The following is a 117453-nucleotide window of genomic DNA, read 5'->3' on the forward strand; positions in this document are numbered from 1 at the left end:
GCAGATTCTGAAATATCAACCTAAGATTTCACATGGATTTATGTAAAGGAAACAATATAGGATTTCATATGGGAATTTTCAGTTGGTTGCTTTATGCAGATGGAATTTTTCAAAAAATTAAAAACTATTTAATTAAAAATCAAATAATATTACTGCAATTCATCTGAAAATAAAAAAATTTGTGCTTTGCAATACACCTTCTGAGTTAATGTCTCAGCTTTTATAGTATTCAAGATTGATGTCAACTTTGAGAGATAAAATTATCACTATCTGGCGGCGTAAGTATGGAACTATGATGATCTACATTTATATTGAAATTTCCTATATAACGCTTGAATCACATAAAAAATGCGATTATTGAACTTAAAACTACAATAATAATAATAATCATTTTTTTGTTGCGTATTTTTATTGCCTCTGTAAACTCCGTCTCCATTTAAAATGATGGATTTTCAAAACTTAGGATAAAATCGACCTACTAGCTGGTTAGAGGCAGCAAACCTGTATGTACACGGAAAAAAATTTTCTGGTAATTCTTTAACATCGATTTAGAGATTTTACATGTTCCTAAATCTGTTAATTCTACAGATATTTTCTGTAAGGATTTAACGCATGCGCAAAAACAATGCAGTGATTCGACTAAGGCTGAGTACGATTGAGTGCGAGAGGTTAAGGCGAATTTAGTGTTTTTATTATTATCATAGTGTCGGCAAGAAAGTGTATTTATATATTTTTTGTTTAAATTATAATACATATTATATTGATTAATAGTTTTTCAATTTGGACATATTTGTTCAAAGTCATTTAAAAGAATGGAATTGTCTGATTTAATTGAGACATTTAAACGTAAGTATATTTTCTGTCATTTCTTAACATAACCTCAAATACGATTTATTTGCAGATTTTTTTTTATTTTATGTATTTGTCTAATTTAATTTATTAATTATACTTCAATTTATTATTTGTAGAACATAAAATTGATTCAGTAAATTTATTTTATTTAACTTCGGAAAATATAAATACATTAATACCAGAAATTGGCGACCAATGCACTTTCATAAGGCATCGGGAAATTTTAGAAAAAAGAAATAAAGAAAAATCAAATTCGCACAATGTTTCTGATGAGAAAAGTTTTGAGGACAGAAACCAGAATTATTATTCTTCGTTGGCTGATATTAATTTAGAAATTTCAACAAGACAAAATATTTTATTAGATGATATCCCAATTAACATTTCGGGAGCTGATATTTTAGATTTGACGTCAAGTAAACATTTGTTCAGCGTTTTGACATTTCAATTGATTTAATTTAATTCTTTTCATATGTGTTATTTTTAGATTCAGTGTTCACATTACTTAATTCAAATTTTCGAGGAAGAATAATTTTAGCTTATTATAAAAGCAAGAAACAAGTTTTGGATGTAGAACTCAGTTCAATTATAATAGAAAATGAATTCGAAATGTGCGAAAATTGTTTAGATTTAACTTTCAGGATAAAACGAGAGAAATTTCTTAAATTAAGAAGTGAAATTAAAGAAATTTTTCCTACTGAATTGCCCGAAGCCTGGTACATGCCATTAACACAAGGTTCTAATGGAGAGAGCATTAATCCTCGAGGTAAATTATATAATAAATATAACGAAAAGAGAAGACTTTTAAACGAAATAAATTATATAAAAAAAAATCAAAAGGGAAACAAAATTTGGAAAGTGAGATCTCTATAGAAGGTACGTACTTTTTATATAAATTCTTATTTTTCTTTAAGCAGAGTCTACAATGAGAGAGGGTGCGCACCGATATTCATAGCTATAGGTATACTGAAGTATGCTTTAGAATATTTATAACTAGGGACATCGGTGCGCACTCACTCTCATTGTAGACTCTGCTTTAAAGAAAGACATAAGAAAATTTGAACAAAATTTGTAATTTATTAATTATTCAATTTAGTATTATCCAACGATGACATATCAGTTGCTTTACACTTTCTAAAAAACAATTTAGAGCCGGAAAATATTTTACTAAGTGCATGGAATGCAACTAGAGAAGTCCGTTTAAATTTAAAAAAATTAAGCATTAAAGAGTATTATGATACGTTTAAATGCTTACAAGGAATTTTGGCATTCAACTGGTAAGTAAAATTAATTTTTAAAAAACACAATAAAAATATCTATTGCAGTAAAATTGATTTATTTTTCAGCTTCTGCATGATTTTGATTCCATTTATGGAATAAATAGTGGAAAATTCCTACTAAACTGGTCCACAGTCGCAAAAAAAATTATTGATCTATCAAAAAAGAAAGGAAATACCAAACAGCATGCTGAAATTGCTGAAATATTAGAAAAAAACAAAAATTTAATCGGCCAAGGTAAAATGAAAGGAATTTTCATCTTTCAATCATAAATAAAATTCTTTTTTGTCTTTATTTGAAAATGTTACTTAAAAAATAATTATAATTTGTTGAAAAATAGTCATTTAAATTTTATTGCGGTATAAATTATTTACTTAAATTAATTAATTTTTGTTTAACTTAAAAATTCTTTTGTTTATGTAGGTAAAATAGAGTTAGTTGCACTTATTGTTCTACCATACTTAATAGGATCGTCTTATCGCAAAATGAAGAAGAATGCCAATTGGACTCCTACTAAGCATGATGTTCTTGATTCCTTCTTGCTTCACATTGAGGTAGTAAATTATAAAATTTATTCTATTCAACTCCCACTTTTCTAAATTATTTTTTCTAAAAAATTTTTTTTAGACGTACGAGGATTTGACACCATATCAAGAAAAAAAGAGAGAAATTTACGCAAGCGAAAATTTAACTTTTCAACCGTATCCAGTCTTATGTGGTCCTTTTGAAGAAATTAATTGCTCATTTATTGTCATTATAAATGAAACGTCATATTTGGTTGACTCGCCCTTAAAAGCAATCGATACTTGTTTAAAAGTTTTTTTCGCTCTTAATGCCAGCTATCCTATTGAAAGCGCTGGATGCTGGATTTTTCTACAAAAATTCGTTTATAATATTTCAGTAGAGAAAGAGGACTCAGCTGTAAATAAATTAATTACTCAGCTGCAGTAAAATTTCAACATTCAGTTTTGATTTTAAAGTTCAGTTAGTAGAAAATAAGAATTTTTTGTGATACTACTGATAACTATGGAGAAAAATATTATATTATATGAAAACATTAGTAAGTTAGTACGTTTTTGAGACTGTCTATATTTATTATATTCGTTTTATTTTATCTTTATTTGTTTTAAAGAAAATACATAATCTAAAAAATGGCGAGTCAAAAGAAAATGATTGACATAAAACAAGAAATTTTAAAACTGACATTAGAACTTTACAATTCATCCATTCCCAGAAATGTTGTTCAAACTTTTGTTGAAAAAATGTCTGAAACATTAGAACAATCTTATATACCATACTTGAAGCAAGAGGTGGAAAAAAATCTCCAACATTGTCCTAAGTCAATCGTAAACTCAATTACGGAAGTTTTTGATAAAAATAAAAATCCATTCAAAGATGTATCGACAGAGTATTTACGTTTCGAATTACTCTCTAAATTTGAATCAGCGGAATCTCGCTGATTCTCAGCTATAAGTATACCACTGATTCTAATCAGCTTATATGCACTGATGAATTAGTGGAATTTCACTGATTTTTCAGTGTATATCCGCTGATTCGTACCAGTGGTATACTTATCGCTGATTCAAATTTAGAGAGTATACAAAAAAGAGGCTTTGTATGTATCTCCAAAAGAATATGTTATTGGACAAACTAAAATGCGAAAACGTGTTAAGAGAATAATTATTCAACAAACCGTTTTTGTGAAGGGAATTCATATTCCATTAGTTGATAGTTTAACAAGATTTTTTAATTTACCTGGTGTTTTAAATGAAACATTATCTTACGTAAAAATTTTACAAAATGAAGATAAAATTTTCTCGAATTTTATACAGTGCGGTCTCGTAACTGCAACATTCTCTGAAATTTCCCACTCTTTCGGACTTGATACTGCAACATATCCCACTACCTACCATTTCAGGGACGTACATACCTACTATACGCGAGAAAATTTAAGACCCCTGAAAAACGGACTACTTTCATACTTTCACTTTGAAACTATATATTATTATATATTATTTATATTTTCATTACTAATATGTTTTTTTATATAGTGAATTAAGTAAAGTTTTACATTGAATTAATATTTAATTATTTATTAATACTTACTATTGATGGCAATTATACTTTTTATCCAAAATTTGAGTCACTTTTTGCGCACAAGTTATATTTCATAAAATTTTTTCAATAATTCCTAAAATTTACCGGACATCCAAACTATTCCGATTTGAAACAGTCACTGAAACTGCTTCATCATTCAATGAAAACACTTTTCATTTGTGTGTATTGAAATCTATTAAGAGGTGTTTATATTTTCAAATATATGTATTATTATTATTTATTAATTACTACGCAGAAGATGAATATCAAATCCAATTTGCATATTATATATCACTAATATTTTAAAAATGACACCAAACTTTTATATTTATATGAAACATTTAATAATTACATAATTAAATTTTAATTATATTTTTATAATTATTTATATATTTATTTACTTTATATATTTTATAATTTATTTTATTTATCAATTTTATTTTAAATTTTAATTATAAAACAATTTTAGAGTTTTTTTTCATTTTTATTTATGAATACTTGATATTCATTTTCCGCTGTAGATACGGCACTGAAAGCTGCCGACGTCACGTTTCAGTTTCAAGTCCGGTGGTCGAGGTGGGGTGTTGCAGTAACGAAACTGTTGCAGTTTCAAATGTTGCAGTTACGAGACCGCACTGTACAAGGCTCACTGTGGAAAAACAGATGTACAATAGACAATCGTTTGGAGTTACCGATTTTTCTTTTCTTCGATGATTTTGAGACTGGCAACGCTTTAGGGTCACACGCAGGGAAAAATAAACTTGGTGCAATTTATGCATCAATACCCTGTCTACCACCACGTCTTGTGTCTAAACTTAAATGTATTTTCGCAACATTACTTTTTCGATCAAAACACAGAAGTCAGTTTCAAAATTATTGTATATTAAAACCACTTTTATTCGAATTGGATTATCTTTACAAAGAAGGGATCGTTTTTAAAATTGATGGAATCGAACGACGTATCTATTTTCGTTTAGCTTTAGTTCTTGGCGATAACTTAGGGCTTAATAGCATTTTTGGATTCGTGGAATCATTCTCAGCAAAATATTCATGTCGAATATGTCACGTAGAATCATCTGTTTCAAAACATCTTACAAAAGAAAATTCAAATCTTTTGAGAACAAAAGAGTCATACGAGAATGATTTAAAGATAGGTAACTATATTCATTAACTGGTATAAAATATTTATGTTGTTTTCCCGGTGTAGCTAATTTTCACCTAACAATTAACAAATCTGTTGACATCATGCATGATATTTTCGAGGGTGTAGCATATTACGTGATTGTTCGAATTTTACATAAATTTATATATGTCGATGAATTTTTTAAGTTGTCGCTTTTAAATGAAAGGATTGAATGTTTTAACTATGGGGATGTAGAAAGTGCAAACAAACCAATGCCTATTGCGGAAGATCGTCTTAAATCAAAATCGAAATTAAAAATGTCAGCCTCTGAAATGGCATGTTTTATTCGTTACTTAGGAGTAATGATTGGAGATTTAGTTCCACGCGGAAATGAATGTTGGGAATTATATTTAAAACTGAGACAAATAGTAGATATTGTTACTGCTCCTAGACTCCTTCGAAGTGATGTTCATGTACTGAGAGAATTAATAAGTGAACATCATTCCCTATATATCAAGCTTTTCGAACATTTAACACCTAAATTCCACAACATGACTCATTTTCCAGAAATTTTTCTACAGGATGGTCCATTGGTTCATTTATGGTCAATACGGTTTGAATCGAAAAACAAAGAATTAAAACAAACTGCTACATCAACCCATTGCAAGAAAAATATTTTAAAAACCATTGCCATGAAGCACCAGTTGCTAATAGCACAGCTTAATTATACTTCGATTATTGACGACGACATAAAAGTAGGCCCTCGTGAAATGTCTTGTGGCTCTCATCGTTTATCAAATGAAATAAGTGTTAATTATGTTAAAATAGAAGGAATTAAATATAAAAGCGGAATGGTTATTTTAATTGAAATAACCGAAGATTTACCTCAGTTTGGACAAATTGAGAAAATTCTTGTTTCCGCCAAAGAAATTAAATTTTTAATGTATTCTTTAAATACAATAGCTTTTGATTCGCATTATCATGCTTACCAAGTCTCAGAAAGTTTAAGTCCGGTTTTGTCAAAAGATATAAAATGTATGGGTAGAATGTGTTTTAACCAAAAAAAAGACGGGTTTGTACATTTCAACACGATATGCTCTTTAACTGAAAGCTCAGTTTAATAGAAATTCTATAATTGTTTCAGAAAATGTTTATAAATTTGAAAAATAAAACACTTCTAAATTCTTATTTCTAATCATTATTAATTAAAACCTATAAATATAAATTATGAATTTTCTATATCAGTTTCTATAACTAAAATAAAATTGAAAATGTTCTACAAATTCTAAATGTTTTTATGAATTTCAGTAGTAATTTTAAGGAATTTAAAGATCACTAAAATGATTTCCTTTCTTTGAACTTTCTGAACTTCTGACATATAATTAAAACAAAAAAGTAATTTCAGAAATTCAATTAAAAATAAATTGCTTTTTTTGAATAATAAAAATTGTTTTCCACTGAAAAAAAATTTATTTGATTCAAATAATATTCGATTACTTGACTATTATTAAATACATATTCACTTGAACCAAATAACTTTCATTTAAATTACATAATCTGTATTTAAAACAAATACCATATAATTGAAAATAGTTAAGTATATTTGAATGAAATATATTTTTTTCAGTATCGGACACAAAATTGTATGAAAGTAGAATATAGATTGAAAAAATTAAAACAATTGTGTCGTTATAATCAAACAAAAAATGTATTTGTATGTATGTTTTCAAAAGCTGATAATTCCATTTTTCAAATAAATTGAGATAAATATAAATTAAATATATTATTGACCTCACAAAACGACCTATCATAGTTAAATGTAACAGCAACATTTTTTTAATAACGAATTTTCAATTTAAAAATTTTTGACATAACCCAGATGACTTAAAATTTTTAAGTTTGTTATTATAAAAAATTACCATAACTTTTCAATCATTTAATTGTTATAAAGTTTAATTTAAAAGGAAACGTCTTAAGTATATAAACATTATTATAGAAATAAATTATTACAAATTTTTTATTTTGAAATTTACTGTAGTGATTAAGTGAGAAAAGTCGTTTGTTTCAATTTCTCGACATAAGAAAAAGTGGATTTATCATAAGTTTTGAAAACTTGCTCCTCATTTTTTTTGTTAGAAAATTATTGAAGGATGAATTTATTTACATAGAAGTTATACTAATTTATACAATAATGTTCCGCGAATTTAATGTAGTCGGAGGAGAATATAACCTATAAGAAATACCGTAAAATGGGGTAAAGTCGGCGTTTGAGGGTAAAGTCGGCCGGCGCTTTAAATCATTTTAAAGTTTAACTATTACTTTTTTCCAGAAGAAATCCGAGTTTTATTAAAAATGTAGTTAGAATTAATGTAAATTAATAAATGAAATACAATATTCAAGTGTTTAAAGCGCCGGCCGACTTTACCCGCAAACGCCGACTTTACCTCATTTTACGGTACTCTACCAAATATATATTATCCCCATATAGTATACATAATTTGGTCACTCAACAGTTTTTAAGAACTGTAGCTCAAACTTGTAGAATTAACAGATTTTAATGCCAATGATTCTACATATTTCTCTATTTGGAGAAACATCAGTAGATGGCGCAGGAGTTTCTGTAAATTCTACAGAAAATTTTTTTCCGTGTAAATATGTACCAAAACAATTTTCTTCGGCTTGTAAACTCCGGCTCCTGTTTCTATATTTTATGCTCAGGTATGTATAACGCGCAAAGGCTATGCCCTTTGGTTTTATCTTTGTCAAAATACTTTATTTACAATTAAATATGAATATAAAAACTAATAACTACATTTTAATAAAACAATTTTCTGTATATAAGTTAGATAAATGATTAAAATATTTTCAATTTATAAGAATTCAATTTCGAAAGAGCAATGCATAATAGTGGAATTCGTCCACTACTGATTGTCCACTGAACTGTCAGCAGTTCACAAACGAAGTCATGTAGACGTTCGTTTTCAATATTTAATCTAATTGTAGTTTATTTTAAGTTATGTAATTAATTATTTTATTATAATAATAATATTAACATTAATTGCAGCTTCAAATTGATAAATTGGCTAAAGTTTTATTTAAAGCAAAGGTATGTACTTAAATGGGTAAATTTAGAGGTTATGTTTTTATTATAGTTTTGTCAATTTATGTATGTAATGAATTTTTTAAATAATGTTTTATGTTTATCAGATATGGTGAAAGAAAAATACTACTGTTGCTATAAGTTTACAATATTTATTAATTATTTAAAAATAAATATTTGATTTGAAACTACATATCCCAACATTTGTATTCAAAATTGAGTAGCTCAGTTCTAGTATAGGAAAGCTAAATTCCATAATTCCTCACACAGGACGTAAAATATAAATTTAAGCTCAAATACTTGTTGATTAAGTTTTTTTTAATGCTAAGTAATGAAATTAGTACGAAAAAAATTAATTTAAGGTAGTATTACACTTTACACCGTCAAAAAAATCGATTTTTTTGCATTTTCTTGTTCCAAATCATCTTGGAAATATAATCCCAAAATATTAAATCAAAATTCGACGAAATAAAAAAGTTACAGAATAAAATGCAGCTCAGTGTATTCACGCATACAGCGCCAGTTTTGCGTTTTTTATTTAAAGAAACAAGTATAATTTGTTTACTTAAAAATTTACAAAATTTTCTTATTTACCATTCGAAAGAGCGGTTCTTGGCACATAAGAAAGGGCTATTGAAAACTTTTTTTATAGAGTTTAATTGCGAAAATACAGCGTCAAAGTTTGATAACAATTTGTACATTTGGGAGTTAAAACTCTATATGCGTTTTTCTCGTAACGATGTTTTTTAAACTGGCGGACAACATAACTCGGGTTCTATTTATCAAAAAAAAAAAGAAAAAAATATCTTTTTCTTCGTAATTTAAGCCTGCAGGCATTATGCCTAAAACCGATTATCTATTCCTTTTTGGTTTTTAGCTACGACCCAAAAACTGCCAAAAAAAACCCCTTTTTTTGCAAAATTTTTTGAATTCGTCATTTTTAAATATTTTTTATCGGTCAATGCACAATGCTTAACCACGTGTCTCAGCTTTAAAACGCTTTTTTTGTTTTTAAATCCGATGCCCCTGAGAGGCTGCAGCTTGTCCGACGATTGACCAAATTTTTTTTACCTTGACTTCAGTGCCCTCTGATGACCAGAAAGATCCAATAAAAAAATTTTCTTTATTTTTTCTTGAAGAACTATTTGTCCTTAATATTGTACAGAAGGTTTCTTTTCTTTAAATAAAGTAATTAACGAGAAAAAAATTTTTGTTTGAACCCTTTTTTTACTGCTTCTAAAGTGTAATACTACCTTAAAAAAAGTACCATTGTCAAAAGTGAGCGATTTCTGGAGAATCACCCATATAAAAATTGTGTAACGTCAGACCTCGGATCAACTTTAAGACGCAAAAAAGTCGATTTAGTTTTAGTTGATTTACATTCCCAAAAAAGTCGATTATTTTATTTTAATTAAATTTAATTAGTTAATAAATATTTTGCTTTAAATAACTAATGTTACTAGATATTAAATTCATTAAATTAATTTCTTAATAAGAATATTACCAAGAAAAATTAATTTCGAATATAACAGAATCGAAATAAGACATATTTTCAAAATTTTAATTATGTAGAATAAATTTCTAAAAAATATTATTAAAGTTCTCTCTAAATCTGAATAAGTGAAATTTCACTTAAAATGTGTCAAAAGTCTTCCACGTAGAAAAATAAGTGTATATGCACTTAAAAATAAGTGAAACTTCACTTATTTTTGAGTGAAAACCACTTATTTAAAAGTGCATATACACTTATTTTTCTACGTGGAAGACTTTTGACACATTTTAAGTGAAATTTCACTTATTCAGATTTAGAGAGTTCAATTTTTAAAATTTTTCAAAGTCGTATTTAAGCAATTTATTCAAATTAAAAGTTTTGTCACAGTTTATAGTTTTAATGATCAAACAAATTGCGGACAATAATATTAAGTTTTACAGATTTTTAAATTCTTTTTTTTAAATAATTAAATTGCAAAATATTTTAAATTTGAAATAATATGATAATAATATTGATGAAGTTTTTTTCTAATTTCTGACAACAATTTAATTTTAGAGTTTTTAATTGAAACTTTTTAAAATCATTAAATTTCGATTTTGTTAAATTTTAGGCAATAATAAATTAAACTTAACTGAATTGAATTTAGATGAAATTAGATGGAAATTTTTTTTAGAAATAATTAAATTTAAAAAGGTTTTAATTTGAAATTTTTGAAAATAATTGAATTTCAAGTGATTTTGAATTTAAATTTTTGGTAATGATTTTTTTAAAATTTTAAACAATTATTGAATTGGTATTTTTATTGAATCAATTTCTATTGAGATCTTTTAAAAAAATAAGTTTTCGACAAATTACAATTTAAATTTTGCAAATAATTGATATTTTGAAGATTTACAATATTCAAATTTTTGAATGTAATTGAACTTTAAGAGATTTGTGTTCCAAATTTTCGGTTATTTCTGTTACTAAAAAATTTATTAGAAATTATAGGCAAAAATTGAATTTCAAACGTTTTTTTAAATTGTAAAAAATGCTTTTTGATAATTGAAGTTTTTGAACAATATTATAAAAATCATTAAAAAATAATTGAAATTATTAAATTTCAAACAGTTTTAGATGATTTGATTTTTTTTTAAATTGTAAACAATTGTTGAATATCATAAAATTTTTAATTGAAAAATAGTTTAAGATAATTGAATTTGTGAGGAATTTCAATAAAACTATTGAAAATAATTAATTTAGAGAAGAATTTTAGTTAAAAATTTGTTAAATAATTGAAATAAAAAATATCTGAAGAAGATCTGAATAATGTATACAAAAAAAAGTATTTTGTTTAAAAATGTTGTAAAAACTGTTTAAAAAAAAAAGTCGAAAAAGTCGCATATTATCAAAATAAGTCGATAAAAGTAGTATTTTAGAAAAGAAAGTCATATAATCCGAGGCTTGCATATAGGTAATATAGAAAATCGGTTTAATGGAATGAAATTCTATATGAAATAAAAATTGTGACAAATTAATTTGAGACATTAAATGTGTCTCGATATTTAGTCACCGCAATGTTGGCAATGTTTGGCAAGAGTGACCTACAACCCCTGCCGAATTTGGCAGAGGCCCTTGGGACCGATTTCGTCGCCTCGTGCCGAATTCACCCTCTTGCGCCCATATAACATAGAAATAAGGGTGGAAAAGCCAGATAGCGGGGTGATAGACGAGCGCCGAGTGAGTGCGGCATGGATACAATAAATGGCGTCAAGATCCGCGTCGCCACGATCTGGCGCGCCGCATGTCGCGATTTGCGCCGTCGTACGCCAGTTGTCCTTACAAATAATATAGGGGATGCAAGTCACCACGCGGCCAGTGTTTCAGCGGTTACTCTCCGCGATCCTTCGTATTATTCATTTCTAGAGCGAGAGGACAAACATTTCAAAACTATTTTCTTTCTTTTTTTCTTTCATTTATTTGTCTAAATAAAATGTATATCTAATCTTCTAACTAGAGTCTCTTCAAAAATTCATATATTCAATGTGAGTTTACTTAAATTTTCACGATAAGCTCCATATCTATTTACAATTGTGTGATAAGCATAATATAATTTATTATATCTATTTTTGGTCATCTAGACAGAAAACTAGAAAGTTATTAGCTGTAAAGCAAAATTAACACAATTTACAGTTTATTTAAAACTTATTATATAACTAATTAAGACTTTTAGGCTTTGTCTAGACTAGACATTATATAAGATCTTCTTATTGATTTATAATTACATTTTACTTCGAATTTTACTAATTTATTAACTTCAACTCTTTTGTGTTATTATTTTAATTTGATACTTATTACCGCATATTTGCAATGGGTAATTATCTTTTAATTTCAACAAAATTTTCCATGAAAGATGAAATTTAAGAAAACTTTTTTCAAACATTTTTTTTTTATATAATAACTTATTTTTAAATGAAAATTCTCTTTTTTTTGTCTCTTAAAAAATAATCTGATCTGGTTTCTTTAAATTATTTTAATGCATTGAATTTATTACAAAAGTTTTATCAGAGAAAATTTAAAAACTTTTCACTTTTAATTTCGTTACATTTTTCTATTATTAAATCAATTTTTTATTAACTTTTAACGGTATTATTGTACAATGAAAAAATATTTGATTCAAATAATCGGTTACTTAACTATTATCATCAAATAAATATTTATTTGTATTAAATAAACTGTATTTAAACCAATAATTTTTGTTCTTGAAACAAATAAAAATTATTGGGTACAAAGAAATATTTATTTGATACACTGAAAATAAATGTATTTGATTCAAATACTCGATTACTTGACTACTATCAAATAAATATTTATTTAAACCAAATAATTTTTATTTGAATTAAATAAACTTTATTTGAACCAATAATTTCTGTATTTGAAGCAAATACCATTTAATTGACTCAAATAATAATAATTTTATACAATTAAATATTTATTTGATAATATTTAAGTAACCAATTATTTGAATCAAATAAAGTTTTTTTTAACATTATTAAATTAAATATTATAATAATAATTATTATAATTTTTAATAAAAAATTTAATATTTAATACTTTTATAAAACTAAACTTGAAACAAATACAAATTTTTGCTCTTTATGAGAAGTAAATTTATATTTCTATACTTTTAAGCAACAAGTAGTTGACTCTGCAACGCAACGTGTGGTAAATTTTTAAAATATATAAACTTTCTTCATATTTTTAAAAGTTGAGTGAATTATTTGCACTGCATTTTTATTAGAATTTTTGATTTTATTTTTATATTTCGAATGAAATGAATTATGTCGATTTCGAAAAACCGTTGCAAATAAAATTTATGTGTTTATTTGAGATGTGAGTAATGTGAGTAATATTTTGTGATCAAGCACACGTGGATATAATATACGTCGTTATATCACCTTCTGATGTGTAAGATATTTTTAATGTTTTTTTTATTTTTTAAGGGATTACATAAAAGTAAAATTAAAGTTCATTTAAATAGTTATTTTAAAAAATATCAAAATTATATTTTTGATAATTTTTTATTGTCGATATCGTTTTCTTTTTAATTGATTCTTTCATTTCATTTTATCGCCCCATCTCTTAATTATATTAATTGATTTATTATATCAATTATTATAATTTAAATAATACATGACAATAATAAAAAAATTCTATTATTGGGCATGATCCTAAAAGTAAAACGATACTTCGACTTACCTGCAGGCTTAATCTTAATCTTTCTTAAGAAGTATTGTACCCATCAGAGAAAAACAATATTTGTTTCTGAGCCAAATAAATATTTATTTATTTTAAATAAATTTTCTTTGTGCTGAATAAAATTTTTTAATTAAAACAAATATAATGTTATTATAGGCTTTCTGTCAAATATGTAATATTTATTTCAAATAAATTTTACTTGTCTCAAATAAACGACAATGAAATATTTTTTTGGGTGTATATGAATTAGAAAACAATTCTTAAATTAAATGTTATTTCAAAATTTAAAAAAAAACATCTCATTCAAACATTGTTTCCTAATTCATAAAGTATAAGCCAATAAGGCAACCGCATAATCTACTATTCGAGTTTAATGATCAGTAATAGAAATCCGTTTTGAATTACAATGCAAAATATAATGTATACACTATACCCAAAAGAAACACTTGGGTTAAAGGGATTATCAGATTATATTGTGTAAACAAAAACTGGAACTTGACACTTTTTGACAAAGAAATAATATTCATTTGTTGATTAGGTATCCACAAAACTTTGAGGAAAATTATATCAACAAAATTTTTTTGAAATATTCACACTAATATTTGAGGAACATTTTTACAAAAATTTTTGGGAAATTTCATCAAAAAATCCTGGGAAATAATCGCCAAAAGATATTTAACAATATCCATAAAATTTTAGGGAATATTCACCCAAGTGCAAAAAGCAAAACGGCCCAATACTGGCCCAGTTTTGTTAAAACAGGCAACGAGTCTTGGCAGACAATATTGAGCCGACTCTTGTGGTGTTAACTGCGGTTGGACGTCGGCAGCCAAGTATCAGACGCCATTACTGGGCCAATCTTGTCTGCCATTAGTGGCCCAGTATTGTCAAAGTTTAAAAAAGTTAAAAAAAATTTCAATTCTGATTTATGCAAAATTATTATTGACGAATTCAAAATTTTGTCAAAGTTTAAAATTGAAATGGTTAAAAAAAATTTAGTCGCACTTTTAAAAAATAAAATATACTTTATCAGAAATGGTATAGAATTTTTATCTACACGCATGTTTAAAATAATTGAATTTCCGAAAAATTTAATAATTATTTAAATATTAAATTTAATCTTTTAATTAAATAATTAAAAAATATTTCTAGTACTTGAATTTTAGAAAAAATTGCTTAAAATTATTGTGAATTATTAATTTGGCGAAGAATTTTTAATAGAAATTTAAAAAATAATTGAATTTCAGGACTACAATCCAAATTTTGAGAATAATTAATTTAATTTCAGGATATTTTTAATTGAAAATGTTTGTAAATTTGAATTGCAGAAGATTTTTTAAACAATTTTAGGCAATAATTGAATTTTATAGAGAATTTTAAATTGAAAAATGTTTTAAATAATTCAATTTAAAAATTTTTTTTTTTAAATTATTGAAAATAATTAATTTTGCACAGACTTTTAAGATTCAAATTTTCAAAATAACTGAATGTTGGAAGAGCTAAATTTTGTACTTAAAAAAAAGTCATAGGTTTTTTATTTTTAATTTAATAAATTAATTAATTTGTAATATTATTTTGTAAAATGAGTCGAAATAAGTCGTACAATCCGTAGCCTAAAATTTGGAACAATTTGATAATAATTTTAATACCAATTTGATACTTTCTAGAATTCATATTGGATGACTAATAACGGTTAATTTTGAATGGTGCATTGCTGTAATAAATCCATGTTTAAAAGTACACATGACCAAAAAAGTAGAATTGGAAAATATTTTTTGAAAAGGAAATTGCACCCAAGTAGCAGCAGCAGGCACTATATATGTATCCAGGAAGTTTATAAAGTGCACCTGTTTCCATCAAAGGTCTACCACTTTATAAAATACATAGCGAATGGTATTTAAGCAGTTTGCAACCAATCGTAACACGTAACAGATCTTAGAGACGTCCTGTTCTTCACATTATGCTGGCACGCTGGTGGCCAGGTGCCGTCTAAGAAACATTATTTCGATTTGGACTGGCGCCGTGCTCTTCGACACTTCCGGTCTCATTACTAAGCTGTCCAATCCAATGTCTAAAGAAAGAAATAAAAATTTCTTGTGAATCATTATAAATGGATCTTTATATATATTCTCTAATATATCAGGTTATAAAGGGGAAATTTAAATTAGTAACCGTTTTGACTATAATATTTAGTCGAAAATGACACAGGTTTACAGTGAAATTATCACTCGAACAAAACATTTTTTTTTCGATTAATATGTGTTTTTTGAGTAAGAAAATCATATTTAAAATTTTTTTCCCTCGTGCAATTTTTTTGGAACAGCAAATTATGCATTTTCGAGGTGTGACCTCACATAAAGTCACCGGTAGAGAAAGCAGTTAATCCAAATGTAAAAAATAAATCACCATTTGAAAGATAATTAAATTACCTCTCAAACCATTGGTCAACCAATAAAATCCATTCAAAATTGTCAGAGTTACAGTCGATCAAATTTCAATCAAACTTTAAGGATTTTTAGGCATTCGTCTAACTTTCGCTAATTTTTTCAAATTCAAACAACCAAAAAAATGCAGGTTTTAAATTTTTTATTAATAGTATATTTAATTATGAAACTTTTAAGCCTTTATAAACCTCGATCGGATAAAAAATGACAAGTCTACACTAGATTTATTGAACAAAATACTTTTTAACTTTTAGTATATTTTCAAGTGATTTCGATCTATATCAGTTTTGTATAAACCTAAGTTAAGCGAAGCTCACCAAAATGAGTACTCGGGGGTTTTCGAGGGGGAGTTTCCAATTATATAAAATATAGTACTATTGGAAATAAAATCAAACCAGACTGTAGATATTGTCACTACGCGATAACGTAAATAAAATTATAATATACGGGATCCACCATTATGAATTTTGAAAAGCTGACCTCAGATTCGTAATCAGCGACCACGAAAACCCTCGAGTACTTATTTTGGAGTACTTAGCTCTAATTACTAAAATTTTGTCCGCCATATTGGATCCGCCATTTTGAATTTTCAAAAACTGACCTCGAATTCGTAATCAGCGACCCCGAAAATCCCTGAGTACTCATTTTGGTGATCTTTGCTTAACTTAGTTTTATACGAAATCACTTGAAAATATACTAAAAGTGAAAAAGTACTTTGTTCAATAAATCTATGTGTAGAATTGTCATTTTTTATCCGATCGAGGTCTATAAAGGCTTAAAAGTTTCGTAATTAAATATACTATTAATAAAAAATTTAAAACCTGCATTTTTTTGGTTGCTTGAATTTGAAAAAATTAGCGAAAGTTAGACGAATGCCTAAAAATCCTTAAAGTTTGATTGAAATTTGAAATTTGATCGACTGTAACTCAGACAATTTTGAATGGATTTTATTGGTTGACCAATGGTTTGAGAGGTAATTTAATTATCTTTCAAATGGTGATTTATTTTTTACATTTGGATTAACTGCTTTCTCTACCGGTGACTTTATGTGAGGTCACACCTCGAAAATGCATAATTTGCTGTTCCAAAAAAATTGCACGAGGGAAAAAAATTTTAAATATGATTTTCTTACTCAAAAAACACATATTAATCGAAAAAAAATGTTTTGTTCGAGTGACAAAAAAAAAATTTGAAATTTGTAAACCTGTGTGACTATAATCATTGGTAGAAAACTACAAATTCATTTAGTAAGACTATTATTTAAATTAGTAAATTTTAATCAATGGCCTTTAATTATACAGAGGCATACAAAAAAATTAATGTTCTGAGCTTAAGGTCGAAAACCCCCTACTGAAACCCCCTACAAGATTCGTAACTCATGCATGCTGAAAACTATTGCGCAGCTGTAAAGGTTAAAGTAAACTATTGCGCAGCCTTTGAAGTTTTTAATTTTTAGTAAAGAAAAACATGAATTAACATGTGCAAGAACATGGACGTGTTCATGTACAAGTACTTATACATGACATTGTACAAGATCATGTACATTTTCTTGTACAAGTATCTTTCTTGTACAAGATCTCACACATGAACTTGTTCCAAATTCGTATGCATTTTCCTCTACAGGAACTGGTCAGAACTTGTACAAGTTCAGTTGCTGATCCTGTACAGGAAATTGTACAAGATCTTATACAGGGATTTTCAGTAGGGCCATGATTACTTCATGTTTTTGGGGTCGCTGAAACACCGAATCTAAAATCAGTTTAACCCCATCACGTCAGGTAATTGATATAACCTCAAAAAACCTCAAAATTCGTCCTTAAATTTTAAAATCAAGAAAATTCGGATCTATAAGTCTACTTTGTTTTTGGGGTCGCTGAAGCCAAACCTAAAGTCTACTTAACACCTTCACGTCACCCAAATAGAAATGTCAGTAGCTCGCCGGAATTAAACACCAGCATGGTACTGACCCAATACTGGCCGTCGGTATTGACTTTCAGTACTGGCAATTTACTGACTAATACACCGAATAAGTAGTATGTCGGAGGTAAAAAAATATTAAAACCAGTATTGGCAGAACACTGTCATTCACACCGAATCAGTACTATGTCGCTGGTAAAAAAACATTAAATAAAAAAGTCTCAAAACTGTTCTAATAGGTAGAAAACGATGATTTTTTATTAATATTGTTTATTTAATTAATAATAAACGCGACAAATAGTTAATTCTTTGTGTTTTCATTTTTGTTGTTAAAAGTAGAATATCGCAAATTTATATTATCACACTCCTTAATACTCGACAGTTCTTCATAATTCGATATATTTTTTAATTAAATTTTCAAACTTTTTTACCATTTATATTTTACAGTCGTTTTTTATTAACTTATTTTTAAATATGTAATTTATCAATCATTTTTTTTGTTTTAATATAATTATTTACGGTAAAATAATTTATTAACAATATTCAACTGAAATTGATATACATAGTTTTATTTCAAAAAATCTTTGAAATAATTATAAATTTTTGTGAGGAAAAAAAATTCTAGAATAAATTCATTTTATTTTCGTGATCAATAGATAATACGGTCTTCGAAATCAAAATATAACATTAATAACATTAACTATTAAATGTAAAAATGGGAGTAATAAGCTTACAAGGATGAAATTTGCAATGGAAAGTGTGCAATAGCATTTTGTAATATAAAGTAAGATTTTAACTCCGGATGAGTACTTTGCCAGTATTATGCCAGTATTATTCTAGTACTACGTTAGTACTGGTGAGCGGGACAAAATCAGTACTGGACAGCGTTACCAGCCAGGGTTGGCCCACTACTGGCCCAGTACGGCAGTCAGTACTATGTTATACTGACTGCTAGTGTTGGGTCAGTACTACGCCAGTGGCAGATTTCTACTTGGGCAGGCTTTTGACATAACCTTGAAAAAATTTGAATTTTTTAATGTTTTTTTATGTTATGTCAAAAACCTGACGTGGTGGGGTTATAAATAGACTTCAGAATCGGCTTCAGCAACCCCAAGAATATAAAGTACTCATATGGTAAGACATATATCCGAACTTTTCTTGGTATTAAAATTTTGAGGACGAATTTTGAGGGTTTTTGAGGTTATGTCAAATACCTGAAGTGATGGGGTTAAACTGACTTTAGATTTGGTTTCAGCGGCCCCAAAAACATAAAAGTTATGGTTTGACCTCGAGTTCAGAACATTAATTTTTTTGCCATTAATTATTATTTTAATGGGCGATGCAAACAGGTCTAAAACTTCGACTTGGTCCAAATAGCATATACATGCATATAATATATATAGTTGAGGTGCGTTGGTTGCAATAAAATTTTTGATGTCTCATTATTATTATTTGCATCTGACACCTGAATTATGAGTCACTTTGTATATGTGATCCGATGTTGAAGTTATCTATTTGCAGCGGTGTCTGCATTGTTGAGCAGAACGGCGCCGTTGTTTTAAGATAGAAATGGAATCGCGAATATTTTGCTCGTCCACACGTCCAATAGGCGCAGAGTCGTCCGTGCTCAGCATCGACGCACGATATCTTAAGAATGGCGCCACGCGCTGTCGAAAGTGCATCAGAATACATACGAACAATTTTCGTCTTTCAAAATAGAATGAAATAAAATCATCGAATGAATGAACCAAGAGTGCAGAGAATTTATTTGGTACGGGTATATAAACCTCATACATATAGCAATCGTTGGCGCCGGTAACATTTCAAATGCATACAGTGTTTCGCTTTCTGAACACGAAGAAAAAGAGGATGTTTAAATTTTGATGTAGCATTTCACGCGCACTTATATGCAAGAACGTGTGGAAAATTTAACACGCATCTTACAAAGTGCGTATAAGGGGACAAAGAACAAATTTTTACTTTTTCCAAATTAATTTTTTCGTAAAAAATTAAAAAAAAGGGGGGAGGGTGAATGATTATTTCATATAAATCATTAGTTAGAATTTTCATTTTCAACAATTTTATTTGATACTGTTAATTTTTCATCCGTCGGATTGTATACCTATACGACTTTTTCTCGACTTTTCTTGGAAATGCAACGTTTTTCGACTCATTTTAATAAAAGGCAACATTTTCGACTTATTTTAAAGAATAAAATTATAACTTAATTAATTTATTAAACCACAGTAAAAAAAACAAATATCTATGACTTTTTTTTGGTAAAAACTGTAGTACTTCCAACATTTAATTATTTTAAAAATTTTAATCTAAAAAGTCTGCAAAATTAATTATTTCCAATAATTTTAATGAAATTCTTCGAAAATTGAATTATTTATAAAACATTTTTCAATTTAAAATTCTCAAAAATTCAATTATTGCCTAAAATTTTGTTTAAAAAAGTCCTCTGTAATTCAAATTTATAAAAATTTTCAATTTAATATCTCCTGAAATTTGATTAATTCTAAAAATCTGGAATGTAGCCCTTCGACATGTTAATTATTTTCAATAATTTTAACCAAGTTCTTCTTAAATTCAATTATTTAAATTTTGTTTAATTATTTAATTACAATTTTTTAATATTTAATTATTGTCCATAATTTTTAAAAAAAAGTCTTCTGCAATTCAATTTTACAAGAAATTTTTAATTTAAAATCTTCTGACATTCAATTATTTCTAAAAATCTTAAATATGTTTTTTTATATTTTTATTAAGTTCTTCTAAAATTCAATTATTTTAAATTAGGTAAAAATTGTTCTATTTCTTGTAAAGATATCTTATTTTGAAAAATAAGTGACTGAAATTATTTTTAACTGCATTTAAACTTGAAACTTTGACAAAATTCTGAATTCATAAATAATTGGCATAAATTAAACTTCAAAATTGTTTTTTAACTTTCATATTTTTTTTATTTTAATAGAAATAAAATATTTATTGAATTATAAATTTATTAGAATTTAAAAAATCGACTTTTTTTTACTTTTCTTCTAATTTAAATCGACTAAAACAACTTTTTTGCACCTTAATGTCGATCTGAAGCTTGTTTTTTAAATGAATTTTTATTTTTTCAATTATTATTTTAAATAATTTAATTTTAAAAGAGTTTTAACTTAACAAAATTTTTAGATACCGAATTTTTATTTGACAGAATTTCTATTTCATAGAATTTCTCTTCATACACCTTTGTATTTACTAGAATTGGAATTTTTATTTTAACCTAATTTTCATTCAATTAAATTTTAAATGTCAGAATTTCAATTTTTTTGAATCTTCATTTGTCCAAATTTTTATTTGCACGAATTGTTGTTTAATATAATTTTTTAAACGCAGAATTTTCATTTTTCCGAAACTGCAAATCAGAATTTATCAAGAAGAACGTGATTGGTAAATTTTAAAAATCGCGCCGAAATTTTACTTTCGATTATTTGTTCGATCATTTCCATCTAATAACAATTCGTACAAACAAATATTTAAACAAATGAAGATTTGGTAATTTGAAAATTCTGATATTCAATAATTGGGATCACTTTAAATTCTGTTGAATAAGAATTATTCTAAATTGAAATTCAGATAAATTGAAATTTAAATAAAAAGTTGTGTTAAAGAGAAATTCTGTAAAATAAGAAGTCTGTCAAATAAAAATTTGTTTAAAAAATAATTTCTGTCAAATACGAATTCAAAAAAAGAATATTCGTCTAAAAAATAATTATAATATTTGTAAAAATGAAAATTCTAAATAATGATTTTTAATGACAGTTTTATTAAACAATATTGTTTATTTTCTCTTTAAAAAAAAAGTTTATCTTAAATAGTTTCTTTGAAAATACATAATTTAGTTCAACAAAATTATGTACGAAATTCGGGAAAAAAATTTTCCATAAACTTAAATAAATTAAAACGTACTTAAAACATCATAAGACGCATTTAATGATCTTTAGATATACGTGAAAATCAAGATATTAATTCTAATTAGTGAAAAGTGTTATAATAAACTCTTTGAGTTTAATTATAGTTCGCAGTTTAGTATAGACGATTGGAAACTTGATGTAATAATGGTCTCGAGAAAATTATATTAGAAAAATATTTACACCACATAATTATTTAATATTTAGAATATAATTATTTAGTTATTTATTTAACAGTACAGGGGATCAATTTTTTTTTTTTTAATAAAGTAATTATTAAATATTTTTCCTTGCAGCAGAATTTGAAAGAATATATAATAATCTTATACCATCGGAAAAGGATCAAAGAACAAAGTCATCGTACTTAGATGATCATCTACATCGAACATATAATCCTGGAAGTTTGCGACCCTTTTTTTAAATGATTGTATGCGGCCCATGTGCGGTTGTTGAGGAGGCTCGAATCTGAAACCAGACCCCCTTCTATGCGATGGTTATGTATACTTTGTGATTGTGTCTACCTCTCACTCTCTCTCTCTCTCTGTATAGTTTTGGTGGTGCTCAGCTTATAAGAGAGAAGGGCACTTTGATCGAAAGTTAATTGAGCTGCTGGGACACTCAAGTACCAAGGATGTGGAGGCCATGAAGGAATTATAATAATCAAACCAAAAGAGGGATGCAAGCAAAGAAAGAAAATATGCTGTTAAAATAAGGTAAGGAGAAAAAATGAAGAAAAAAAAATTGGTCATATAATGAGAGTCAGTCTAAAGTAATCATGCAAAACTTGTTTTTGCAAATTACGCTTAAATAATAATTGGTTTCATCTACATGTAACATCATCATACTGAGAATTTAAACCCTTTTGCAGTCTGCGATAAAAAAAAATTATTTTTGGGACAAAAATATATATAGGGGAAAAAAAAGTGTTGGAAAAATTTGTATGTCAGTTTTTAGAATTGATTTTTTAATCAATTTTAAAAATTGATATTCATTTTTCTTGAGTAATTTAACTACTTATAATAACAACTATAACAAAAAGCAAACTATCCTAATCAATTTAAGGACAGAGAAAAATGGAAAAATGAATAAAGTAACTTTTACTGTACTTTAAAAGTAAAACCGTAACTGTCCGAAGTTTCTGCGCATTTCTGGCAATTTTTACTCCAGAAATAGTAAAATTTAATATTTCCGAAATAATTTTTACTATTTCAGGAGTAAATTTTACTATTTCTTGAGTAAAACTTGCCAGAAATGCGCAGAAACTACGGACAATTCCCGTTTTACTTTTAAAGTATAGTAAAAGTTACACTGTAAGAAAATTAGGGAGTTAACGTTACTGGGAGTTGGGAGTTAAAATTTTCGAGTTAAAAATCAACTCAAAAAGGGAGTTAATAATTAAATTAACTCCTTAAAACTAACTCCCTAGGCATAAAATTAACTCGTAAAGGATTAACTCCCTTCGCTTCAACTCCAAAAGGGTGGGACTTTTATAGCATCCCTTAGGGAGTTGAAATTCAACTCCTTTTTTTTATAGTGAACTTTATTCGTTTTTCCATTTTTCTCCGTGAAGTTATGTGATTGTGATTTAAAATTTTTTTTTTACGCAAAATATGTATACTTAATAGATTGAGTTACAATTTTGTGAAGAACTCAAAAATAGAATAAGGATTCGTATAGTCAATCTACCAGAGTATATTTTGTATAAAAATTTATTTTCCTCAAATTGCATATTTGTCGAATTGACTAATTTTGCCGCCATATTGAATTTTCCTCAAATATGCATTTTATTAAAAATAAATTTTTTGGACAAATAATATTAACCGGTTAACTGGTACTGTATCATATATGTACAAAAAAAACATGCCAATTCTGGTACTGTATTATATGTATATATGTACATATTTGAATAACTCTTGAAAATTTCAACCGATTTGAACAAAAATTGGTATATAACCGTTTTTCGGAAATCTCTACCCGAATAAGGCGTTATTTTTGTAAAATTCTGAATCTTCACCTCAATATTACGACAACACAGCCACACAAATTTTTTTTTTATGTACCCCTTTCCCGTGTGGAAAAATTTCGGGGCGCTGGTAGGACGCTGGACAGACTGTCTAACGTCTCTATAGACCCAGGCCAGACGGTCTTGTCGAGCCCCCGATCAGAAATGGAACGAAAGTTCCATGCTACGGTCTAGAGTTAGACAAGCTGTCCAGGTCTTGATTCTCGCGTTCAATAATTCTTAATAATAATAGTAATAATAATAATAATCCTATTAATATTACGTATTATTATATTTATAGATAAAATTAAAACAACATTAGTATTCATTAATAATATGATTTTAATTTATTAATAATAAGGAGATAAGTTGTATTGGAATCTTATAAGTCAAGACAACTTATCTCCTCATTTAATTATTATTAGTAATTTCAAAAAAAATTTATTATTATTTAATTAATTTAATCCGAAGTTTTTTACTATTTTTATATTATCACTTAAGATTAATTAACAACACCTGTGGAAATAACACCTAATCTAATTTGAAAAATCTCGCTCGCACTGGGCACCGAACCCACGACCTAACACTCGCAAACCTACTACGCTAACCACGGGGCCACGCTGGCTACTTGGCGACAATCTGTTAATACCGGTGATGTTTTTGGCGCGCCTTTATGCTAAATTCAAAAAGTTTTTATCCTTAAATTACATATATATTTTTAATATAATTATAAAATTATTTCTATTTATATAAAAGCCATATCCATTGCCTTTATTGTTAATAATATTATAATATAATATATATATATTAATAATAATATTGTTTTTTACGTTATATTTATGATTTATCATCTCTATAATGTATCAAATAATAATTCTTTAATTATTACAATATTATAGGTATAATTATAATGAATAATATTGAAATAATCCATAATAAAGATGTTTCAATAGACGTAGTCGAGTTCGTCTTATCTAGACCGATTTTCAAGACTCAGGCCAGCGACTTTACAGCGCTACTTGACAAACGTATAGGTTATGGTCGTTTGCGGTTGTCAGTGTACTTTTATAGTTGTTGCACTTTTGTAAAATACTTTTATGAAATACTTTTGTGAAATACTTTTGCGAATTACTTTTGTAGTTGTGTACAAATATTTTTAAATAATATATTTTTTACAATTTTTACTAATAACAATTTAATATATTTTATAATTATATAGTAATTAATATTATTTAAATTAATATATATTGTACAATTGGATATGTCGAATTTGGGTGTAATAAATTTTAAATATATTTTTAGTTTTGTTAAAAACTACTTTTTAGTTTGAGGTTATGTTAATGGATATATAATATAAAAATAAATAAATTCGTGACAAAGTTTTTTCTTCGATTAAAAAAATAAATTTCAAAAATCTATAAAAAAACAAAGAATATTTTTATTGAAATTAACAGCAATATATAAATATAATTTAAATAATATTAATTACTAATTATAAAATATATTAAATTGTAATTAGTAAAAATTGTAAAAATATTTGTACACAATTATAAAAGTAATTCGCAAAAGTATTTCATAAAAATTTAAAAATATTTGTACACAATTACAAAAGTAATTCGCAAAAGTATTTCATAAAAGTATTTTACAAAAGTATTTTACAAAAGTATTTTACAAAAGTATTTTACAAAAGCATTTTACAAAAGTATTTTACAAAAAAAAGAATTTCACAAAAGTGCAACAACTATAAAAGTACACTGACAATCGCAAACGACCATAACCTATACGTTTGTCAATTCACTGAAAAAAAAATTCTGGTTAGGCTATATTTAACATTACTTTCTAATTATGTTAACCAGAATTCTAATTGAATTAACTAGAATTCTCGTTAAAATAACCAGAATTCTGGTTAACCTAACCAGAATCAAAATGTTAAATATACCCTAACCAGAATTCTGGTTATTCTAACTAGAATTTTTTTTCAGTGAAGTAGCGCTGTAAAGTCGCTGGCCTGAGTCTTGAAAAACGGTCTAGATAAGACGAACTCGACTACGTCCATTGAAACGCTTCTTAGCGAATAGCAAGACCGACTAGTTTAGACGGGCTTGCCTATGACTGGAAAGACTATTTCTAGACGCTAGACTTCCACAAGATTTTTCCACACGGGTTAGGATGGTGCAAAATGGAAACTGAGTTTGGGAATGGAATCAGAAGCACAAAAAACCTTCTAGAACCAGTTTTTATGAAATTTTGTTGATAATTGGCTTCTACCAGAATTGTCACGAAAACTGGAAAATGCTCCACCGGTTAACCGGTTAATATTTTGGCACATAACAATGATTCCTTATAATACTATTTTTGAGTTCACGAAATTCTATATAAAGTATTCTGCGAGGAAACATTTTTTGCTAAAAATTCTCACATTTCTCATAAAGTGTAATTTTTTTTAAACCATTTGAACTTAAGGGGACTTTCTGGTTTAGAATTTCAAAAAAATCGATTTTTTTTTTTTTGCTTAAAAATGTTCCATAGTATCATAGAATTACTGTCCCAAAACGTTTTTTAAAAAATATGTACAAAAACAAAAGTTATAACAATATTTATTACGGTATGTATTTCAACAACAATCTACAGTTATCTTATTTACATATTTGGTGTTCCTCTTTTATTGATATTAGCTTGAAACATGTTACTCGAGGGTTGTTGGGGTCGCTGATTACGAATTTGATGTCAGTTTTTGAAAATACAAAATGTCGGATCCAATATGGCGGACGAAAAAATAAAAATTCAACCGGATTTGCTTAAAACTTGTTACTCGGGGGTTTTTGGGGTCGCTGATTACGAATTTGATGTCAGTTTTTGAAAATACAAAATGGCGGATCTAATATGGCGGACAAAGATTAAGAAATTAATTAAATTTAGTTGAAAATGGTTACTTGTGGCCTTTTGAGATTGCTAGTTATGAATATAGGCACAAAACATTAACGTTCTAGGAACATCAAATTCGTAATCAGCGACCCCAAAAACCCCCGAGTAGCAAATTTTAAGCAAATCCGGTTAAATTTTTATTTTTTCGTCCGCCATATTGGATCCGCCAGTTTGAATTTTCAAAAACGGACATCAAATTCGTAATCAGCGACCCCAAAAACCCCCGAGTAACAAGTTTTAAGCAAATCCGGTTGAATTTTTTTTTTTTTGTCCGCCATTTTGGATTTTCCAAAACGGACATCAAATTCGTAATCAGCGACCCCAAAAACAGCGGGATACGAAGTTCTGTTGTAATAAAAAGTTGTTTGATATTCATGACTCAATGAATTATGTTATGAAAACTTTGAACGCGTTTTTCTCGAAAACTCATTTTTCAAACTGGTACAGAGCTTTTCTCGAAATCTACCGAACCGATTTTGAAATTCCAAAAATTTTTCGATTCTTTATTTAAAAAACTGGTGCCTAAACCTCTAAAAACTCATATTTCTACCCCCTGTGTTTTTATATGGAGGTAAATTGACCCAAAAACACGGCGTTTTTGCGAGTTTTTGAGAAAAATGTACATAAAAAATAAAAAAACCTTTAAAAAAAATCGTTTTTGAGGTTTAGGCACAAGAATAAATCCTTATGAAGAGATTCCCGTTTGGAATTTGAATTTATGTATTACAGGTTGCCCGGAATCTAACGTACCAAAAAAAAGGTATCTTTTGGAAGACGCCACCTACAGCTATGAAATTGAACTAAATACACTCAAACATATTTTTTAAATTTTCTCTACGCAATGTGCTACAATGTCCAAAAATAGTTTTTACAATTTCTTTAATACTGTTCTTACAATAAAAGTTTTAAAACCTTCCTTTTTTGTCAATTCTAAACCAGAAAGTCCCCTTAAAACTTTGACAAAATTCTGAATTCGTTAATAATTTGCAGAAATTAAACTTCAAATTTGTTTTATAAAAGTAACTTTCATATTTTTTTATTTCCAATTTCAAATTCATGAAAATTTGTCTTTTGATTTTGAAAAACTATCTAAATAAAATTTCTTGATAAATTCCTATGCAATTATTCTTATATATTAAGGAATTATTAAAATTTTAATATCTAATTGTTAATAGAAATAAAATATGTAATAAATTGTAAATTTATTAAAATGTGAAAAATTTCACAATTTCTTGATTTTATTTACAATTTACAATATACAATATTTACGATAAGAATTGTAAAATTTAGTATAATTTTAGTAATCAACTTTTGTTATTAAATAATATTGAACGCATTAGAAAAATAGTATTTGGTATAATAAAAAGATTTTTTTAAAAATAAAAGTGAATTCAATGTAAAAAGAAATAATCCGAGCCTGCGAACGAAAGAGGAGGAAAAAAGAAAGAAGCATATACTTCGTGGGGCCAGGCGCCTGATTACGGGATTTTAAGACCCAGACGCCAGACGTACTATGTAGATAGGTAAATAACTTTTAAATTCCATATCATTTTGGAGCGGTTTCTTTCTATATATGCTGGAAAATGGGTTGTCTAGACAAAACAAAACTTAATATGATCGTCAATAGAACCAGACGTCTAGCCATAAAACTTTAAAAACAATATCTTACAAAAACGTGTATATATGTATGTACACACATATATCTATAAACATATGCGTTATAAAGGTATTATTGACTTTTATACACTTTATGGTTCTAAACTTTAGATTCAGATCTACATAAAGTAAAGATAGTCTTTTTTAAATTTAATTAATTAACAAATATTTACTTTTTCTCTGTTTAAATAAGATATCAATTTTTCTCAGAAGAAATAATTAAACAAAAGTGTCTAATTATTAACTTTTTTTTCATTAAAAAAAAAGTGGACTATAAAGATAAAAAAACATTATTACATCAAAATTCATAAATCTTAAAAAAATGTTGCCAAAATTTTCAGCGTGGGAAAAAAAATAATATATCTGTATCAGAGCTAAATTAATATTTACTTGTTTTAAATAAAGTTTATTTAGATCAAGCAAAAAGTTGAAGTTTATAAAAAGTATAAGTATTTCAATTCTAAATTTAAAATAAATATGCGGATTCAATTTAGGGTTTTTAGGTGATGACGTTTGATTATACCAAAAGCATGAACGAAGTGTAAACTTATACGCAAATTAATCATTTTTGATATACGTAAACTGATATTGGAATGCAAAATTATTATTTATTATTATTTTACAATATTTTTTAAATTTTATTTGATGCAAAAAAAGTTTATTTAATTTGTTTCTTAAAATATGAATTTACCATAATTTTTATTACTTAAAATAAATTAATTACTGAAAAATATTTTCAAGAAATATTTATTTCATATCATTTTTTATTGATTATAATTTTTAATCACTCCAATTTATTTTATTCAAAACTTTAATAAATAAAATGTTTGTATAATCTAAAATTTATTTCTTAAAATTTTTATTTAACCTATAATTATTATGTGCACTAATTTTAAATAGTATAAATTGTAATTAAAACCAATTTTTTTGGAGTCTAAATTAGTATAATTTATATAAAGCGAAATACTGATTAAAAAAAAATTTTATATTGCACAACAATTGGTTCCTTTTAATAATTTGAATAAATAAAATTTTTATGAAATGATTTTTATAAATAATAAAAATTTTAGATTATACAACATTTTATTAATTAATGTTCTGAAGAAAATAAATTGAAGTGATTAAAAATTATACGATAGAAATATTTGCTGAAAATATTTTTGAGTACTAATTAATCATTTTAAGAAATAAGTGAGTAATAATAATAATAATAATAATAATAATAATTTTCATGTCTTTTGCCATTTGAAATTTGATAAAATGACTTTTAGATCCCATTTACATAAAACTAATATACTATATTCCAAGAAGTCGAGTTTTAAAAATGTTTCATTTTTAAAATGTCAATAACTTCATACGTAAGATTAGGATGTAAAAGATTCTCAAATAGAAGAATAGAAACGCATTTTTAAGGCGCCCATATAACTTTGTCGGAACTTTTTTTATAGTTGAACCGCGGGGCAATTTTGAAACAGAAGCAAGTTTTTTTTGTAAAATTTTTATGATGAACTGTGTTAGTTTATGATGTATGTTTTAAATAATAGTTTGATAATTTGCCTACAGTGAAATTAAATTGTTTTTTCTTTTATTTTTAATATTGGCATTGAGAATAAAATTTGTATGAGATTTTCATAAATGTAAAAAAGTGAATTTCGGAAAAATTCTATTAATTTTTAAAAAATGATTGGTTATTCAAATGCAGTTTATTTGATTTAAGATCATGTGAAATGTTATTATTTCACATGTAAATATTCTCCGTAGGTTTTCTCGCAAAATACTTGATAGATTTAGATAAAATTTTATGGGGACTCTTTTTAAAAACAAGAATATACTTTATGGAAAATGGGAGAGTTTTTACAAGAAAGTGTTTAAACTTTAAAATAATTGAATTTTAGAAGAACTTGATAAAAATAATTTGTATTGAAACAAATTGATTAATATGATTGAAACTTATTAATTTGGTGAAAATTTTTATATAATTTTATAAATAATTCAGATCTACAAAATAAGACTTTGTCTTATTTGCCATGATTTTGAGTAAAGTGGGGTTTTTTTTTTCTCCTTAATCTAACGTGCTAGACACTTCTATATATAGGCTTAAATTAATAAGCTTAAATCATACACTTTATAAGGCCCATATGGGTAAGATAGAAAAATTTCGAAATTTCGAAAAAATGGTGTTAAAGACACCAATAAATTTTTTGGGTGTCTTGAACCTAATTTTTTTCAAAATTTCGAAATTTTTCTATCTTACCCATATATGGGTCTTAAAGTGTATGATTTTAGCTTTAATTTAGGCCTGTATAGAAATCTCTATCACGTCAGGTTAAGGAGAAAAAATATACTGAAAACCCTCAAAAACACTACGGTTTTTGGAGACTTTACCTCCACTTTACTCAAAATCATAACGTGATACGCAATTTTAGAACTCGGGATCGTATTCTGCTCACAAAAATACATTAGAAACGCACTCTGATATTTAAAAAAAAAACCTTGTAAACCTGTGTAATTGAGTTTTAGAAGAACTTGATTAAAACTGCAAAAATGAGTATCTTAATAAAAGATGTTTTAGTAGTCATTTTTAATATGTTTTGATAATCACTTTTTAGTTATTTGAAATATCTTAGTTTAAGATGTTAATAGTTTTTTTGCCAAAGTGTTTCACAAATTGTTGATAAAAAAAATTTTGTAGTTAACTATGGGCTCTTATATTTTAATAACTTAAAACTTTGACGTATTTTACAACTCACAAGTATATCTTTTTTCTTAAACACCCACACTGAGAAAAATATGCTATTGAATCAACAGCATTTCTGCCAAAGGTATAAAAATTACTGATTCTAAAGCATATGCTATAAAATTTGTAATATATTTTATAGATTCAATAGCATATGCTTTTAAATCAATAATTGTTATACCTTTGGTAGAAATGCTATTGATTCAATAGCATATTTTTCTCAGTGCACAAATATCTAAATTTACGTAACTTAAAGAAACTTGACGAAGTAACTTATATTTCAGGATGGAAGAAATATTTTAATTTTTCTTAAAACACAAAAAGCATCTTAAGTATATTAATAAGATACTTTAAAAAATATATTTTTTTTAAGTTGCAAGATATCATTTTTCCATATTACATATATTGTAAGATACCAAGTATGTCACTTATTTTTGCAGTGTAGTTAATTTGGCGAAGAATTTTAAATAGAAATTTAAAAATAATTGATTTTCAGATGGGTTACAATCCATATTTTTAGAATTAATTAAATTTTACGAGATTTTGAATTGAAAAGTTTTATAAATTTGAATTTGTTAATATGCAAAATTGATAAATAAATAATTTTTGTAAATTTATAATTTGTTTCTTAAACTTTATTATCTGTTCTTCCGAGAGATATTATTTATATTAAAAATTTCTAAATGTCAAATAAATAATTTTTTTCTGCAGATCTGTATTACTGGGGATATAAACGTTCTTTAAAAAAATCTAGTTAATTGTAAATTGGCGTATTTTGAGTCGAGATTGAGTATTTACAGAGCGCGAGAGACTATAGGTTTTTGTGTGTAAGAGGCGGGTGTCTAAAGAAAAGTGAGGGGCAGTGGGGAGGGGGCGAGTATACAGCGCCACCAGTGGCGAGTAGATAGAGCAACAGAGTGTCGGCAGCCATATTTTAACCATTATTCTTGTGTGTATGTTTAGTATGCTGCGGTAGGTGTTGGTGTGTTGGCGCTCTGCCTCAACTCTCTCGGAGCAACAGACCAAATGAGAAGAGAGACAGACGGGTGCGGACGGATTCGACTGCATACATGAGTACAGTAGTGGTGTTGCGAGTGTTCAAAAAGTCCTCAACAGAAGTGAACATCAGTCTTGTCTAGAGAACGAGGTGAATCGAGCAAAAAGTAAACCTCGTGTTTCTACTCCAATCACCAATTGGCCTTTAAAACATATATCAAGTGTTACCAACAGTTTTTTTTACCTCTGCCTTATTGTTAACTATATTAACAATATATAAGTGATTTCTGCCATGTTGATAATGTACAACTCTCATCGACCTCTACGTTTTTGTATAAGAGAGTTCTCTTCTCCTCTAGGTGAATAGAGGAGAAGGAGGGAAAGTACATATACAGCGTGTGTTTCTGTGTGTGTGAGAGTAGTTGCCACAAAACTTGGCGACACTGCGAAACGCGAGTGCATCGTTGTCGTTTTTTCAAGAATGTGACAGTGTTTCCCCCCCTTTCCCCCTTGTGGTGTGTGAGTGCGTGTACTCTCTTCTTTATTTGACTTGAAAATTTCTCAAGAATAATGAGGAGAAAGATTGTTCGCGATGAGCTGACAGAATATGTCAGACAATGTGTGTGAGTTACAAGGTAACGTTGTCATGTAGTGCTGGAAATCGGACAATTTACTTGCGTTGTCCGAAAACGTTATCAGTTAGTGTTTTGGTGTAGGACTAAACAAAATTCAGAGAAATAGAGTCTCTCTCTCTAAGGGAGTTAAGTTTAGAGTAAACGTCGGGGGGCGAGTGTAAATCCGCTGGCTGGATAAAAAAAAAGAGGAGCAAATAATAATTTTCCTGCATTTCAGTTAAAAAGTACTGGCCCCCAAATGCGTGTACGAAAACTCCTGTTTCATGTTCATGTTCTGGAACAAACGGGCGGTGCTCACTAAACGTCTCCTAAAGGCCAAGGTCTGCGGGGAGCATGAAACCGAGTGTGAAACTCAAGAGGATTCGTCGCAAGTTTACGTTGCTGCTGAAAGGGTTTTCCCAACGGAAGACGAGGATAGACAAGATCAAGTGTTATCCAAGGATAGCAAGAGTCCGACAACGAGACAAGAGAGAAGAAGAAGAAGTCGAAGTGTCTCGAGAAGATTGCACCACGGTTGTTGTGGAGGTGGTGATAGATTACAGGATGAGGAGAAGGATATAAGTCGTTTAACATTGTGTAAAGAATTTTTGAAAACGCTCAAGGAAAATCAATTAGAAATGCTTTTGAATGCAATCGAAAGTTTTGGCGCCGATCTTGGTTCCTGTGTTTTGGTACCAAGAAGCCGACTAGACAACGAGCCTCAACAACAACAACAACAACAAGTACTTCGTCGCTCTTACCGTCATCATCATTATCCTCATAATCATCATCATCATCATTATTATTTGAGACATCTAAACCATCATTATTCGCATCATAGACAAAACAATGTCTGCGATGATAGTTCAGTAGTGACTCTTCCTCCAACTAAAATCGAGAGGGAACGATGTCGAACGCCAACAAGAGGATCCATGTGTGATCTACCATCAATTGATCCACTTTTACTGTGTTGTCAAATTTGGCGATGGCCGGATCTTACTCATTCATCGGAACTCAAGAATCTTCCGGTTTGCCATTCCTCCAAAGATCCTGTTTTCGTTTGCTGCAATCCTTATCACTGGAGTCGACTCTGCAAACCTGGTAAGTAGTCTTTATTTGCTTTCCGCTAATTGGATTTAAATTAGTCACTGAAAAAAAATTCCTAGGCGATTTAGCTTTGCTCCTAGTCACGAGAGGAATCCATTAAAAATCAGAGTTACATTAACTAGGATTTCTAGTTATCCCAACAAATTCCTTGTCATAATAACTAGGAATCAGTTAAAGTAACTCTGATTTTTAGTGGATTCCTCTCGTGATTAGGAGCATAGATAAATCGCCTAGGCATTTTTTTCAGTAGTTAAAATTAGTTTCGATCTGTATATTATAATTGCAAATAATCAAAAATTTCAATTTTACAATATTCAGACAAAAAGAGTTCAACAGTGGAATATGATTTATGAAAATCAATGTTAAATGAATTATCTTATTTCTGAGTATTTCTATTTTTGCTTCTAATGTTATATAATATGTTTGGAGAAGGAAGTATATAATTTTATTTAATAAAGTTGTATGATAGTTGCATTAATTCCATTCGTCAAAGATCATATTTCATTTGAACATATTTTTTCAAACTTTATATTATTGAAATTAAAAAAAGTCTTTTTAAATATATATTACGAGAAAATATATCTCGTATGTTCTCCCTTTAAGGAAATAGAGTTTGCAGCTTTAGGTTTTGTCGCTCTCAAAACATTGAAGATGTGACACCTGTTGCTCTCGTATCTCCTAGGCAACGGAAGCTACAAGTTTCATTCATCCAGTTTCCCCTCTATATGTATATGTATAGGAACTCAAATCCATTCAAGTTGAAAATTCTAGTTTTCAAGTTTATCCTCCTCTATTATGTAGTACATGTCAGTTTACTAGGAAAAAAAAGTTTGAAAAACTTGTGCTCTCATTCGAAAAATATGTAGATTTTTACAAGAATTAAGCACTGTAAAACGAAAGGTATTAATTTAATACCGATTTTAGGAACTAAATTGTTATATATATATCTTAAATCGGTACTAGTTTAGTACTTTCTTTTTACAGTGAGGTTATTAAATTTTACTTAACAATTACGTAATTTTTTGCAATTCAGTAAAACCCACGTATATCGAATTTGAATAGGGACCAGAAAAAATATTCGATATAGGCGGAAATTCGATATATCCGGGTTAAAAACTTATAATGATCCACGGGAAATAAAAAATATTCGATATAAGTGGAAATCCGATTCAAACGGGTTCGATATACAGGACTTTTACTGTATTTTATCAACTAAATATACATACTAAAGAATTAAACGTAAAAGAAAAGGATGACACTAAAAATGTTATTTTTGAATTTTACAGAGTATAAAAAAATTTTAAAAGTTAACAAATAAATTGATGTCAAGTAGAATGTAAAAATATTAAACGTAGTAACATTCCAATACTGTGTTTGAATAATATATATTCATAGATATATACATTCAAAGGGAATAGAAAGCCTGCTTCACACACGTGTAATTAACTGTAATAACTGATTGTGATATGACTCGAAATGTTCTAGATCATGCAACTATTAGTATATATATATATATATATTTTTTTTTTTCCTTTTTTTACCGTAATAGGTGCATAAAAATGCCATTTGAATCTTCATAATGCATTTAGATTATATAAAATAAAGAGAAAAAAGAAATCTTCTCTAAATTATTAAATTTTTTTTTAATTTGCTTACTTGTACTGAAAACCTTGATTGAAGTATAATGCGTGTACCATCGTCGTTTTGCTATTTAAGAATTAGCATAACTGGCGTAGTTTGAAAAGGCAACTTGCAAATGAATAAACTAAATATGAATATATATGTAAACATTCATTCAAAGAAATGCAGTGTGATAATTTGTCTAACTAATAATTGCAAAATCAATGTCTTTATATCAGAGAAAAGCTGCTATGCAAATAATCTTTGTTTTGAAATGTGAGACAAGTCTATAGTATAGATTCATTTAGTGATATTATATATTATAAATCATTTTCTTAACTTATATTTAAATGGTTATTCAAATTTTGAACCATTAAAAGTAGAATTAACAAAAATTACATTTCTTTGAAGGGAACAATATTGAAAGTATAATCTAAATTTGGACAATTGCTTATTGTTGGAAATTTTTTAATAATATAAATATTCAATACATTTAATGGTTCAAAATTATTATACGCAGTTTTACTGAAAAAATTTTAAATTAAAATTATTTTTTTTAGAAACATTTAGAATTTTTTTTATTTGGGTTTAGAAAATCTGTAGTTGGACTAATTTTTCTTTTGATTTAATATGAAAAAGGCGTACATCTATTGAAAGAATTAATATAGCTGTATATAAATAAAGAAAATCTATAGCTTTCGTGTTTGGATCACCTATATTAGAACGAAACAATTGAGTTATTACTTTTATTTGTATCATGGCATGTATCTTTTGCGATAACATTGTCATTGTAGTAACATTCAATTAGCTGTTATAACGCTACTATTATTACTTTGATATTTGTATTAAAATGCAATATAATTGATTTTTCTGCAATTTTTAGAGAAGAACAAAACAGTTACATTTATCATAGTACGAATTTTTAAGTACATTAATTTTCAAAGATAAATTGTAAATTTGCCATTTAAGAGATAAAACATTGAATGATTGTTTTACTATACATGTGCGGATAACAAGCAGACATAAATTTTTTACCATGAGTTTTAGTGTCTTGCACCACATAGGTCGTTAAAAATATACGAACGGCGTGTTTGACCACAAGTTGTTTATGTATATATACCCATATGAATGGCATTCTGACATTCGGAGGTAATTATTTTAGAAATGAAATAAGTGACCCGAGGATAAACAAAATCAGTAGCTAATTGCATATTTTCCAAGTATATAGAAGATTGCAAACTAAAGTATTTTGTTGCTATTTGAATAATCCAATGTTGGACAAGAATTTGATGTATATTTATATAAACCGAAGTATGTGAAGAACATATTTCAGCAGGTATTTGGAATCGATTGTTGAAGACACGCGATTTACTTAGGCTAAAATACACCTGCTAAGCTGAACCAGCTCACCTTGAGGAACCGGCCTTTAACGATCTTTCATCTCTTTTGGAACCAGTCGATTCATCTACCTTATGTACTTTACCTACTCCGTGCACGTATTATTTAGCTTGACTAAAGAAGTCGAGGTTTCAATCATATGGAGATGATATTTGCTAATAATAAACCTGCATTCTTCTTGATGGTAAAAAAAAATAAAACTTTTACGCCATCAGGTCTTTTGAGAAAGGCAATTCTTAATATATTTATAGAAATTTTTCCATAATATTAGTCCTTACTTCTGGCTTCCACATTTTATTGAACCCTATTATAAAATCTTTCTATGTTGAGAAAATAATCTCAATCACCATTTTTAAAAATTAATTAAACATAGCGAAAAATGAGAGTGAAATATTGTGTATATATATATATATATATATATATATATATATACTGGGAGATTATCAGGGACGCTGATAAAAAGCGTCTTGGCAGAAGATCGCAAAACACCAATTCTATTTTTGATTCGTCTGAGAATAGCACCGGCATTGGATATCGAGGAAAGTGTAGTGTGCACCTGTAAAATATTTCCCACGAGCCGACATTGTCGGTCATTATCGAGAAGCATGGCGCCACCAAGCCGACACATTTCTTAAAATGATTTTATCATCCTATTGACATGGCCAGCTTGCTTACTCGAATTGTCCAATTTGGTATATACACTTTCGACATAACTTGTCGCCTTTCATTTTTTTTTACTTATCGCTGCCCCACTGCGGAAATTCATTTTATTCAATGGTCATTGCATGACGAAAAAACTGTCGCCTTCTCGACGTCGTGTGTGTTTGTATGTAACGATATAGGCGCCAGTGCGCTTTTACGTAACTTGACAATCGCTTAACTTACTCGTTTTCCTGTCTGTCTCTGTCTCGCACTACAGAATCAATTTTGCCATTTAATAAAGCTGCGAAAGTTTGCATAAAAACATTTTTCTTGAAGTAGCTAAATTAACTATAGCATGAATGTATCATTTCGAAGAATAATCTGAAATCATTAATCCTTGGAGACAATTCATTATTCCCAATATACCTTAAAAGACTAGACGGACTAGACCAAAGATTGTTTTCATGTCAGAACGAATTCCCCTGAGCATTATTATATTTTGTCTCTCTTTCTCTCTCACACAGAAAATTCTTAGAAACACTTGAAAAACGGTTACAAAGTCTGTTTCGTGGAACATAAGCAGCGCCAGCATACAGTTTCAAATTCCATTTCCATTCTGACCTGAGGCTATACTCTTGCGAGAGACAAAATGGAACGTGTTCGCAGAGCCTCTCCCGACGAAAAATCGACTGCCACACGGTTAAAAAAGAAAGCCCCCCCATCGTTTGTCGGTACAATTACAAGACAGACACTACTGATTATCTGTATATGCCCTGTTCTTCCATCTCTCTTCACTCGAGAATCGAGATGTCGATAATTATTTTACTGGAAAAAAAACCTGCTACAAAGAATTTCAAAAGAAACAACAAACCTCTCTTTAGATATTCTTTTTTCATACCTCTTTTTGCAGTGACGTCAATTTATTCTTCTGTTTTGCCAAATTGAATTGTTTACTTCCTCACTTTGCCAAATTGATTCAATAAAATTACATTACGTATGATGTTGTACACTTTGGGTGTGTATTTTATCACTAAAAAGTTTTTCTATTTTTTAAAAATATTATGAAATTTAGTTTCATTTCACATGATCCAATTGAGATTACTCGTGAGATTATTAGTCCTGAATTTGTAGGGTATAAATGAATTTTAAATTAGAACCACCAGAAATTCACGAGTAATTATTAACTTTTTTTTCTGTTTTTTGAGAAAAATAAATTGTTGTATTTAAAGGTAACTTATACCAGAAAACACCAGTCAGCAGGATTGCATTTAAAGACCTGAAGTACCAGTCGCAATTTGTCCCTCCATAAATCTTGTATCTTCTACTTCCGTCTTAAGCTTTAAAGAGTCAAAAGAACCGACTTGGCGCCAGCAGCCCAACATAACAGTTTCTATATACCTAAATCATCTTTTCATCCTTCTGTCTCTGTTTCTCTCGCTCTCTCTCTCTCTAGAATTGTAAGGGTGCGGAGGCTTTTCCTAAAAGCCATTTCATGTGCATAGTAGTACCTGTAGCATTTCAAATTGTAGACAAACAAAAAGACTTTTGTACTTCTAACTCCAATTTTTCACCTGTATTTTCGAATAATTAATTTTACCTTCTTTTTTCAAATTTATAAAAAGATAAATATCAAATTTTATAAAAGTATTTTCAATGGAAAATATGTTAAAAAGCATAATTTTCATATAAGAAATTTTTAACATTAGAAAAACTTTTATAAACTTAATACAAGATTTGATAAATTTTACTGTCATTTAGTAATGAATCAAATACATTGAACCAAATTTTAATATAACTGTTGTAAATTAATAGATTATTAAAATGTATTATTTTTTACATGAAAATTTCGCTTTTTATACCATATTTTTTACGACTTGAAAATATTTTTACAAAATTTTTAAATACTTTTATAAAATTTGGTATTTATTTTTTTTCCGTGTAGAAAAAAAATTCTCGGATGTTAACAGTAAATTTTGGGGTATTATAATTTAATACCAAAATGGATTAAAATAAAATGCTTTAATTCATTGAAGATTAAAATAATCTATTCATATAGATTAAAATCGCAAGCTTTCAAAAATTTGACATAGAAACGTTAATATTTTCGAAATCCGAGAACGAATTTAATTCAAAAAATTGATTATTTTAATCTTTTATGATATAAATTTAATCTGCACGCTTTTTAATACCTCATTGTTTACTGTGGTTTTAAAACTTGTAAAATTTAAATTCTTTTTAACTTTATTACCTCATCTCGTATATTTATCTATAATTTTAAATATATGTATGAAATTTTTGAAATTGAAATTTTCAATTTAACTTTTTAAACTTCATTCTCTTTGTGCACTGTAAAAAAACAAGTTGAATTTCAACTCACTAGAGGATGCTATAAAAGCCTTTTGGAGTTGAAGCGAAGGGAGTTAATTTTAAGCCTAGGGCTCGGCCTAGGGAGTTAGTTTAAAGGAGTTAATTTAATTATTAACTCCATTTTTGGTTTGATTTTTAACTCGAAAAATTTAACTCCCAACTCCAGGTGCCGTTAACTCCCTAATTTTTTTTACAGTATGGTAGCCAAATCTGAATTTAACAGAATTTTCATTTATCCTAATTTCCATTTAACAGAATTTCATTTGCAAAAAGTTAGAATTGTGAAAAATTCAAATTTCTTAAAGTTTAAAATTGTTAAAACTTCAAATTTACAAAAGTTTATAAATTTCAAATTTTGATTTTCCAAAACTTTGATATTTCATAAGTTCTTTATTGCAAAAGTTGAAATTTCATTTTTGGGTAATTTTTCTGATTTATGATTTTAAATTTGCACCAAAATGTTTCTGCCGAATGTTTATTCGAACAAATGAAAGTTTACAGGAAATTTTGTTAAAAAATAATTCGAACAATTATAAATTAAAAAAAAATATAAATTCAGCTATAAAAGAGAATTATATCTAATGAAATTCTATCGAATGAAAATTATTCTAACTTTAAGGCATTATTCATGCGTATCGAAAACTCGTGGAATTTTAGAATAGATACAAAATTTGTAGAACTTTTAGAAAATAAAACATCGAAGAAATATATAAGTATTCAATGGTGCTAAATTTAAAATTGGTCAATCAGATTCCCCTCTTGTTGAAATTTCTACGATTTGAAGATTGGTGCAAATGAATCTTTCCTTCAAGGCCATAATTCATCCGGTCATAAAAATCAGTAAACTATATTTGTTAAAATAAAAATTTCAATCTTTTTTTTCCACAATTCAGTGAAGACAGTACTACATAGTTGAAATTGTCAGAATGTGATTAATATATATTTATGAATGTATATATATATATATATTACATTTACTGTCTAAATCAGTGCTACCATAATAGTACGACGACTTTATATTGAAAAGTACTGCTACTGCAGAGAGCTGCAATCAAGATTATGGACAGAAGAAAATTGAATCTAAAAATATAACTTATATTTGGCGAGTCGCGTCTCGCGGTTGGTAAAATGAAGCTGAGTGAGAGAGAGAGAGGACACACACAAAATACTAATAGCGAATAGAAAGTTTGAAGAGGAGGAAAAGAGAAGAGAATAAAAGAAGAGCTGCGACCGAGTCGTCGGCCGGTCTTCAACATTTGGGGTGGGGGAGGGTTGTGGTTCTGGCGCCGCCGCAACGCGGGGGTTGGGACGTAGGCCCATGACGAGAGGAAGGGGCAGTGCGGGCAGCGACTCGGCGCCGCTACGTGTCACTGCTGGCGCCAGCTAATTGTCGAGGCCAAACCGGCATTAGCCGAATGCTCACCGAATCGAGCCGAACTATTAAGTATAAAGCGTGCAGTCTCCTACACTCTCCGCAATGTCCTCAACTTTCTTGCAAGTTGCAGTCAGACGAAAGTTGCTCAGTATTTATTTATATATGTATTATTGGCCTTCAGACAATTCTTTACAGTAGCACTTGTTAATATCTCGCCTCTTATTCTTTTGTCGAAGAGAACATATATACCTATTTACGGTATATCATATATGCATTAATGACTCTCTATCTCTGTTCATTTCTATGTCAGTAGTCGATTTGACATCATTATCTGCGATATAAGTTAGGCATCTTCGATTTTTTGTCTCTCGCCATTAATGGGAAATTTATTAAATTCTTAATCAAATTTTAGGTTAGGTTTGCTCATTAATGGAAAATAGCAGTTTTGAAATTTTTAATCATATTTTAGCTTAGGTTCTTCCATTAATAGGAAATTTATTAAATCAGTCTCGGAATTCTTAATTAAATTGAAAATTTTAGGATAGGTTTTTTTTGTTAATGAAAAATGTAGTAAATCAGATTCGTAATTCCAATACAGTAAAACCCACGTATATCGAATTCGAAGGGACCTAAAAACCCTATTGAAAATCACTGTACAAGATCTTGTACAAGAAAATGTATACAGGTTCAGCAGCTGAACTTGTATCGCAGTTCTAGTGCGGAAAATGTACATTTTCCGCACCAGAACTAGAACAAATTCAGCTGCTACATTTTCTTGTTCAAGGTTTTGTACATGGATTTTCAATAGGGAAAATATCAGATATAGGCGGAAATTCGATATATCCGGGTCGAAAACTTAGTTATAATGATCCAAGGGACCAAAAAAATATTCGATATAAGCAGAAATCCGATTTATGCGGGTCCTATATACAGGGGTTTTACTGTAGTTAAATTAAAAAATTTTAAGTTAGGTTTCTCCCATTAATGGGAACTTTATTATAAAGCAGTTTTGGAAAATCGAAAATTTTAGATTAAGTTGTCATAGTTCGCAAATAAATACGAAATATCAGTGAATACTTAAATATAGTCAATTGGAAATGACGGCACAATTCAAATGAATGTTGAGAAACGTGCCTTTCCAGTTAAGATTTGGAAAACATGCTATTTCAGATTCCAATATTTTTTGCTCATTTTAGGTTGACGGAAATATAACGAAAAACAAAAACCATTATAAAACTTACATCCTATACTAATTTTAAAATTCTATTTCATTTGATTTTTATGGATATTCTTTCAAATAAGAATTATTTTTAAAATATAACAATTTTATTTCAAACTTTTAAGAGATAATTGATATATTTATTTAAAAATAATTTTGAAGGAAGAGAATTCGGAAACATTATAGCATAGTGTATATATGGGCAAATCCACGAAACTTTTAACTTTTGTGATTCTCGAATCGAACACTTAAAAATCTGAATTATTTTAAATTAAAACTTTGGGTATCATTTTTTTTTTGCTAAATTATATACAAACGAACATTTATGTACAGTATTAGAACAAAATATTTATTTGACAATTAGTTTTATAAGTTAAAAAGTGAAAAAATGCTTAAATTTCATTTGAATTTCTTGAAAAAGTTTATATTCCTAACGTTTTTATTTTTGCGGCGTGTAAAATATCACTTCAGCTACTATGGAAATATCTAACAGACATATTTTGTCAAAAAATTTTAACTAAACCATTAGTGTGCCATCACTAAAACTAAAAATACGAAGGTTTGATTAAGTGATAGCACTTCTTAAAAAAATTCAATTGAATGTCTTCTTATGAAAATATCTATTATGGCGTTGGATAAAAATAAAAATTCAATGTATTTCTTAAAAGGTGATGAAAAAACAAAAATTTTAAGACCTTCTTCAATGATGTGCCTCTAATTGTATTCCTGTGGCAACAATTTAAAGATGATAATAAAAATCGTGATTTCATTTAAATTTATACATTTTTGAAAGGCACAACTGCATTTTTGCTTTAAACAGGTCAATCTATGGTGTGATCGAAACATTTTCATACATATATTTGAACACAAAAACGCCGCTTAAGGATTTTGAGTGAAATAAATTTTATTAAGTTAAGAATATGCTGAAAACACTTTTTTGGAGTCTTTACCCCCTCTTTTCTAAAAATTCTGACGTGTGCTAAGCAAATTTAGGTGCCAGAATCGTGTTCAGAGGACGAAAATACTTTGGAAACCACTCCGATATCAAAAATAAAAAAAATTGAATTTTTCAATTTTATATGTAATTTATTAACATTAAAGAGTTTAAAGAGTTAAACATTGACGGCTTGAGCTTAAAATGAATCACGCATATGAATTTGTAGTGCTAAAATGTACTTAAACGTATGTATATACAAAGTGACATCAATGTGTCTGCAAATTAAAAAAAGAAATTTTTTTTTCTTGAAAGTTAAAAGTTTCGTGGATTTGCCCATATAATATTCGAATTTTCTATCCTTGACATTTGAAAGTGGTATTTTATATATTATATGTTATCGCGCAGTATTTAAATTCGTATATAGTATTCTCGTCAAGGATATTATATACGCATTTTTACAGAAGTTTAATGCAGGATAAACCAGAAGTTTTTGAATGTGAGTTTCTTGTCCCGTTATAACGTTACATGATCATTTATAAACGTAAACGTCTTTATTGCATACCTAAACATGAAAATATATTGCGCGTGTTAAGAATTAATTCTATATAACTGAAATGATTGTTATTATATAATTTCTAAGGATAAAAATTGTTGTATTATAATATAAAAGGGACCAGACGGTATTAAAAAAAGATAATGTAAAATAATAGAGATAAAAAGAAATTATGAAGATAAGGTTGTGTCTAGCTTTCTTATCTAATCTATTTTCATTGTCTCTCGTTAAAACATGTTACTCTTATCCTACATTATTTTCATTATATATATATATGTGTTATGATTATTACAATTCGTCAAAATGAATAATTTCGAAGAAAATTTTATTTATTAATTACGTAAAAGGAAATATTTATAATGTTAGTTTTAATCAAACGTGTATTTTGAGAATATCAACTTTTTTTATATTTATTAACGGAATAATTGTTATTGTTAACGTAATAATTTTTGGCTACTGCATTATATATATATAGATAATTATCACATTTGCTATTCAAGGTCAGTGACACGATAATATACACATAATAACGAGTCAAGTGTTTTTAACCTGTTTGATTTGTGTCGTTAACTGCTTGGTGAGGATAATTAAATTATGAAATAACGGGAAAATGATTTGCCTCTTTTGAGAATTTACATCACTACAACGTTGTTATGAATTGCTATTTTAATTGTAATAATCCTATTGCTATATGACATTAGTGATAATACTTAAAATTAAAACAGTTTAATATTGACATTCAATTTAAATAAACATTAAGATTCTAGTATTAAAGAAATGTTGCCCACCTACACAAAGTTAAATTAGAACCATACATTTTAGGAATACAATCATAACAATTCCATGTTTTCTGTTTCAGAGTCGCCACCACCTCCTTACTGCCTTATCGCTGACAGAATGAGACCTGAAGGTAAGCAATTTCGTTTTATATAACACCTTTTTAGTCATAATATATACATACGGATAGAATTTTGCTTTTGCTGTCACAGCAAAACATTTTTCGTTAATATGGGGACAGCGAATAAGTACAGCAAACTTGATACTTATCCTATAAACAAAAAGAAATTAATTCACTGGTTCAGCAAACTGATTTTTGTACTTAAAATATTACACAGGTCGACAAAATTTTGGCCTACTTCAGAACCAAGAACCATAGTCTGTTCTTTGTTTTTTCCGAAGTATTTTGATGTGCTAAATCCAAATCTGACCTCAGAATTGACCCCAGCACGTCAAATTTTCGAGATATTCTAACCTAAAAGTGAAGAAAAAACGTTTTTTGACCATATTTGAGGTCGTGTAACATTAAGATGTAATTTTTTTGCAAAAAAGTCGTTACAGCATCTGAAAGTACTGTTCCTTTCTCCTTGAAAATGCATTTTGAAACTTTAAAAAATCTTTATTTTCCTCTGAGTTATCGTCATTTGAATTTTTTGAAGCATTATCTGATACACGAATATTGAAACATTCACTAAACTCAGAAAATTTAAATAACGATAACTCAAAGTCAAAGATTTTTTAAAGTTTCAAAATGCATTTTAAACGGTAAAAAATAGTATACTTCAGATGCTGTAACGACCTTTTTGAAAAAAAATTATCTCTCATTATCTCAAATTTGATTAAAAAACGTCTTTTTTGCAGTAAAGTTAAGTTTTTGGTTCTGAAGTATATGCCAAAATTTTTTTGATCTGCACCAAATTTTAACTTCAAAAATCAGTTACCAATTGCACCTTTCTTTGTATATAGTTAAAATTATAAGACAAACCTTGCGGAAGTATATAGATTAGAAATTTCGATGTTACTTTCAAATTCTTTGATTAGCAGCATATTATAATGAATAATTTAATTCCAGGTTTCTATACGTAAACAAAAAATCATATTACATTGTTGTATTGTATTTTATATTGTTTTCCATATTCTTGTTTGTTACATATATTCAGCAAAGACGTTAACTCATTGTGTTGTTTATAATTTCGAGCATCAGATCTTTATCCTTGGCAGTTTACACAGAAATTGAGAAGTTCCACGGACATCCGGACGAATGTACAGACACAACGTGGGAAGTTAGCGCATTTTCTCGTCACTTGCGGTTGTTTTCTTTTCATCATCAAGCATGTCCCTCATTGCCTTAATTTCAAGTTACAATATCTCCACGAAAGAATCAGCTATATACTTTCGATCGTCGTGCGTTCCTCTCTCTCTCTGTCTCCAGCTCTTCCTTCCTACTCCCTTATTCCTTTCTTTTCTTTCTCTTTTGCGTTCGATCCTAAACTGGTTCTCGCGATCAATGCAAGATTGCGAGTATATATATATATAAAGAACCGATCGGGTGGCCCTCAACGATACGTTTCCATTATATACTTATGAACACGCTATGTCTGCAGATCCTGGAGGGCATCATCTTTGCCTTTTTAACAGACCATTTTTAGTCTCGGATATTCTTCCCAGAGTTATACTTTTATAATATTCTTCACTCGATCTTTATAGGATAATTAGGATATAATTTTTTAACCTTTTTTTAACCCCTTTGCTCAGTCTGTGGTGGAACTATATATCTATATTATTTTCTACTAAAAATAACCCAAACAAAAAGTGTTTACAAAAAGCGTATTAAAATATTTATATGTATTTTTTGGAATAAATTTTACAATCTTTTTTTGGGAAATATAAAGTTCACTTTATAATTAATATGGTTGATGGATAGTTTTGCAATAGTTATGTAGTTTCAGAACTGAATTATAGAAATATGGATGTGTAATTCGTTTAAATAGGCGATAGATATCTCACAGTTTTTAAGCTGTATTGGCCTGAAAATAACGATTATTGTTTTAACGAAGAATATATTTTTCCACAGATATATAATTAACGCAACTTGTATAAACTTATCAGATATCCTTCCTATTTAAACGGATGACACTTCATATTCGAAAAAGTATGTTAAAATCGGCTAAAAATTATGTTGATTACTTTAAATTTAAATAATCGGAAAGTTGCGCCGATTGGGTAGTTCTGCAAATCAACGAAATTCCGCTAATTTAAATTTAGAGAGTAAATACATATTCCCATTTATGAACCACTCTATGTAAAAATTAACAAGTTCAGAAATTCACAGCTGCGGCGCGCGACTGGGCTCAAAATTTGAAATATTAACCAGAGATGTAGATAATATATCAATGAAAGATCCATAGCTAAATTGTGCACTCAGTTGTAACACGTAAAAATATCCAGATGAACCTATAAATATATTCTATAATTCTAACGAAAATTAAGGAAACAGTTGATGAGAGCTTGAGAAAAAAAATCTTCTTCATGCATTGATTCATCAGCGGAGACACAATATTAGAATATTTTGTGGATTCTTGGAGAACATTAAATATAAAGCATTTAGCGCCACGTTTGGAGTTTGAACGAAGAACAATCTGAAGCTTGTTGGTACTGTTGAAAGTTGCGTATGTGTCCGCGCAGTAGGCGCCTGTCGCCCGTGGTCGCTTAACTCCTTTATGCTTAATTGCTTACCCGGCTTGCCGTCCTTGGTATACGACCCTCTCTCTCTTTTTCTTTTTCCATTCCCTCTTTTTCTCTCCCTGAAACTCTCTTTGGCTCTCTACCACTCCTCCCCCACCTGACCAAACCTCTTCAAGTCTTATGAGCATATATACGCATTCTTTCCTCTTTGCTCCAGCGTGAGTGAGGGAGAAGAAGCTATCTTCTTTTCTCTTCTCTCCTCTTGTCGCTGCGGCTGACACACACTCATATTCCCTTTTGCTCTCTTCGCGAGTCCACGATATTCTGCGGCGGCGGGAGTGGCTTTCGCATTCCGAACCTCCTTCATCTATATACTATATATAATCGAGCTCCTGTCCAAACGAAAAATCCTACGAGTTCCAAATTAGGAAAATCCTCGATAGTTACTGACGCAATCTTCAACTATTAAAGATATACATATGACGATGATTAAAAAAAAGTAGATCAGAAGAAAATAAAATTCAATGTTCCTCAGATTGTCAGAAAATCCACTTGATTGAAATTGAATCGTGTTTTTTTGTTTTTTTTTAAATCACTTTTTTTATTAAAATTTTTTCTTTCAATGAAGAGTGACAATCTGGTAAAATATTATAGAACTTACAAGCTTTATAATATGTTTAAGTTTTCATTAGATCCAAAATATTCAATAAAAATTAACATACCTAAATATTTGTTTGTAAGGTTCCATTCACCGAGGAGCGTCACATTTATTTTTGCACAGAATCAAAAATTTATAACTCTATAAATAGCATCATCAAATTTTTGATTTTGTGCAAATGTAACGCTTCTCGGTGAAAAAAACCTTGCAAAAAAATAATAGGTTATGATAATTTTTATTGAATATTTTTGAATCTAATGAAAACCCGAGGCAAAATTTGAATCCTCTTTAGCTACCCTTAGAACCTAAATAGACTCTCTTTTTGATCTTGTAGACTCCCGTAGACTCTTCTTTGGATCCGAACGTGGAAGAAAGAAAAATTTGTGACTGGTTGAGGAAGCTAAAGAGGGTCGCTGTTTATGAATTTGGCATCAAATTTCAGAAATTCAAAATGGCGGATACAATGTGGTTGAAGAATTTTGCATAATTGATAGAATTCGCTTAAAATTTATTGTTTGGGGTTTTTGGAGTTCTAATTACTAATCTGGTTTTAAATATTTTGTGATCAGTAGCGCCGAAAAATACCAAGTAATAAATCAGGGTGTCTAATGGTCAGGGAATTTTGTTGGTCAGGGAAAAGTCAGGGAATTTCAGAAAATTTCATTCAGTCAGGTTTTTGAGATATTCTAACCTAAATGTGCAGAAAAGACGTTTTTTGACCTAATTTGAGGTATAACATTAAGATATAATTTTTTTTCAAAAGGTCGTTACAGCATCAGAAAGTACTATTTTTACCGTTAAAAATGCATTTTGAAACTTTAAAAAATCTTTGGCTCTGAGTTATCGTTATTTAAATTTTTTGAGTTTGGTGAATGTTTCAATATTCGTGTATCAGATAATGCTTCAAAAAATTCAAATGACGATAACTCAGAGGCAAATAAAGATTTTTTAAAGTTTCAAAATGCATTTTAAAGTAAGAACAATACTTTCAGCTGCTGTAACGACCTTTTTGAAAGATCTTAATTACACGTCATATTCACAATTAGCGATGATAGATTCGCAATTAGCGATCATGAAAACATTCGAATAATAAGTTTCAAACGAATCCGATCAATTTTTTGGGTTTGTATGCAAAAACAACAAGTATAAATCTTGTTTTATCCAAATTCCATTAATCATCAAAGTTTTTATAAATTTAACTAAATTTTCATTCAAGATTTCAATTTTTTTCTGCAAACAACACTTGTAAATTGCAATTTTTCTTTTGTACTATTTAATTACAAAAGTATAAATACTTTGTTTCATGGGAATAATACATATAAAAATATAGGGTTTTTCTTTAGTCTTCTTCATATATGACACTACTGGTTTTCTGTAAAAGGAAATACTTTTATTGTATATATAGCTAATAAATATTTAAGGCAGGATTTCCTAGTAACATACTTGGAGTCTCGTTTTTCTGCTATCAGCGAAAGATTTTTAATAAACATTTATGTCGAGTTCTTGTGATGAAACTTCTTCAACTCCATCTCTCCTTGTCACTCGATATGCGATAGAACGAAAGCAAAATATATGTATATATATAAAATAAGAAGACCGACACAGAGGCATTAATTCCTTCTCTTCCGCTTACTTTTTTTTAATGCCCATTAAAAAATAGTAAAAGTCTATATATTTGATTAACTATTCCAAAAATTGTTAATTGTCAATTCAAATATAAAGTATTCAGACAAAATTTAAAATAAAATAAGAACCCCCTGAAGAGTCAAAAATATCCTTCAAAAAAAGGTTTTTCTTTAGTAAACAATACTTTTGTATTTTCATTCTCATTAAATAGTTGCTGTAGATTAGATTATAAGATCTAAAAAGAAGAAAGAAAAAAATTTATTTATTTTAGAAAGATTAAAAAATGTAAATGTTTATTTTAAAAAAGTAAATATATTATTTTTTTGTAGCAGGGAATTATTTATAATATTATAACTTCAAGTTATAACATCGAACAATGGAAATTAGAGATTATTATAAATGCAATAGAGAAATAAATTCGTAATACTCGAAAAGAGAAATCGAATATATATTCTATAGTCGCTCTCTGAATTCTCACTCTCAAAAAAGAAAGAAAATAAAATGTGAAAGAATCATGTCTCTGCAGTTGTCGGCAGATATGTACAAAAATAACTTAAATAACTCCTTCTCCAGCTTCGTCATAGAGACGAAGCACTTTCTTGACTCGCGCAGTTTTGTAAGACCATCTTTGCGCCAACACAACAGGAAACGCTATTCACTCCTTCAGGATTGGTTCTCTATGGTATTTTCAAAGGAATGCGATCACCTCGCTCGCTCCTCACTTCTTATCCAAAACCTTTCTCTCTATATAACATCATCCACTCTTTTAGTGAATGAATCAGGCATTATATGGTCTTAAAAAAAAAGAAATCGATTAGTCTATCGATAGTTTTGCTATATTTTACACAACTTTACATATATAGATATTAGAGAGAAATTATTATACCTTAAGATCAATATAACATAACTCATGGAATATATATATTTACATATCTAGGAGTCAATAACATTCTATCTATTTCTTTGTCTCAAAAAAGTATGCTGATGAGTTCAATCTTTTCTTTGAATTTTCTCTCGAGACCTTCTTGGAACTAAATGATGTTTATCTCTCAATACCACCAAAAGAGACTATATTTTTTCTTTTCTTTTTTTTTTCGTTAAGGTACTTAAATTTTCTCGGATAAGGAATATTTGAAGTAGATAAGACAATTTTCACAAGTTAATGAATTTCGTGCCATTGAAATGATATTTCTTTTATAAAGACACTTTTTTTCTTCTGATATATGTGCGTATATATACAAATAGACATTCTCAGAATTTAATGCGATTTTAGATAAGATCATTATAATCTTATTGTCTATTAGGATTTATTATTGTCCATATAAGTATGAATAAAGAAGTTATGGTTAACTTTTTAGATGTGTACTCATTTACTTGACCCTTTTTTTAAATATATATAAAAATAAGTTACTTTTATAAAGTTTTATATTTTAAAAACTTTATAGAATTCTTTTCACTTTTAAACCAAGTTAATATTGAATGAATCTTTCTTTTCAGAAGGTTAAATTCAAGTATTTTATATACTTTTTATAGAAGACGACAAACCGAAAGAAAAAACATTTTTTGGTTGACTTAAACAAATAGTTTGGTTGCTTAAATACCAACAAATTTTTTTGTTGGGCCAACCAAATTTTGGTTGCTCTGACTAAACATTTTTCTCAGTGTATAATATATAATTCAATAAAATAAATTCTATATTAATTTTAAAGTAAAATTAAAAATTTATTCAAGATCAGATCATGAGATTGAGTTGAGCAAGAGAAAGCAGTAAAGTTAATAGAAAGGGAAGTTTCTAAAGGGTGGTGTTTATTTTCAGACCGAGCACCAAGTGAAGGGGATTCTCTTAGATGCAGAAGCACCACACCAATACCTCTTCCCGGTTCCCTCACCACCAATGGAGAAGGTAATTATCTAAAAATATTATTCGCTTTTTCTAATTAATTTGCATATATCAAGCTATTTTTCTAATGCTTATGTAAAATATTCGATGTTATTTCATTTTTCATAAACTTCTTTTTTAATTATTGGAAAATGACAAATTTTTTAAAAAATAAATCTGATTATCGACGAGAGAAGGGACCTTATGTCAAAAAAAATTTTAGGTTATGTTTGTGATTTGAAATTAAAATACTCAGAGAGAATCAACTCTTAATACAAAAAATTTATGTTTAAGTCTCCATTACATTAAACAAATTCAATAAAAAACTAAATTTGATTTTACTCAATTAAAAGAAAACTTTTTATCAAGGTAAAACTATCAGTAAACATAACTTAAATTTTTTTGATGTAAAATACCTTCTCTCGTGGAGCGTCATATATATTATCAATCTAAAGACTAAATAAATCAAAAATCAACTGAAGTTCATTAAAATTATCAGAGATTATATTTTTTATATTGGAACGACACTGTAAAATTTTTCTACAATTTTTTTAAAAGAAAGTAAAATATTCAAATAATTTTTTTTTTTTAATTCGAAAAGAAATTAATAAAAATGGGTACGGGATATTATCGTGTAAGTTCGTCCCTGTTTCGCGGCTACGCCTATAACATGGTTAACCTTGAACATCTCTCTCTATAGTGATCCCTAGGAGCGATTTCTTCTCTTCTTTCGTCAAATTTTACATCTCTCTATAGTTCTCTATTTCTCGTGTTAAATCGTTCTAGGGAATTTCTCAGAATGCCAATTTTTTTTTTTTTGTTACTAAAAAAAGAAAAGAAAAATGTTTCCCTTCGATGTGTAAATCGAGAGTGAGAACTTGGATGTTCCATCTGCGCTAGTGCATACTTCGAATCGAGGAAAATGAACGAGAAATTAAAGTCACGCTCCGTCAAGGATTGAAAATAGCGAGGTGCGGTTTGCTAATAACGAATGCTACTCGCAAACGCGTTCCTTCGTTGCTTGACTTTTACACTCACACACACACACACACACACGTGATGCATCGGTCTATAGCACGAATTGCGGACTTTACTTCTTATTTTCCACACTGCCGAGAAATTCGTGGAAACTCACGCGAAACATTTTTGGCTCAGCTAAAAGGACGTCTGAAATTTTTAGCATCGCCGTAATTCTTACTTTCTCATTCTGTTGCAAATATATATACCTCCACCTGGATACCTCCTCTTTCCATTAGTAAATTAATGATATATTTTATTTTTGGATTATCATCTTGCCATATTATAAAAAAGAAAAGAATTAGAGCTTTTTTTTAGTTCTGATTGGAAAAATGATAAATTCTTATATGAATCCATGAAGAATATCAGTTTGTGCTAATGCAAAGGCCAGTGCTCTTGTGACGTGATACAAATTCCTTAGGTCGGTGGACGAGTGTGTGTGCGGTGCGCGCGCGAATAGAAGGCAAAGAAGCTCGCAATTCTTTGAAAATAATCGAGGCAGCATTAAAGCACATGGATAAACGGTGCTTTGCTGCGCTGTCTACATATATATATGGTTTATCACTTCTTATCAACATATATATATGTATATAAGACATTTCGTTTTAAATTGCATATTATAATATTTTTATTACTATATACATGAAAAAAAATGGCGAGACTACTTTAGACACAAAAGTCAGATTATAGGATTAGTGTGAAGTAAAATAGAATTAAAAAAGTAAATTCGATTATAATGCCTGAATTTTCCTCCGTTTCGCAAGTCGAGAGAGAGAGAGAGAGAGAGAGAGAGAGAGAGAGAGAGAGAGAGAGAGAGCAAGCCACAGTAGTATTCTTTTGATTTTACTCAATTCGAGTAGAAAATAAAATCGATTGGAATTAAGATTTTGCAAAAAAAATCGTGCAAAATCTTTATGTTTTTGGGGTCTCTGAAACCGAATATGAAGTCAGTTTATCCCTATCACGTTAGGTATTTGACATAACCTCAAAAAACCTTAAAATTCGCCTTCAAAATTTTAAAATCAAGTAAAATTTGAAGTCTCATCGTGTCTACTTAATGTTTTTATGATCGCTGAAGCCAAATTTGAGGTCTATTTAACCTTACAACGTCAGTATTTTGAAACAAACTTAAAAGTACCAAAATTTGACCCCAAAATTTTCAAATAAAAAAAATACTGATCTGTCTACTTTATGTTTTTGAGGTCACTGAAACCAAATCTGAAATCTATTTAATCCCATCACGTTACGCTTTTGACATAACCTAAAAAATATCCCAAAATGTGTTTTTTAAAATGTTTTTTTTATTTTATTTCAAGCTCAAAACTTGGATCTTATTTTCTATAAAGTACGTGACACTATTTTTTAATTTTGTACATAATCTTTCTTTATACATATTTTTTAAGTTTACTTTGTGGTTAAATTTTCTGAATACAAAATAGAAATTTTTATTTATTTATTAATGTTTATTATTAATTTACTGTTTCTTTTTTTTCAAATTTCCTTTTTGCACCATGGTGTGAAAATTAAAATTATAAGTTAGAAATACAATTGACTCAATCTTTTACCAGTTAAGTATATATTTAATTGGAGATAAAAAGTTTGTTGTGTATTATAACCTAACCTATAATATAATGCATTATTTACTTATTCTCATTTTTAAAATAAGATTTGTAAATAATTTTTTTTCAGTTTTTATCGCATAAAGCAAAGCATAGAAATACAAAACATACAATAAAGAGAAAATAAATGAAAAAAAGATATATTGTTTAAAAGCTGATAAGATTATTTAGAAGTTTGTAAACACAAAATTGACAAATACAGTTTCTCACTGTTATTGTTTTGAATATATTTTTTCAATTTTAATAATATGATAGGTATTTTTGTGTATTGGAATACCTTTGTATTTTATGTTTTTATGGAATATTTTCGTCGCTATTGGATTAGGTCACACACCAATGTTTATTCTCATTGATATACATTCCATTATTTAATTTAAAGGTCAGAAAAATACAAGATATAGAAATTTTAAAAATAAAAAATTAAATAATGAAAATGAGGTTATGTTGATGGTTAAATATATCAGATTGACGTTACTTTAATGCCAGTACCTCACAAACATTTCTTTTTTTATTTTTTTTTGCTACAATAGGCTCTTTATGTTAACATAACACTGATGCATAACAACGAATACATTTCCTAAGAATTCTATTGTATTCGTTATGTTACTCAGAAAAAAATTTATTTGAAACAATCAAATTTTTAATGAATCAACCAAAACTTTATTTGGCTTAATGAAATTCTTTCTTCGTTCAAAAAATTTAATAAAATAAATTTCGTTTTATTAACCTTGTTGTTTATTAATGGGGAAAATTTAGGTACAATAAATAGAATTTTCAGTTTCAAACATGAGTTAATGATGATTTTTTGGGTATCCAGTTTTTTTTTTTGCTTTGTTGCATACACAGACATATTGTTTTTTTCATCCTTTAACAAGAAAAGAGATGCTTAAATTTGGGAGCACATTTTCAAAATTTCACACCGTCTCAGTGCCTTTTTCGCCAAACGCAGGTAGAAGTTTTCCAGCGATTCTACGTATTTTAAAACCTTACTCTCTAGCATCCAGAAGAACGTTTAATTTTTGGTTCTTTTTTCTATTCCCGAAGTTCCTTTTTACATATAGCAAAAAATCCTCATTCTTTTTAAAAAATTCCTTGGTTGTTTTTTCTGTTTTAATCTTTGAATAAAAATTTTTTTGAGAGTTAATATGGTGACTGGAGTTGGGAGTGAAATTTTTTAAAAATTATCTTTAAAAGTAACTATTAACTCCCTTTACTTCAACTCGAAAAAAGTGGGATTGGGAGTTAAAATTTAACTCACTTTTTTATACCACTTTGGAATTGTTCTTTTCGGTACTTATTGTAATGTTGAGTTTTTGTATAGCGGTGAAAGAAATTGTGGGAGAAAATAGGAAGGAAAAAGGTGTTTGTCAGATGAAAGAGGAAGCATGTTAAAAAGAGAACGAGAGAGGGAAATCAGACGAACAGGCTGGTAGGCAGAATGGCACGATAGGTTGGTAAATGGTAAAGGTGGGTGGCAGTCGGCGGCGCGACTGTTTGAGGGAACAGGGGGGCCCTGGCGCCAGACAGCTGCCGCGTGTTGCCGCGTGGCTCGACCTCGCTTCGTACGCCTCAACTGTACCTTCTTACGTACGTACGTACATTGCGAGCATACATGCACTTTTATGTATATATATGCTCTAGTCTAGCTACTATATTAGTTTGTAGGATACAGTTGTTTTGCTAGTTTATTGATTTATTTTAGCTCTATAACTCGTTTCCTCGGTTTGGCGCACCTTGATGCCTTGGGAATAACGAACCAACGAACAATCAATCGATATCTATAGTATTCAGAGAGAAACAACACTGATTGCAAAACACACTTGCTAACCTTTCCAGGGTCGAAGTCTCATTCACATCTGACTCTCTATCGTCCTTTCATTCTCAATCCGGTATACGCATCTTTTTTCATTGATATATCTGTTAATGATTCCAAAACTTGATTCTTGTTGTCTAATAGATTGTCCAATAAGTTTTTTATGTACTTGTCATGGAAGGGAAAATTATTTTAATTGAATAGTGGAAGTTAGGTGGCAACTAATTTCTCGCTATTTTCTCCCATTGAGAGGCATTGAGCTTGTAAGAAGCATCAGAGGAACGCAATGGTGACTCAGCTCAGGAGATTAACCCATGCGGAAGAGAAGCCAACATGAGCAACCTGTTGCTTCGCATGAAAATATAGTATATATCTACCTCATATATACAAACACAAGTAATGCTCCTACAGATTATTGTCTCGAGATTTTTAACTTTTCTAGGAGGTGCGTGATTTTTTTCCCAAATTCTAAAAAGTCGACATTCCGCAAATGATCGAAATTTATTAAGTAGACATACTAAAAATAAATGATCAACATTTAAAATGCTCGAAGCTGCAGATGGTCGATACTTTAAATTTTCGAAATTTTAAACGGTAGTAACTCCAAATGGTTGACAATTTATTTGAACGACACTCCAAAAAGTCAACATTTTAAATGATCGAAAATTCCAATGGTAGAAACTTTAACTGGTAGAAATTTCTAATAGACCTTTTCATGCTGATCGTTCTGTCCTTATCTAGCGCATACAATGACGAATGAATTGGAAGAGGACAGAATGATCAGCATGAAAAGGTCTATTGTCAAAATTTTATTTGGTCGTAATTCTAAATAGTCGACATTTTAAATAATCGACATTCGATAAAGTAGAAAGTCTACCTTATCGAATGTCGACTATTTAGCAAATTGTCAAGTATGGGCAGAAATTTTAAACAGTTTAGGTTTTATACTTTGTAAGAATAGTAAAAGTTATTTTATATTTTTTTTCAAATATAACTTTTGCCTCGACTTTCGCCGAGTGAAATTTGTTCTATTTCAGCTCTATAGACATTAAAATGGCCTTCAGGACAAAAGTTAATGTGATAATGGTAAATTAATTAATAGTAAATACATTAATAAATAGTAAATAAATTTTTACAATTTTAGAAAAATTGCCTAAAATAATCTTTACAATTTAAGTACAATTAGGACTTTATATAAGCTTTCTTTGATTTCTGCGGTTAGAGTGAAGCCATAAAGATTTTTTCAAGGGTCGCAAATCTATATAGACTGGCTAATTCGCACGTTAAAGGCATGCAATCGATTACTCGCAGTCTGTGGAATATATCAGGTTCTTTATACACATTCACAAACAGACATATGAAGTAGACGTTCACATAAAAGATACACATTATATACATATATACACAACTATTACCCACTCCAGGCATGATTATCCCACGCTTCTAAAAATAGGAAAATACGAAGTTGAAAGGGAATTATGGCGCAGGAGAGTCGACAGGGTGGACGTGAGTTTCTTCATTAAATCACCTCGCTAATGTCTCTTGTTTAACTAAATTTAATTGTTAGACTAAATGCAAAGAACAAACTCATAATTTAAATGTAGAAGAAAAGGGAAGAGTTTTCAAGACAATGTAGGATCAATGTATATGTGCAACACAGAAAATTATAAGGTATTAAAATAAGCTGCAACGCTTATTATTTTAATCCAATTTTGCTTATTTTAATACCAAAATGGATTAAAATAATAAGCGTTGCAGCTTATTTTAATGCCTTTTAATTTTCTGTGAAAGTACTCTTGAAATTTAAATTTTAACGAAATTTCACAGCGATAAGTATTTACCACTGATTCCAATTAGTACACAGAAAAACCTAGTCTCAGTTTTGTTGCAACTCAAAATGAGTCAATGCTAAACGACATAGTAAGTGGCGCCACCAACCTGGTTCATTTTTTTATTGCACATCAAAATGAGTCGCCTACATGACTAATTCTGAGTTCAGTTTTTTTCTGTGCATATATGCGCTAATAAATCAGTGAAATTTCGCCAGTACCCTCAAAGGGCACTCTGGGTGTTTGACACCCATACGGTGAGTCAGTATGTATATACATACATAGCAGGGTGTCAAGCACCCAAATATGACATTTATATAATTTTTCGGAAGTATTCACAGATTCACAAAAACGTTAAATATGTATGTAGTTTCTGCAGTCTAAATCTGTAAATATCGTGAATAGTCAATGATAATCTCAAGAAAATTGTGATATTCGCCAAACAATTTAGGATAAATGTCGATATTTATTATTATTATTTCTATCCAATTTAGTATTTTACTATATAAAGCTGGAATGATAGAATTCTTTTATATTTGTATAGAAAAATTAATACAGTCGTAAATAATTAAATTCCAAAAGTTGTTGCATTTATATTGTGATTTAAGATATAGTGCAAAATAAATTTAAATATGCAAGGAAAAAATCCAATGATTGATTCGAAGGTTTTTAATATATATAGTCATTAATCTAATCTATAAAACTATTTTTAGTTATTAAGAAGCTCTGAAAGAAACTCTGTTATCTTCTTAATTAATAATATTTATCATTAATATAGTAGATTTAATTGACAGTATAATAATTTTTTAAATAGTATGGGATAATTTTAAAAATTATTAATCCATTAAAATTCTGCGGCTTGGTGATGGAAACTTGAAAAGGTGGAGTCGATTAACCTAAATGCGTCGTTGCTGATAGCTCTTCTCTAAACTGAAGAAACAACTGTCAAAGTTCGCATTCTCAAGCAGTATCTTAGTATCTTCTGTGCTTTTGCTTCCGAGAAGTTAACTTTCACGCATCATCAATCGTCATCACCGTCATCGTTTGAGTATTTTAATTGTCTTGGCGATGGGGAAGATCTGAAAAGTTGACGCATATATATATAACCTGCGCTCTTTAATTTTATATAAATATGCGTGATGATATGTTTCGTTGTGAAAAAAATATTCTCAAGTGTATTCTGATTCATTGAATTAATTAAAGTTTTTGGTAGTTTTTGGTTCGTTTGATATAAAAGGATGTCATTGATACAAGAATTAATCACACTTTTTTGTGTTAAAAAATGTAATTTTTAATATTTTAGAATTGGGAAGCAAATTTCATTTTAAGGCATCAGTGGTAGTTGTTATGGTCAGAGGTACAACATATGGTTTATTGTTGTAGAAACAGTTTAGGTATTAAAGCGCATCCGTAGTGTAGAGCACATATTACGGAAAGGTACGCCAATGTGCGAGTAGCCCGAGAGCATCTAGATTGAGGATAATTTCCCAAGTCTGTCCTGATCGACTCTCGCGAATGGCATTCCTGCTCCTGATGGACTTTTTTCTTTTCTTTACGCCGCTTTACACTACCTGCAATGTTAAAAAATTGACGTCTTTACTGATTCCAAAAATTTTAAGAAAAATTTACCAAAAAATTGCGAACTAAATTGCAATATTAGATCATTACTTGTTCCTCTTATATATTTGTGAATTTTAATTATTCTAATTCAATATAATTCCATTAAAATTTGCTTAACTTGTTCTCCACTTTTTTATAGATATACAAAGTTCGGAAATCTTTTATTAACTTTTTCTAAGATTCCAGAAACTTGTCAACATGCGCAGTACATTAAACATAGTGAAGATGGTAACATGTGTGGAAACTTAGAAAAAGTTAAGCAAATAGTTAACTGATTCTTTTCGTGTGGTACTTCATGTCTCATGTCATTAAGAGACTTTGTGTATTTTCATTCCAAAGAAATCACAAATATAACCTAAAATTTCCTTCTTTCTCGTGGAGCATCACTTAAATTCATACTTTTTCTTTTGAAAAAAACTTTGTGAATTTTTAAAATAAGTTTCTTTTTTTAATTATAATAGAACAAAAGTGAGATATAATTTAATCCTAAAAGAAGAAACAAGTCCGCACATTTTAAATGCAGTTAGGTATTCTTTGAGCGTAAAATAAAGCACATAAAGTGAATCAGCAAGAGAATTCCAAGCCCTGTTTGTCTGGCCCAAAGTATATACGGTCCACTGTGCGTGCAGTATTAAATCTGCCGAACCTGGAGAGGAACCGCAGCATCTTTCCACGTGGACTGACTCGCCGTTTCTTTCATACACAAAAGTTATGTGTGTGTGTATATATCTATACATGTTGCCTGTGTATAGGGGTCTCAAGACGCCGGAGTGGGAGGTCCAACGTCTCTTGTTGTTGAACAGGAAAAGGGGTGAAGGGGGACTGGTAAATCAGAGGGATTCGAGGGGCCACGGGAGGTTAGGCGGCGCCTGGTATGTGGCGCCTTCACTGGCGTCGGGCCATCTTTTATTTTGCCATTATAAAGCGTCAACACGTATTCTATATAGACAGAGAGAGAGAGAGAGAGAGAGGACTTATGTTTGTCTGCCACTCACCATCAGTTAAATAATCACATTTTTTAGTTTTCTATATGGTGCGATGAATACGAATATAATCTTAATGAAGTACACATATAAATGCGCATAGTCACCTTATATTCATCGAGCTTTACAATCATTTAGCTCTTCAAATCTAATAAAATTTACTTGCGATGGGAATACAAAATTTTTCTATTACATTTGAACGTGATGACAATTTTTCGATATCTTTTTTTCAACGTGTCTGGAGTTATCAATTTGTCCCTTCTGGTTTAGGGTTTTTGAGGTTATGTCAAAATCCTAATCTGATGGGGTTAGACCTTGGATTCAGAGACCCTAAAAATAGGGTAGTAAATCCAGATCAAAGTCTTCTTCTACTGATCAAAATCCAAAAATTGTGCTTTGAAATGTTTCATAAATTTAAGTTTATCTTAAAAATTTTGATTCACTAATACTTGCTGGTATTAGCGAACTAATCTGATTAGAAATTCTATTCATTGATAAATTTCATTTTACATATGTTGTTTATTACATATTAGGTATATGCATGCGCAAAGTACAATGAAATGTTTTGGATTACTTGGTAGAGAGTTCGATTATATTATTATATAGAAAGGCCGTTTGAAGGACAGGACAGGGGCCATGTATGACAGCAACGACAACAGGCTTTTGTACAACAAGGCTGCAGATATTTTACAACTTTTACCGTACAACACAAGTGAATAGTTTATTATACCTAGAGATTAAGTACGTTAACATTCCCTCCAACTTAAAATGCATATGTATCAGGCGATTGCGACCCACTGCTTTATATTATTTTCTCTAACGTTGTGTATATGTACATAAAATGTGTAACTGAATTAAAATCAACTTTTATGTATATTTTATAATATGTTCAATGTTTTATGTATCTTTTATAATATACTAGCGCCAACGCCTCCGTTACTTTCGTTCTATTTTCAATTTCCTTTTTCACTTACTTCGTTTTATTTCTGTTATTTTTCATCACAGCAAAGATTATATCATTTTGAAATGATGCAGATCCACTTAGAGAGAAGTTTTGTTTGTACCAAATATACCATTTTTTTTGTATTGACACAAATTATTTTGTTATTTCAAACAAAATTTTTTTCTAATAAATATTTACACTGTTAGAAATCTGATTACTTTATACTTAAAACTGAATGACAGAAAACTTTAAGCCAATAAAATCATTCGCACTTTTCGAGATTAAAACTGAAAATATTTCTATAGTGTTTAACAATGTTAAACTAACAAACTTTGAACTTAGATATCTTGTTTCAGAAATGGTCAATTGTTTTAAAACTTTGTGAATATGTAGATCTCGATATTAACTGTTAAGATATTAAATTTCATCGAATTCCAAGAAAAGTGCAATCGCGCGTGTATATACCTATATATATACCTTAAAAGTAGTTCTTCATCCCTTTCTTCAGTGCGCGTCACATATATTTCTTTATAGTCAATATCTTTTTTTACTTTATGCATTATATATTTGCATTTATATTTACTATTATTGTGAAATTATTATCAGATGTTTTTGCTGTTATTCTCAATTTTTTTCCTTTTGCTCTCTGTGAATCTCTAGAAATAAAAAAAAAAATATCTTTTTTTGTATGACACATTCCTGACCACTTTTAGAATTGATTACAATTTATTGCAATCGCTACTGTATCGTTAGATATTTGTTTTCTTGTACTAGTATATGTATACACAATATGCGTGTATATATATATATATATATATAGAGAGACGAGTATGTCTCACGACTTGACTCGATCGTGCCAAGGTTGAGAACCTTATCTAAAAGCTCAGGGTGTTTGACCCTATCAGGAAAACACATTGGCATACTCTGTGCTTGTTGTCATTGCATTTCGTATTTTTTGTAAAATTTTTTTAGAAAAGAACATTTTTCGATTATTTTTTACTTGAACAATTTTTTATTCATTTTATATTTGATTAAAAAATAATTATTTAAAAAAAAATTGTAATTTTTTATTTATTGAATGGATATATCTATGATAAATTTTAATTTTTTTAAAATCCTTTCAATATAGATTTATAGAAGATTATTATCGATATAAGAACGGTATACAGAATCCGTTTTCAATTTTTAATTTTCAATAAAATTCACTGATTCTTAGGGAAAATATGTTAATAATAAAATAATAAGGCAATGTTTTATTTAATCAAATTGTAATATTGAGAATCACGAATATATATATATATGCAAGAGAATGATATCTCTAACAACTGGCGCTTCGAGCTGTAATTTAAACGGAGATAAAAGCACGACACTCAACGTCACACAGATTCTTGGGTAATGGAATGTGATACTAGAATTCAGTGTGTTTCCATTTTTTCTACATCCTTTGTGTATATAGAAGAAATATGATATATATATATATATATATTTATTAAAGCGAGTTCCAGTCATATCATTTTCGAGCTGTTATACAGCTTCAAATTATTATTTTCAGCAACAAATAATTATGTATAGGATCATATTTATTTCATCAAATAATTATATAATTCTTCTTCTAAATATTTAATTCTCTTTTTGAAATTGAAGAATAGGTGATACCAGTGATTTTTGTTTCATTTTATATTGTGCACTGTGTCTTATGAAAGATGTATATTTATTTTTCTGATAGTAACGTCTACAAGACTATTTTTGTAATCATTGTATATCAAATTACATTTGCCAACGAGGTTTTTATTTCTTTTTATCTATTTTTCATGTAGGGATCAATGACTCCCAAAAGCAACACTAAAAAAATTACATCAACACAATCATGAATTAAAATTATCTTAGAATATTTTGCTTTTTTCATTGACAAAATTTATAATCTATTTGTGAAGTAGATTTACCCATAGATCTTAAGAATAAATATTTAATTAACATTAAAAAATAATTTTTATTAATCATGTCCTCTAGAAGAACATTAACATTAATATTGCAAGAAAAAATTTAAAACAAAAAAATGATTAACATTTTGTATATGCGCGCTTCACACGAGAAAAGGAACATTGTAAAGAAAATTTTAGGTTATATATGTTCGTAATTTTTTGATTGAAAATTTTCTAATCAATAAACTATTACTGAACATAACATAAAAGTTTTTGCCTTTACGGTTCCCTTTCTCGTGGAGCGTCACATGTAATTTCATAGTCGTTGGATCTGCCAATGTGTTTACATCCTTGACGGGGTTTGTGTCGTCTCGAATAAATAATAATAATAACAATAACAGTAAAAATAATTATGCGACAGTGGCGCGCCGTCGAATTGTATTCCTTGTTAATATAAAATCGACGATCGCGCTATATGAAAGAACGCAACGCGACATCAAGTCAAGATCGGCAATATAGACGACGGAGGACGAAGAAGGCGCCAAAGACGACGCGACAAGCGTCCTTGCTCCAGCCGTTTGCGCTACAACCGATGACGTAATCGTCGCGATACCCCGCAATCTTGGCGCCGCGTTAAACTCGTAATATCTATTTTTATCATATGGAAACACAGCAGCTTACCCCGCAAGTCCGCTGACAACGCGTCGTTGTACTCATCCTCCTGTTGATACAATAAAATTATTAAGGTGAATCCAGAATGGACATAATATGTATAAACGTATTCGTAGCAGTAGTCTCAATGAAAAATCCATTCAGACCAATGCACGTGCTTTCATTCTAGAATCACCTTTAATGAACCGCCACTTTAGTGGGTCCAAAACAGAGATAACCTCAAAAAATCTCTCGTGGTCATCACCTCATGACTTGGCGACCTCTCTTTTCTCGTATCAATAACTGAAGAGTCCCGTGATTGTGACCCTGTCTCACCGTAATTCTGAACAAATCGTTAAGCAGTTCAAGGATTGTACGGAAGCGACAAGAGTGCATACTGTGCGCGTATATTGAAAGGTCACCATCGCAGAGAGCGGGTTACCGACCCAGGATCAACAACATGCCATCCATGCACCGCACGTGCTTTCCCTATTTGCAAACTTTACCAAAATTCTCACATTAGAAGCAGTTACAGTTATGACAAAAATTAATGTAAATATATTTTAATGTGAGTTATATTCGTCAGTATTTATAGGTTAGAAATTCGTTTGAATAAAAATCGTAAACTTTCCTTTTCTCAAGATATCGTATATCTTGAAAATTTTATGTAAATCGTGAAGATTAAAATTATTCTATTTTGCAGAAAATTAATTTATTGTCATGAACATAATCTCAAAGTTTAGGCTACTTCAAAAGTTAGGAAACAACTTTTTTTTTACTAAACTATTCTTTTTGAAGTTATATTGATGACAAGAAATCAATTAATCACTAGACATTGTCTTACTCTCGTGTAGCCATGGCAACACGTGCATTAGAAAAGGATAGAAAAGCTAAAAATCAGGGATGGGTAGGTAACATAACCTACAATAGTAGGTTGGTTGCCATTGTCCCCACTCGCCATTTGTCATAATTCTCAACTACCGCACTCTGCTCTAGTTAAAATTTAGTGACTTTATTGTTAAAATTTAAAGTTATCAAATTTCCACTATAGAGCAGAGTGCGGTAGTTGACGAGAATTATGACAAATAGCGAGTGGGGACAGTAACAACCAACCAGTACAACCTACAACGGGTTGTCAAGGTACAGGGGTTGTTGCTCTTGCTAAGTTTTGTAAATTCATTATTGGCCTTTTAAAAATTGACAGTAAATCAATTTTTTTCTACAAAAAGTATCGGTCAAAGTACTTGCAAGTATACTTTTATTCGGTTTTGCGGTCGTCTGGCCTGCAGCCCACGCAGCTCACTTTAGAAACGTGATTATAGCCTGTAGGCAATTATTTCATCGTTTTTCATCCTGCCGCGTATAAAGTTAAGAGGCCTATAAACGTTTGTCTCGCCGCGAAAATTATCATCCCTTTTTCAGTACAATTAGAGTATATAGATATACACATACTTTTGATGTTGCCACCGTTTCCACGTTCTCGTCCTCTCTTCATCCTCGTTGTTCAGTTGTAGGTACAAATTTTATAAATTACCTCGACGTTCAACGATGGTTGCTTAATGTAGCTAAATTATCGTTACAAGCGGAGGACGAAGTAGTTAAATTTTTAATTTCCTTTTTTTTCTTCTATATACACACACGACATTATTATCGTGTGCCAGCTACTTCTGTCGAGTCAATTCCATGAAAATGAAAATATAAGAGGCGGAAAATGAATTGATAGGAGAGTGTGTATATATATATATGTACCACACTTTATTGAACCTCTTTCTCAGAAGTGCGGTTGGACAGTATTAACTGCCAAGAGGTGAAATGAGAACACACGCGAGATGCTTAAAAAGCGAGCTCTTTAAAAAGGAAGGAACCCAGAATTCTTAAATCAATATATAATTTTCCAATTGAGCTCTTCTCATAAGTCAATTTTCATTTTATTTTATATAGTTATTTAACATGCCAGAGATATTAAAAACAAAGCTGTCAACTCATGGTTTTTATTTCAAACACATTTTTGATTTAAATAAAGTATAACAATTCTGAATACTGGACAAAACTACTATAACATTAACTAAATAATAAAGTACTCTGTATTACCAACATCTCATCAATCTCTGTATAGTATTAAGGGGAAGCACTACCTTTATTTTGAGTCCTTTAAATTTTATTGATGACAGGAAGTTATATTTTTTTCTTGCATCATTTGAGTCCTAAAAACATACAGAATGGTCAAGAAAACAAAATTTTAATTTAATGATTTTTATTTTAAAATTCATGCGTATTGTTAACAATTTTTTTTATAATTTCATGATGTAGCATAATTTTAAATTCTCAATAATGTTGAAAAACTAATATGTATCTTTATATTTTATATTATATGAAGCACATCTGTCAAAAATGTAAAATTTTCAAACAATAAAATTTAAGTTCTTGTAAAAAATCAAGAATTTAGCAAGTTATTTGTAAAGGACACAAATTTCTTAGTTTAACTTGTACACAACTTGTCGCATTTATTTATTTGGCAAAAGTCATAAAATGTTTGATATTTTAAATGTAAGACAGTTATCATTCTTCATGGTTGTCTCTTAAAGTTTAAAATTTTGACAATATTTCTGACTCATTGAAATCTCTTGGAGCCTCACTTATATTTTAACGACTTCAACTGCTATTTGTATAATCTAAAGCACGTGTGGGACTTTACTCTTCTATCCTGCAATTTGTTACTACAAAAAAAAAATTTTTTTATTTTTATTGAAAATCTGTTAGAAATAATCCTTTACATAATCTTAATGATCTTTATTTTAAAATGACATAACATTTATTTTAAGAATCGATGATTAATTTTTTTTTCATTTCTGTTTTTCAGAAGAGTCTGAACAAAAGGAATGGTGTACATTGGCTTATTGGGAATTAAGCGGCCGTGTCGGTCGTCTTTATCCTGTGGAATTGTCGACTGTAAATGTCTTTGATTCTTTACACGATGGAGATGGTCTCTGTTTGGCGACTCTCGCTGAAAATCATCCGGCGCCGCCTGCGGTTCAAAGGACTCGTAGTAAAATTGGACTCGGTGAGTATCTCATTTTCTCTGGCTATATAATATTGTATTAAATTCTCTTTAGAAATATTGATATTTTTTTTAATAGTAAAATCACTAATTTTTTTTTTTTTTTTTTTTTTTGAGATAATTTATTGGAATATTATTTTAAATTTCCATACCGGTTTTGCTGAGTCATGATTTTAATTTTTGCAGGTCTGATGCTAAGTCAAGAATCAGATGGCGTGTGGGCGTACAACAGATCGGATAGTCCAATTTTTGTCAATTCGCCGACATTAGACGATCCGGAATCTAGAACTTTGTTGGTTTATCGAGTGCCATCGGGTTTCTGTTTGAATATCTTTGATCGAGTCAAATCGACAACGGCGACATCGACAACAACAACAACAACAGCGACGACAACAAATTCAGGCTTTACAACGGGTCCAGTAGATGTAAACTCCGTCCGTATCAGTTTTGCTAAGGGCTGGGGTCCCAAGTACTCGAGACAGGAAGTGACTTCCTGTCCATGTTGGTTGGAGGTCCTTTTGGCTCCATGTAGGTGATCGTGTCTACAACCGGCAGTATTCTGCAGGTCATCAAGCTCATTTCCCTTGAAGCCTAGAGGGCTCAAATTGGTCTTCCGGACTCGTGGTTGCTACTTAGTACCAAAGCGCAACGTTGTGCGATTTGCGATGAAAGAATCAGAGGAAGCTTAATGCACGCCAAGAGACAAAGAGAATAATCATTTTCTCTTTTTATCCAAAAAAAAAAGTTTTCCATGAAAGAAAAAAAAAGATTTTGGAAAGAAGAAGAAAATAAGCGAATAATCGTCGACAACGAATAGAGCTTTCGAATGGATATCAAAGTACGTTGCGTTTAACGTACTTTTGTTCTTATTCCGACAACAAATGTAAATACGTAAAATGTATATAAACCGTGCCTTCCTTGCTTCCTGTTTGGTGCAAAAAAAAAAAAAAAAATACATGAGCACCTCCACCGCTACCTCACGTCTCACCAAACGCCCCAGAGCTTCTTACTACAGTAATAATGCTATTGTGATAAAAGTGTGACACGTGTTTCTATTTGCCACGTTAGGAAGCACCAAAACGGTTATTGAACGAGTCACTTCTTTTTTTTTTTTATTATTATTCTCAATGTATGAATGCGCGCGCAATATTCATTTGTCCCGGTGAATTAAGGATCATTTTTCATACGAAAAATAGAGTCAATTTCCACCTTGTGGATTCAATTTGATTTACTCTCAGATGATAAATTTCAGTCTGCGCAGAACATTCGTAAAGCTTCGTACACATGAGTACGAAGATTTACGAATGTTGACGAATTTTCTGCGCAGACGCAAATTTATTCCTTTAATCTGCGCATAGATAAAATTTAACCCATACGGTGAAAACGTCATAGCAAATCAAAAAATTTTCCCAATTGTTAAAACAAATAATTTGAAAACATTTTTTGTTATTGTATTCTTTTTGTCTTGGAATATGCCCTTAATAAATTATCCAAATGTAGTTTCAATTTAGTATAACAAAAAAATTCATCATTTAATTTTGTAAATCGCATAGAACAAAGAAAAGAAAATTATTATTCATCCAAATAAACACGTACACACACACACAAACATATGTAAATATAGTGAACGCAAATATTAATAATAATAATAATAATGATAGCGTATTCACTCAATCGACTGATCGACTCGTAGTTTCCAAACCATTAGTTATTTTTGTACAACCGCTTTTATAATAATGTAAAAGCGGACGTTACTTAATGTTATTTGATGTATTGAATATGAATTTTATGTATATTTTCAAGTGTCACAAGCGACATATGTGATGTTGATGGCGCGTAAAATGTATCTAGATAGATAAATATCTATCTATGTTAGATTGATTTTTAGTTCATCTTTTTCAAATAATTGAAATAACAATAGGATATCTTTATTCTACACTAATTTCAATATTTAAATATATCTCTAAAGAATATTTGTATTAAATGAAAAAAATTTATAAATTTATTTGCAGTATAAATTTTTTTTTTTTCTTAATGTAAAAATATAATTATTTTTTACTTTCGATACAGTTTTTCCAAAAGAGTTAGATATTCATTGTTATAACAATTATTTTTGAATGCGTTTTTATTTATATTTATAAATATACATTTTGTAATTTGCAGCGTTTTGTAGATAATATTATTTATATTCTGTTTAACAGAAAAAATGTCGAATAATTGCGTAGAAATTTAGGAAAAAAATGTACTGTAATTATTGAGAAAAAATAAATTTTTTTAAAAAAAAGCTATAGACTGTTGTTGAAATTGCCGAGTGCTACAAACGATTAGTATAATATCGCTGATAATAGCAGTTTTTAAAGACGTGTCTAAGGTTTTGCTTTTTTTCTATTCTTTGTTATCTTTAAACAAGTAGTGCCTTGTAAACTTGAGAGCGCGATTGACGATTTTTTGTATCTCCAAATAGTCAAATTAAGTATCTTATTTTAATAAAACTGAAGGGTATGCGAAACATCTCAAAATGTTAATTTACTTCATATTACTGTATAGAAAATGGCATCTTTATTTATAAAATTTTTTGGACAATTATGAAAATTTTATGTTTATGAAGAAAATTTTCATTATTTTTTTTTTGAGACTACCTCGTACCCTGAGCAACGTAACGTGCCATTATTAATGATAATTATTATATAGTAATAAACATTAATGTTAATGATATGAATATTAACGTTTAAAACGTTTACTGTTGCCGTTTTAACTCCCTATTTGCTAAATTGATGGCGTAATTCATAGATAGGCGTAATGGATTTAAGAAAAAAAAACACTTTATTAGCGTGAGCTAATTTAATGTGATGCGTTTTATTTTAATATTATGATTGAAAGCATTGATTACGCTTATCTATGATTTAGTTTAAAATAAAAGAATCGATCATTGAGAGTAAAGACAGCTAGTTTGCCTAGGGATCACGTCTGTGAAACATAGTGCCTTCATAGCGTTCACTGTTAATTACACTAGTATTTAACAAACGAAATTTTTACTATAACCATAATATTGTTATAAGTCTCAAAAAAGACTACTCTCATACTGAATTAATTAAATTTTTACATTAATTTATTTCAGAAACATTTTTTTCAATTTTAATTTATTATAAATTATTACAGAATTGAAATTATTTCATTGATTAGAACAAGAAAAATAATGAAGTAAATTAATTCATCATTTTAAACAGTTGAGTGGATTTTTTTTTTAAAGATGACAAAACGAATCGCATGATTTACAAATGCTGTATGATACTTTGGGTGTTTGATCGTTCAATTCTATGTTCTAGTCATTTTGGAAAACGAAAAGATTGTTATCGCGTTGAAAATTAATTTTCTTAGTCTATGCAAATTGTTCTTTTTTTATTTGTATTTATTTTGTAATTATTTTATTGGAGAGGGAGGGGGATTACAATTTTATAGAAAACGAAAGTTTTTCTTTATTATATACATTTTTAAAGAAACTTAACTATTTCATAAAATAAATACAAAATTGAGAGACCATATTGTAATGCGTAATTAATCAAAGGCACTATTTATATAAGTAACATTAACAACGAATGAATTTCAATACAAAATAGAAATTCGCAATTGAAATTCTTAAGAGATACAAAGTGATGTTTGACAATCCTCTATTAAAAACATAAAATCTTTAAATTTTGCATTTTTTAGAAGTAAAATTCAAAGATTTCTTTTTATGTAGTCAAAATTTTTTTTTCTAATGCGATCTAAAAAAAAAATTTATTACGTGATAGAGAAAAAAAATTTTAATCAGATATTTAACTTGATAGTAAAATAAAAATTATTTTTTTAAATCAAATTATTGTAAACATTTTCTTTAAAGAAACATTCTGTTAAATTATAGAAAAAAATCGTTAATACCTTAGTGGATTATATAATAATTGCTTAAATTATGTATATATTAATACTGTAAATAAACTTCACACATACAAATATACAGGCATACATACATTCACATTACACGCCAATACATATAAGAACTCTTATGTATTCTACTTGTAAATATTATTTCTGTAGTAATAATGCAGATAAACGTTTAATATGAAATATTAATTTAGCGAAAATTAGTAATATCATATAACAATTGTAATTATTTAGTTACAAACTCGAAAACTTATAATATTTTAAATATTAGTGTATTCAATTCCAACCGATGAAAAAACACGTTAAGTGATTACGACGTATCAAAAATCAATGGAAATTGTCCTTTTTCATTTTTACGAAAAATATATGAAATTATGAATTTGTATTCAGTGTCTTTTACTTATTTATACCATCAACACATTAAGTGCATGTCAAAGATAAAATTCAGTTTGCCTCTATATCTATTTTACCTACAAATGATATGACTTTACTATTTTAACTATAGTATTAAATAAGATTTTTATATAATTAAAACTAATTAATTTTTGGGGAGTCACCACATTTATTTTGAATCCATTAAATTTTAATGATCGTAGGAAGTTATATTTTTTTTCTTGCATCATTTGAGTCCTAAAAACATACAAGATGGTAAAAAAAAATTTTTATTTTTGACAATTTTATAAATTAATATCTTAAAAATAATAATGTTTTAAATATCTATTAACAATTTAAGTTAACACTGTTAACTTGTTGAAACTTAGAAAAGTAAATTTGCTGAAAGTTTTCCTTATTGTAATTTTACACAAAATTTGTATGGTAAACTTAAAAATCTATTTTTATGCGCAGATGTTTTCTATAGCAGCTAGGGCTGCGCAATACTTTTTAATTACATTTCCCTATAGACAAGCTATGAATGTACGCTTGCTCGCGTAGACATGATCCTTCGAGCCGGATCCGCCTGTTGAGATTTACAATAATTTTTGACTCAATGTGTGGATTAAAACATTTACCAGAAGTGAAAATCATGAGACTACATTAAATACTAAATCAGAAATAGTGTTTCGCATTCGTGTATCTGAATCAAGTGCTGTGGAAGCGTCTACAACAATTTCAAAGATGGAAGGGCTTTCAATATTCATATGGAACTAGGGGGCCGTCCATATACCACGTGGACAGTTTTGGGGGGGAGGGAGGGTTCGTCAAAAGTCCACGATTGTCTACGAGGGGGGAGGAGGGGTCAAAGCAAATGTCCACGTGGACCCATTAAAAATGAAATTTTATTTATTGTTTTTTATCCCTCTTTTAAATTTCGCGCCAGTGTATTATGCTGCGCTGCGCAAGTCATTCGATATTTTTATCGATTTCGTTCGAGTTTTATCGAATCAATATACGCCGGCCAATGTGCTACACGTGAAAAATCATAACAAACCCGCCTAAACCCGAATTCTCATAAATTACAATTTCATTTTTAATGAATTTAAGACCTACTGTGAAGGATTTACCTTAAAATCTCCCTTATGATTTGTACTGCCCTTCAGTACCTTTATTTTGTGACCTTTATTTTGCCGCAAAGTCGCACTTAACTACTCACGTTAAAATATTACATAAAAATCAACGTAAAAGAAATATGTACAGAGGATTGGGATGAAAAAAAGGAACTTGTTGAAGTGTCTTGTGTAGAGATGGAAAATAATGTAACTTCAGAGAGCTCCATTGATTTTTTCGCAATTGATAATCTTGCCGAATGGTTAACACAACCATGGATCAGCAATCCCTGGCGGATTAGGTAAACCGAGATGTAACCGAATTGGGTTACAATTCGGTTACGTTTCGGTTACTTGTGAAAAATTGTCGTTAATCGACGAAATATGTTGTAAATAACTATTATAAATGGTTAATAGACATTTACAGGTCTTATTTATACAATAATAACAATAAATTAAGATATAATTACTCAATAATAAGTGTTTTAAGTGTACAATGCATACAGTTGTTGATTTACCATATATGTATATTACCATCAGCGGGAGCTGTGATACGCGCTTTAAACAGTAGATGGCGATGAAAATTACTTTGTGAATGAATTTCTAAAATTAAACTTTAGAGTGTCAAATGTGTAAGTGAATATAAGTTTTAAAAAAATAGATCGATTAATTAAAACAACTTTTTTCATTTCTACGAATGTGAAAAAAAATATTTCTCAATAAAAAGTTTTTTTTCTCAATGACATAAGAAAAATTAGTTGTGACACAAAGAAATCTATTTTTCTCTAAAAAAATTTTTTTCTTAATTGGGATCAGAAATCACGCGAAACTGACCCACCCCTGAGCCTTCTTGTGACAACCATCTTGGTTTTTTATCTCTTTCTTTTGTATTTGTTAGAGAAACACGGAATGAAAACATGGCCACCACAACAAGGCTCACACCAGATGGCGTATCGCAGTATTTCAGATCCCAATACTAATTTTTTTTTCATAATAAAATGAATTTTAATTGTTACACAAACAAATTTTTTTCTTAATAAAAAATTTTATTTTTTCAATGAAATGAGAAAAAGTAATTGTGACACAAAAGAAACTTTTTTCCTCAATAAAATAAGAAATATTAATTTTGAAAAAAAAAAATTTTTTCTGAATAAAAAAATTTCTTTTCTCAATAAAAGGAGAAAGATTAATTTTGACAGAAAAAAATTGTTCCTAATAAAATTTTTTTTTATTTGTACAAATGAAAAAAGTTGTTTTAATAAATCGATCTATTTTTTTAAAACTTATATTCACTTACACATTTGACACTCAAGGGTTTAATTTTAGATATTCATTCACAAAGTAATCTTCAACGCCATCTAGTGTTTAACGCGTGTATCACAGCTGCCGCTGATGGTAATATACATATATAGTAACTCAACAACTGTATGCACTGTACATTTAAAACACTTATTATGAAGTAATTATATCTTAATTTATTCTTATTATTGCATAGATAAGCACTCTAAATGTCTATTAACCATTCCTAATAGTTATTCACAACATATTTCGTCGATTAACGACAATATTTTACAAGGAACCGAAACGTAACCCAATTCGGTTACAACTCGGTTTACCCAATCCGCTAGGGCTAATATACCATTTAATAATTATTATGAAAGCATTCATAATTATACAATACATGAAATTTATAAAAATTTATATAAATTATATAAAAAAAAATCATAAATAAATTTTCAGTAAAATACCCATAACATGGCAGCGAAATTAATTCACAAATAATGTAATTATAAATTATATCCCAAGTAGCACGATATATCAACCAGATGTTACGGTGATATCACCGGGGAATGTCACCGTGACATCAGGAAAATGTCAAAATGTCCGCCTTACGGTGATATCACACGGTGACATCGTAGTGATATCATGGTGACATCAAGGTGATATCACAGTCATATCACGGTGATATCATGGTGATATCACCGTGATATCATGTTGATATTTTACAGGGATTTAAAATTTTTTAAAAATTATTATTTTTTACTATTTTTTTTATTATTTTTTTTATTTATTATTATTTTCTAAATTATTAAAAATTTTAAGTCCCTGTAAAATATCAACATGATATCACGGTGATATCACCATGATATCACCGTGATATGACTGTGATATCACCTTGATGTCACCATGATATCACCTCGATGTCACCGTGTGATATCACCGTAAGGCGGACATTTTGACATTTTCCTGATGTCACGGTGACATTCCCCGGTGATATCACCGTGACATCTGGTTGATATATCGTGCTACTTGGGATACAAATAACTTTTGTTCGGAATTAAAATAATAAGCGTTGCAGCTTATTTTAATACCTTATAATTTCCTGTGAAAGTGTTAACATTGGTTCCTGAAAGGCTCCAGTTATTTTCAGATATGACGAAAAAATTTTAGCAAAAAACAAACGCAGATACATAAGAGTTTAAGGGGGGTTTCTCATGAAAAAGGCAAAAAATGATTTTTTGTTTTTTTAAAATATTTTTTTTATTTTTTAAAATATCGGTCTAAATCTTTTTACATATTAAAATTAAAGTATTTTTAAAAGAAAAAAATTTGTTTACATTTAAATTATTGAATTAAACGTTTGTTATACATAGTGTGGTGAAGTTGACTCCAAAAAAAGAAAAGCGTTTTGCGGTAGACACGATTCCGCCATTTTGAATCAGTGGAAATTAAAAAATCAAAAATATTCTTAAAATATACATATGTGGTGACTTTCCAAATTAGGGATTTTACTGAAAACCAAAAAATAAAAAAAATGGCGGGCTTTTGAATGAAAAATTCGAAAAAACGACGTTTTTTCGTACTTAAATCTAGCGGGAGGAGGAGGGGTGGTTACCGATTCAGTTCATCCTAGTTCCTATCACTCGGATCGACTTAAAATTTTAGGAGGTCATTTTTGACATATTAAGGAATAAATTTATGCAAAAAAAATAAAATCCATTTTTTCATGAGAAACCCCCCTTAAATTCAAATTTATTTTTATTAGAATATAATAAAATTGCGGATTGCAAAATCACAATATCAAATTCAAAAATCAGCCATGGTGTGTGAATAATTTGACAGAGTCGTAATTTTTATATTTACTTCAAATTATACATTTCATATTCACGTTAAACATAAATTAACAATTAAATTATTAATATTGTTTAAAAAACACTCAATTACAGAAAATTCTATAGTTTATGAAAACAATTTACATTAGATCTAATTATAATCTGACTTTAAAGCCAATTCAATGGCATGTAAACTTGCAAATCATTAGAACGCAATGTACGAATATAATGCGCAAAATAATATTGATACAATGCATTGTAGCTTAAGTCAATATTGTATTCTGAATTGAATTTATCAATTCTTTTAATATCTGCAGAAATTATTTTATTACTCAAGTCATTACTTGAAAGTAAACCCTCATTTGTAACGACAAAAGTATTATGAAATATATCATTATATTTCTTTGAATTAAACATTAGACGAAATGGTTCTGCATGATAAAAATGAATTTTATCATTGACCATCAATTTATGTTTTACATTTATAAGCGGTTCATTATTTTCCTGAGTGCCATATATTTTGTATTCAAAAAGGGAAGAACCATTTCGTTCTAAACTTATTTGAAAATATAATTCGCCTTTAAAATACACATGAGCATCTTTTAACAATTGTTCTAAGCCTATTGTCATAGACTCGTAATTTATAATTATTTGCAAGAATTTCCAATATGCTAAACCTAAAACATCAAATGAATATTTTAAATTTTCTATTTTCTTTGAAATTTTGTCTAAACCAACATTTGTAAAAAGAAAAATATTATTCTGCGCTATTGAATTATTATAACCTTCCAAATTGAAATTTAGACGTTTAGGTTCGCGATGGTAAATGTGTAGTTCATCATTAACTTCAAACTTGAGTACATCATTTGTGAGCAATTGTTGATTTTGCGATTTATTAGGAAATTTATATTTCATAACAGTAGAACCATTTCGTTTTAAGTTTAACGAAAAATATTCATTCTCATCATAGATTGCATTACTTAATTGTTTTAAAGATAATTTCATGTCCTTGTAATTTATAAATATTTGTAAAAATACCTTATTATCCAAATCTTGAGCATCAAATCTATAATGAATCAAGGGAAAATATGTTTTGCCTTTTTGAATTTCTCTTACTTCAACATTAATAAACGTAGTCTGTGAAATGGTATGATACTTTACGTCACTGATATACGTATTACCAAGAATTTCTTCTACCACGTAAACAGAATAAACATCTGACAATAATTTGACATTCACCTGTTTTCCAACAATAGTGTGACAATCATTATTCAAATATAGACAAGAATTTGTGAGATCAATTGTCGATTCAATGGTAAACGTGACGTTAAAATATGTTTTCTTCATTTTTGTCACCAACATTAAAGGGGAAATTTTTCTTAAATCTCGCTCATAGCTCATAGTTGGCAAATTTTTAGGATTTATATCAAAATCAATGGCAGGCATGACAGGATGTCCATTCAATACTCGTAGTTCCAATTCGGGACTTAATGAAATATCTTTGATGACTTTTTTTAAAAACGGCAATAAATTTATATCGTAAAGGTCAAGAAATAGTTCAAGAATAGTTGGAATTAATTCAACAGAATCGTCAGTTGTAATTTGATTGTACGGAATATGGCGAATACGAAATTCACGTAAATTCGTATCAGTTCCATCATATCCGAAGAGACTGATAAATAAATTTAACTTTTCCTCGTATCCCCATTCTGTAAAATAGATTCCCTTTTGATAATTTGAAATTTCCTCATACTTGTAAGGAGATGCTGATTGTAACATTGGATTTTTCATTACAAATTTTTGTTGATATAAAGTGGCAAACATATCATTCCACAACTTGAATGTTTCTCCAAAATCAACAGCATTTTCTTTTCTGTTGTAGTATTCAGCAAACTTTTCCAATAAAATCCAACTAGATCCTTTTTGGGGTTGTAAAAATCTGTCTAGATTATTAACAGCAGATATAAAATGAAGGTTCATATTCGTTTCCGGACAAGTATGTGTATTTAGATTTAAAGTGTATTTGTCACATTTTTCTGAACGTATAAACAATGTTGATCGATCAATTAATTTCAATGATGGTACAATATTTTTACTGTTGTAGGGACTGAAACCAGTTAAATAATCATAATACTCTATTATATCAACCTGATTTTCCAAACCAAGATATAGACTATACTTTAACGACTTTAAAGTATCAATATCATTTACTGATAATAACATTTGTGTGTAATAATTTTCAACGAATCCATAAATTTGTACATTTTTGTAAAATTCAAATTCAAATTCTTGTGATTCGAAAAGTGATGCATCATTAGAATCAAAAATTGGCAATGATAACCAGTTTTTGGTTTCAATAATCATTCGTACTGGAACATTATTTGAAACAGATATCATAGGCACGCAATCAAAATTTGCTGTTAATGTTTTGGTGAAATTTCCCTTCCCCGTAAGATCCAATATGATTAATGTTTCATATGGAGAATCAGCAAGACAGTAAAAATACAAATTTTGTATTTGAGAAGAGGTTTCTACCGTTAAATTGAATGTTGTACCTCGTTTAATTATTATTTCAAAATGAGTTTTATAATGAGAGAATTGGTTTTGAATTGTATGACTCGTCCATGGTTCCGAAAATTCTCGAACTAAAGGCACGGCAATTCGTGTAGTCATCTAAAAGATGAATTTATAGTTATACGTAAAATGCATATTCTGATGCAGAAGATTTATCTTTTAATTAATATTTTAAAAACTTACGTTCAAATTCCATTGCAGTGTATTTTGTGATATTGTACTCGACACAAATATTAGAAGCAATTTTATGAATATTAATGAAATCATGATTTACTATTTCGTTAGTAACTACCCCTTTTAACAACTGCGATCAAAAGTAGTTAACTTTTACTACTTATATATTCCTTACTGTTTACATATATTATATGAAAATCGACAGAAGTCGATGATGACGTAAATCAATATCTGAGTTAAAATTTAGAATACTTTTTATTCATTAGTCAATAAGAATATAGATGTTACTACGTCTATTTGCGCATTCTATAATAAATTAGAATAAATTAAAAATTTTATGTTTTATATAAAATTTTATACAGGGAAATAACAATTTCTATTTTTTACTGTTTATAGAGGTGTTTCATAAATAAACAGAAATTTAAAATCTATGACATCAATCGATGACAAAAATATTAAATAAATAAAATGTTTTTTATTAAAAAGTCAACAAGAATATAGATGTTATTTCCAATATATGCGTCATTTTTAATAAATTAGAATAAATAAAAAATGCTATAAAATCTAAGACATTGGAATGATCGTAACTAAAAGTTGATAGAGAAATGTGTAAAACATTTCAATTTTTTAAAATTAATTAATCTGTAAACGATATAACATCGAAAATGTTAATATTAACCATTTTAAATTTATTGCTTCATTTCTATGTTTCTAACGCAGACCTGCCAGTAAAGTGGAACGAAGTGGTATGTTGAAGTATTTAATTAAAGTTTAATTGAATAAGTTAAATTATTATCATAGTAACTTTGCATTTGATGTTTTTTCAATTAAAATGTATAGATGAATATAAATTTTTTTCAATACAGAAGAAAAATATTTTTATATTTGTAATTATTTTTTTAATATAAGTGCGATTCCATGAGAAATTTACCACTACTTTAACTCTTTGAAGACAAGTGTTGCTTTCAGGCAACATGGACATTTTTTTGGTTATTTTAAGCATAAGTTCCTTGATTTTTAAAACTAAATATTAAACCAATGTTTTCCATTTAGTCAAATAAATTTCCAATTCTAAACTTTGGTTTTGAGACGAAAACCTTAATTAGTTTCACTGAAAAACTTGTTTAAAAATCAAAAATCTTGATTTTTTAGAAAATAATTTGGTCTTGAAAGGGTTAATTATTCAATATAAAATAATTTAAATAAAATTATTTATCTTAATTAGGAAAATTTTTTATACAATATTTAACAATATTTTTTCACTAAAGACCTATTTTTTTCTTGGGTCAGTAACTCGGTCAGTAACAAATTCTGCTGTAAATTAGGATAAATTTAAAGTAATTTTCAATTTTTTGACCTGCCTATACAACACCTGTAAAATTAGGCCGCGGCAAATATGTAGCCTAATTTTGTATGTCTATAATCCTCTCAAAGAAAAACCAATCATATTTAGCCATAAAAACTGATTTTTTACTAGTAAAAATATATGAATAAAATTTGTAAAATTCTTAACAGAATTCATAAAGAAATTTGGTACAAAATCATTCTAGTTAAATTCTATAGAAGGACCAAACTAAAATTTTTGTAGAATAATTCTATACAATGTAATAAATTTCTCTTGTAGTCGCATATATGTTTTACTTATAAACTTTAGAATTGAAAATTAAAAAATGTGTAATAATTTCTAAATATGATTTAGGAAACTGAAAGGATTGTGAAGCCAAGTGTTAGGAAATTTCAAAATTCATGGAAAAACAACATGTACCATGGACTAGTTTTTCACTACAAAAAACACTTTGGAATAATAATTAGGAAAGATACGACATTTACACTAACTATAGAATCTTCACAAAAAATTGAAAATTTTAAATTTGTCTGTCCTTTTGAAAACTCAGATAAATTTATCGAAATAAATTTTGCTGATACCCAAAATAGTACAAGAAATTTAACAACAAATCTTGACTGCGTTCCATTATTAACAGTATCATACAATGTACCAGTGGTAGTAAAAATTAAAACTAAAAATTGGTCAGTTTTACCTGTTTTTGATTCTAGAAATTTAACTTTTCTTACCTCACACAAAGCTGAACAAGAATTTTACAAAAATATTCAAACTTATGGTTTTGTTGAAAATCATCAAACACAAATGATACTGTCAGCAAACGATGTTAAAGAAATCTTATCAGAGAAGTTGAGTTTATTTGTTGGATTACAAAATCAAGCGGATATAATAAAATACTACAATTATCTAACAGGTGCAAGTCGATATGTAGATAAAAATGATTCATTATCATATTATTTAGTAGACAAGCAACGACATTTCTTCCGCACAGAAAAAGATGACTATGTGAGCGGATATTATAAAGATTCTTGGATAACACTTTCTGGTGGAGTAGACGAAGTTTTACAACAAAACCGAGCTCAAGAGTGGATTGAATTACATGAAATTGCGCATTATTATGACATACAAGATCATTCGCTTGGTTTCGGACCAAATACTGAAATATGGACAAATATTTTTTGTTTCCTCTACGAAAGTAAATTTTACTCCAACAAACAGACAGAACCAGTTAAAAATGAACTTGCAGAATTCTATCAAAAGAGTAAATCTTATGAAAGCTGGGGTTATGCAAAAAGACTACAATTTTTAGTGACTTTATTTGCCTTCGATGGTACTGATAAATCTTTCAGGGAATTTAACATTCGTTACTATTCCAAGGAAAATAAGTTGAACGTAATTACATTAATTTTAGAAGTATTTCTCGATCTTTACAATATAAATTTATTGCCATTTTTGAAAAAAGTTCTCAATTTTAAAATCGATATGCCTTTAATAAGCCCTGATGTAGAATTACGACTTTTAACTGGTCATCCTGTAATGCCTGCCATTGATTTTAATATAAAGCCAACAGAGTTAAAAGCCCGGAGTAGACAAAGCGATTGGCGTCCATCCTTACCTTTAATGTTGTTGCGAAAAATGAAGAAAAAATTGGTCGATGTTACTTTTACCATAGAATCACCAGTTGATCTCACGAATTGTTGTCTTTATTTGAATAACGATTGTCACACTATTGTTGGAAAACAAATGAATATTAAATTACAGGCCGACGTTTATTCTATTTTTATAGCCGATGAAAAAAATGGTAAAATTTACATTAGTAAAATAGACTATCACACTATTTCAAAAGAAACAAAAATTCATTTAATAGTAAATGAAATACCACAAAATGAAGTATTTTTACCTTTAGTAAATTATCATTTTTCTGCCCTCGGTCTTGGTTATGAGAATTTCTTAAACATACTTATAAACTATAAACATATGACAATAGGCTTAGAACAATTGTTAAAAGATGCTCATGTGTATTTTAAAGGCGAATTATATTTTTCAATAAGTTTAGAACGAAATGGATCTTCCATTTTTGAATACAAAATAAATGGCACTCAGGAAAATAATGAACCGCTTATAAATGTAAAACATAAATTGATGGTCAATGATAAAATTCATTTTTATCATGCAGAACCATTTCGTCTAATGTTTAATTCAAAGAAATATAATGATATATTTCATAATACTTTTATCGTTTCAAATGTCGGTTTAAAAAATGTGGAAAACAATGAATTTCAATTTATTTCTTCGGATATTAAAAGAATTGATGAATTTTATTCAAAACACATAGTGGAGTTGAGCAATAATGCATTGTATAAATTTTATTTTACACATTATATTCGCAACTTGCGTTTTAATGGCTTGGAAAAATACATTCCAAATTCTTGGGTTTAGTGGAAGACCCAAAATTTGTAACAGGGGGAAAATGTTTATTAGAAGCAAGGTTCGTAGATCATGTTAAACGAATTTTTTTTTAATTATAATTTTTCGCTACTTTTAGGACTTTAGAACTACGTTCAGATTGAAAAAATTTATCTGTTGATATATTGTTATATGATGTAATAGAGTAATAATAATAATGCTATTAAGAATAATAATTATTATTATTAACTTTCTTCTTGTATGTTGTTTACGAAATATAAACTGTGAGTAACAATTCTTCTTAATTTACTTATTAATTTTAACATAATTATTCACATTTTAAAGAAAGAGACCTAGGATGCAAAAAATCGTAGTTTATGTTTATGAACTTTGGAGATTTAATAAAATCCATTGAAATTTAAGTCTGCATTATATCTAAAATATTCAATAAAAACTGAATTGTATTTCATATTATTAAAAAGGAAGTTTTAATCAAGATAAAATAATAATAAACATAATCAAAAATTTTTGCCTCTTAGGTTTCATTTTTCAGAGTGCGGCACATATGTTTCAACTTTTACTTATTGTTTTCATTATTTTCTTAACCCTTTGCGGCATAGTGACACTCCTGAGTATCACCTTTTTTCTTGCACTTTTTTGAATACTTCAGCCACTATTTTACACATTTCAGTAATAAAATGTATTTAAAATGTATTTTAGAATATCTATTACTATATAACTACATTAAAAAAGTGTTTTTTATAAATAAAATAAATGTTATAGACAAATTAAGTTTAAAAATAGCGTTTTTTTTACAATAAATGTAATTGTGACTAAACAACAATAGGAAATAACCTAACAATAATGTTTATAAAGTTTTCGGGGTCGCTGATTATGAATCTGGCATCAGATTTTCAGAATTCAAAATGGCGGATCCAATATGGCGGATGACAAAATGAAAAATTGATCGGATTTCCTTGAAACTTGTAACTCGTGGGTTTTTGGGGGCGCTGATTACGAATATGACGTTAGATTTTCAAAATTCAAAATGGCGGATCCAATATGGCGGATGAGAAAAAGAAAAATTTATAGGAATGGCTTGAAACTTGTTACTCGGGGGGCCAAACAATTTATTTCAGTTTACAAAAAATTTCCAAAAAAGTAAAAAAAAATTATAAAAACAAAAAAATGGAGCTAAAATATCGCTACGTTCTCGTCATTAGCTCTGAGTAACGCTAAAGCGAATAAAAATCAAAATCCGATTTAACATCAGTAAGTCACGATCTTGTAACAGATCCAAATTATTTTTAACTATTTTGGGTGCCATATTATCGGATTCATCATCAGCTACTCCGAAAACCCCCAAATAACCAATTTAGAAAGGATTTTATCAATTTTAAGAAAATTGTCCTCTATATTGGATCCGCCATTTTGAATTTTAAAAAACTGACATCGGATTCGTAATCAGCGACCCCGAAAACCCCTGAGTAACCAGTTTCGAGCGGATATGATCAATTAAAAAAAATTGTCCTACATATTGGATCCGCCATTTTGAATTTTGAAAATTTTTTAAATCTGTCTTCGGATTCGTAATCAGCGACCCTTAAAACCCCCTATAAAAGATCTTGCAACAGGAGAATCGTTTACGTCTCTTACCTTTCAATTTAGAATGGGTATTACAACAATTCAAAAGCTGGTTCAGGAAAGCATGAAAATTTTATGGAAAACTCTCCAACCAGATGTGTTGAAATTTCCTTCCACTGAGGAAGAGTGGATGAAAATAATAAAAGACTTCGATGATTTGTGGCAGTTTCCAAACTGCTTTGGAGCTATGGATGGAAAGCACATTATGATGCAAGTAAATATTCTTGAATTGTAAAAAAAAATTTTTATACATAATTTTTATACGCATTCACAGTACTAAATATTCTTTATATTATTCCTTTTTTTCGTAAGGCGCAACCAAACACTGGCTCAGATTGTTACAACTACAAAGAATTTCACAGCATTATACTATTAGCAATGTGTGATGCAACGTATAATTTTACTTACGTAGACGTGGGTGGCAAAGGAAGACAGAGCGATAGTGGCGTTTTGAAAAATACAGATTTATATGAAAAACTCGCAAATGACTCATTGAATCTACCTCCAGCATCTTTTCTTCATGATAATGGACCAAGAGTTCCTCAAGTTTTCCTGGGAGATGCAGCTTTTAGTAACACCGATTATTGTCTGTGCCCATTTAAAGGGGCAGGAAAAGGAAATCTTGAAAAGGATAAAATGATATTTAATTACAGGCGAGAAGAGCAATTGAGAATGCGTTTGGAATATTAGTTGCTCGATGGAGAATATTTAGAGGACTAATAACAGTAGGATTAGTTATGATATCTATAAGTCTATAAGTGATATATAAATATATATATATATATAAGTGATATAAGTCTATAACTCTAAAAATTATTTTATTGATTTCCTTGTTTTAGATTGAGCCCATTTGTCTTAAAAATATATACGCTAAAAATTTAGAAAATGTGTTCTCAAAATTATTAAGACAATACTACTTTTCAAGTTCAAAATTTCATGGCGCAAAATAAAAAAATTCTAATTTTCCAGAAACTGTTTGATTTTTTGTGTATAAAAAAATTATTTTGAATTCAGGCCTCGAACCACTTTTAAGAAACGACAAAAATTCACTTTACTTGCATCACATTACGGGCGAATTTGACACCAAACTTTTTAAAAACATTAAAAATAATTTAAATGTTAATTTACAGAAATTTTTTTCTGAAAATTGGTATCCAGAGGTTCTTGGGGTCGCTGATTACGAATTTAACTTTAGTTTTTCAAAGTTCAACTGTGAGATATAGTATGGCGTACGTTTTTTAAAAAAAATCAATGTTTTTTCCGAAAAAATATGTTTTTTGGGGTTTTTTGGGAATCAGTAATTACTAATTTGAAGTATTATTTAAAAAATTTTTAATATTCAAAATGGCGGTTTCAATATGGCGGACAATTTTTTGAAAAATCATTTTTTTTTTTAAAATAAGGTTTCTGATTATTTTTGAAGTCACTGATTACCAATCTAAAATCAGATTCTTAAAATTATGAAAAATTAAAAAGGGCCACCTCAATAACCCTAAGATGCTTATTTTTACGAAAATCCAATATTTCTGCAAATAGAACAATATTTTTGTCACAATTCATCCGCCATATTGGATTCGCTAATTTGAATCTTGAAAAACTAACATCGAATTTGTAATAAGCGACCCGGAAAACTCCGAGTACCAATTTTTAAACAAATTCTAGCAAATTTTTAAAATATTGTCGGTCATCTTGAATTTTGAAAAACTAACATCGGATTCGTAATCAGCGACCCCTAAAACCCATGAGTACTAATTATAAAACAAATACAAACGATTTTTGAAAAAATGTCCGTATCAATGCCACGTAGGGCACGAAAAAATTTTACGCGTAAATGCGTTAATGCCAACGAAGGGGTTAATTAATTCTTGTCAAAATTATATTCCAAACACCAGTGAATGAACACTTGGAGCCAGTGAATGAACATGATGTATCAGTAAATGAACACTCGTTATTTTTAGATCATTTGCTATTTCAAATATTTTAAAAATTTAAAAAGATTTATTCTATATGACCTTTTAAACAAAGAAGTGAGATCAAATATAATCTTTAAAATATTTTCGATACTTATAGGTCAGATAGTGGCCATTTTTAATGTTAAAGTAAAACTTTTGGGGTTACTAAAACAGCGTAAATGAAATATATATATTGAAATGTAATTCGTAAATCTATTTCAAACTAAATGTAATTAAAATGTATTAGAAGTTCAAAACATTAACTCTCAAGTAATTAATGTGGAAAGGTGAAAAATATACACTTAAGAAAATAGACAACCTCGTGTTGAATGAAAGTATATTTGATAATAAAAAAATGAAACAAATTGGGTTTAGAGACTCTTGTGGTCCTTCTCTTTTGCTCGCTCGACGAGATCTGTACACTTCTCAAGCACACACTACCTTTCTTACACGGACACTCAACCGGAAGTCATTTCATAAAACAAAGGGCGCGCATTTCAAAAACATCTTAATATAATAATGAAAATTCTAACATTCGGCCAACCTTTCTAAGGCTTGTCCTCAAGCCGTCGTACATTTTAAATCTTTTATCAAAATAATTCGTAGGTACACAAATCTCTTAGACGAAATTACAGTCTTATTTAAATCACTAGAATATCAAAATATATATTATTTTTCGTAAACTCTTTTTACATAAACTCACTTTTCGAATACAATCATAGAATTCGTTTTAACGCAAAGAACAATAAAATATTTCTTATTTAAGTTAAACATTAGATTTACACATAATCATGAAAATATGCAGGTTTTCGCACCTGGCGTTTAGGTCGCATATTTTGAGAAGATACATATATTCGTTTTGCGCAATAATTGGGTCTGGATCACCTTCGGGATCACAGAAATCAGTTAAAGGAATTTCTTCCTCGTCACTCGACACACTTTTTAAGCGCGCATTTTGTTTTATGAAATGACTTCCGGTTGAGTGTCCGTGTAAGAAAGGTAGTGTGTGCGTGAGAAGTGTACAGATCCCGTCGAGCGAGCAAACGAGAAGGACCACAAGAGTCTCTAAACCCAATTTGTTTCATTTTTTTATTATCAAATATACTTTCATTCAACACGAATTAACATCCCAATTTTTCTCTTCTCGAGCCCATGATGCTGCCCGTAATGGAGCCAAAATTGTTTGGTGAGTACGTTCCGCTTGCCCATTGTCTTGTGGGTGACGGCTCGAATTAAATGTCAGTTTAATTCCCTGTTTTTCGCAGAACTCACGAAATTTTTCGGAGGTGAAACTAGTACCTCGATTACAAATTACACGAATCGGTGCTCCAAATTGGTCTAAGACTTTAGTCAAAAATTTAATCGTCAGAACGGTTTCCGTTGATTTCCATCAATTTGGAAAAATAAAGAGGGGCATTCATTTATCTGAAAATTGCTCGAGTTTTCCCAGTAAAATCCGGAGTAATGAAGGCCGTTTTAGGGGTCATCCATAAAGCATGTAATACATTTTTTCGATATTTTAACCCCCCCCTCTCCCCCTTGTGATGTTTTTTCCATTTACGATTAACATGTAGTGTGATATTTTCTAACCCCCCCTTCCCCTAAAGCATCACATGCTTCATGGATGGCCCCTTATGACGGGTTTACGGTTTGAGCCGAAGTTGCAAATATCCATTAGAAAGATCAAAAATTGCGAAAATATTTGCTTCAGAAACGATCTCAAGATACTCGTCGAGATTTGGCAATGGATATTGAATTCTCATAGTTTGACTATTCAAACGACGACTATCAGAAACTACGCGTGCTTCTCCATATTTCTTTCGTATTACAATGACAGGACTAGAATATGTTGACGTTGTATCGGTGGCAAACCCAGCTTTCTTCCAAACAGAAAAAGTATTTCGCATGATTTCGCGTTTCTCATGCGTCGCGCGATTCCGTTTTGAACAAATCGGTATGGAGCCTGGTTTCTCTATAATATCCATCTCCAATAAGGTCGTACAACCTAATTCAAACAAATTTTTTGCAATACAATGTCGAAATTCATTTATTAAATTTATTAAAACTTCACGTTGATTTTCGGTAATTTTATCTCCAGTAATCACTTCGCTAGGTAATACTGGGACACCTCCCGTTCATATAATGCTTATTGAAACTGCAATGCAATATAAGTCTTATTCAAATTTTCGTGCCATATAAGTCTTATTGAAAGTTCAGTGCTATATGGCAAGAAATTTTAGCCCTTTTTCCTGGTAATGTATTACTCTTTGCTTTAATTATTATTTTTATCTATGATCTAATTTGTAATTAAAACTTTTGTTTACATAGACTGGACTAAAGAATACGCAGTAAATAAATTTAAAAATTTAAAAGAAACTTTCATGAGAAGATGTTTATTCGAATCAAAAAATGAACCTAAGAAATCATGGCCACTCGAGGAATCATTTTTATTTTTGAATCTTAGGTTGGATCCTTCTTTGTAAGTAATTGTACAAGTATTACAATGAGGTAATTTATTGAGATAGTTATTTATAAAACCGTTTTCACAACTTGTGTTCTAAAAAGGATTTAAATATATCTCCTTCTTGTTCTTCGACACTATTCAGGAAGCAATGTACCACAGGTAAACATAATTTTTTGGTTTATTTTTCAAGAACCATAAATTTTTTAAAACTTATTTTTAAAAATACTCGGACACATGAATGACTTACTAATTTATGGATATTAACGTTTTTGTACTATTAATAAATTATTATGCTTCTTCCTATGTCAAAAATTTAGATTACAGTTTTTGCTAATATAAATTATATAGAAATGATACTCGATTTCTTTTAAATTTTTACAAAAAAACATTGCTCGATAAGAATAATTGGGAATGTTGGTGTATATTTTTTTAATAAAATTATAGAACTATAAAATAATACTTTTTTGGCAAAACATGTCATATTTTACAAAATGTTTTTAAATCTTGAGAATTGAGAATTTTCAATTTAATAATTACTGATGTACTCAGTTTTCTAAAAATTACTTGGTTTTGTTATCGATTTTGATAGTCTTTTATGCTCCCTACTTAAAATCCCTGTGTAAGATCTTGTACAATTTCCTGTACAGGATCAGCAACTGAACTTGTACAAGTTCTGACCAGTTCCTGTACAGGAAAAAGCATACGAATTTGGAACAAGTTCATGTGTGAGATCTTGTACAAGAAAGATACTTGTACAAGAAAATGTTCATGTACAATTTCATGTATAAGTACTTGTACATGAACACGTCCATGTTCTTGCACATGTTAATTCATGTTTTTATTTACTAAAAAATTAAAAATAGTTCTTACCATGCATGAGTTATAAATCTTAGTAGTTAAAAATTATCAAAATCTCAAATTTTATTAAAAAAAAATTTACAACTATACATGTGCAAGAACATGAACGTGTTCATGTACAAGTACTTATACATAAAATTGTACAAAATCATGTACATTTTCTTGTACAAGATCTTGCACCAGGTCTTGTACAAGATCTCACACATGAACTTGTTTCAAATTCGTGTGCATTTTCCTGTACAGGAACTGGTCAGAACTTGTACAAGTTCAGTTGCTGATTTTGTACAGGAAATTGTACAAGATCTTATACAGGGATTTTCAGTAGGGCTTAAAGTACATTATTCCAAAATACTTAATTAAAGTTTTAAATATTATTTTCTTCCTTAAGTTTGGAAAAATTTATTTGTAAATGAGGTCAATTCAGATATTGTGGAATCATGAAATTAAATCGGATTCTTTTTAGAATATTGTAAAACTTTTTAAATTGACTAAAACCTGGTTGCCCAAAATTAGATGACTTATTATTGATTCTAAATCTCTTCTCTCAGGTAATAGAATGAAGTTGGATGGCAACCCCGAGAATCGGTTTCTAATCCAATGCAAGCCTCCTCTGTCACATTTGTCACCTACTAATAACGTGCATGTAGAAGATCGACAAATTGATGCTGAAAACGTTAGTGATTCTAATTTTTCTGATGAATTCGCAAGTGACGAGTGCGACAGCGATGAATCTCATTCCGAAGAGGATTCAACCCAGCAGGTTTTAACATTCAGTATGTTGTAGAAAATGAAACGGAAGAGAAAGAGAAATCGAGAGCATAGAGTTGATCCATTGTGGCAAGGAAGAAGTGTGTTTGGTATAGTGGATTATTTTTTATTTATCTTTTTTTTATTAATTATTAGGAAACAGAAAGTATGAATAATTGATGTTTATGATGTATTTTGTAGGTGCTTACGCGAGTTTGGTATGTGAGATGGCATTATGCAATCATGTAATGTTCCGCAAATACACCAGGATGAGTGTAACTTCATTTGAAAAACTGCTTCTTAAAGTTGGTAATCAACTTGTTAGTACACCGACCAGACCGGATATTTTAAAGCCTTCAGAAAAATTAATAGTCACTCTAAGGTAATTGAGACTGCTTATATTCAAGATAAATAAGAAAATTCATGAGTTGACATATTATTCTTAATTACTAATTTCATAGAGCTATTATTTATTTGATTTGATGGCAGATATCTTGCAACAGGAGAATCGTTTACGTCTCTTACCTTTCAATTTAGAATGGGTATTACAACAATTCAAAAGCTGGTTCAGGAAAGCATGAAAATTTTATGGAAAACTCTCCAACCAGATGTGTTGAAATTTCCTTCCACTGAGGAAGAGTGGATGAAAATAATAAAAGACTTCGATGATTTGTGGCAGTTTCCAAACTGCTTTGGAGCTATGGATGGAAAGCACATTATGATGCAAGTAAATATTCTTGAATTGTAAAAAAAAATTTTTATACATAATTTTTATACGCATTCACAGTACTAAATATTCTTTATATTATTCCTTTTTTTCGTAAGGCGCAACCAAACACTGGCTCAGATTGTTACAACTACAAAGAATTTCACAGCATTATACTATTAGCAATGTGTGATGCAACGTATAATTTTACTTACGTAGACGTGGGTGGCAAAGGAAGACAGAGCGATAGTGGCGTTTTGAAAAATACAGATTTATATGAAAAACTCGCAAATGACTCATTGAATCTACCTCCAGCATCTTTTCTTCATGATAATGGACCAAGAGTTCCTCAAGTTTTTCTGGGAGATGCAGCTTTTAGTAACACCGATTATTGTCTGTGCCCATTTAAAGGGGCAGGAAAAGGAAATCTTGAAAAGGATAAAATGATATTTAATTACAGGCGAGAAGAGCAATTGAGAATGCGTTTGGAATATTAGTTGCTCTATGGAGAATATTTAGAGGACTAATAACAGTAGGATTAGTTATGATATCTATAAGTCTATAAGTGATATATAAATATATATATATATATAAATGATATAAGTCTATAACTCTAAAAATTATTTTATTGATTTCCTTGTTTTAGATTGAGCCCATTTGTCTTAAAAATATATACGCTAAAAATTTAGAAAATGTGTTCTCAAAATTATTAAGACAATACTACTTTTCAAGTTCAAAATTTCATGGCGCAAAATAAAAAAATTCTAATTCTCCAGAAACTGTTTGATTTTTTGTGTATAAAAAAATTATTTTGAATTCAGGCCTCGAACCAATTTTAAGAAACGACAAAAATTCACTTCATTTGCATCACATTACGGGCGAATTTGACACCAAACTTTTTAAAAACATTAAAAATAATTTAAATGTTAATTTACAGAAATTTTTTCTGAAAATTGGTATCCAGAGGTTCTTGGGGTCGCTGATTACGAATTTAACTTTAGTTTTTCAAAGTTCAACTGTGAGATATAGTATGGCGTACGTTTTTTAAAAAAAAATCAATGTTTTTTCCGAAAAAATATGTTTTTTGGGTTTTTTTGGGAATCAGTAATTACTAATTTGAAGTATTATTTAAAAAATTTTTAATATTCAAAATGGCGGTTTCAATATGGAGGACAATTTTTTGAAAAATCATTGTATTTTTTTAAAAAATAAGGTTTCTGATTATTTTTGAAGTCACTGATTACCAATCTAAAATCAGATTCTTAAAATTATGAAAAATTAAAAAGGGCCACCTCAATAACCCTAAGATGCTTATTTTTACGAAAATCCAATATTTCTGCAAATAGAACAATATTTTTGTCACAATTCATCCGCCATATTGGATTCGCTAATTTGAATCTTGAAAAACTAACATCGAATTCGTAATAAGCGACCCGGAAAACTCCGAGTACCAATTTTTAAACAAATTCTAGCAAATTTTTAAAATATTGTCGGTCATCTTGAATTTTGAAAAACTAACATCGGATTCGTAATCAGCGACCCCTAAAACCCATGAGTACTAATTATAAAACAAATACAAACGATTTTTGAAAAAATGTCCGTATCAATGCCACGTAGGGCACGAAAAAATTTTACGCGTAAATGCGTTAATGCCAACGAAGGGGTTAATTAATTCTTGTCAAAATTATATTCCAAACACCAGTGAATGAACACTTGGGGCCAGTGAATGAACATGATGTATCAGTGAATGAACACTCGTTATTTTTAGATCATTTGCTACTTCAAATATTTTAAAAATTTAAAAAGATTTATTCTATATGACCTTTTAAACAAAGAAGTGAGATCAAATATAATCTTTAAAATATTTTCGATACTTATAGGTCAGATAGTGGCCATTTTTAATGTTAAAGTAAAACTTTTGGGGTTAATAAAACAGCGTAAATGAAATATATATATTGAAATGTAATTCGTAAATCTATTTCAAACTAAATGTAATTAAAATGTATTAGAAGTTCAAAACATTAACTCTCAAGTAATTAATGTGGAAAGGTGAAAAATATACACTTAAGAAAATAGACAACCTCGTGTTGAATGAAAGTATATTTGATAATAAAAAAATGAAACAAATTGGGTTTAGAGACTCTTGTGGTCCTTCTCGTTTGCTCGCTCGACGAGATCTGTACACTTCTCAAGCACACACTACCTTTCTTACACGGACACTCAACCGGAAGTCATTTCATAAAACAAAGGGCGCGCATTTCAAAAACATCTTAATATAATAATGAAAATTCTAACATTCGGCCAACCTTTCTAAGGCTTGTCCTCAAGCCGTCGTACATTTTAAATCTTTTATCAAAATAATTCGTAGGTACACAAATCTCTTAGACGAAATTACAGTCTTATTTAAATTACTAGAATATCAATATATATATATATATTATTTTTCGTAAACTCATCTTACATAAAATCACTTTTCGAATACAATATTTTAACCCCCCCCTCTCCCTTGTGATGCTTTTTCCATTTACGATTAACATGTAGTGTGATATTTTGCTAACCCCCCCTACCCCCTAAAGCATCAAATGCTTTATGGATTGCCCCTTATGACGGGCTTTCGGTTTGAGCGGAAGTTGCAAATATCCATTAGAAAGATCAAAAATTGCGAAAATATTTGCTTCAGAAACGATCTCAAGATACTCGTCGAGATTTGGCAATGGATATTAAATTCTCACAGTTTGACTATTCAAACGACGACTATCAGAAACTACGCGTGCTTCTCCATTTTTCTTTCGTATTACAAAGACAGGACTAGAATATGTCGACGTTGTATCAGTGGCAATCCCAGCTTTCTTCGAAACAGAAAAAGTATTTCGCATGATTTCGCGTTCTTCATGCGTCGCGCGATTCCGTTTTGAACAAATCGGTATGGAGCCTGGTTTATCTATAATATCCATCTCCAATAAGGTCGTACAACCTAATTCAAACAAATTTTTTGCCATACAATGTCGAAATTTATTTAGTAAATTTATTAAAACTTCACGTTGATTTTCGGTAATTTTATCTCCAGTAATCACTTCGCTAGGTAATACTGCGACACCTCCCGTTCATATAATGCTTATTGAAACTGCAATGCAATATAAGTCTTATTCAAATTTTCGTGCCATATAAGTCTTATTGAAAGTTCAGTGCTATATAATTCTTATTCAATACAATTATTGTATTGCACGGAAACTTGAATAAGAATTATATAGCACTGAACTTTCAATAAGACTTATATGGCACGAAAATTTGAATAAGACTTATATTGCATTTTCTATTTTTAACTTATGACTCATCAATTAAATAAAACCTTATTTTAATACTATTTATTTTATTGATTTTTTTTAAATATATATATTTTTATATTTTTGCGAATATTATTTTATTCTAAAAATAAATAATTGCAAATCATAAAAGAAATTTTATATTTATTTATTTTATCAAATAGAGTAATTCCCTAGATAAATTACTAGAAAAAGACTCCAGATGTCACACCTTATCGCCCAAGAAAGTGATATATTCAAAATCGCATAAAAGAAATTTGTTTATATTAAATTGTTATTTTTGTGTTTATAATAGCGACAAAAATATGTAAGTATAAAATAATTAATTATTAAGGAATTACATTAAAGATATTGCTTATTTTCAAATAAGTGCATATATATATTTATTATAAAAATTTATTTTGTATAATTATTATTATTTATATTTTTTTAAAAAAATTATTTCTTTTCATAATTATACAATGTACATGCTATTTATAAAACATTAATAAAAAAAAATATTATAATTTGTTTTAATTAAAATCGAATAAATTTTTTATGTCCAAATTTTCCTCTTCGATATCAGGAAAATCAATGGGTCCGTTTAAAATCATCCTAATCAAATTTGCATCATCATCATGCTCTGGGAAATTAGGAGGTGCAGGAGGAGGAATTATTTCATTTTGAGGAACAATTTCCAAAAAGAAAAAATCTGGTGCTCCTGGTCTTTGGTGTGGTCTTGCAAACCTACATCTTAAATATGGATATGCTGGTGAATCCATGATTTGGATGACTTTATTTGAGACGCATGAAAATCCCCTAAACTTCATATAGCAGAAATGCCATTTGACAGAAATTTATATAACAGAAATTTTATTGGACAGAATATTTACATGGCAGACAATTCATATAACAGACTTTTCATTGGACAGACGTTTGATTGGACATAATTTTTATCGAACAGAAATGTCACTTAACAGAAATTTTATCTGACAGAATTTCCATTCAACAGAACATAAGTATAGCAGAACTCTCATTGGATAGAATATTTACACGGCAGACGATTCATATAACAGACTTTTCATTGGGCAGACGTTTGATTGGACAGAATTTTTATCGAACAGAAATGTTACTTAACAGAAATTTTATCTGACAGAATTTCCATTCAACAGAACATAAGTATAGCAGAACTCTAATTGGTCATAATTTAACTTTTGCATCATACATTCTCATTCCTGCTTTATTTTTAACTTGTCGGTAAAGTAGACGTAGAGGTCAGTAGTTGCTATTTCTTTCTCGCCCCAAAGTTTGAATATTAAATAATAAAACTAATATTTTATTTCATTATTATTGATAATGAATACCTAATAATTATAAGTAAATAAAATATTAGTTTTATTATTTAATATTCAAACTTTGGGGCGAGAAAGAAATAGCAACTACTGACCTCTACGTCTACTTTACCGACAAGTTAAAAATATAGCAGGGATGAGAATGTATGATGCAAAAGTTAAATTATGACCAATTAGAGTTCTGCTATACTTATGTTCTGTTGAATGGAAATTCTGTCAGATAAAATTTCTGTTAAGTAACATTTCTGTTCGATAAAAATTCTGTCCAATCAAACGTCTGCCCAATGAAAAGTCTGTTATATGAATCGTCTGCCGTGTAAATATTCTATCCTATGAGAGTTCTGCTATACTTATGTTCTGTTGAATGGAAATTCTGTCAGATAAAATTTCTGTTAAGTAACATTTCTGTTCGATAAAAATTCTGTCCAATCAAACGTCTGTCCAATGAAAAGTCTGTTATATGAATTGTCTGCCATGTAAATATTCTGTCCAATAAAATTTCTGTTATATAAATTTCTGTCAAATGGCATTTCTGCTATATGAAGTTTAGGGGATTTTCATGCGTCTCCTTTATTTGTTGTATCATGAATAGAAATATGGAGAGCCTTAAAGGCCCACCGGCATCTCCAACATTTTCCGGGCTTTTTAACAGAAATAAACCAGGGCAACCTCTTTCGCCACGCATGGGTGAATTCGTTAAAAGGAAATGTGTGTGATAATTAACTCCCTGCGGATTCTCGGGAACATTTCCTCTTAAAAAACAGTTGTGGCATCGCCAAGTTATATTTTCATCATTTGTCGAAAGCCATATGTCTGCTGTAAGACAGACATATATGGGGGTACTTCGCTTTCGAACAAATCCAGTAATTCCTTAAAAAAAAATAAAAGAAAAAATTGTCACACACATATATATATATATCCTTTTATATATATATACATGTCCATGCATGCACATACACATATGCGTACATACGTGAGCAACAAATATATTTATATTTATATATTTTTTTTATTTTAATATGTTATTTAATGCATGTATACACATACACATATATGTATACACAAGTATCAACATATCAATTTTATTTTCAGATAACCTAAACTCGGATAAAAGAAGAAGAAAAGGACAAGACCGACGGATAATGATAAACCATAGAATCCTAGAGGTTAAATATAGACAAAATATATATACATATTCATTTTTAACAATTTAATACAATTTATTAATATATATATATATATATATATATATATACATATTTTATATCAAAATTGATAAAAAAAGAAAGCTAAAAGGGAAGAAGAAAAATGACAGAGGACGATGAAATACTTACAACAGGAAGTCCGACAATTGAAAAATCGTCTCCCTTCCTCCATTCATCTCTACCGATAAATTCATGAGGAGTACCTCTAGCGAATTCATCAATATTCATCATTTTTAATTATAATTTATTTTATAACTGATAAATAAATATTGATTTAGAATCATTTGTTTACTTTTTGTTTACACAAAACACTTGACTAGTCATAGATTTCCTATATCGACAGGTTGCACGATCTGAAGTAGAAAGATTTTCTTAAGCCGATTCTGCAATAATCTTATTTTATAGATAAGGTATTCAATTCTGTTTATTCATATGTATTTTACTGATGTTATATTTATAATTGAGTATAATAAAGCTGTTAATTATTAATGTTATATAAATTTTATATACATATTCTTTTTAAGGTGCTTTCATAATTTAAATTTCCCTTTTTTTTAGGTGTTTTCATATTAATAAAATTTTAAATTAATTTGTTAATTGTATTTGATCTTTATGAACTACCTTTTGTTGATTATTATCAATTCTTTTAATTTTAACATTATATTTACCAATTAATTCAATTATTTCATAAGGACCTTCGAAAAATGGGTCGAATTTTTTATCATTTCTAACGCTTATTTTCAGGTTAACCAGATCTCCTAATTTATAATTTACAGGATGAACATCTCTATCATAATAATGTTTATTTTTTCTTTTAGACATTTCTAAATATTCATGAGCTAATTTTTGAACATTGTCTAATTTCAAGAAAAGTTCTTGCAGGTATTGCATATACGTTTTATCTGCTAATTCTTGTGGAAATTTTGAAGGTATGATAGCTTCTTTTCTAAAAACTAAGGTATAAGGTGCGAATCCCGTTGATTCATGGACAGCTGTATTATAAGAAAATACTGCAAATCTTAAATGTTTATCCCATGTTTGGGCGTTTCCAAATTGTCTGAGGTATTGAACTAAGTCTGGATGACTTCGTTCTAATGATCCTAGCGATTGAGGATGATATGCTGTTGATTCAATTTTTTCAATGTTAAAAATTTTACAAAACAATTTCATGACCTTGCTTATAAAATTTTTTCCTTGGTCGCTATGAATTATTTTTGGGCAACCATATCTAGATATAAATTGTTCAGCAAGAGCATGAGCAATTGTTACAGAGTCAATATTCTTTAACGGAATAGCATCTGCGTATTTTGAAAATACGCATTGAATAGTTAATATATATCTGTTTTCTCGGGGAGTAATTGGTAAAGGTCCAACTATATCTATTTGAATTTTTTCAAAAGGTTCTTTAGGGGTATCAGTGATCCTCATTGGTTGTTTCGTTCTTAAATTTATAATTTTATTTCTTTGACAATTTTTGCAGGATTTAATAAAATTTTGTGTTACGGACGGATTTCCGTAACTTTTACTTTTTTTTGCTAAATATTATTCATTAGAAATAATAAATGTTATTAAAATATCGTAAACATTCTTCCCAATTATACACCTATAACATGAACAACACAAACACATTCACCTATTAAGTTTCGGGAACTAGAATATGTAAATAATACTTCTAAATAATTCAATTAATATTTATAATTTCATTTTTTTACTATTTTATTTAATTTCTAAATCAAAGGTTATTTCGCAAATGAGTTCAGATTGTTGAACTTCAAATTGCGAAATAATTTAAACTAAATTGCCAGTCGATTTCGCAAATTGTGGGACTTACACTGTATAGAAGTTGCCACATTATTCTGGAAAATGAGGAAACATATAAAGTATAAAAGTAAATCAGGTGGTTGAACCGATCACGCCACTAGTAAAATGCAAGTTTGCCAAAACTTGCATGGAGACAACGAGGTGTTGATTGCAAAATCAACCCTCCCATCTCCTAAAAATCGCATACCAACAGGGCGTGATCGTTGCCACCAAATTATTGTTCAACGAGTCTTAAATTGTATTTCCCGCAGAGCGGATGTGTTTCCCGCAAAAAGGCGGATGAATATAAAGTTTAACTCCCACTAAGAGTGGTAGAGAATATTATTTGTTCCCCGCAGTAAGGGTTGAAATTCGTCAAGTTTGTGTATAAAAATACAAGTGAAATTTTCCACAATCTGTGAAATCGATCATTATATAAAAGTTCATAAATTTAAAAAGAAGAGTAAATTAATTATCAAATACAAAGTGCTATAAATGTTAAAAGTGCAAGTTACGATTAAATTCAGAAAGTGTTTTATTTTTGTTTATAACAGCAATTGTTTTTATTTCAAAACTAACTGTTTGGAAAATTCAGGTTTGGTGAACCCAAACTTCTGAATTTTTAATAGGCAGACTTTGAAAATAAAAATAATTGTCGCAAGTCAATAAATATTAAAGGTTAAATCAAAAGGAATTTATTAGAGAACAGAGGAAGAAAGGATATACTTCCGCATGTTCGTGAATCATATATATATATGTATAAAATACGAAGTTCAAATATCAAACGTTGAAAAGTAATAAGATATTTTTCAGTATCTTTATTTTATTATTATTCTGGTGAGTCGCATTAATATTACATATATTAATTAAAACAGATATATATTCTAAAAACGAGAAACATACATTATTATACACAGACCACACATACAGTTTGTTTTCTTTTATTGAGAGTTTTTCTTTTATTAGATCTTTTTGTTTCGCATTAATATTACATATATTAATTAAAACATATATATATTCTAAAAACGAGAAACATACATTATTATACACAGACCACACATACAATTTGTTTTCTTTTATTGAGAGTTTTTCTTTTATTAGATCTTTTTGTTTCTTTGTCATTTATAATAAATGACATCTTTTTGTGAGACTTGATTTTTTTTAATCAAGTAGCTTAAAGTAAATGTTAATCAAATTGTAAATCTTTTCTAACTAAAACCAATTGGGGAGCTGTATGTAAATTGTTTGGGGGTTGAATGAATAAATGTAATCTTATTTTATATCAATTCAACTCTTGATTTATTTAATCACCTTTATACGTATTTATCTCATTTCTTTCTTTATAATCATTTTCGATAAAATACCGTCTACCCGGGGGTGTTGAATGGATAACACTCTGAACAACAGTCCACTACCTTTTTCTAATTTGCTTAGCGAAGAGCTATAACGCTTTCCGAATAAGCGGAAATGTTAAGTAATAAAAATTAGTGTTATTTCTAATCTTATTATTTTTCTTCAAAATTATTTTACTTTATTTTATTTTATTTTTGTTAATTAACATCCGTCTTTAACATTTTGAATTTCGATTTTCATATTAGGCCAAAAATATATTGATCGAATTCGAGAATATGTTTTTGAGACTCCCTTGTGACTTCCTACTGTAGATTCATGAAATTCTTTAATAATTAATTTATGTTTTTCAGGGTCAGGAAATTTTATTTCCCCTGAACAAATCATAATTTTGATTTGTGAATCAGAGAAATGTTGACATAACATTTTCTCTATAGAAAACCATGAAATTTCATCTAGATCATTCCCCGTTTTCGAAATTCTAGCAAATGTTACATTTAATTGAAGCATTGCACTGTTTCAAGCTAAAATAGTATTAGAAATTTTATTTAAATAATTTTTTCCATTAAATTTTTCTTTTACAATTACATGAAATATTAAGCGATTTCCTTGAGCAAGAACGACCACATTTCCAACCTTAAAATCATCGTTTTTTATTGTTTTTGGGTCTAATAGTTCTTTCTCAATCAATTCTCTACTAATATTTGATTCGAAAACACAATCTTCAGACACAAAATGAACTATATGACCTTTTCCTATAGTTAGCTTGTCTTTACTATAAATTAGGCAAGCATTATCAATCTGAAACACAGTTCCCAGAACGTGATCAAGTTGATTATTATTCAAAGACATGTTATTAAAAGAATGGGCATAACTACCACATTGGCCAAGGGAAAATTCCGCAACGGGAACATTTTCTATGCGTGCACTTTCCATAGTTAATTGATCAACTAAATTATTTTCAAGGTTCCGATGACATGTATCTGTGTCCTGAGAAAATTTTCCATGGTCAAGATCAAAATTTAATTTCTCAGTCCTCAGAACGTCACATGAACCAAAAATACTTTGATCAGCAGAGCCCTGTATTGGAAATTCATTTAATCGAAAAGCATTTTCGATTAATATATTGATACTTAAAGTATCTGAGGTCATTTGTTCATTGTCAATTTTTTTAATCGGATTTCTTGATAAGGCATCAGCATTAGCATTAATTTTACCAGGTTTATACACAATTTTGTAGTCGTACTCGCTCAATTTAATTCGCCATCTGGCTAATCTAGACACAAGATCTTTTAAACCATGTAACGAAACTAATGGTCTGTGATCCGTTACAAGTAAAAATTCTCTACCAAATAGATAAGGGCGGAAATACTTAACACAATAAACCATTGCTAGAAATTCTTTTTCAATAGTGGAATAATTAATCTCTGCCTTTTGCAAAACCCTGGAAGCAAATGCTATTGGAAGATCCATTCCAATAGGAGCCTGACTCAAAACGCCACCAATTGCAAAGTGAGAAGCATCAGTAGTTAATACAAAAGGTTTTGAAAAATCAGGATATTGTAGGATAGGAGGTAAACAAATTCTATCTCTTAATGTTTCAAATGCTTGTTGGTGTAAACTAGTCCACAAAAAGGCTACATCCTTTTTTAATAATATTGTTAATGGTTTTGCTAATTTAGAATAATCACTAATAAATCTTCGATAATAACCAGAAAGGCCAAGAAGGGCATTCTAGTATATTGATAATGACCAAAGGGAGTACTAAATGCAGTTTTTGCCTGAGTTTCAGGATCAAGAGGAATTTGATGAAAACCTAAAGCCAAATCCAAAACAGAAATATTTAGCTCCTCCACATTCATCAATAATATCAATTATACTTGGTATTGGATAAGCATCTCCGACTGTAATCTCATTTAATTTTCGATAATCAATAACCATTCTCCAACGTTTGTTACCTTTGGAGTCTGGTTTTTTGGAACAATCCACAAGGGCGAATTGTATGGTGCTACGGAAGGTTTAAGTATGTCTGTTAAAATTAAATTATTTGTTTGTTTAATTATCTCTTCCTTATGAATTGGAGGATATCTATATTGTTTAACATAAATTGGTTTATCAGTTGTTGTAACTATTTAATGTTTCAAAACATTAGTGGAACCCAATTTATCACCAGGTAAATAAAATTGATTTGGAAATTCATTAAATATTTTAATTAAACTTTCTTTTTCTTCATCATTTAATCCATCCAAATTTAAATTTTCCATCAACAAGGCCATTCTGTTAGCATGAATTTTTATATCATCATTTGTTTCTTTGAATTCTGACCTTGGTGCTGAACAATCTAAAGGAAAAGAGAACTCCTCCAATTCAATTATGGGAATAGCCAATTCAACCTTTCCATTAGTGGAATTCATCATAAATAACTTAATTACATTATTTTTGTTTGTCACTAATACTTCTCCTGCATAAATTCCAGGTCCACAGGGAATTCTTGGAATATATCCTTCTGTCAAATCAGTTTTTTTAATAGGCAATTCAACTAAAGTTTTAGATCGAGGAGGTAATTAAATTTTTTTATTTTCTTTAAATGGAATATCAACATTATTAATTTTTATATAATTGTCGATAAAATTCAATGTAGTTTTATGTTGTTTAAGAAAGCTTATTCCAAGGATTCCCTGAAACTTAATTGGAAAACTAGATTGGACAACTTGAAATAAGGTTTCAACCCCATGGATATTTTCTATTACTTCCCCTAAAGTTTTAGTCAATGTTGGATTAATTCCTACTAAATTAAACACTTTAGTTCTATTAATAACTAAATGTTCATTTAAAGTGTCAATTTTTATTAAATTTACTGAAGAGCCAGTATCCACTAAAAAATTAGCTTTACTATTAACAAAAGAGAAGTTCTCCAAATCTATTGTAGGGACTTGTCCTCTTCCTTCAAATCCATAGATTTGGAGGACGACTCGGATTGAAGAGAACTTTTCGAACTCTGGATCAGCAATTCTCTCACTTGCTGATCCCAAGTTGAGTTTTTTGAGGAATTATCATTTTGTTTATTTTTAATATTTATTTCTTTTTTTACTCCCCCCCGAATAGTTGAATGAGATAACCTTTTTTTCATGTCTTTGTTTTAAGAAGCATCTGTCAGTATTATGATTAGGCCTAAAACAATATTCTCATTTTCTGCCTTCTTTTTCCTCCTTTTCTAACCTTTTATTTAATTTAAAGCAATCTTTTTTAAAATGCCCTGGTTTATGACAAAAATGGCATTTAATATTTTTTAAATCACTTTTATCATTCTTATTTTTTTTGAATTTAAATTTTCTTTTGCTTAAAAATGAGCAACCCTTTTTTGTGGTAATTGAGGTTTCTTAAAAGAATTTGAAGTTGATGGTTGCTCATTTTCATGCAAAGCCTCCCATGTTCTCAATGTCATTTTCTCCTTTAAGGCTAAAGTTATTGCTTGATCTAAGTCTGTAATATGTTTTTCATACAGTTTTGAAAATATTTCCTTACTTAATCCGCGCAAGAAACCACTAACAGTACTATCCTGATAAATTTTACTGATTACAGGAGTCATAGACGCAGAATAGCTCTCCCTACAATGAATAATGAGTTTGTTTAAAATTTGTTCACAATTGCTAATAAGTCTTTTCTTTGAAAATTTGCAATTGCTAATAAGTCTAACACTTTATAAACTCAAAGTTAAGTTTATTACATTTTACTTTAACAAAAATTGTTAAAAACTTATTTGTAGTCACAAGCGATTATTTTGCGGAGAGACTCTGCAGTATTCAGAACAAGATTTGAATAAAATCTGAAAAATCTAGGCTCAAAATAGTCCTTATATACCCGGTAAAATAGAAAGAATTTATTCTCTCTATTATTTTTTAACCAATCAGATTGCCGATGACGTATTTTCTAACCAATAGGCAAAGAGAGTTTGAAATTATAAAATAAAAAAGAAAAAAAAAATTATATTTCTCTGGAATAGGGCTATTTTTATAATAATACTTCCTATGTATAGGAGAGTCCAGAATACGGGTTTCTGAACGTCGACGCGTTGATAGCGACGCGTCTGTCTTATGGGACATCAATGGGAGAGACAAAGACAGAATGATACGTCGACGTTCAGAAACCACTTATTCTGGACTCTACCTATGAGTCATTTGTATCTCTATTTTAAAATAAAATATAATATTTTACTTTAACGGTTTTGTTGAGTCATTTTCTATTTTTAACTTATGACTCATCATTTAAATAAAACCTTATTTAAATACTATTTATTTTATTGATTTTTTTTAAATATATATATTTTTATATTTTTGCGAATATTATTTTATCCTAAAAATAAATAATTTCAAATCATAAAAGAAATTTTATATTTATTTATTTTATCAAATAGAGAAATTCCCTAGATAAATTACTAGAAAAAGACTCCAGATGTCACTAGAAAATTCCCTAGTCTGTCAAACTCACTTACGCGAACATTTTACACTTTAAACTTTATTTATTTAATAATAACACGTTAATTTATCACAAATACAGCACAAGTCTATCAATAAGTACTTTTTTTATTCAATTCAATTACACTTTTCCACAGTTTTCACTCAGTTTCTACACAATTTTTACTCCAACTAAATGTTTAACTAATGTGTAACGAATGTACAACGAATTCAGCGTACATTCCGATTTCGAGATCCGACAGGGATGAAATCTATGGCTGGGTGTAAAAACATGATACATCGAATTGGCGTTGAAAAACATGATACGTCGGATTAGCGTCGGAAAATATGATACATCGTCGTTTGATTTGAAGAACATGACACGTCGAAAACGAAATTTTTCTTTTCAAATTTCTGTTGGTACCACTGGCCGTGAAATTTAAAATGTGTCAAATCTTTGAAACTGTTTTATGAAACAAATGATTTTGCTTCATAATATGTCAGTTCAAAGAAAAATTAGGTTAAATTTTTATAAAGTTTATATTTAGATTGATAAAATCTGTGATTTGATAAAATCTGTGATTTTATAAATAATTCTATTTTATTATAAATATTCATATTGTAAATATTCTGTTACAATTGGTGTTGTTTAAATATTTGTTTAAAGCGTCAATCATGGAGAGTAAGTAAAGTATATTTTTTAAAACACACACTGTAAAAAGTCTTAACAGAATTTTTCTAAAGATAGGAATTTTACTTAAGAATCCCTGGCACAAATACTATATTAAATGCAGAAATAATACAGGGTCCAAAATGGAAAATACAATATTTGGTAATTTTACTATTTCGAATATTGGGATTTTTCATTCCTCGGCGAAATTCCTCCTTTTAAAGTGGGTAATAATGTTACCCACTTTCAAAAGGACGAAATGACTGAAGGCTGTGACACTGCACTAGATGGGAAAATTGCCATTGGCGAACGTAACCTTACTAAAGCAAAAATGACAATTCTACACTGTAGTATTTTTCCTGTTTTTAATGTAGTATAATCACAAGTGTTGGTAATATTCCCGTTTCTTTAGAAAAATACATTAGCGTGTAAAATTACCATTTTTTAAAAGTAATATTGACAATTTTTGGAAAATTTCCAAAATTTTGAAATTCATAATATACGCATACATTTACGATTTATGCGTCGTGTGCAATCGTTAATGCCCGACAGCAGTCGGCATTCATCGACAATTGTCTTTTTGATTGTAAAGATGACGTAAAAATGGTAAAATTTTACGACACGAGTTATTTTATCCTTACATAGGACAATTCATAAAAGTTTTTGTTCATAATTTAAATTAAACTTGAATATGAAAAACAAAAATATTAATGTTTCTTGTGCAAAAATATAGGAATAAAATATAGAGTCTAATTGTGTTTATAATTATTTTTTCTTTATTTTATAAAATTCTTTAGCGAATATTAATAACTTAAAAGTAAATACCTTCATCGTAATCGCATAAAAAGTATAAATTATTCCTATATTTTTTTCTAAACATAAAAATTTAATATTTTATAAAATTTCGGAAAAGTACTCTTTTTTCAAAGCAATTTTATTTCAGTCGGTAACATTAATGATGTCTGTATATTTACTTTCTCCTGCGTTTAAAATACCAGAAAGTGTAACTGTACAGTTCGTGGCAATTTTCCCATCTCGTCTGGAAAATTACATAACCTAAAAATTTTATTCCCATTGACAGTAAAAGTGACGTTCTGATAGTGGGTAATAATCTTTCCCACTTTCAAAGTGGTAAAATTCCATTAAGACTTTTTACAGTGCAGTTATTAAATAAATTAAATTAACTTAGGTAAATTTTTTCTAGTAAATCCTCCAATTATTCATTTCCTGGAGGATTTGCTACCCATGACGTTATCATACAGCTGTAAAAGTAATTAATAATACAGACGACCATTTAAATACAGTATTGTAATCCCGTTGATTTAAAACAAATTTCATGTAAAATATTCAAAATTATATGTGTATAGTGCAAGATTTTACTTCTATTATTTTAATATCATCATATATTCTTAAAAAATGTAATATATAACAAACCATTTTAAATTTCGCGGTCAGTGGTACCAACAGAATTTTGAAAAGAAAAATTTCGTTTTCGACGTGTCATGTTCTTCAAATCAAACGACGATATGTCATGTTTTCCAACGCTAATTCGACGTATCATGTTTTTCAACACCAATTCGATGTATCATGTTTTTACACCCAGCCATCGAAATGAGAAAGATTAATTTAGACACAAATAAAACTTTTTCTCATTAAAAAAATTTTTGTTCGTTATAAAATTTTTTTTTATATTTGTACAAATCAAAAAAGTTGTTTTAATAAATTGATCTATTTTTTTAAAACTTATATATTCACTTACACATTTGATACTCAACAGCTTAATTTTAGAAATTCATTCACAAAGTCATCCTTAACGCCATCTAGGGTTTAATGCGCGTATCACAGCTGCCGTTGATGGTAATATACATATATATGGTAATTCAACAACTGTATGCACTGTACACTTAAAACACTTATTATTAATTAATTATATCTTAATTTATTATTATTACTATTGCATAAATAAGCACTCTAAATGTATATTAACCATTCCCAATAGTTATTTACTACATATTTCGTCGATTAACAATAATATTTCACAATGAACCGAAACGTAACCGAATCGTAACCCGATTCAGTAACTACTCGGTTTTCCCAATCCGCCAGGGTGATTATGTATAAAATAAAATTAATACTTTATTTTAATTAATTATATTTTTTATTGTCTCAAAATATTTTATCTAAATATATTTATTATATTAATTTTTTTTGCAGAGCTTCAAGTTGCACAGGATTTGTTCTCATGAAAACAAAAGGTACCAAGGGATATCTATCAAATTTTTGTATGCATTGCAAGCATTTATGAAATTTGAATCGTAGTAGAAAGAGCTATAAAGAAAAAAATAAGAAATTGAAAATTCATAATAGAAGTTTAAAAAAGGATTACAAAATGAAAAAACGATCAGAGGAACGTCTTCAAAAAAAGGTGAAAATAAATTAATATAATTATATATTGGGATCAGAAATCACGCGAAACTGACCCACCCCTGAGCCTTCTTGTGACAACCATCTTGGTTTTATATCTCTTTCTTTAGCATATATTAGAGAAAGACGGAATGAAAACATGGCCACCACAACAAGGCTCTCACCAGATGACGTATCGCAGTATTTCAGATCCCAATTATATTTTGAAAAATAATTTTGAGAAACAATATAGTACTTAAAACTGAATACTTATTTATAATTTTAGACTAAAAAAATGAAAGACATTTTCATAGAATTGGAAAAAAATGTTCGCATACAAAAGAGGAAGTTCTAACCGAAGCAATTTCGAAACTTTCTGAGAGAGAACAGTTATCAGTGCGAGCATGCTTCGATGCATCCAAAGTTAAAGGACCAAGATGTGTTCGATATAATCGGCTTTGTCCTCTTTTCAAACTTTGGATCGTTGTATGAAACGAATGAAAAGTTCATATGGTTTTGACGACAATGTTTTTGACGCACTGAAAGTTAAATGTGATTTAATGAACGCTGCAAACAGGCATGATAAGGAAAAATTATTTTTAAAAAATTATGTACTTAATAATATTAGAATATTTTATTGTAGGTGCTCTTCTTCTCGATAAAGTTAAGCTGTCAGTGGCGTTAGACTTCAACCCAGTGAATTTGTTATTTGAAGGATTTACAAATTTAGGCGATCACACGCCAGAACATAAAAAATCTCAGCTGGCAGATCATGCTCTAGTTTTTATGTTCCAGTCATTTATGACTGGACAAGTACAGACACTCGGTTGTTTCCTTAGTAAAGGAAGTGCCTCAGGTACTGTCCTCCATAAATTAGTGTTGGAATGTATAATTTTAGCAGAAAAATCAGGCCTGAAAATTGATGTAGTTACCTCAGATAGTGCTACATGGAACAGGAAAATGTGGGAATTGTTCGGGGTAACCGAGGAGGACATCAGCGTTAAACATATCGTCGATGAAAATCGAAGCTTATGGTTTATTTCCGATTTCCCACATTTAATAAAATGCCTACGTAATTTTTTTATTAAGTTAAAAATGGATGAGGGAATATTGGTAAGAATCTTAAAATATGAAGTGTAAAAAATTGTAATTTAAAAATTCATTTTAAATATTTCAGATTGTAATTTATAATTGTAATTTTGTAATTAAAAATTTCATTTTAAATATTTCAGACTTCCGACGATGTGACTGCTTTATTAATTTGGTACGCTTTATTAGGAGTGGAAAATACAACGTCAACCACAAATTCAGAAGAGACCACATCGAACCTAAATACTGTAAGGAAATTATAACTTGGAACATATTGGTCGCTAAATTAAGCCTGTCTATAGGCAACCCGAGTGATTCGCGATAAGGGTCGAGATGTTTCGTAGAAACCGAACTGCTTTTCGGGGAAATGCTGGTTGGTGGGGAAATGTGTCGCGACTAATAAAGTTGTCGCCCCACGGATTCTCTGCCTCATTGCCTTTACAATTCCAAGAAGGGGGATTTCCGCGTCATATCTGGAGTCCGACGCCGAAGACTGCAAGGTAGTTCATATCAAATTTGAAGGGTTTTTTTTTAATTATATTGTAAAATACAGCTAAATAAAGAGCAATAATAATTTTTATTTTAGTATGGCGTTAATTTAAATTAATAAAATAATGGGCGGAAATATAAACTGAGGCACGCAGAGAAAAGGAGAATCCTTGGAGCCACCATTTTTTTGGAAAAGTCGAGCCAATCTGGGCATACAGAAATATTAGAATCTGCAACAGTATTCACGGTGTGGTCGACAGCCGGTGAATTCGTTGTCCGTTCATCTTCACTCTTTTCTTAATCATATAACCAACCAGCTCCGAACCGGTCTCCAGCCAGTTTTCCCCGAGGAACAGCGAGGCAGATGAGTACCAATTTTATCACGTGTTATTCTCTCTTTTGCATTTGCACAACTTCTCTTTTATTATTTGATAATCTTTGATGTTACTTTCCTTTACAATTCTCATCTAATTTAATACCAAAATTTGTATAAATGAGTATGAGTGTGTGGCGTGGGTGAATTTGTATGAGGAAGTATAATAATTTTTTTTGTTATAAATTTAAAGCTCATGTGATATATTTGTAATCGACTTATATCAATATATTAATCTTTTTGAAGCCTTGTTCTTTTTTTCTTGTTATTTGACTTGCTTTATTGAATATTTATTTTTTTTTTGGATATAAGTTCATTTTAAATTTACATGTGATAAATTGTTCAATTCGATTCAGAAAGTAAAGATTTATTACAATACTTTCAAAAAATGAATGTGGCCATGGCTTTTCAGGTGTTATAAATTATTTATTTGAATATAAGCTTTTACAATTTTATTTGTTTACATGTTATCATAAATGCTTTTTTTGCAATGATTTTAGTTTTTTAGTATTGCTCCTCTTTTGGAACTATATGAGAACCGCCATCCTGAGCTGGAAGATGTGCAAGGTCGCATAAGGTTTTTAAAACGGATTAAAGGCCTAATAACTGCAATGAACAGCAGAACTGCTTTTACTTCGATGTCCCCTGGAAATGAAGCGTTCGAGGTGATGCAGAATTTAAAATAATAAATTTCTATTTTTCTATAACTCATTAAAATAGTATTTGCATAATATATTTACTTTCAGGCAGTACAAAACTTTCTAGCATATTTGAAATCATGGAAGGAATTTGCCAACAGAGAAGAAAAAACATTCATCCCTGAACCGACATATTATGACTTAGTGTATTGCTTGATCTTAACATACTCAATTTCTCGACCGCCGAAAGGATCGAACATTAAAAGTTCTGAAATTTTAGACGTGTTGCTTAAAATTGACAGCTTAGAAAACGTAAATCAAAGAAAAGAAATGTGGGAGAACAATCTTCACACAATTGTTGACAGAGGAAGTTTGGAGATTCTTTCTCGTACGCAGGAAATAGAAGAGGAACACGATTATTATTTTCAATCTGATTTATTAACTTACGCAAGAACTTATATGGCAGGCTATGTTGCCAGAAAAGCCATTATGAGGTTTTGCAAATATGTTGATGAAAAGAAACAAGTAACATGTGATGATTGTATTACCACTTTGGTTTTGGCTACAAATGAATCGATTCCAGAAAATCACAAGTACATTGAAATTAAATCTCAAGGATATTTGAAACATCCTTCGAAGAAACTTGTGAGTTTGATAGGCATGATTGAAAGTGCAATAATGAAAATTGTAGGAAATCAAATTCTTCAGGCAGATACACTGTTTAAAGTAACTGAACACCTTGAGAGGAAGTGGCACCAATTTCACTAGTGGGTTGTTCTAATCATGCACTTCTCTTGACAAGGCGTATTATAGCTTTCTATTTGACAGCACGAATGTATTTTCTTGCTAAACAAACAAATATAAACAATCTAGAAAATAAACAAAGCAAAGAAAAAAGAAAGCTGCAAAGTTGACAACATCACCGAGAAATGTATCTGAAGTCCCTGTGGCAGAAGTAAAAAAAAAGAAAAACTCGTTAAGAAAATGACGAAGACGAAGAATTTGAAATAAAAGAAAAAATAATGACAAACATAAATAATAAATTATTGAAGTTTTTATTTTAAATTTTAAAAAGCGACAAATGAAAATAATAATTTATGTTTTTGTAAAAAAAATTTATTATATTTATTATAATATGTGCAATAAAAATAAATGTCTCATAATAAATTGTTTTTCTGTATATATCTTATTATAATAGTATATAGTATGTATTGTAATATATAATAATATATAAAATTAATAGATATTACATAGAATTAAAAACTTGATCACTTAAATTTACAAATACAATAATTCCACGTTTTTCGATTACGCCCAAGTAGCACGATATATCAACCAGATGTCACGGTGATATCACCGGGGAATATCACCGTGACATCAGGAAAATGTCCGCCTTACGGTGATATCACACGGTGACATCGAGGTGATATCATGGTGACATCAAGGTGATATCACAGTCATATCACGGTGATATCACCGTGACATCTGGTTGATATATCGTGCTACTTGGGTGGATAATTATCAACCTCTTCTAAGATTTTTCCAAGTTCTTCAATATTCAGTACTCGAATATAATCACAAAATGGTATTAATTTATCATCGATATAAATTTTTATACCATATTTTGGAACTACTGCTACTCTTCTCCTAACAAATCCATTACTTTCCACCCGTTGAAATCCGAAAAATAATTCATTCTCTCTTGAAAAACACCATTTCTTTGAAGGGAGTCTTACTTGATCTATATTCTTTTGCAAAAATTCAAAAGTGCAAACACTTCCGTCTGGTTCGTCATTGTTGCTTCTTTTACACAATTTTTTCATCCTTGACATCGTAAACTATAAAATTCAAATTTTTTTATAATTTTAAAATGTCGTAATTAATTATCTTTCTATTTAAAAAAAATTCAACATTTTTCTATTGCAATTTAATTGTATATTAATAGTTGTAAACATTTGTTTAATTACAAATAATTTTCAAATATATACACATAAACTTCGTGCGTTAAATATCATTGCATATATATTTTATATTATACTTACTATTTATATATTTTGCAATATAATTTGTTACTGCACCTTTTTGAATATCAGGAATACATTCATATGTATTGATACATGTCACTGATGGGGGTAACGAGAATTCATAAAGAATGCAAAAACTTTGCTACATCTTCATGATTTCTTGTCCTTAGCCGAGTCATTGGTGACGTGTTTCTCTACACTTTTCCAAATATCCTATCGGCGCGCCCCTTTTCATTTCACGCTTTCCACTCTTTTCCCTATTCGCTCTCTCCACTTTCGCCTTACGGCCCATCTCTATTCATCCTTGCACCTCCCACTCTTAACGCGACAGGCCCTTTGCTTTCCTCGCGCCACTTCTTTTAACCTTCTGTTCGCCGGATACTTTTCCGAGCCGAATTTTCAATTATTTATTTAAATAAAAGGTTATGTTCGAAGTTAGATGTGTTTTTTATATCTTGTAGATCATTTATAGCGTAATATATTATAAATAATTATTGTATCATAATAAATTATTATTAACTAATTATTAATTATAAGTTAACAAAACAATATTATCCGTATTAAACACACACACATTTATATATATATAAACTTATAATAACTTATAATAATAATTTAACTTATAATTAATAATTAGTTAATAATAATTTATTATGATACAATAATTATTTATAATATATTACGCTATATATATATATATATATATGAGGCATTCTTCGTCAACGGGACCCCCCTGCTCTCCAAAAATGGTTTATGTTTAAATTATCGGGCATAGGCTTAAAATTTAGCTAAAAAGGAATACTTTTAAATGCCGAATGGCACTTTTTGAAATTTCAAAATGGCGGCTGAAATATGGCGGGCGAATTTTCAAAAATTAATTTAATTCGCTTGAAACTTGTTACTCGGGGGTTTTTGGGTTCGCTGATTACGAATCTGAAGTCAGAATTTCAAAATTCAATATTATGGATCTAATATGGCCGCCAATTTTTTAAAAACTGATTGGATTTGCTTGAAACTTGTTACTCGTAGATTTTTGGGGTCGCTATATACGAATCTAAAGTCAGAATTTAAAAATTTAATATGGCTGATTAACTATGTCACGAAAACTATTTTAAATTCAAGAGATTTTCTAGAAATTTGAAAAAAGAAACTTTACGAAAATTACAGTAAATTTCTCGGGAATCCATTTTTCCAATACTAATCCGGGATTTTCTAGGGAATTTTCTGAGAATCAATACCTTGAGAATATTCAGGTATATTATTAAGTAGGAAAAATCAGTACATTTTTTATTTTAGAAAATTATAATTTAGGACAAGTTGCTGATAAAATACTCATAGTACTAAGATTTCTCATTAGAAAGATATGACAGTGATAGACCTGGGTAGCACAGAAACCTTTTTTTAAAATTTTTCAAGTTTACGAAAATCTCATAAAATTTAAAAATATCGTCCGATATATTTTACACAGTTAGAATGATTGAAAATTGACTTTATGTTTATGTAATCAGCTAACCTAAAAATCAGTAACTAACATTTATCATTCAATCAACTACTCTAAAACATTCTTAGTAACAATTTTCATTAAAAAACTTACATTTAAATAAAATGGTCCGCCATACTGGATCCATAATATTGAATTTTTAAATTCTGACTTCAGATTCGTATATAGCGACCCCAAAAACCTACGAGTAACATGTTTCAAGCAAATCCAATCACTTTTTAAAAAATTTGTCAGCGATATTGGATATGCCATAGTGAATTTTGAAATTCTGACTTCAGATTCGTAATCAGCGACCCCAAAAACCCCCGAGTAACAAGTTTTAAGTATCTCCAGGCCTTTTTAAATAATTGTCAGCCATATTGGATACGCTATATTGAATTTTGAAATTCTGACTTCAGATTCGTAATCAGCGACCCCAAAAACCCCCGAGTAACAAGTTTCAAGCGAATTAAATTAATTTTTGAAAATTCGCCCGCCATATTTCAGCCGCCATTTTGAAATTTCAAAAAGTGCCATTCGGCATTTAAAAGTATTCCTTTTTAGCTAAATTTTAAGCCTATGCCCGATAATTTAAACATAAACCATTTTTGGAGAGCAGGGGGGTCCCGTTGACGAAGAATGCCTCATATATATAAATGTGTGTGTGTTTAATACGGATAATATTGTATTGTTAACTTATAGTAAATATGTAATATGTTTACACATACATATCCGTATTTGTAACACATTATATTAATAAACTATATCTTAATATAATAATATTATTATTATCATATATCACACTTATTAAGTAAGATATTAATTAGATATATTAGGTTAATTAGGAATGGTTAAGCAGGGATGTGAGAGAATCTTGAAGATAGAGCAAGTCTCGCGAAAAGACGCGCGACTTGACCCTTGGCTCAAGCGAAACGCGTGAACCGTACGCGCATTCGGATTGCGTCGAGGGTTAGAAACGCGAACGCTGATTTTTGACCTCTCTCTAAAATTCTCCCACTTTGCCGTTTTTGGAAAAGTCGCGGATGATAAAAGTCCATGCACTGGACCAAAACGTCAGTTCTCCTTAGAGCTCAAGGTGCTTTTATACCTCAAATTTCGATAGGATGAACATTATTTCTGGACCGTGAAAATGCGTGAAAAGTCATTTTCACGGCGGGTATTTTTGAATTGTTTTATACAAAAAATGTTTTTTTAAGACTGTCGAACGGTCTCTGAAATTCTTTGGCATTTAATAATCGCCCTATAAAAACGGCACTGAACGTGAAAATGATAAACATTGAGTTTAAAATACTTTTTTCTCAAAACGCGGACACTTTTTTCAAAATCGGAAAAAATACCAAGGATCCTTATCTTATAAATTTCTTAAATCCGAAAGATTGTGCAAATCTATACAAAAATGCGATTGTAAAACGAAAAGTACGAAAGTAATATAATTTTAGGTTTATTACGTCCTGCAGCCGTTAGGTGGCAGAAGCATGCAGGGAGCACAATGTCCCAGCTGTCATTATATTACTTTCGTACTTTTCGTTTTACAATCGCATTTTTGTATAGATTTGCACAATCTTTCGGATTTAAGAAATTTATAAGATAAGGATCCTTGGTATTTTTTCCGATTTTGAAAAAAGTGTCCGCGTTTTGAGAAAAAAGTATTTTAAACTCAATGTTTATCATTTTCACGTTCAGTGCCGTTTTTATAGGGCGATTATTAAATGCCCAAGAATTTCAGAGACCGTTCGACACTCTTAAGAAATATAATATTAAATAATTGTTTTAATATGTAAGAACACTTTAAAATAGGGGTGTACTTCCGAAAAGGTCCCCCCTTTAAATTTAATAAAACACGGGTATTCTTACGTATTTTGGTGCATAGATTACGAAAATGATAGTGAAAATTGGCGCAAATTTGATTATCATGGTAAAAACCATAAAAAAAACACCATAAAAAATTGTTTTTTTGCGATTATCTCGTAAAAAACGCAAAATTTCGAAAAAAGTTTTAGACAAAAGTTGTAGATCTCAAAAAAACACACATTTTATGTGGTATACATTTTTTCTCAAAAGTGATTATTTTTCGAGAAAAATCCCAAAAACCAAAAACACCATGATAATGAAAACATACAACAGTCATGGTTAGACATATTATTTGACTCGTATATAGTATCATATTTACCATTACTCAGCATCCAACGAATTCCGCAAAATACTTTCGGCCATATCCACCCCCTCTCACCAAGGTTTTTTTAAAAAGAAAAGCGAGCAGTACCTTACGCGGCCGAAGGCCGTGTTTACTATTCTGCGTTTACCGCTGCTGTATAGACTCCACCCCACAATTTCCGCAAATTACTTACGGACCATTTTTCTTGAAAAATAATGACTTTTGGTAAAAAATTCATAAAACATAAAATGTGTGTTTTTTTGAGATCTACAACTTTTGTCTAAAACTTTTTTCGAAATGTTTTGTTTTTTACGAGATAATCGCAAAATATCATGATTTTATGATGTTTTTTACGGTTTTTACCATGATAATCAAATTTGCGCCAATTTTCACTACGATTGTCGTAATCTACGCACCAAACTACGTAGGAATACCTATGTTTTATTAAATTTAAAGGGGGGACCTTTTCGGAAGTATATCTGCACCTTCACTTGGGGTTGGCTTTCCTCCCCTGCCTAGCCTGACCTACCGCTAACACTACTCAATACTTAGAAAAATTCTGAGTTGTTGGACTTAGAAAAATTTCGAGTCATCGAACTTAGAAATTTTTCCGAATCTCCTACTTAGAATATTTCTTCGATATTGGTACATAGAAATTTTCGCCCTTGTGGGACTTAAACTTTTTTCGACACACTGTACTTTTGAAATAAACGATCACTCATACATTGACTCGTTTCAATCAACGCTACCCCCCCCCCCCAACTCTAACGTTTTACACTTTCAGACGCAAAACACTCTACGTATCGGGTTGGTTTCGTCTCGATACTAGAGCCTTCTAAACTCATTGTTGAGCTGGCTTTCCTCTCAACAATTCAAAATCGAGCTGGTTTCCTCTCGAATTGGCTTACGACCGAGCTGGTTTCCTCTCGGAACTACTACACACACACGGTATCAAGTTGGTTTCCTCTCGATATCTAGCTACACATACTATATTGAGCTGGTTTCCTCTCAATATCAGTTTTAACATTTTTGCCTATTTTCATTATTTTATTTTTTAATAATTTATCAATAATTATATAATAATAATTATCATAATTAAAATTATTTAGAAAAAAAATGTTATCTACACTTTGAGGTTAATATATATTTTTAAGTTATTTTTATTTTATAAAGGGATAATTTTTAGCGACAGAATATTTTATATAAAAAAATATACAAAAATTAAATATTGATTTATTTTAAATTTTTACCGGACTAGTTCAGAAAATGCTAGAAAGTTTCCTAGCAAACCGCGGAGAGGGGGAGGTAAGGAGAAAAACACATTAATCACTTCATTGAATTTAATTTGATTTTAATATTTATTAATTTCAATTTTATTTATTTTTTTTTATTATTAAAAAATGCACTTAATTATTCGGCCTATGGCCGAATTTACAAAAGTTATTCCGCTGACATGCGGTGAGCAAACATCACTTATTTTTTTTATTTTCACTTCTAATTTTATTTATTTTATTTATTGCCAATCTGGCGAGAAATGTCAAATTTTAATTACTGGGACTCACCGTGTATACGACGCCGACCCCGCATTCCGCCTCGTCCAGACATGGATATTTTATTAAATTTAACTATTAGAAAAATCTTTGGCCTGCTACCTGACTCACCATCAAAACGAGAATAAAATTAAATGGCTGAACTTTGACTTTAGTCGGCGTCACCTTTCACGCTTTCTTTTTGGTGGTGAGTCCCAGTGAAAGTAATTAATTACTTTCTATGTGTCGATAATCAATATATCGCGCGTCGATAAATTTCATCGATGTTGCTGGTAAAGTAGATCGCAACTCGACCAGAGGGCGTAGTGGTGTCCTCTAATCCAAAATGGTTGCCCCCATTATTGACAGGATCAAAACAAATAATATTCTTTCGACTTCCTGGTGCTCTTGAATATTCAGGAATCTCATCCAAATATATGCACCAGGAAGCACTTCCCCTGCTGACATCGTAACAGGCGAGCGACCAGAATGGATATTGTCGACAA

The 117453-nt window shown here is 29.2% G+C and overlaps 6 protein-coding genes and 1 long non-coding RNA gene across 8 annotated transcripts; 6 read left to right on the forward strand and 1 right to left on the reverse strand.

The window, feature by feature from the left end:
- Positions 1-547: 547 nt before the first annotated feature.
- Positions 548-2259, forward strand: LOC127278955 (uncharacterized). The gene is made up of 4 exons (XR_007842566.1): positions 548-846; positions 1491-1725; positions 1946-2126; positions 2196-2259. It is a non-coding gene; the product is annotated as an uncharacterized LOC127278955 (long non-coding RNA).
- A 297-nt stretch (positions 2260-2556) lies between these two features.
- Positions 2557-3713, forward strand: LOC127278953 (uncharacterized). The gene is made up of 2 exons (XM_051300929.1): positions 2557-2681; positions 2755-3713. Exons 1-2 carry the CDS (start codon positions 2613-2615, stop codon positions 3076-3078), a joined length of 393 nt encoding a protein of 130 aa, XP_051156886.1. The 5' UTR covers positions 2557-2612; the 3' UTR covers positions 3079-3713.
- An 18661-nt stretch (positions 3714-22374) lies between these two features.
- On the forward strand, positions 22375-71534 carry LOC127278946 (mothers against decapentaplegic homolog 6). The gene is made up of 6 exons (XM_051300917.1): positions 22375-22713; positions 32284-34031; positions 45008-45058; positions 51711-51797; positions 67031-67231; positions 67415-71534. Exons 2-6 carry the CDS (start codon positions 33215-33217, stop codon positions 67762-67764), a joined length of 1506 nt encoding a protein of 501 aa, XP_051156874.1. The 5' UTR covers positions 22375-22713; positions 32284-33214; the 3' UTR covers positions 67765-71534.
- A 2366-nt stretch (positions 71535-73900) lies between these two features.
- LOC127278952 (uncharacterized) lies at positions 73901-84802 on the forward strand. Of its 2 annotated transcripts, XM_051300928.1 has the most exons (3): positions 73901-74028; positions 83911-84100; positions 84199-84802. In XM_051300928.1, exons 2-3 carry the CDS (start codon positions 83912-83914, stop codon positions 84574-84576), a joined length of 567 nt encoding a protein of 188 aa, XP_051156885.1. In that variant the 5' UTR covers positions 73901-74028; position 83911; the 3' UTR covers positions 84577-84802. The 2 variants fall into 2 exon arrangements, with proteins under 2 accessions (XP_051156885.1, XP_051156884.1); XM_051300927.1 differs by lacking the exon at positions 73901-74028 and having other exon boundaries at positions 82664-84100.
- Positions 75762-78636, reverse strand: LOC127278940 (uncharacterized). Its single transcript, XM_051300911.1, has 2 exons — positions 78504-78636; positions 75762-78419 (listed from the first exon to the last, which is right to left on the reverse strand). The coding sequence occupies exons 1-2, from the start codon at positions 78585-78587 to the stop codon at positions 75915-75917; spliced, it is 2589 nt and encodes an 862-aa protein (XP_051156868.1). The 5' UTR covers positions 78588-78636; the 3' UTR covers positions 75762-75914.
- On the forward strand, positions 79076-82537 carry LOC127278944 (uncharacterized). Its single transcript, XM_051300915.1, has 2 exons — positions 79076-79240; positions 80194-82537. The coding sequence occupies exons 1-2, from the start codon at positions 79160-79162 to the stop codon at positions 82273-82275; spliced, it is 2163 nt and encodes a 720-aa protein (XP_051156872.1). The 5' UTR covers positions 79076-79159; the 3' UTR covers positions 82276-82537.
- A 4927-nt stretch (positions 84803-89729) lies between the features above and the next one.
- Positions 89730-91138, forward strand: LOC127278950 (uncharacterized). The gene is made up of 4 exons (XM_051300925.1): positions 89730-90017; positions 90109-90289; positions 90397-90634; positions 90733-91138. The coding sequence occupies exons 1-4, from the start codon at positions 89948-89950 to the stop codon at positions 91108-91110; spliced, it is 867 nt and encodes a 288-aa protein (XP_051156882.1). The 5' UTR covers positions 89730-89947; the 3' UTR covers positions 91111-91138.
- Positions 91139-117453: the final 26315 nt, after the last annotated feature.

Source organism: Leptopilina boulardi, unplaced genomic scaffold (assembly GCF_019393585.1).
Source record: "Leptopilina boulardi isolate dan_hultmark-lab unplaced genomic scaffold, ZJU_Lbou_2.1 LbouV2_213, whole genome shotgun sequence".
Taxonomy (NCBI): Eukaryota; Metazoa; Arthropoda; class Insecta; order Hymenoptera; family Figitidae; genus Leptopilina; species Leptopilina boulardi.

Coding starts and splice junctions, on each gene's coding strand:
- LOC127278953 (XM_051300929.1), top strand. CDS start 2,613: ATGAAGAAGAATGCCAATTGGACTCCTACTAAGCATGATGTTCTTGAT. Junction 2,682..2,754: donor CCTTCTTGCTTCACATTGAG/GTAGTAAATTAT, acceptor AATTTTTTTTAG/ACGTACGAGGATTTGACACC.
- LOC127278946 (XM_051300917.1), top strand. CDS start 33,215: ATGTTCATGTTCTGGAACAAACGGGCGGTGCTCACTAAACGTCTCCTA. Junction 45,059..51,710: donor TGACAGAATGAGACCTGAAG/GTAAGCAATTTC, acceptor GTTTATTTTCAG/ACCGAGCACCAAGTGAAGGG. Junction 67,232..67,414: donor TCGTAGTAAAATTGGACTCG/GTGAGTATCTCA, acceptor TAATTTTTGCAG/GTCTGATGCTAAGTCAAGAA.
- LOC127278940 (XM_051300911.1), bottom strand. CDS start 78,587: ATGATTTCATTAATATTCATAAAATTGCTTCTAATATTTGTGTCGAGT. Junction 78,420..78,503: donor CACTGCAATGGAATTTGAAC/GTAAGTTTTTAA, acceptor TTCATCTTTTAG/ATGACTACACGAATTGCCGT.
- LOC127278944 (XM_051300915.1), top strand. CDS start 79,160: ATGTTAATATTAACCATTTTAAATTTATTGCTTCATTTCTATGTTTCT. Junction 79,241..80,193: donor CAGTAAAGTGGAACGAAGTG/GTATGTTGAAGT, acceptor AATATGATTTAG/GAAACTGAAAGGATTGTGAA.
- LOC127278952 (XM_051300928.1), top strand. CDS start 83,912: ATGGGTATTACAACAATTCAAAAGCTGGTTCAGGAAAGCATGAAAATT. Junction 84,101..84,198: donor GAAAGCACATTATGATGCAA/GTAAATATTCTT, acceptor TTTTTTCGTAAG/GCGCAACCAAACACTGGCTC.
- LOC127278950 (XM_051300925.1), top strand. CDS start 89,948: ATGAAACGGAAGAGAAAGAGAAATCGAGAGCATAGAGTTGATCCATTG. Junction 90,018..90,108: donor GCAAGGAAGAAGTGTGTTTG/GTATAGTGGATT, acceptor TGTATTTTGTAG/GTGCTTACGCGAGTTTGGTA. Junction 90,290..90,396: donor AAATTAATAGTCACTCTAAG/GTAATTGAGACT, acceptor ATTTGATGGCAG/ATATCTTGCAACAGGAGAAT.